Here is a 125,612-nt window from a genome sequence, read left to right as displayed (position 1 = left end):
CATATGGCTACCAGTAATCAGAACGCCTTCACAGAAGATTAAATAACCAAGGCATAATTTGAAACGAGACACTCCTAAGAAAACCAAAACCCAAACCAGAAAAGCCCCATGAAGGTAATATGTTTGCTATACACACATAATTTTAAGTGCTACAACTGCCTACTAGACTCCAGAAGCAGATGCTAATATTTACATGTAGGACCAAGTTGCCACACTTACATTTCTTGCCTTTTTCATGTTTATGAGCTGAACGCTCACTTCTGCTTTTGATCTTATTCAGTTGAAAACGAAAACTGAAAAGACCAAAGAGGACAGAGTTGTTCAGTAAAACTGGCATAATTACTATCGAATGACATTTTTGATGTTCTACAGACTACATAGAAAAGTTGCCCATAGCACGCTTGAGAAATAATCAAACAAATGTCAGCGCACAGCTTGTTGTGAAGCTGACGGCGTTTCAAAAATCACCTCAAAGAACAACCCACACTCTTGCAACAAACCCAGTAAATCAGAACCGTGGCCTTCTGACAGCTCACAGGGCTGGTAAATCAGTGCTGTAATGAAGGTCAGGGTACTGGCAAAGGTATGACTAGTGTACATTTGGGCAGAGCTGGACAACCTTGCCCGGCAATCTAGATAAAGCAGCAGGTCCGGCTGGCCTGCAGACAGCCCGCAACGGCCACTTGCAACACGCATCCGTCAAGTTTACAGAGCACATTCATTAAGTCTGACACATCTTACAACATGCCTGATACACACTGCACACATGATCTTCGCGTGCACTGCAAAAGACCAACACATTTGGGATCCCCTTATTATAGTGAGTAATACAGTAACATAACCCACTGGATGTATAATCCCCAAAAGAAACAGAAGCTAACATTAGCTTTTGCAGTACAAACCATTGATACTCTTACAAATGCATCGCAGAGGTCAACAGCGACAAAAGACCGTGTGAAGTCAAATGTTTCTCATCCATAATGGATTTGTAAAAACCGCATGTTTTAGAAGTGTTCCTGAAACATGCAACAGTAGTTACTTCAAGAACAGCAACTGCATAGCAAAGTAATGTAAATAAGTGAAACTAAACAAAGTAACTAAGTATAATCTTCATGTTTCACCACAGCATTACTTTAAAATATCCATAAATTTGACACTGAAAAACACTATTTGTGATTTACTGAAACTCACAGGTAGAACCACCTGTCCAGAAACTTCAAAGGTCCTTGGGGGACAGGGAGGGTTAGGTACTGCTCCGTCTGGTTTTCTTCCACAGAAACTAAGCTCTAGTCTAGCAGTTGCTCTCTTACTGAAAGAAGATTGTGTAATTATAGTTTAAAAACTGAGAAAAAGATACAATTAAGTCCAACAACTTAAAATAAGGACAATACATTAATTAGCATGAGAGGTTCTAAACGCAGCTGCTTACTCAGGCTCCTAAAGTGAATTTATGACCTCCCAGTGCCAAATCCCCCGAAGAGGACGGGGTTTCAGCACTGAAAACAGAAGACATCGATATTGTTGAACTGTAAGTGGAAAAAGCCCCACTTCACCCAGTTTCTCAACCGGCTGATATCACAGATAAAGACTACCTTTACACTTCTAAAGAAGAACACCACATTCCTTAGGAGGACACAGTATTAGGAACCAACAAAAAAAAATTGTCTCTAGCCAACACTAAATTTTAAAATAAGAAATAAAATGGTCACTAGCCAAACAAAGCTTTCTGAACATTAACACAGAACACTAATAATTCAAATGAGTGCTAAAATATTATTTCACTATTCTTTTCAAAAGCAAATACTGCACATAGAACTGCAGTTCATATTTTGCCCTAGGGAGAAAGACGGAATTACTGAAGACTTCCTTTCCCTTTACACACACCTCCTGCCTCAAAAAAAAAAAAAAAGAGGAAAGAAAGTGAAGTAGGAGCTTAGCCCTAAAGTTGCAGTGTTACTAAGAGTTGTAACTCCATGAGATAGTCAAGAGAGCCTTTTGGAGGTGACTCATATCACAGTGCTAAACAAAATACTCATCTATCAACAGACACAAGATGTTACTGGAAAACATTTGATTAATGCTAGCAGTACAGTATCAATTATAAAATTAATCAGGATGGAAAAAAGCCAAAACAAGCCCAAAATATCAGATAGAAAGACTGCATTCCTAAACTAAAATGTAACTATTTGCTCTAACCTGTACCCTTTCCCAGACGTCTCTCTCTCCACAGCACACATAGTAGAGGAAACAGAAGGGAATCTTGTTCAGGGCGTCCTCTCCGTGCTCTGGTGGAGGCATGAGAAACCAGCCCTGCATTTTATACCAACTGCAAATACAACTCCATAAATAATAATTTGAAAGTGTTTTGCCCAATGGCATGGCTCTGCTCTTTACTGTAAACTGATATGATACATCCACCCAGGCAACATGAAATGCTTTCAGGGTTACTCTCATGTACTCTTTAGAAACCTGAAAACTGAAGGGAAGAGTGAGGGGGGTGGAGGGGTGTATGATTTCTTACTCTGATTACTTTAATCTCATCCATTATTAAATATGCTTATTTATTCTAATATCGCTGTCACAAAAGTAAGGCTCAACTACAAGGCTACAAAAAATAGTTTCCTGTGCCTGTAAGGTGAGAGAGGGTTAAGCAGCAGAGAAGGTATTGGCCTTTTGCCTTTGGCTTAAAATACAAACTGTCAAGAGGTATTAAGCAGTTTTATCTGTTAAAAAACAGTGAATTATTAAGAAAATTATAAATAATCTTAGAATTATCTTTTAAGAGTTCCAGAAAAATGGAAACAATTGATCCCTCAAATCTGAGGATACTGAGCATTTTTGAAACATCAAATACCCAAAACACAGAGGAAAATGGAAATATTCACATCTACGAGCAACGGAGTCAGTACACTTTCACTCCCTATTTGTACAAATTCTTTGGTTTTGATATATTTAGGCTGACAACTTTTGCCCAAATAATTGGGGAATGACATTTTTAGGTCACTTACATAGTCCCAAAAGGCAGAACTGCGAAGAAAAGATTACAAAAGACAGCCTCTTCAGCCCCTTGTAAAACAGAGATTCAGAACTTCCCCAAGACTCTGCAGGCGCGACAGCATAGTCACCAACAACTTAATGTCTGGGATATGAAATAAGCTGCATACTAAGAGACAGAGGTCTCTACTTTTATAATGTCCACAGCTCAAACGTTCAGCCTGCAAGCTGCAGAAGCACTCTAAATGACGTCTCTTGCTCACTAATTCCAAAACTATAATCCATTAACCACTGGATTCCAGAAGCCCAGAGCAAGCGGTGCATTTGTTTCATTGCTTAAGACCAAGACATCAGTTCTAGTGACTTGCACGTCTGCTGGTGCTGGAGGGTTATTTAAGATACCAAGGATAACAGGAAACTGCATGGAATGACAGAAGACCCTTATGAGACTAACTGGACAACTAAAACAGCAAATAAAATTAAATGTAGGTAAACACAAAGCAATCTATCTCTTGGGGAAAAGCAGTCTCAGCTTCACGTATAAATGTGCTCTCAACTCATTAGAATCGCTCAGCAAGACTTCAGTGTTTTGCTTCACAGCTTCATTATACTATCAGTACAGTTTTTGGAATAAGGCAAAAAAAGCAAAGCAATTCCAGGAATTATTAAAGAAAGGAATACAGAACAAACCATAAAACACAAATATTGCACTCAACAAATCAATTTTTTTCCATCTACCCACACTTTAATTGGTACATGCGGTTCTGGTCTCTCAACCTCAAAAAAAGAAGGATTTCTTATAGGCCTGAAAAAGGTTCAGCAAGGGACAAAAATAAGATCAAAAGGTACGTAACAGCTCCAGTGAGACATCTCACAGGGAATACAACAAAAGCCTATCAAATCTTGAATGGCATCAATAAGGTAGACTGGGACTGGCTGTTAATCATCTCTGCCAGTACTAACACTAGAGACCAACAAACGAAATTAGAGCCAGGTACAAAATAAGAAAAATGAGCTGCATTTTTAACGCGGATTGAAAGAATGCTGTGGCTGCATGAAGTGCAAGTGAAAGCGGAGACTGGACACGTACAAGGTAGAGAAATTCCCTAATGGATGCTAAACAGCTGAGCACAAAGTGCTCAGAAACCCCTCTGAGCCCAAAATAATTGCAGGGTATGAAAGCAGTCAGGGTATGAGGGAAGACTTCGCTTTTAGGGTTTTTTGTCCTGAGGCATCTGTTCACAGCCGCGGCTGGGCCCAGCGCACCAGGTGGGATGGATCCCTGCACCAGTCAGGGCGGCGTCTGCCACGTTCTTATGGCACGAGGAAAATATACAGATGTCAATGATTTATGAGTGCTGCAATTTTGGAACAACTGCTGCAGGTAGTTATTTAGAGAGGAAAGACTTTCCTATTACTTTCTCTCTAAAAAATTCAAAAGGGCCTTTACAGTTTTCCATTACAAGTTGTGGAATTACAAAAATAGGAATTCTACCTTTAAGTTACGTTATCCATCCACTGTTTTCAAGCCACATTTGCTATTGCTGCTTCTCTTTTAAACAGAAGGGAGGAAAGACCAGAGCTTTGGGCAACAATTGGCTGTTATACACCTAAATTTCTCTACTCCTTCTTTGGAGAAAACTTCAGAGCTGTAACTGCTGTGAGCAATGTGTAACCATTGCAATACTTAACATTCCAGACAAGTGACAGGAACATTTACAGAAGAGCTCCTAAACTTACAAACTCTGCTCTAAAAGCCTTTTCATAACAAAATTAAATAATGTCGTCTTGTTTTCAAGTTCCTACTTCATACAACTGCTTTGTCAAAACACTGCGGAGGAAAGAAAAAGCAACTGTTAGTCAACTAAATCCAACAGATTCTTCCTAGCATGGGGAATCTGTTCCACAAGGAAGGGGAGCACTGTCCAAAACTCAGTCTCAGCACTAACTTCTACATTGACTGCACCTTCAGAAGCTTTTTTTTTTTTTTTCATTACAGTTTTGGAAACCAGAACAAAAGATGAGGTAAATCTATACCTTACTGGTATCCATCCTAGAGCTGATTAAAAAAATATTCTAAGTGGGCTAAGTACCCCATAGACACCCAGTAACTATGGCCGCTCACACTAGAGATGAGAATACCATCCACATTACTTTTCCATACGTTTTGTTTCATTGGTGTTGATAAGACACGTAATGAAAAACATCCTTCTATCTGATGGCAGTCTGTGTATCCCTTACAGCGCAAGCCGAGAGAAACCTCAACCGGCAGAACATGATAAAGGAAACGGAAGAGGGAATATAATATGTAGACTAGTAGTATGAGAAAAATGGAGGGACACTAAAACCTGGTTTTGGCCATGGTGTCATTTTTCACTCCTTTTGGTAAATTTCACAGTCGCATCCAAATTTTAAGCCATGCACCAACAGATGATGCAATACATACCTATTTCCTGGATAGTAATTACTCCTCTATGTCAGATTTTAAAGGATTAAACAAATTTAGCAGGAGTATCAACCTGCTCCATAAAACCCTTAGGTTTATATTCCAATAAAATACAACAAACTTATTTTGGCACTGTAGGTTTTCTGGGCAAAAAAAAATTTAACACAATAAATTTCCCAGCCAAAGGATTGGCCAGCTTTAACCATAAAAGAGGCTAATCTAAAAAGTGATACTTGGTCAGGTAACCACGTTACCTGAAAGCGTTGATATCTATCATCGCTCCAAGCGTGTTCTAAAATAAGTGTTAGTACAAAAACCAGTAACTTTCCAGTTACAAAGGTGTCTTTAGTGCCATATAACCCTAAGGATAGACTGCATTCCTTAACCAACAATCAGATTCCGCTGCACACATGGAAATTTTCCTTGCGCTGCCAGGGAAGTACTTTCAAAACCAGCAATGTACAATTTTAAGACCAGGGAATTGGCCGAATAGCACAACAAAAGATGTGTGACTAACACAATGGCTTCCTTCTGTTTCAAACTGATTAGCTCAGTAGATAACATTTCATTGCAATGTACTCTTGTCTCTAGCACAGCTGTTCCAAAACGTGCTGGCTAGAGTAGGTGACCTTCTCCCTTTTCTCCATTCAGAAGGTTGCCAGCTGAACTCTTGTATCAACAACTGCAGCAAAGGCTTCTGCAGCACGGAGCTCGCAGGGAGACGGAAGGCAGGCAGTAGCCCAGCTGCCATCAGAAAAAGTGGGACAGAGAATGGACGTGCAACGTGCTGTTTTCAGGAGCTAGACCAGTGGCTCCCAGCACAAGGACGCTACAGGTAAAACCTGTAAGATAAGGGAATAACTTCAACCAGGTCCAATGTTCATCCAAAACATTCAATTGGATCTTCAGTTCACGCAAAACCCCAAATCCTGTTTCCAGCATGGTTACGATGACAAATCTGTCCTTACTAGCTGTTGACTAACGTATTCTCAACTTGAGGACTTTCTATTGCCTGGATTTCTGGAACTGGGAGGTGACTGGGTACTCGTTATGTCCACTTCACCACCAACCTGGTCTGGCAACATTCCTGAAGACATTGCACCAAAAAAAAAAAAAAAAATAGAGAACAGGAGAAGCATACAGAGATACAAGCCCTGAGGACCTTCCCAGCCCCCAGGTGCTTACAGCTCTGGGACTCCCAGCCCCAGAAGGACCCTCCTGGTCCCAGCTGGACCAAGAGAATGGCCCATCCACAAGGCAGCCTTGCTAAGGCTGGGGGAGGGCAGCGCCTGCTGGGGATTGCTTAAGGTAGTCATGAAAATAATTTAATTGTACCCTGCCACCAAAAGAGGCGGTCCCACCCCTTCCTCAGTCCTCTCCCTTCTTTCAGTTCTAGAGATCATAGCTCATTTTTTGATGAGTCGGTTTTTCGGTCAGATCAGGACTGATCTGACTCACCTTATAATTGCTAGATACTATGCAAAGGAAGCAGTGGGACTGGGAACAAGAAGGAAGGCTCACCCCTTCAGAGACGGTGTAGCCCCAAATTTGTTTTAATTCAGTCTCAGGCTATTGGACACTCAGCAACAGCCCCGATTTAAAGGAATCTCTCATTGCTGCCCGACCACTTTCCAAGCCACGCTGTCCTGTGGAGCCACACGGTAGGACAGACGAGGCAACAGATGACCTGCGTTACATTTAAGCAATCAACACAAGACAATACAGAGCACCGACCACCACAGAGTCGGAAGATTGGCTGTCTACGGGTTTGAAATCTGTGCTCCAACCCACATCTTCCTTCAGCTCCACGACCTGTCAGCAGCATGCTCATTACTTAGTTTAAAATCCTTCAGGCTTGGCAGACAGTGAAGAGACAGAACTGCACGCGAATCTTTCCTAAAAGCCCTGGTACCGCTAGGGCAGGAGCATTTACCTACCCCAGTGTGGAAGCCCAGGGACATACATTTGAGTTACACAGGAGAGAAGCCTTTGGGACAGGACGGAGAGGCTCCCGTCCGCAGCCACTATTATTTTTTTTTTTCCTCCTTCAGGATAAGATACTGTTTCACTTCCACATTTTTATTCCGAGCCTTCCAGAAAAGGGTGAATCACTAACCAGTTTAAGGAGTCCTTGTTTCCCTGGACAGTTTGGTCGTTGGAGCAATGCAGGAGTCTACGTGGGGACAGAGCCTGGGAAAGCGCTAAAAGCCCCGGACCAGTACAGCATCCCTAACTGATGTGACGGCTGATGTGCTGATACCACCATGGAATGACAAATGCCTAACACTTTAGCACTTTCCATTGTGAAACACTTCTACGGTATTTCTTTGAGGATCTCCTATACCTCCAGGTCTCATGGCCACCCATTGATGTTCAGCTGAAGGCCTCAGAATAGTTTGCCCATTCCCTCCACAAAAATGTAGTCTTTCTACTATAAAAGGCTATACTGAAGTATTTAGAGTTATTTTTTCCTCCAAGTATCCTTTACTTACAAGACTAATATCCTCCGTTATAGACTTAATGGAATTTTCTTCTGTGGATAGACACTATTTATTTTTCACAGGTATATATCAGAAACGTTTTCAGAAAACTGTAAAGAAGTTCTTATAATGCGTATTTGTACAATGTTATGCTTTTAATACAAAAAATTTACTTCTGAGCTTGAAATACAAGTACGCTGAAATCTCATGTGCACACTTGGAACTATAATCTTTAAAAAGTTTTTAATATTTTTCCTGAGTGAGCTTTCATAAACAGAATTTATACTGTTTACTATGAATTTGAAAGCGTTGGGTATCTTTCAATCAGATACATATCGTTAAAATGCACGAAGAAATAGGTACAAAGCCTACACTGCCCAATATAGAAGAACAAACCTTGAAAGCATAATGCAGTTTAGAAGCACATGGTACAAACAGCAATTCTGGTTTCTTTGTGACAACTGATGGATAAATACAACAAATCAATTGCTGCCATTAATGACAAGCTTTTAGGGCTGAAAATACTCATAACTTTATAAGCAGGAGACAAGAGAAGTTGGGAGAGTCACCCAGGATACATGAAAAGCTCATGGTCCAGAGGTACAGGACCAAGCCCCCGTATTTTGAGTCGACAAGAATGAAGGGCTGGTGGCACCATGGAATGGCACAAGCCACAGGGACCTCCAGCAGCTTCTCCCTCCTTTCCATCAGACTCAGCGTGTTACTAACTGCAGCTGGAAGAAGAAAAAGGCCAACAATAACAGCACTGAAGAAAGGGGGATAGGCCATCCTTGAAAATCCATAATGCTCACTTGATTAAGCAGATTTGAACAGGTAAAGGATATCTACTCCGAAACAAGGATACTTCGCTATTAAGTCAGGAATTTGGGTTCTATTCCTACATCTGCCCAATTTCCCTATGGCTTTGAGACAACCAGCTCCGTGTGCCCGAGCTTGATTGTAAATCACAGTAGTATCTATCACAGCAAACTACCAAAACCTTTGGAGACTGGCATGACAGCACCCTTAAATTTTTTCAAAGTCGTAGGGATGCCAATACTTACAGGTTGAGGAAACCCTCTCATATAGTTTTGTATAAACTTAGAAAGAAGAATAGCAATAGTTTTGGGCAAAAAAAGTATTTATGTTAGAAAGTATTAATTCTATTATCTTAATTCTTGATGAGAAATTCTCAGTTATAGTCAAACCCAGCGATATTGCCACATTCAAGGATGTATGTCGCATTTACAAATCATAAATCAAGAAAAATTTGATGACAAGAACCTCCAGCAACTCTGCCTATTTAAGAAGTTCATCATTTCCAGAAGAGATACGTAATTGTCCATTTGATATAAGTGAGAGCAGATAAAAAGTAACTTTGCACGATTCTGTCATTGAGAGGAAAGATTTATTTTTTTTTTTCGTCACAGAAAAAAAAAAAAAGCAAAACTGGAACTTCAAGTGAACAGTTACTCAGTCAGATTTGTGGTAGGAATCGTGTCTTTAAAGAACAGTTTTAAATTTTTTTTCCTTTCCCCCAGTAAAGACCTCCAGGGACTTGAAGGAATTATTTGCCATTAGCTATTTATAATGCTGGTTACCTCTTAAGGAAAAGCAAATTGAAACACTGAAGACCATTTTTGCAAAGAAAGACAGACTCTTAACTGCCCAATAGATGTTACTTTACCCATTATCAAATCTCAGTATCATTTACCTTGCTAACTAAAAGAAACTTTAAGCTCAGTACAACTTGGCAACTCAGTAAAAAAAAAGTTAACAAAAAGATAAAAAATCCTATGGCTAAACAGAGAAAGTCAAGCTCTAATAGATCATCTTTATAAACTTGTCCGTGTCAGTTAAGACTTGTCAATATGAAGACTGCCAACACTTTAGCAATGAACACTGAAATATGTTGAAGAAGCCTCTCCAGCACCAACCCTCACAGAGCAACAAAATTCTGCAGCAGAAGTTTCAAGAAGGCTCCGTCTGCCAAAGCCACTGTGTGCTTTTAATTAAGAACATATATAGAAATGTAAGAAGAAGACAGAAAGTTTCAAGGAGTGTGAAGAATGCCAGCCTCTTGGTCAAGCTTTCCACCCACCCCCTCAAATGCATATCCCATCGGAAATCGTTATTCACTGCATGTACCTGTGCAGAACACGTATCCTACACTGGCTAAATGACCAAAGTCAAGGAAATGTTTTTAGCACCAGAAAAACACCAGTACCTTCAGGCTGATGTCATCAAATATATCACTCAAGTACTTCAATACTACCTTTATTCTTTTTTAATACTAATGATTTAAATACTAGACGTTAGATGCTCAGTTTATTTTCCTGAATAAAACTGCATATATACCAGCTAGTTGCAAGCAATCATTAGCTTGGCTTCTTTCTGGCAAATGGTACTGGAAAACAAAATCAACTGAAGATCACGCAAGTCTTATCTTTATAAATGTCAAACCAAGTCTTGAAGTAAGTAAAAATGAGTTATTTTCTCTCTTGAAATTTTGCTTAACTGCCTTTACAATCCTTTAATATGTAACAAATGGCTAGTTCTAAATTATGATTTTTATTTCTTTTTTGGTACTGAAACCGTGCAGATTGATTCCTTTGAAAAGGTCTCTTTTTACCTAACTTCACAATTTATTCTTGTACTACTCATCTTCTCTGTAATTTGGGAAGTCACTACTTCTGCCACTTATTTGCAACACAGTGCCAGTTCTTTGCAAAATTAAGGTATCCCGAGACATTTACTTACAAAGATAAAGATCAAAAGTTGCAGTGCCTTTACAGTAAACAAAAAGTCCTCTTTCCCAGAGAAAATCATGCGTGTGCGTGTGAAAACTCTAATGATTAATTATTTATATGTTAAAAGATAGCATCCTATGATTACTTGCAGGCTGCATTAATCTGTTAAGTGCTCCAAATGGTGGCTTCTCTGATCATTTCAGCTGGAATAAGCTCAAAAGAAACAAGTAATATATTCCTTGTGACTAGTCACTTAAGGCCACAATTAAGCATATAACTCAGCTTCTAACACCCCTTTTTTCTCCCTTTTTCAGCATAAAGACTAAAAATAAGATCAAATGGGGTGATCTTTGAAGCCAGGAAGTACAAACATAACATTTATGCTGTTTTTCCCACTGAGCAATAAAGATTAAGTCACATTAATAGCTTTATACACTTCTAGAACTGGATCCCAGTTGGCAAGACAGGCTCCAACGTCGCAAAATCAAGGCAAGAAAAAAAGAACTTCTGAAGTATGGTAGTGAAAGATCTCTTAAGGAGTTTCCATTGCATGCCTCCACCTTCTGAGAACGTATTTTCCTCTTTCATACTAACTGTAAAGCAAAAAGAGCACAAACTTCTTTCCGCTCACCGTGTTATTTGTAAGTATATATTTGACCATATGACCATACCTAAAATGTTAACTGTACATCATCTCATCTCTTCTGTACAATGAAATCTTTGCAGCATAAAAATAACTATTCCAACATGCACTTAGAAACTTTAAAAACTCATTGGCTACACCTTACACTAATAGCTACCACAGGCCAGAGGTCATTCCCCAGTCAGGAGGCAAACCTGTGTTTCTTGGTTTGTGACTATACAGCCAAAACCGCTTTCCCATCTCCCCCATCCAGAAAAAGGGGGCCATGTTCCATGTCTGTTTGGAGAAGCGCTGGCATTTGCCACCTTTGAATGATGCCCAGATGTGGCTACGGAACATGCTAGGTGGCCTAGCTAAGCCATGCTAGTGACCATGCTGACAATTTACTAGCGTGAACAGTCACATGCCAGACCTCACCCTAACACCCAAGTTTTCTTTGATTTGCTACTATGGACACACTCTCCATCAAGGGAAACCTTCACTCAAGCCTCTCCTCAAGCCCCATATTGAAGACACCTTTGGTCGTACTCCTGGAAGGCCACGGAGATCACACTGCCTTAGAACATGGAGGAAAAGGGAAAACACCAGAGCTGGTAAGCTGCAAAACAAAATAAAAAGTACAGTCCATGAGAACTGCAAATCCCTGCACAGAGGTTTGCCCACTGTGACATTCCAACATCATCAAAATTTAATAAAACAGTACTGTGTACTACTAAAGACAGAACACAAATCTTTATTAATGACCCCACCAAAATTTATGTCAACAAATGGCTCTTCGACTCGAGCAGATAAAAGAACTGGAAACGCTGACCGCAGTGTTTATCTCGATGGCACTGTATTTGTCAGAAACGGTACAATAAGCTAAAAAGATCTGAGGTGTTTTGTTCCCCATAATTACGTATTGCATTCAATAAAGAAAGAAAAATAGACATGGGTCTTCAGACATACAGAAACATCTGAAAAATCAAGTTTTCTTTTCTTTTATTTCACATAGCCTACCAGCCTAGAATTCTGTTTTTCCATTAACCAAAAATTAAGTGGCAGTGTTACAAGAAACAAAAGATTACTTCCCTCTCAGTTTTAATCTCAGACTGTTTACAACGACCTGTTCTTTTTCATTTTTGCTAACTACTACCTAACAACAATCAGCTAGGCTGGAGGGGGGAGGAGAAATTGTACTTCTGAGCTATTGCAGAACTATATCATGACCCACAGAGTGCTAAAAGCAGCCACCGGCATTAGTTTGCCCACATTTCAGCAGCCAAAGTCCATACCATTAATTAAGCAGGAAGCAGCAACAGAAGGTTTATGTTTGTTCTTGGGGTGAGCAGAGTTTGCACAGACTGCGTCCTTCAACAGAACCTACGGCTCTTCAGAACACTTTTCACCCAGTGGAACCATTCACAAGACAAATTCTGTGCTACAAAAGAGCTATGTTTTTCAGATCCCAGCACAGACAGACACTTCATGCAAGCACAGGCAGCGAGATGCTGTTGTGGAGAGAAGCGTGCAGTTTGCTGAGCATCAGCACTCCATTGTTTTTCTCTCTGAGGACACAGAGCGTAGAAGACTCTTAGAACAGGCTGGCGAGTCTTTGATTTCGGCCCAGCTGCAGGAACCTGCCTTCCTCCATCCCTGGCACTACCAGCTCACGTAAGGCTTGCAAGAAGGAACACTGCGAAGCACAGGAAGGCAGTCAGCAGGCACAAACCTGGAGCTTGGGGGATCTTTCGCTATAAAAATACAGAAAACCGGCACTCGAGACAGGCGTGAGCCCAGAATCCAGACAAAGGTCCTCCCCGCCGCACCAAAACCTAGATACAAAGGTGCCACAGCGCAGGCACTCTACCTTTCACCTCAGACAGAGCCCACACGCACCGCCACCGTCCCTCACCGCAGAAACAAGCGCCAGCAGCGTGAAACAAGTGACTTCACCGTGGGATGCAAACCCGAGCTCGCACCGCTAGCCGGGAACCGCGGAGCCCTCCGTTACCTCACCGCCTCCCGGCCGGACGGGCGAGCCTGCCTCCCCCGGGGCGGCTCCCGCGGGCAGCGCCGCCGAGGGACAGTCACAAAATGGGTGACAGGGACGACGCGGGGCGCTCAGCCAGCGAGGGGAGGGAGGAGGACGCCCCCTGAGGGGCCGAGGCGGGAGCGAGGCGGCTGTCACTGCCGGGGCCGGCTGAGAGAGCGAGCGGCGCGGCGGGAGCGACGGCGCGGCCGGCGGCCCCGCGGGTCACAGGGTGCGGGCGGCGCTAAAGAGGAGACCGGGCCCGGGGGCGGGCAGCGCGGGAAGGGGCTCCCCGCGGCGGTGAGGCGCTGCGGCCGGCGGCAGCGAGGCGAGCGGCGGGAACGCGGGACACAGGCCCTGCCAGGCCCTGCGCGGCGGCGGGCGACCCCCCAGAGGGCGGGCGGGGGTCGGGGCTGGGCTGGACCGGGCTTGCCGGGGCTTACCGGGCAGCCGCCTCCTTCCCGCTTCTTCGCGGCGCGGCCCGAGTCTCGGGGGACCGCGCCGGGCCGGGCCAGGCCGGGCCGCGAGCGTCGCCGGCGGGAGGGGGAGGGGGCGCGGAGGGGCGCGCGGGGATGGCAGGGACCCCCTCCGCCCGCCTCCGCCCCGCCCCTCACGGGCGGTGCCACCGCACTGCGCAGGCGCCGGCCCCGCGCCCAGGGGGAGCGTGTGCGGCCGCGGGCGGCGCATGCGCTGTGGCGCCCCCTGCCCGCGGCGAGGGGGCGTGGTTGGGCGAGGCGCCTCGCGCCGCGCCGCACCTGAGGGCGAGAGGGCGGTGGCGGGTCCTGGTCCGGGTCTGCCTCCCCGCGGGGAGGGGACGGCAACCGGTTGGGGCTCCTGCGGCGCTCCCTGCGGGGGTGGCGGCCGGGATGACCGGCGGTGAGGCGGCGCGGCGGCTCTGCCCGCCCTGGCGGCGGCCCGGCGCTGCCCCTCGGCTGAGGCGGGCCTGTGGGGCGGGGCGACGGCCCCGGTCTCGCTCTGGTAAAATTTTTTTTTTTTTTTTTTTCCCTGGAATAAACCTGTAGATATTAAGCTTCAGAGAAGCCTTACGGAGGGAATCCGCGAGCGTGCAGCAAAGCTCGAGGGTGAGAGTGCGGCGTTGGCCTCGCGTCGCTGTTACCGCCAAAAGCGTCGACCCGCGTTGTACAGAGCCCTCACACCGCCACAGCCGCCGCGCGGGCGCTGAGCCTCCCGGGGGGGCAGCGCGGCCCGGCCCGGCCCAGCGGAGCGGAGGGGCGCGGGTCTCCTAAACCTGTGCCTTACGGTACGGTATTAGATTAATTACAACTTTTAGTTTGGGCGAGAAGTAAATAAGGACAGTTTAAATGCTGCATAGAATAGCTTTATCTTCTTAGGTTACAAGAACTGCATGTGAACACAAGCGTTGGGACTTTTTGCTCCTTTTAAAAGACTATGCCAAGCTAAGTCTTGTAACTCCTCGTTGTTATGCAGGACATGTGACTGTTGTCATGAATAACAAGCAACTGCAGTTAATAAATCCAAATTACAGTGTTGGTGCTTTAGTGGGAGGTATAGCAGAGTCTGTATTTACATGCATTGGCTGGAAAGTGCTATGAACACAGTAACTAAGAAAATGTGCTGATTTGATATATCCCTGTGAAAGTTTCCCCATCAGGGTTTCTGTTTAGCTCAGACCATGGATTAAAGCCTCTCTCCCAACAGCAGTTCAGCTCTTTCATCACAAGAAACGCTTCCGTAGAAGATTGCATTGCAGCCTCTCCCTTGAGATACAGAATTCATAGGGCTGCAGATTGGTGAGGGCAAGTGTGTATGATTTACAGTCCCCTCCTTATCTTGGGTGCAATTTAATTTTTAATATTGTAAATCAAAGTAATGTACATCTATATTTCAGCAGAGTTCCCTTTAAAACTGAGAGGATGTATGCTTCCAAATGTTACAACATAGTTTGATTTACATTGTGGGAAAAATTTACTATTTATGTATCTTACTAGGTCAGTCATTTTATTTAGATGTCCTTCGCAATCCATTTCTCTGTTGGTCTGCCTGTTCTTAGCTGGCGGGGATTCCCCTGTCAGGCTGCTGCACAGACATGGTGTACATTTGACACTGAAAGGCTCCTTTATACTTAAGTAATATTTCTGATGTTTGTTTTCTAACAATATGACCAGTGTCACTCCACTAGGTTTTCTGATCCATAATATGTTCAACGAAATGTTGTTCTGTGTTTCTACGTTTGGAGTGATTTTTAAGTTATTTATCAGTTAAAAAAAGGCATTTCCGTGACAATCAATCAGCAGCATTACTTCTGTATTAGGGAAGTGAAATATGTCTGTATTTGTTTTGTACAATGTAATTCTCATAGCAGCCCACAAAGGGGCTCTGCTTTCTGTTTTCTAGGAGGAAACAGAATGTGTTTCGTTCAGCTCAGTGAATTAATGAACAAGCTGCTAGCTGACAGCGCATACGGCTGGTGTCCTAGAACTTAAAAGGTCACTGAAAAAACTGCATAATATTGCAGCATTATATCCTGTAATGTGTGCAAGAGTGGTTCCACTGTCTACCAGGAAAACTTTCTCATTGTGGTTATATTCTGGATGAGATTGCCCAAGAGGATTACAGAATCTCCATAATTGGAGGCTTCTAACAAAGAGCAGACAAATGTCTCTCAGGAGTCGGGCAGGTACAGCTGATCCTGTCTCAGACCGATCCTTGTATCCTGCAGGGCTTCTGGGGAGCAGCTGCCTCGGGGCAGCCCGTCCAAGACTCAGGAAGCAGCTCCAGGGCTACCTGGAAAATGAAAACACACCTGCTCAGGAGGGGACTGTGTAGCAATTTGCACAGAACATCCATGGTTATTATGCAGTCATATGTTCTTGCTCATCCTGCTCCAGCCTTAAGTTTCATTTGTTCTTTCTCATTACAGGGAAGCAGTGTACCGTAAGCGTGTACTGGCTGAATTTGCACAAGCTTGCACTCTGCAATTCATCTCGAGCCAGTGGCAGTGTTGCTCACCCAGGGTCTTCAAGGGGGGAAAGCAGCTGGGAGAAGCAGCTGAGAAGCGCCAGCCCGGTAGTCAGTGAAGAGCTTGACACAGTAGGAGCACAGCTGTGTGACCAGAGCTCCTGGCAGGAGCCAGCCCCTGGGGTAGGACATGACACTTCCAGGTTCACTCAGGGGCAGCCTAACACCGTTCAGCGTGGCTGCGCTACAAAGGTATGCTTTCCATTTGAGAACCATTCTGCAGAAGAATTCCACATTGAAGCTATCTGAAGACTATTTTGAAACTATTTTATATTATACAGATTCACCACTGGTAGGAAGCATTAATAATAGTTACTGAGTTTCCCTTCATTTCCCAGTTCAGAGGTAAGCATGGCATTTTTTCTTGACCTGCATCTCACTTCAGTGTAGTTTTGAACATTACCGTCAGCTACGTTTTTCTCTACTTTGGATATTGCCATTGAGACATGTCATCTTTGTGATCCACACTGAGTGAAAATCAGTTAGATGGCTTTCAAGCAGGTATCTTTTTATTATAGGGAAGTTTATATTTTATATTAAATTTGGACTATATTAAAACATAAGTGTGCTATAATTGCATTATTAATTTAAATAATATTTGATTTAAATAAAACACCAAGAGAACTTGATTTAGATAACCAATTCAGTTTCCAAATCGATTCCTACAAAACCCACTAAGTTCATGCAGCATTAGAAGAACTAAAGGCTGGTGCTGATTTCTTAGCTAATACGTAACTGCAGCTAAAGTGCTTTGCACACAAATGGAAAGGTTAGGATGCTTTGAGTCTGGCTGCATTTTAAAGCAGTACTCCTACAAAAGGAGTAATGCTGAGCTGCAAGTTTTGCCCAGCTACTTCTCTACCTTACAGGTAAACTATTTCTACATGTTATAGTTGTTTTAGTTTAATTCAGCAATAACCCTGTACTAACCTCTAGATTTTAAGTGATAGGGCTTTTGCCTTGTAAAACATGAAATAGCTTTTCTTTTGAAATGCCAGTGTGAAATTCCATACCTCAGCAAACTCAATGGAATGCAATTCACACATTCAGTTTAATGTAGGTCCAGTTTTCAGTTAAATAAGACCAAATGAACCTGACAAACATAGATACAGGAGTTTTTATTTAACATTGTGTACAAAGAAAGGCTACAAATGCCTTTTTTTTTTTTTTTCCCAAATACAGTTTTTGGATCCCTTTTTCATACCACTTTTCTCAGAAAATTAAAAAAAAAAATATCCAGAATTACATTCCCTTCCCGCTTTTTTCCCCTTTCCTTTTTTTCCCCCCCTCTCTTTGGGCCTAAACTGAGAGATGTTTAGCAGTACAGTTTCAACACCTTTCAGTATCCCTATTGGGATTAGGTTTTCTTTCCCAAAACCAGAGTGCAGTAGAAAATGTCAAAAACTGACTCCCTAACATGGTAGTGTTAAAAAAATGCCAACAACATTAACTCTGATGAAATCCAAAATTAGCCAAACAGTAACAAGTTGTCTTCTACACCTGATAATTTAGCACTGATTATATAATTTAATTGTATTTATATTTAAATAAATAGTCTTAACTCTTTTACTTGGAAGTCTTCATGGATTATAGACACTTGTAATACTAGAGATAAGAACAAACTACACAACTTACGTATGCAGGAGAAAGCTTAGTTTTATTTTTTTTTTGCTGGACAGACACAGAAAGGACAACATTTCACAGTGTCCCGCTGTGAGACCGTATTTAAATTCCCTGTTTCATTGTGGTTCTTCTCAGTCACCCAACACAACAATCTCTTACCCTCTTTTTGCTGCCTTGGTAATCACTTTTAGTACCGATATCCCACCTCTTGAAACATCTGTCCCTGCATAGATGTTTTATCCAGGATTCCACAAGTTTCATAAGTAACTGTGAAACCCAAAACAAGATTTCTCTTGGGCTGTGAGAAGCAGTAGAGAAGGGATCACAAGAGGCTTTTGTGAAGAAATTACCTTCTGTATGACAGCTTTTACATTACCACCTACTATATTTGAAATTGTTTTGAGATGTGGGTCAGTTTTCATCTGACTATTTGTGTAATCCCTAGAGTTAGCGTAGTCCAAATTTCTCCCGAAATGGGACTAAAATGGGGGAAATTTGAGCTACTCTGTGTAGATTGGTATTTGATCATTCAGTTGGCACAATAAGAAGAAACTGGAGTCTCTTCCCCTAACCACCTTCTGGGCCTCACTCAAACTGCCCCAGGGGAGACGTGAGCATCTAAGGACCGAGGCCATCTGCGCACTGGTGAGCTCTGCTTGTTGTGAACCTCGCTTGGGGTCATCTGCAGAAAGCTGCTGCATTCTCCTTCCAGGCAGGAAGCTGTTTTGTACACAAGCCTGCCCTTCCGTACATCCGCAGGGATATAATGTGGCTTTGTCATATAAATTCTGCAGATTAGAGAAATGGTTTATCTGTAGAATGTCTTGGGTTCTCAGAACATCTTACCACTGGGGAAAAAGACTGCAACAGTTACACAAACAAAAGCTCTAGTGGAAAATTAAAGTTTCCTCCATTCTGATGAACCATTTTTTGACGAGAGGATTTGAACATGAGTGCAATTAATACAAAGCAGTAGAGCAAACACTTCTGCTAGGCTTGGGGACTCTGTAATCATATTGATTCCTAAATATGCTTGAACAGGTGTAAATAAAAGAATCTTAACTTGCAAAAGAGGCCTACGCCAGCCCAGAGCTTTAGCAGTACCTGGTCCATTCTGCACCAGAAGACTGGGAATATTTTAGTTATCTCCAGGGGTAGCTCTGCTACAAACTAAACTTCCCGGTGTGGTAGTTCCTACAGTGCAGAACGATGTGAAGTGGTTTCTGTTGGAAAAGGAGGGGTCTTTCTTACCACAAGGTGAAACATGGCAGTAGGAAATACATGACATGGAAAATATTCGCATGGTTCACCTGCATGTTTTTACAGTGGTCTTCAGCGATTCCCCTATAACACAAAGGGAATCAACAGTGGAAGCAGACTAGATTATTTAATAATTTTCCAGTTCTTAGCAATAGCATTTATGTGTTTGCTTGACCTGCAAGGCCTAAATCTAGTGATGTGGTCATGGAAGGAGGAGAATCAAGACAACAGGTACACTCAGGTTTGCTTCAGTCCTACTCTTTCAACCATTTCATCATTACAGCATGTTGTGGCATTTTATCCTTGCAGCCCAGAAACAGATGTTTAGCTTAATAGTCTAACTTTCTGGTCCTATCAGCTTTTTCCTTCTTTGCGGTGGTGTTTCACCTCCAGTAACACACAGACTCTATTGCTCCTCCCTATCTATTGCCATAGTGGGAATCAAAAGGTAGAGAGCCAGTGGTAAGCTTTGCTTTCTTAGCACTGAACTGTGAATTTCCAGTAGCAAGATAGAGGGGTTGCAGCACATCAGAACTGGGAGGCTGCAGTAGCTAAATTCCTGGCGTTCTCATATTAATGTTTATTTACTGGCAAGACAGTCTCTGCTCACAGTTATCCAGGGCATTAGCCTTCTTTTGTAACCTGAAATGAGAACTTCGTCCTGGTTCTAGATTGTGTGATTCCTAATTATGCCTCTCTTCCATTTGTATTACTTTTATTCCCTAAAACCTTGTTAAGCAATAATCATTAACTTTAAGTGCTCCCTTTAGAGCTTCTGTTGATTTTAAGGGCAATCCATGTATTTAATTCTATTAAATGTGAAAATTCATAGAATAGATATGAACATTCATTTCATTCTAGTTCAGCATGGAGAACTACTAATACTAACCTAAGGCCCTGGTATCTCAGTTGCACATACCCTGCGTTAAAGGAAGTGAGTGGTATCGGATTTATGTTTCTGATAAGAGTATGATGACAATGTGAGCAAAGTTTAAAAAGAAAAACATACCTGGGCTACAAATTTAGGAGGGCATAAACAAGTTACTTGATAACTACACCAAGAATTTGATTAATTGAATCGTATCTACTTAGGAATTGCCCTTTCAGATTTTTCTTCTTCAAGGAACAGAAACAAATCCCTTAAGTCTAGCATGAATGTATTGGTCTGCTGTTATTACAAGCCCCCATCTTCTTGAATTAAAGAGAAAAGTAAGGGTTTTTTCTTAAAACATTTTCCGTTTCTTACTAAAATTTCCATGATAAGAATGCCACATCTGATAATGTCATCCCAGTAGATGACCAAGCACTGAAACAAAAGGATTAACCAGTGAGGAATCAAGAGAGGGTTGGGTTTTTGCCGTCAGATTTTAAACATTTTTAAAAGCCATGTTGGTCAATTTACATTTTATACATACTCGAAAGAATGGCACGTTAAGGTAAATGAACACATTGTGATGCCTTGCAGTGTTACAAGGGTGACAAACAAATTTGGAGACCCATGTATGCTTTAAAGAACAGTACATTTGTTTAAATAAACTCATAGAAAACTGACATAAACAACCATAAAACAGATTTTTAAACAGGTAAAATGAATAAACCGTAAATATACTGAATCTGCCATAAACATACTCTGTGGTTCCACCACCTTGTGGTCAACGAAAAAAGATGCAGTTTCCGGAGCGTGCGGATTGCCTTGTCCTAGCGACTGAGGGTCAGAACTGAGGCAGGCAGCAGGCATCCACGAATATAGTCACCACCCTGCTGTATTTTGCCCTTAGCTGATACATTGAAAAATAGCAGCATTAAAATACAGCCTGAAATAGCTCAGCTACTACCTCAACTTGTTAAAATTGTGCAAGAATAAAGAACACCAGCAGCATTTTAATGGATGTGTTTCAATTTGGTTTCAGATGCTCCCCTCCCACACAAAGCACACAGAAACACAAAGCTGAAACTGATCTAGGAACTGTTATTTCTTGTCCATCCTTGAAAACTTTTTCCATAGTTTGCTTTACTTAACTTTTTAAAATTTTACTTTAACAAACCTATTCAGTGTTAAAAAAAAATCCATGAGAATTTTAGAACAGTTTATAATTGCCAGCAAACTGATGCTTATTCCTCTCCTTAAACTGGAGATACACAGACTATCCTAAATCACCTGAATTTCTTTAGTCGGAAGTTTTAACATTTCAAATTCCTGTTACTGAAAGCTACGTTTTTAGAAAGGTCTCTCTAATACACGAGAAACTGAAAGAGCATAAACTCCCAGTGCACATGTAAAAGGTAATTTTTTGCTAGTTTGCTCTTATGTTGTTTATATTGTACCTGTTAATATAGAAAATGGAAGAGTTTGGTCTTCTGACACAACTCACAAGGGAATATGTAAGAATAGAAACCAGAAGGCCTTCTCTAAAGCCAAGTTTTGCAAGTCCCTTTTTGTTTAAGTATGATAAGGCTTATTGAAAAAATAAAGTAAAAAAAAAAAACAACACACCACCAAAACAAAACCAACCAACATCCCTGGGAAAAGAATATAAAAGCCTTTTAGTAATACTTAATTTCTGAAAACATAAGACTTTGAAAAAACTTAATTGTAAAATTAAAGGAAATTCAAGAAATCAATTCTCGTATTTCAAATCAGTCCACGATTTCATCATCAGCAATAAGATGCGCTATCTTTTCCAGCCCAAAATTACCAGCTTTGGGGAAAACATATTCATACTTAACAGAAATAATTAACGGGTTAAGTTAAATTAACTTTTTTTCCCTGATCCACATGCCTGCATGTTAGATATTGTTACATTAGAACCGAGCATTGTTATGAGACTAAAAGCAACAACCTGTAACAGTAACCAAAGCAAAAGCAACTTTCTCATGGTTACATACTATAGATCAGTAATTTAATATTAAAATTAACTTCCTGTATAAATAAAAACAAAAAACCTGGGCAAAAGTAAATTGGCACAGTCATTATGGTATTGCTTTCCAGTTTCAACACTGCAAAGAGCAGCCGCAGACTCCAAACAGCAAAAGGAAAAGGCTATCGCCCAGCCACCTGGGGTAGTTTGGGTGGGTTTTTTTCCTTTTTTATGAAGCCATCAGCAGTGCTGCTGCCTCAGATCCATCAGACAACAGCCTGGAACGGGTCAGGGTGCAGCTTGCAGGAAAAGGATTGCTATAGAACTGCTATGTAAAAATGAGAACAAACACCTAAAACCAAAAACATAGAGTGTGATCTACTGATCTACATGACTTTTCTTAAGTCAATGTTTTTCAGGATTGTGACTAATTCTTACCTTCCAAAAGGCAAAAAAAAAAAGAATTAAAAAATTGAAAATCGTAAGCCTTCAAGTTTCCTTGCCTTCATTCCCTCCCTCCCCCAAAAAAGCACCTCCTACTATAAACACTTTTTCTGTTTTAGGGGTTCAGAAGTTGGAATGTAGTGGAAATACATACAAGAAAGAAGGAATTTCTAGTTGTACATTACATTACAAAGAGGTTTGCTCCCAGGCCTAAGGAGGGAGGGATACTAAGCAATATTAAAGAATCCGTACAAAGCATGCAAAATATTGATATACTCACAAAATCAAAATTTATATTGGTTCGTTTTTGAATTTGCAACTTCACAGTACAATAATTTCTAATATTATGCAGCAGTCAGAATTACCATGACTACAAAATAATTTCTCCTTAATTTTTTCCTTCCATTTGTTTGAAAGACTCCTTTGTTTTTTGGGTTGGTTTTTGTTTTTGTTTTTTTTAATTGAGAGGCTGCAGATCACCCATCAGAAAAAGTGCAATTCAGCATGACAAGGGTTGCTTTCTTTGTCATATTTCCCCTCAAATGACGTTGACAGCCTAACTCCACCAATCTTCCAGAATCTGTCCCTCCCTCCCCTTCCCATGTCGATTCCTTCCCTTGTCTTCAAGCCGTACTTTTCTTCTCACCAGGATGATGATGGATGGATGCCACTAAACGGTTGCTGCATAACTGGATAGGAAGTAAAGGGGGCTGGGGTAGGAGATGAAAGTGGAATCACTCCCACCCCCAGATGATGTTTGGCACAGCTGCTTCACATCCAGAACACTTTGCTCTGGATACCAGCAATTAGATGATGCTTTCAGTTCCCCAGACAAACACTGGTGCCCTTTACGCCTAAGTAACCCCTGTGGCTTCAACCGATTCGGGCAGGGAAAACGCAAACTCGGGACTTGGCTAGACTTTTTGTACTGCTGTATGTACTTCCATAGAAATTTCTTCACTGCTCTTATTTAAAACAGGGTTGGAATTTCTGGAGAACACACAATGCATGCTACTTGCTAGATTGTCCATATAGTAAATTCTGACACATTTTATCAAAGTATTTGTATCTATCAGAAAAAGACTCTTGTAGAAGCAATGTACAAAGCCTCCAAAAATTCAAGTATCAAAAAAAAAGGATGTTCTGATACGAGTCTGGAGTAAGCAGCCAGCCAAACTGATACCCATTGATTTTTTTTTTTGTCCACAAATGCTTCAATTATTTTTGCAGTGGTAACATCTTTTCTTTGGAGTGTTGGGAATTAACAGTCTTCCCAATTAAATTTCATTAAGTTTGGTGGGGTCTGAGGAATATAGCAATCCTGCCTGGATAATATTACCCGTCCTTTTATATGCAAACAAACAACAGAATTGCAAACAGAATCACTGACTCTAACCCTCCCTGCCTCTCTTTAATTTGCTATATTTATTTATTTATAGTGTAACATCATTGGGTCTGGCTCCCTTAACACAAAAAAAAACCATCAGAAGCACAACACAGGCAAAAGCAGGGCATCTCCTTCCCTAGAGCTGTATAAACATTTGCGAGGGAAGGGGTGGGTGAGACCAAAACAAAACCCCAAACAAACCCACGGTTCTAGCTGTACGCAAAACTGTTTCATTCCTTCAGAACCCCGTTCAAATGAAGACTTGAATTTCTGAGGAGGGACTCTCAGATCCCAGACCCTTCCCTTCTCTCCTCTTGCAAAGCAATGCTATTTTTGTGGCCTAGAACAGTACTTTAAAAACAGCAGTTATTAAAGACACAGTTGTGATACATCCTTTAACTCCCCCTCACCCAAAAAGGGGTGTCCTATCAAGTGGTCCAGTAGAAATCTTGAAGTTTCTTTATGATAAATTAAATCCATAAAACGAGGAATACCTTCCGTCACATTCCCAACAAGAATAATAGCCACACTCTGTGGTGTGTTTGTTCAAGTGTCTATTGCTCCTTCTAGTGGAGATTCTGCACAGCTCCATCTCCAGTTCAGTTCTGGTCCTACCGATCAAAAGCAGAGATCCTTCTTTCTCTTCAGCTTGTCTCTGGTTAACAAACAGCAGAAGCACTGTGGGCCGTAATTCCCCAGGACAGGAACAGGCCAGTAATGTCTGAAGAAACACCAGTCGTCTTTTTCTCAGGTGTGGCAGATTTATGCCAAGAGCAGTTTTTTGCATCCTGTGGGTATCACCGGCACCTACACCTCTGTGGAAAAGAGAATGCTTTGCCTCTTGCTGTCTGGGGTAGGGATAGTCTCTAGCTGCAGGAAGTACAGAAGAACTTGAACCTGGAAAGAGAAAGAAAGGGGTAATAATAAAGCTCTGTTAACTCATTCTCATCCTGGCTGTTTGAGCGTTGGCAGACGTGCCTACAGCTCTCTCCACAGGAACATCTTCCAGTTAAGTATTTGTTTTAATACAGGGTATAACAGCAGGGACAGTGAAACTTGCAGTGCTTCAGAGACACTCTGCAGCTTCCAGGCTATAAAAACGGTGGTGGTGTTCCACTGCACTGAAAAAAATCTGATCTATAATTTGTCATTACTCAACCAAGAAAGTAGAAACCAGCCTGACCAGCAAACCCAGCCTCTATGCTCGAATTCTCTGCATTGCCTTCAAAGGCAGCAATGGCCAAAGAAATCTGAATTTAGCAAAGAATTTTGTTGTGCATCAGTGAAGGTGGTTTAAGGTTGAGGAGCATCCTGGAAAAACACTGGCGGTCCTTTTATCCAGGCTAGCAATGTGGTGCTGAGAGACAGCCCTCAAAAAATATCCTTCTGTGCACAAACACGAAACGTACAGGACTGTGTGCATACTGCCATTTTCTCATGAAAAGCTGTATTAGTACAGATGCAAACTGAACTGCCTGAAGAAACACAGTTCTACAGTCTAAAATGTCTGTGTGAGGGTGAAAGTTGTTTATGTTTCTCAAAAAAACCTGTCGTGAAAACACAAGAGGATGGCTGAACCAGACCTTGCTACAGGACTGCAGTTTCTCACATGTTGCCTTCACAAGATTCAATAGCATGTTTAGGATTTTACCTGGGACATGACTTCTAGTGACCAACTATCAGTCATTGTGATAGGCTGGGTTGGGTTAGCAGGGATTTTACTGTCCTTCTCTGAAGGTCTGAGCAGCGTTGGTCCAAAGACAGTTGCAAGATTATGCAGGGACATCTTGTTAACGCTTTCCCTCTCAGCAACCCTGGGAGAAGAAACAATGAACAAGGCAGATCTTTATAAACACCTGAGTTTGGAAGTGTCTTTAAGTAAGAAAACATATTTATTCATTTTGCAAAAAGTTTCAGGAACATTCAGTCAACCACGCTCACTCTCTATGTGCCTAAATGAACTTCACATATAAGCAATACCTTGATCTGACACAACCACAGTCTCCAGGCATTCTACAGACACTTGGGAAAGGGACTGCTGCGAACTGTCTGGACAGGCAGAAGTGGGACAGCAATAAAGGAATGTTTTCATCCCAGTTTCATAAATGAGAAACTGAGACATGCAGGTTAAAAAAATTACCCAAGGGCAGAAAAGTCTGCAACAGAAACACAAGTAAAACACAGATTTCCTGGATTTTAATCCAGAACCTCAGTCACAAGGTTATCTTTCATCTCTCCATTGACAGTCTCTGGTATGTACAAAATACACATGTAAATTAACACATTGTGCATGTATTAAGCAAGCTTATTGCATTAATATAAAACACATGGAAATACTTTTTCACAGTTACAACCATATTCACAAAGACATAGACAAGAACAGAAAGACTAGTCTAGGCAAGGAACTGACAACTCCAGTTAGCAGAAGTGCAAAGCTGGAATTTTAAAAAAATGTATGATGTTAGATTACAGGCACCTTTTGAGACAGGGCTTACAAGTCCTTAAACGCGGCCAAAGCTTCACAATTTATACTGAAACTGTTCTTGATCTTTCTATCCAGATGCAGGTGCAGCTTTGCAGTGATATTGCAGCAGGAATTTGCATTTGCAGTAGATAAACCCCAAGACTTTTGTTACCCCTCCCCTTCAGCTCTAATCCTTTCAGTATGAGTGGGAACGAAATTCAGGATTTATTGTCTCATACTCCCTCCGTGAAGCACTAGTTATCTGATGAGCATTCACAGCAAACGCTTCTTCATTTGTGTGATTCAGCACGGATTCAAGGAAAAGGCTCCTCTTTTCAAAACCATGATGCTTTACACATTAAATACGTGTCTAGAGGATCCCCATATTACCTTTTTAAATGGTCCAAAAGGAAAAGGAATGTCACAAGGTTGGGTTCTGGAAGCGATAACAATAGATTCAACATACAACTTTCCTTTGCAACAGGATCTGAAAGTGCTACAAGACAGAAAATAACAAACCATCACCCTAGGCAGTGAAGGGGAAATTGACTGACTGCATAATTTCTCAAACCAATAAATATGGATGGTCCTGAATGGACTGCAATTACATCACAGGTTGAAGGTCAGAGTTGCACATCAATACCCTACAGGATCTCTTTCCTTTATTTCATAGATATGTAGAGAATCCTTTTCTCTCAAGCAGTTCAAGTGCTTTCAGACTTTCAACCATCACGATGCTTTTGCCCTGCATCAAGATAAGACATGGTATATCCCCCCCCTCCCCAAAGAGGGCTTCCCTGGAAGACTGAATGGGGCAAACAACAAGTACGCTGTCGCTCTATTCTTAACCTATCCTTCAGAAACCTGGACATTTTTGACTTAAAAAAAGGCATGGTGATTGCCCATATTCAAGCTCATCGGAAGAATATGTCATTCCAACGCTCATTTCTGAGCTCCGCTTCACTTCCCTAACAGCTTGTTCCAGGCTTCTGTCCAACATTATAAATATGGGTTTTTATTGCTTTAGGAGCAGCCTCCTACAGAACAATGTACTTAACACAGACGCGGGTATCGAGGGTTATTTCTGCTACTACCTACCAATGCCCTCGGCAAAGTTGGGGTACAGCTCATCTGTAAAGAGGGGTTCAGGCAGCTCCCGGAAGTAGAGTTTCAAGGTGCCCGCAATGGCATTGACATCCATCTCGCTCATCATCACTGACACGTCTTTGTTATCTGAAAGAGGGAAGAGGGGAAGCAGGGTAAAGAAGCTGCTGGCCTTGCATTCATTCTGTTTCTTGCTTTGGCTTACTTTGTTTATCCTTTGTCTTTGCCCAAATAACTGAGAGTTTTCCTGTTTACGTTTCTCCACATTAAACGAGCTGCCTTCTGACAACTGAAAAGCGCTGCACAAATGACTGCAAACAGTTTATAGCTTTAAATCAAGAAGAGGGAACCTCACACTACCCAGGGTTAGTTACACTGTGCCAGCAACCTCAGCCTGATCTGGAACAAGCCCTGCTTGACTGTATTTATATGCATTTCAGCTTTTGTTAGTGACAACAATTGTTATTCCAATTCCCTGCCTCTGACAGCTTAGAACAAGGGACTCCAAGGCTGTCTAACTCCCTGTTGAGTGTAGCTAAAGTACACAGGCAATTCAGGGCTCACATTTCAGTTTTGTCACTATTAAGAACAACAAAACCACCCTCTTTCCCTAAAACAAACAGGCCAACCAGCAGAGCCAGTGCTGGTTTCATGAAGCTTACTGTAACACAGTATTTGATATAAATGAAAAAAGTTGTTTTTCAAAACATGAAACACCCTTACTTGCACTAGTGAAGATTCATAAATCAATATATTTGGTAGCTTAGGGGGGTTGCAAAAAAAAATACAAGGAGGAAGAAATTTCACAAAATAAGTGAAGAAGTGCAGGGAGGGTGAGTTTGGGCACCTGGCACAGGCCTCATGACTGCTTCCATCAAAAGAGAGCTCGAATGTGGCTTGGACTGTCATGTGACAGCTGAAAGTAGGGTAGAATTTCATTTTTTGTACCTCAGCAATTTGGAGGTGTTTTGTCTGCCTGATCTTGGACGCCTTTTGGGACATGCATGCCATTCTTTTAAATGCAGCACCAGTAAGAAGCCCTTTGCTGCTCAAGATCAAAGAAAGCTTTACAAAGGTTGGTCAAAATTATCTAATTTTACAATCTGCGCACATCAATCTAGACACAGAGTTAAGAGAAGAACTTGGGAGCCCTGACCACCCAACTTCAGTTTTGTAAACACCCTTCCTAGTCAACCTTAGAAATTTTTTTTTTGCTGCCTTCCTTTCACAAAACATTCTCAATTTCAAGGACTTCTATTAATTCGGAGACCTCACAATCGTGAGGAAATTATGGGTTCTGATTGCTGCCACTTCCCCTGAGGAAGGTGTCTGCCATTTACAAAGATTTAGAACGGCAGGCAAACCCACCATTTCATGTCTGCTGGGAAGAATAACAAATGCATTATTTGGTATAAGGATCCATCCCGTTGTATGTCTTAGGTTGTATCTGTAGCTGAAGAATATTAATAAAATATGCAGTCAGGGTTAAAACTGTTCTCCTTGTGCGAGAATCTCTACCTCTTAATGCTTCTTGGGGAACACAAGATTAAAAATAGCATAGCCACCTGACAGGGAGCTCCTGCAGGTTCTCACAGCACAAAGGAAAACATCAGGCACAATTACTTACTGACATCAAAGGCAGCTTTCAAAGCTTGGATATCGGTCGCAACCCCAGAGACACGGTAGATGCCCACCTCCTCCATTCCACGCCGCTCTATCTCTTCCACACACTGGCGCACTATGTAAGGTACCTTCGATCTCTCTCTCCTTAAAAAAGCCAGACGGGAGAGTTCAGTATGGCCCGTGCCCTCAATGCCTGTTACCCCAGCCAGCCGGGCTGGCTAAAATCACCCTGTCATTTTGCTGTGCAAACCTCTTCTGGAAACTGGGGTGGGAAAAAGTCTGAGCAGGCAAACAAGACTGAGCTGAAAAACTCCTTTTAAAGACCGGAGAGGGTTTTCTGCGTGTGTCTGCCTGGCTTTGGCTGTTCTGCAGCTACCCTGAGCGCTTGGGCTCTGGCCAGGTCCCAGTGTCCCCAGAGTCTGCCACTTGCGCAGGTAACCAAGGGATTCCCAAACAGACCTTGGATACATAGCAACACTGATGATTTCCAATTAATGCAATTCCATTAGGGAGGAAATACCACACTTCCCAAACCATGTAACAGAACAAACAGGTTTCTTCTGGCACACAATTCATGACAAAAGATCAGGGGTTAAAATAATACAACAGGGCCCAAAGAACTCGAACATTTCCGATTATGGAAAGGAAACATCAGTGTTCAGTGGCTCTGGAAATTTGTGACCTAGTCAGCTAACTACAGAGCAAAGGGGCAAAGGGTATTTCCGGAACTCAGAGAAGTGAGATGCTGTAAGTAAACACCCCAGGTTTCACCCTAGGTTTCAAAGCCTGTTGTGCATGCTGTTTTTTCCCCTGCAAAAAATGAAGCTCAGAATGTACAGCATCTCCTTTCTGCAGCCACAGCCATCTACAGTACTACCCAAGTGGAACAGGCTGGACTGACAAATCCATCAGTGGGGTAAAGACAGGCGCAACCCACTGGCAAGCTGGCTTTTTGAAAAACAATAGCGAGAAATGTGACCCATAAGCTCACTTGGTGACAATAGCGATCTTGACCCCAAACACCCCAGTCTGTTTCCGGGACGGCATCCTTTTCAGGCTAAACTCCCGACTGGTAAACTTCACTGACAGCTTCACTTCCACCTGAATAAAAGAGAACCGCTGTTACTTTTCAAACATTTTCTTTTTTTTTTTTTATGCTGCAGTGAAAAGCAAAGAAAGAAAGCACATAAGAGGTAGAGAAGCAGTGCTAACTTCTGTTTTCCATACTTACTCCATTCATTGAGATGACTGTGCGTTGCCAGTCTTTGTCCTGCAATGCCTGTGGGTCCAGCTGAAAAACATGGAAGTTACCCATGAGCTAGGAACACACTTCAGAGAAATGAGCTAGCCGGAAAGGCTTCTGTAAGTGAGCAGAGCACTACCACTTTCAGCATGTTATTTCTTTTCCGAAGGAGAACACATATTCCAAGGTTTCCCTGGTTTCAGGTAACAGGACACTCAGATATTGTGTGGTTCTCTAAGCAGGGTTGATGAGGACTCACACACATGGAAAATCCAGAAACACGCATGCAGTGTCTGCTCAAAAACAGAGGCAACCTCGGCGAGCAAAATCAATGTTTGAAAGCCAATAACCTCAGCTTTCTTAGAAAGAGAGACCACATTCATTGCTGTAGCACAACAGGCACATTAACAGACAGCCAAATTCATCCCATCCTACGGGGCCAGGAGTCAGAAAAGGGGAGGAGAGAGTTCTGAAATATGTCCAATTTGAAATAGAGGAAACTGTCTCCCTCTGCAGTTTTCTAGAGACAGGTGAGGTTGGATGAGTGTGAAATTACTGCACTGAAATAAAAAGCCAAGCTGGAGAACTTCAGAGCTTTTGGCTATGAAGATAATAACTTCCAAGAAGGACTATATTCCACCAAATTCAAAAGACATAATGACCCTAACAGTGAGATCAAGAAAGAGAAATATGTAGTGATCTATACAGAGACAAGTAACAAACCAAACCTCTGTCAGGATCTGACATGGAAGTGGAGACAATGGGCCCAGAAATCATGGAAAGTTGTCCTCCTTCAGCCTGCCTATTCCTTTTCATTTCTATTTGAGCACAGAGGCAAGAAGAACACCTGGACCTGCTATTGCAAGAATTCATTAAACAGAAACAGGTTCTGACACAAAGCCCTGATCTCCCATTTTCAGCTTTGCTTGGTCTCTTTTGAGTGGACAGTTGTGAGGCTGGGGAGCAGCTGATTCAAGTACGCAAACATCACCCAGCCATTCCAATACTGCCTGAGAGAGTCCAAACACATCTGAACACCTGAAGAGTGGTGCTCAGCTCACGCTAGACTGGCAAAAGGCAGAAAAGACCTGTCTTCATGGGGACTTCTATCAGCAACCAGAACCAGCCAAAGCAAGCAGACTTTGGTGCCTCCTGAGATGGCTTTGTAGCACTTTGCTCTTGAACACTGAGACACAGTAAAATCAGGAGGAGGCAACTGCAGTTGACTCTGCATTTTGAGTTTACTGGCATCAGCAAACAAAAACGCACTCAGTAAGTAGAGCTGCTTCTGCAGCACTTCTCCTCTCTCTCACAGAACCCCAGGCAAAAGCAGAGTTCTCTGACAGGCAGAGGTAAACGTTGAAACAATGGCAGCTGCAGTATATTCTGGGAGATCTTAGATGCAATCATGCTCACACTCTCTTTCAGACCATCAACAAACTAGTTCAATGCTGCTGATACTACAGAGACAAGTGCCCCCACACCCTTCCCCACTCCCCAAAGAAGATAACCAGCAGAGACAGAAGTTTCTCCCCACTTGCTCACACTGCAGAGACCCCAAGAAGCAACAGACAAGCAAGCCAGGCCAACCTTATCTCTGCGCACTTTGTTACGGACGTGAGCCCACAGTGGGATGCTGCCAGCACACACATGCTTTGCTGTCGAATTGGACCGGTTCCTGTAGGTGCAACTCTGGCAGAAATTCCTGAAGACCCCTTGTAAGGAATAGTCTGTAACCAGTAGCTCCCACATTTTGGGACTGCACAGAGGTCCAGGAGGCCAATGGGCAGCAGTGCTTAGCTTCAGTGCTTCAGCAAACCCAAATAACAGACTGCTTGCCAAGAGGGTTTGCTTATAACTCTGGCGGAACAGATCCGCCCCCGCCTGTGCGGCTGGCCAAGGTCCCTACAAGTTGGCCAGAATCTAGGCTGTTCTTCCCTGCATTTCCGTGCTGGAAGTTTGGTTCCTTTCAACAACTACATTCTTTCCCAGAATCAAGAGGAAACCATTTCTGAAGTGTCTGGTTTCCTATGAAGAGCAACCATGCTCATTATTCCTGAAAGCTTGATCTCCAGCTGCCTAAATAGTCATCTCGTTAAGCTGCCAAAATGGCCCTGCTGCTAGACACAGTCACAGCCGATCCTCTGACTCAGAAGCAGTTTTCCATATGCTTTTAGAATGGAGTCACTGAGAGTGTATTATTTATAGCAGGGAGAGACTGCTTAAGACTGAAGGGGAAAGAGGGTTTTGAATATTTGCCAAAAAAGTTAAAGGGTCCAATTACAGCTTCTTTAAGCTAACAGGTAATACTGGTTATGTCTCAGCGATGACCAGGGAATTCCTGACACCGCACAAAACAAAAGCGAGTGAAGAGCTGTTAAAAAGTATGATCCAAAGTCCTAATCTGTCTCAAGAGTGTATATCATATGGTGCAAAGGACGAGCAAAAGCAGTGTGCTGGAGCTGAGAGCTCACAGAGACTCTTCCTTGCTGAGTAACTACTGGAGCTGAGCAAGGACTGTGAATGTACCTGCTGCTACACCTTGGCCCCTCATCTCTGAGCTCTGCTGCAGGGCTGGCAGGACCCTCGCACTCCCCACCTGCTGTTTGACTCCTGCTGGACAACAGCTTGTATTGAATGGAGACAGCTACGGAGGACAAGCACCAGGGAGCAGGTCTGGCTGACCCAAGCTAACCCTGTGTAAATCACTGGCAATAACAACAGCAATTAAAAAAGGTGCCTTTTAAATAACAAAGCAAAATGATGGAAGCTAATAAAAGAGCAAAGCTTGAATAAGCTCTCAGCAACACCAAGTGAGACAGGAAGATCAGGTCTAAGACTCTGATAAAGTCACAGTAGGAAATAAGAGTGTCAACAGGAAACTAAGAACATCATTTAGACTTTGAGCAAGCTTTCAGTCCTGGAGCCTACAGATGACCGACCTTCTAAGGCCTGCAAGAGCAACAGAGGGAAAGGGCAGCTGGAGCGGACAGGTTACAAAGCAGACTGAGGACAAAGAGAGTTAGTGAGTGTGATGCTCCAGCATAGAGAGGGCCTGTGACAAATGGGGTCATGCTGTCTTCTGGCCTGATTTGGAGATCAATGACCTGGAAGAAGGAACATGGAGTAGAAGAATGCAATCTACAGACAGCGTGCCAAAAGGAGACTGCTCCAAGCAAGCAAGCACAGAGCGCTCGCTTTGCCAGCTCAAGCTGCCTCCCCCTAGGCACTGTGAAATGTCTGCCTCCGCATTAGTTTGACAGTGAAATTTACTGCACCTCTAAACATTTCCTTCAAACAGTCGCTTGGTTCGAGTGACAAAAGGACCTGTCCCATCTCCACTGAAACTGTGAAAAATTGTATTGTTTCCATGATCTATGCAAATAGGACAGAAGTGCTAAAATCCTCAAAGACTGTATCTCACAGGCTCGTTTGCACAGTCCCCACCAAAAGCACATGCTGCACAGGAAAAATACAAACAAACCAGTTTGTCTCCAGCTCCTCCAGCACCTCCAGTCCCCTTGCAGCCTGTTCTTTGGCATTTGCAGCTACAGCCCCAAATTCACTAATGAATCAAGCAAATGCCTCTCTGTATCCCGCACAAAACCCAATAGAACAAAGCAGCTCAGCACCACAGGAATTTCTGAGTGCAAGTCTCCGGCCCTCATAGCAGCCTAGCGCTGAATTAAGACAATTAGTGCATAGAAGTCAGCAGAGGCTGAGTGTGCGGAACACAGAGTGGTGAGGACGTGGGAAAAAGGCAGACCGAGGATGCTGGTCAATGGCAAACACAAGCCAGGCACTAAGAAGGGTTTCTGTGCCCTGCCTTAGGAAACCATCACAGAAAGTTTGATGATACTTTTTTCCCCTGAGAAAAGAAAATAAAACATAGAGAAAGAGGAAAAAATGAAGAAGCGTCAGTGTAAATGAAATACCTGGGAGGAAGGACTGAGGCAACCTTAAGGTTAGTGTGTTTTATGCTATTTATTCACATTACTTCCTCCTTTTATTAAATCTCCCTGGCAACTTTACACTCCATCAATTTTTAACTCTAACTGATGTCACATACGTGTTTGTCAGTCTCACTGCTGCTGGAAACTCCCAGTCCAGCCATAACCCTATTCTTCTCAAAGCTCCCCACTGACATGTTAATCTTTCCCACCATCACCCTTTAGACATGACCCATTGCCTTCTTCATTTCCACCCTATTTTCACTGCTGGGATACTTTTCTGCATGAGCAAACTGTTTAAATGAACTTGAGTGTGTAAAAGGTTTTCTGAGTTGACACTTGGGAGGTACAGCATTTGACAATCTGTTTTACATGGAAAACAACCTAGATGTCTGAAATAGCCATGTGCACTGCTCTGAGACATCTCAGATAATTAAACAGATAAGAGTGATTGTTTTGCATGGCAACAGAGGAATGGTGTTGTGCTGCTACCACAGAATGACTGATCTAAGGTCATATCCTCTCTGATTTTCCAGCACCCCTGAGAGGGAGAAGGAAATGGTTTGCCTGAGCTGATCATGCAGAAAAAAACACACCACCACCACTATCACCACCACCAAAGGAAACAGCATTTTTAGGAGGCACCAACTGGAGGAGATGGATCACAGGATGAAGCGTCAGTTTACTCATCCAACCTGTTCCCAAGGCAGAGGCCAGTTTTGCTGACATATGTGCCCACGTAGATGCAGAGTCTCAGGACCAAACAAAAGGCTGCTACACTCAAAACATGTGGACATGCCTGCCACATGAAGTGCAAAATTCAAAGAGCAAAAGGCCAACCTCCCAAGTGCTGAAGATGGATGCAAGGTAACAACAGAAAGAAAAAAGAATAAAATAGAGAGTTCAAAATGAGGAGCTGATGATTACTTCTGAACTAAGTCTTGTGTTTCCTCCTGTAAGATGATGTCCATTTCTTCCTCCCCCAAGTCCCCCAATAATTTCACTTTCACAGTGTACCCAGGAATAGCACCTTCTCCCTGTATTTCACATGCCTGAGATGTAACAGAAGCCCCCAACCACGCATGCCAGCTGGTTAAACACTGCACATCCAGTGCTGCCGTTCCCAGAAGGTCTGACGAGGACTTCACTTCTACGTTTACATGAGCTTCTCCCACATTAAATCTTGTGGGTTTATTTTTCAGGGGTAAAACTTGCAGATTGGCAAGCAACGAAGCTCTTGCATGTGGCTACAGAAACAGGTAAATACAATATTCCATAGGAAAAGAAAATATGAGCAATGGGAGCTATTAAAATTGCTGCCCGTTCCTGGAAGCTTCTGACCACATGGACCAATTTCCAGTCTTCCTTCCTCCAGTGCCATTATGTAACGGAGAGATTTAATAAACATTTCACAGCCAAAACAGTCCTCATCTCCTTGATGCATTGTCTTCATCACTGCAGCTTAGAGAATTTGGTGAGTCAGAAATCCCAGTAATGGGAAGTTACAGATTTATAATAATACATGGCTTAACAATACATTGTGATTTAGCCAACACAGAAATTTCCCTGTTTTTATCAGCAGGAGGATGCAGACACGACTCCTGATATTCCCAGAGTTTTTAACTAAAGGGAATTTAGGGGGGAAAAAAGAACAAAACCAAACAACACAACACAACTCATCCAATTTCACAGACTTTTACACAAGACAGACTTTGGCTGAATAATGACAACACAACAACAACAAAACAGAAAGCCCTAGATACACTAGCAACTCTAAAATAAACAAAGCTTAATATAAAAGCACTTGGGAGAATCCTGAAAGAAAATGACTATAAAACCAGTGACTGGAAAAGATGCTGACAGCATTAATACAGCTAACCTTCAGCCACAGGTTGTAATTTGATTTTGTTGTTGCATTATTATGATTTCTTAGTAGAGAAATGGTGTTTGCTTTTAAAATAAAACTAAAACAAAATAAAAGCCTTTAACAATTCTCATCAACCCAACATCTTACCAGACTCTCTTAGGACTTCTCTTTGCAATTATTCATTAGCGTTAAGAAGTTGTGCGATGGGAGAGAAATCACTGAGAATTAAGAGGATGTTCTGCAAGTTCACCAAGTTTCTTTATAAATTGCAAGAAGGATCTACTGAAAGCAAGAGAACTTTTGCATTTGCCTTTTACGATACAACAAAACACGACTTTTGCACATTAATCAAAACCTTTGTATTTTTTTAATTTCTTTTTTACTTTCCAATGTTTAGGTTTCTCTAAAAGAATCAAGATGCAATGAATATTCAAGTGTCACCAAAGAGTATTTTTACCTATTAATTTGTTTTAACAGAATGTACAAGCGCTGTGCGTACAAATGCCCACTCTTGTGGAAAAAAAAAAAATGTTAAAAATTTTAAATATTTTATTCATTTTTAAATCGTTCTGTGTAAAATATCTGAAGAATTTAGAGGGTCAGTGATTTCAGGGTTCTCCATTATAAGCACACAAATCTCCAGGGCATTGCAGGGCTGAAAACTTGCTCTTTTGTAGTTGCTCGGCTCCATGGAAAATAAGCTTTTGTTAGCAGAAGGGGCATCCAGATTTCTGGTTCGCCTGAGACATATACATACAAGGCACCCTGTACTAGCGTTTATTGATTTGTACACGAGTGTTCTTTCAAACATCCACCATGCGTTTGGCAACAAAAGCTTTCCCTGAAGATGGCAGGGCAGCCTCAGGGCTGCAAGGAGGGAGGGAAATGAAAAGGCCTAATGAAACTCATTTAGACAATGAACCCTTCTGGAGTAAAGGTGAGATATGATCCTGCAGGCCGCCCTCAATCAGAGTTGTGTCTGAAATCCCACAAATGGCCTTGGCCTGTGTGACCATCACTCAAATGCTGGAGAAAGCTGTCATCCATGGAGTGATAAAGAGTCAAACATAAATGGAGGAGAGCTGGTGCTTTCTGTCAGCATACCAGAAAGAAAAAGGTATCTGGGCAGGGTCTCTGCTCTGTACAACAGCCAGTCCAACACAAAGAATGTGTCCGCAGAGCAAGCATTTTAATACCCTCCTAAAGCTGTGGACAGACAGCGCAACAAACTGGAAGAAGGGGGGGGAACATATATTCTCTGTGTCATCCTCCGCTGATGGCCTGATTTCTCCTGCATGGAGCTTTAGTGCTTTATCACACAGCAGTTCCCTGAAAGCAGCATCCGTTTGCAGTCATCTCATCACCTCCCCTATTGTATTACAAATTTGCCACGTAAACAAAGTGTCGCACGCTGATTCTCAGTGGTGGAAATCTCTCTCAGATGCAGCCCGCTGTCATGGACACTATACTCTGGACACGGCAGTTATCAGGACAATAAGCCTGTCCTCCAAGGCCTTGCTATCACATCAATCAACTCGCAGCACGTACAGAACATAACACTTCTTCCACATGATTTCAGATGGGCTAGTATATTCATTGCTTCCTTTTGTCACAAATGGAGCATCCTGAACAGTGCTCAGGGCTCAGTGACAGTGCAGTTCCTATATACTGTGCTGGAAGTTTTGAAGTTAATGGGCAAATCAGAGATCAAAATGTAAGTTTTAATTAAAAAGCATCTACTCCATAAGAGTACTGAAGCGGGCATAGGGGAAAAGGCAAGAAGGAAAGAGCTGCTGACTTCCTGCCTCAGAATCACACTGTATAAATCTCCAATGCTGAGACAACCAGAAGACAGAAAAAACCCTCCCTGGTGCACTCCCAAATTCAAAAGTCCTCTTATGTTTTGCAGTAAGCGTAGCAGGAATGAGTTAAGCACAGTCTCACCTGGATCTGTCCTTTCCCCATTATGCGATCCGTGCTCTCTCCATCCTCTTTGGTGAGCTTGGTTTTGTTGTAGCACTTTTCATAGCACAGAATCCGCAGAGTTTGTGAACCCTCCAGCTCAATCTCAAACTCCTGCAGGGCACCAGGAAAGGAAAGAGCAATGAATACATCACAGCAGGACACTAGTCTCTTAATAATCAATATAATCACCTTAAAACTCATCAGGAGAGAGCACTTAAGGACTGACCAAAACCTCCCCTGTAATAGAGTTGGTCTAGAAATAAACTGAAATTGTATTTTGTATATATTAAGGTGGTCAAATCAGAGACTAAGGAGTCAACCATCTTAGTCAGGTTTCAGAGTTTCAGCAAAGCATCATTCAAAGAAACAAACTCGCCCACCTTCCTTGTATTTAATTTTGCTCCCCAGCAGGTTTAAGTTGGCTGTAAACAGGCAAGATGACTACAGCTAATCCTTCCCCCTCGCAACAAAGAAACAAAACCACCTCCTTCTTCAACATATTTTCACTTATGCCTTCAACAAAAATAATCAAGCATGCATCTGTTTAAATGATGAAATGCTGGACAAGACTTCTTTGTAATGAAATGTTTGCTTAACTATAGCTAATCCAAGAGAAAATCTGCAAGCCCTGACAGCCAAATGAACCTGCATAGAAGTATTTTCTGAAAGGCAGCATATGCAGCACAAGTGCTGAGCATGCAGCAAGTTCTTCCATTTGTGGGTTTTCTGCACCTCACGCATTGACGTTTGGCACATGGAACAAGTCTCATTAAGCAAAATCCAACCTACCTCATTCCAGTTGGGCTCTGTGGTATCTCTGTAAACTCTAGTTTTAGCCTTGTTCACAAAATACCCAAAAGAATCCACCTCTAATGTGCAGTACAAATCTGAGGAGGGGAGACAAGGACAGAAAGTTTAAAGATTTCTAGAATCTCTGAACTTGCATTAATCACTTTCAGAATGTGTCTTCATTTGTATCTTCTTTGTATTAGTATCAGTAACACTATCCAGCACAAATCTCACCATCTGGACCAGCTGAGTTGCCTTTATGAAGCTGAAGTACCAGTAGAGCCGTATAAATGACCTCAGCACAGACAAGCCCCTATCAAGGATCGGGTGTATGCTATTATCCAATATTTCCCATATCAATCCACAACAAGCAGAAGGTGTACACCGATGAGAAATGAAACTTCCCCAGGTAGATATTGGACCCCATCAACACATCAGAACTGATTTCACTGAGAACACCACGAGTATATGATCCCTCAGAGAGCAGGTTGGGGGCCAGCCGTCAAAAACTCATTATCTTCATAAAGTGCTTAATTATGTAGTATCTGGTGTTTTTGAAGAGCTAGTAAAGCGCTGTAGACATTGCCCCTATTTGTAAGTTATGTTGTAAGTGATGTTAGCCAGCATCTGGGAAGTAGGAAGAGGAAGGCTAACAGAAAGCACGTACATTCGGTTCACTCCTTTCCTCCCGAGACTGCACATGGACCTTAGATAACAACAGGATCCCCAGCCACATGGCTAGGTAAGCTTTGCAGCTTTTCCTAGATTATCCTCATCAATGGCTGAGAAGCACATTTATTTCTACAGCTGTCTTCTTCACTCTACTTTTTCACCTTTTTTGATCCTTCTGTCAAATCACTCCCCTGAATTCTAGCACCTCTTTCTTTAGTTTAAAATTTTGGACATCAGAGAATGCCTTCCATTCTTTCATCGCAAAACAAAATACAGTTGAAAGAATTCAGGATAAGGGCTGACTTGTATCTAAAACTGCTCAGTAATTAGCAAACACTGCTTAAAAAAATTACCAACAGACTAGGCCTAAAAAATAACGCTGCATGCTCGTTCCTTGATCCTGATCTTTCTGAGAGTTAATAGTAGCATTAAAAAATTGCATTCCCCTAAATTTATGCCAGTGCCCCGATTTCCCTTCCAGTTCCCCAAATCACCTCTCCTCCTCACCATCACCCAGATGCACAATCCTAAAGTAGTCCATGCCCAACTGTCACAGCACCTGCATTATTTAACCCCCCCCCCCCATCAATACCTCTGTGTATTACAGAACTGCAACTCACTTGAACTTTGCTTGAATCCTGTGGCAGAGTGGACAATGACATTCAGGAATCCATAGAGACCTGGGGATTCATCATCTGTACAAAAGACCCAAGGAATTTTGTTATGTTCACAGATGAGCCAAAAGTGAAAGACAAAGTGATGAGATTGATATTACACAGGTTAATGAGCAAAGGGTAAACTGTCCCTAAAAAAGATGACAAAAACATGTAATCCAGCCATTTCAGAAAAAGAGGAGACTGTTCCAGGTTCAGTGTCGTTTTCACCTGTAATGCCTTCTGGCTGTGTGTGGCTTTTACAATGACATTTTTAGGGTCAGCAAGACAGCATGGAAGAAATTCAAAGGAGAATAAGTAAAATATGGAGGCTAAGTCTATACTAGCAGATTAAATAGTAATTTAGGATGGTCAATTTTGGCCAACTAGTGTTTTTCCAAAGGATTCTCAGGCATAGTTCAAAGTTTTCCCAGGACAGGACTTCCAACAGGCAAGCTAATCCCTGGCGTGATGGCTGCATGTAAAAACTATTTAATAGTCAATAAATATATATTGGAGGATGACCAGGATTATTTTACTAATTTAGATGTAGCCATATTCTTTGGAGCTTGTATTTTATTGTTGCAGCAAGTAACACTGGGATGGCAGATTGTTCTCGGTCGTGCTGCTCTCTTTTTGTACACTGTCGTCTACTTCCACTAAACTACACAAGTTGGGTAATATATGTTCTCAGCCTTTGCTTTACAGAAACTCTCAGTTTGTAACTCATCACCAAGTTGAAGCCTGTAGCAAAAAAAAAAACAGTAAGAGCCGTTTCAGGGGAAATGCACAAAGGCAGGCAGAGGTAGGTTTTCACTGCAGCTGTGCTGTGTGAAAGCATAAACCAAAGGTCTCACCTTCCTTATTGATAGTGAGGGGAATGTTGTGGACTGTCTGAAGCTTCACACAGGAGTTTGTCAGCATCTGGAGCTCCACTGATGTGAGTGAGAAGCTTTTAAAGCCTGTCAAGGAGATTCAAAGAGGGAGGAATTAAAATTCAAAGCAGAAGCTGGATGCACGCTCCCTCATTCTGGGCATACATGGGATAGCTGCTCCTTGGGCAATGCTCAGTCCTGTTGTGCTCAGGACTGTACTGCTACTGCAGCCCAGCTCTGTTGAGGACATATTTAGTTACTCTTCAGAATAAAAAGTCTCAGGATGGTTCACAGGAAACAAGGGGGGGCTCTTATTTTCTTGCAAAGCCAAAAAAGTAAATAAGTTTCTTTGGATTGGAGCCAGGCAAAAGGGTGCAGCTGTTCCCTCCACCTGGAACTGCACAGAGCTCTGATCTCTAGGGTAAAAGGGAGAATCTCTCCACGCGCTTACTTTGTGTTCTCCCTACACATTCCCTACTTGTTGCTGCAAGCAAAAGTCTCCCAGACAGGCTCAGATGTGCAGAGACAGAAGACACCCATGTTGTGCTGTGGATTTCAACGCACATCTCTCTTTTTGCAGGGAACCCTGCCTGACACTTCATCCTCTGGACTCCTGCTCTCTAATAAGATCACAGTATTTGTACCGATGCCCAGTTGAGAGACACTCACATTTCTTCTGCTGCTCCCGGATGTTCTCCCTCCACTCTGCCCTTTCATAGTCCGATGAAATGAGGAATGTGTAACTCTACCCAGGAAAACAGAAGAAAATGGGGCATGCATTAGTCTGACCGACCACTGAGAGCAGGCCCGTCTGCCTCCCACCCTCCTCCAGTGGAAATCATTGCATATATTGTCCTTCTAGTACTCCTGCCAGTTGTTCTGCATCACGGCTTTGTCAGTGACAGGCAGGGCTCTGGCAATGTGCATTCTCAGCAATGTGCCAGCAGCACCAACATGGACTCCTGCAGTCAGAGCTTTCACAGACAGCTCCACCCTGCAAACATCAGCTGCATCCCTGGCAGCATGAGGTCCCATGGCAGCTCTGGGCTATTCCTCACAACAGTTGCACCAGGAAGCCCAAAAGCCTCCACCACAGGCCTAGACACTGATGCAAACTGAGGACGCAGTGATCAGCTTGTGGATTTGCACTAAGCAGCAATAGGATCTTGTCAGAATCCTTTGCCACATGCATGACCACGGTGACAGGTTACAGCACTGCCAGAGCAGGGAATACCTCTGGCACACTGAACATCCCACAGTGATAAAAGAGTCTGTTCACAGCCTTTCAGCACCCCTGGTGCCATGCGCAGCCTACAGTCCTGAGGAGACAGCCCTGAGTGAGCCAAGCCTTGAACCTGAAGGGGACTCTAGAAGGCAGCTGCTGCAGGGCTTTATCTTCAGTGAAGAACGCCATTCCTATTGTTCTGCTTGGGCAGGTGCTGAGGTAGGGAATTAATTTCTAATGTTAAATGCCAACGTTGCATACAAATTAGTCATAGCCTTACAAGATGTCATCATAACCTTTGGTGTAGCAAGGGTTAGATGTCTGCTCCTTGGAAACTGCTTTCAGTACAGGGCATGAAGACCTCCTTGTACAACAGCGTATACAAACACAGACGCCACAGTCAACCTTCACATCTTTCTTGTACTCTGAGGGAGATCAGAAGAGCCACTCACCTTGCCATTGCGATTGTGTACCCGGAAGGCCATGTTGGGAGACATCAGCAGTAGGAGGGATTCCTGTTCTGAGAGCTTCTTTTTCAACCTCTCAATGACCTTACTGCCTTTATTGGCCCTCTGAAGGGTGGTGGAGAAATGGAGACAGAGGACACACGTCATTTTCCAACATGTGCCCCCATTTACACTGACAGACATTTTAAGATCCACAGTCCCTTCCCTCCATGAGTAACCAAATGGCCCCAGGCAGGAGAAATGCTGACAACAGAATTGAACAGGTCCCCTAGCCGCTTGGGAAGACGTTACCTGCAGTACCTCTAATTGAGACTTAGCTCTGTTCCCCAATTCCAGCTGCCCCAGATGACGGTGCAGAGGTATGTGGCCACTGTCCCAGCTATGCCCTGTACTTTCTGTTCCAGAGGCTGCAGCAGCATCACATTACCGGGCAGCCATAGCACTGCCAGGTCCTCCACAAGCATCCTTAACTAAGGAGACAGTAAGGAACTTCTCTGGAAGCTACCCAGAACTGTTACCAAAATTCTCTCCCACCCACCGATCCATCTTCAACAGAAGTCAGCTAAAACCAAGGTTTTTTTCTTGGATAAAACCCAGTCCCAAACCCAGCCGTGTATATTGTTTCGCACTGATGCACTGAAGAACGTATCTTAGACACCTGGACCTTGTGTGTAAGAGGCTCCCACATGGTGTTCCTCCTAATATCTTTCTTTTTCCAGGAAGCCTTCTCTGAAAGCCAGCCAGGACAGAGAGGCAGAAGCATGTTCTTTGGAAGTATGGGGGACAGTCTTCTCACAGTACAAGCAGTGTTATTCATATCCTGTTCTACACACCATCAGGCTTTCAGTTTTCAAACTCTTACATCTCTTTTGGGTTCCAGGAACGTTTGGAGTCTAACACCTCTGAGAAAACATGTCTCGCAAGCAAAGAGAAGCTTGGGCCAGAGACACTGTATCTGTGTCAGACTGTCCAGTCAGCATAACTGGTGTTCTCCATATATTTGCTGGTGCTTTGACACCAGTGAAGTCAGAAAAAGCTTCAAAAGCATAATTGAGCCTGCAAAAATTCAGAAGTACATGCCTTCTGTCAAAATCACTTGCAGGATCATACTTTAACAGCCAGAAATTGGCATGCCACACTCCTAGTCCTTCTTGTGTCCACAGCATAAGAGCCCTGCCCTCCACACGGATGCTTGGGGATAGCAGTCACAGGTGGTTCCATGCAAGCAGAGGAGCTACTGAGTACGACTAAAGGGTCTTTTTGTTTCTGCCTTCTCACAGGACAACATCATTCAAGCCACACATTAGGACAAGTAACGATGAGCTGCAGAGCATCTGGATATCACTGATAACAGAGCTGCACCACAAGCCTCTGATGAAGTCTGTTTTAGGATACCTCCCCATGCTGTGCATCTCTGGGAATGATGCTTCTATCAGCACCTCATCTCAGCCGAGACACTGAGCCTGTACTTAGCATGGAGTGCTCAACCCCTTATACCTTTTCACGCTGGATGTCATTCTTGATCTGGGATATCTTGATCTTCATGGCATCCAGTTCCTCATCAGGTACCAGTGGGATATTGGGCACTGCCTCAGACTCATCCACCATTTGGAAACTAAGGTCAGTGAGCGGGATGTACCATTTGCAGTCATATTGCTGGCTTTTTCTGAAAGACAGAAGCTCCAAACCTTTTACTATTACCGGTGTTTGGCATCACCGACTCCCCCTTCCCACAAGTCTTTCCCTGCTATAATGCACAAGATACAGAAATGGGCACAAATTCACTGTGGCTCCCATGTGGAAAAAGCCTGGTAAAGGGCTGCTTTCCAGCAAGAAAGCCTAGAAGGGCCAATAGCCAGTACAGCTCATAGCAAGGCAGCTTGTTTTATTATCTAGTTCTTTTCATCCTAAGAAACCACAATGATCTTTTGGAAACCCTCTCAGTCCTGCATGCTGACCCTCTGAAACCTCTGCAGAGGAAAAGTTCAAAAGCCATGCCATTCCTCTGACCTGGCTGCTACCTATGATCTAAACCCAGGTCTCTCCTGCCTGAGCTAAGAGGGCCAAGTGGGGCAGGTGAGCCAATATGTATATCTGTGTAATCCCAACCAGAAGAAAGAAACTACAGCTCATAACTACCATTCTCCAGTGATTTCACCAGAAAAAAAAGAGTTCACTTTTTTAATGTTTCATGTGATTTATTCCCTCTCCACCTCTACTGACAGGAACATCCACTCTTGGGAATGTCCCACTGTTTTGAAGGTTCATTCCTCACAAGCATGTGTTTCAAAAGGGGCAGGGACAACTTTTTGCTTGAGGAGGGAAAGAAGATGAGAGTGGTCTCCACGAACAGAACATATATCAAATGAGGAGAAGCCCTGTTTGAGGCAGGTATGTTGGTAAAGGTTCCTCCCCCCTCCTTTGTGAAAAATGTCAACAAAAATGTTTGTATAGCTGCACTTTGGGGTTGACACATAGTCTGTTTATTGTATCTTTTCAATTTTTCTGCAAAACTGTTAACTGGCTGTAGCTGCAAGGCCAAAATTAATAACCTTAGGTGCCAAAGAAAGAGAAGAATGCCACCTATTAAAAGAACGGGGAAGAAGAAAAATTAATAGCATTTGTCCAGAATACCAGCAGCTACAGCACATCCCATTTTCCTAGGAAGGCTCAGGACTTGGCCAAGGTCTCATCAAATAGACAGCACTACCTTGCTGATCATTCCTTGACTAATTACATCTCATGGATTATGGTTTCCCAGGTCTGGGGTATTCATATTCAACTAAAATTGCTGGCTAAACCCAGGATTCTGCCAAAGCTGAGGTGCAAAGGACATAGTCCAGAAGGAAAACCTCACCCTCCAATCTGCTTCTTCAGCTTGGCACACAGGAACAGATCAGTAAAAAGAAAGACATGACGTAGCTTGCGAGCCCCCTCAACCAGCTCCACCATGAAACTGTCCTTCAGCAGCTGCCGGTGCTAGTGAAAAAACAGAAAAAATCTTTTAGTCAGTGCAATATAAGCCCCAGATTTTGCACTGGGGCAACACATTCCTTAGACATGACTCCTAGCAGAGCCAATTCAGTAAATTGGTCTAATTCAGAAAAAAGAAAAAAGGCTATTAATTGTTCCTGGCTGTAAGCTCTGCTCCCTGCTGCTGCCCTCTCTCCCAGGGGCAGAAGTGGCCATGCATCTCCTTTATTATCTGGTTCTGGGTTAGACTTCAGACTTCTCTCCATTACCTGTTCTCGAGCCCAAGCATAATTTATTGTAATTCATTGCCTAGACTCTGCACAAGGGCCAGAATCACTGACAGCACATCGTTCCCTCACAAACCAGCAGAGAGCAGCAAACACCACTTTTCTCGGGAGTCACCCAGCCACCGAATTCAGCTTAAGCTACCCCACCAGGCAGAAAGAGGAGTGCAAACCTCCACAAACACCTCCACTCCCCATTCACAACAGCAGTTTGTCAACATTAACAGCTGAATGCCATTGCTGCTTCTTTATTACGAGTGCTGTTAAGGGATAATTCCTGAAAAAAAATGTGTATCTAGCAAATTTCTCAGTAGTCCCTCATCAGTCTGTGTTTAAATAGGACCATCTGGATATGTCCCCACCCTGTGCCTATTTAAATCTTTTTTATATATCATATAAACCTTCCTCAAACCTAGAAGATGCAAAGCAGCTGGACAAACCTGATGCCTTTATTCCTGTTTCTAATTCCAGGGACCTTTACAACCTCCCAAATAAGAGGCACACATGGGGAGGCAGAAGCATCACTTTCCTAATTCCCTTATGGGGGCTCCATAGTTGAAAGAGAAACAGGCTGGAGCACTGGCACCGAGACAGATGGCTGTGTGCTGTTACAAGTTTTAAGCGCTGCTCTACACACAGGCCTTCTGCTCTGATGTCAGGATCAGTAGGACTCTGACTGCACATCTGGAATAGATATCTCCCACTGATTTTCAAACAGAAGTCACGGGCATTCAACTTTGGGCAAATTTTATTCCCACCAATATGTATAACTGTCAGTGTTGCTTTGCTTCACAGACAGTACAAGCAGGAACCACCAGTTTCTCTGCACAGGTATGCTAAGGTGCAGACCTGTACTATTTCCATGCTATTCCAGCTAAGAGGATGCTCCCCTGACACCAATGAGCAACACGTTACACATACCATATATGCCTAGACAGCACTGTGGCTGGGGATAAGAGAGATCCGCTAACACTGTCCAGTGCTAACCAACACCTCCCCCTGCTGTCTAACTGCCAGCCTTCTCCAGGCCCACGCTTGGGTCTCAGTATGACTCACTCCCAACCTGCAGTATCTCTGTGATCCCCACTCTGGGAATCGCGTACACGAAAACTGTCCATTTCTGAGAGGCAACTGTGCTCAGCTATGCAGCAGCATGCAACAGGAAAGCAGTTAACCTGAGCAAGGTCAGGTCATCCAAACCAGAACTGATGCCTCGGTTTCTCAGGTTATACCCCATGGGGTTTTTTTCCTGCGTGGCTTAACAAGCCCTGAACACATGTGCCGCAGAGGGTGTGGGAGTGCAAACCCCCATGCTGCCTCTCCTTCCGCCTACCATCCTTCTCATCTTGGCTCTCCAAAATGAAAACAAACCACATCAGTCCTGAGCCCAGCAGGCAGCATGGCAAGGAACACAAGGCAGAGAAATGCCCTTGCAGACATAATTCTTGTTTCCACACTCTGTCGTACACTACCATAAAGTTCCTGACATGGACTACAAGTCTGCCTTTTCCTGTCTGCAGCTGCACTGCACATAGCTAGCTGTTAAAGCACACATAGCAGTGTCAGCATCTCATCTTGGTGCTGTCTTCCATTACACAAAGGTCCTGGAAATCTGTGAGCAGCAGCAAAAGCTGCACCTTTCCCACAGCACTAGGAATCAAGGCTGCTACCTAGCAGACTGTTGCACCATCTCTGGGCAGGAGTCTGTGGAGATCTGGCATCCAGCAGTGATTCAGGCTCAGAAAGGCCCATACATATGTTAATGTTTATTTTTAGGTGGGCGTGATCCTCCTGGCTTCTCCTCAGTGGTTTTGGAGAGAACGCCTGCCTGCATTGATGTCTCTGCTGCTGATGTACACTTGTGCATGCCTCCCTCTCCTGCATGGCAAACAAACCCCAGGTAGGAAACTAGAAACACTGAGCTGTAAAAATAAATAAATAAAAAGGAGGAGGTATATTGTCAGTAGCAAAAACACTCTCCACAGCCACAAAGAATTTCATTTGGGATCAACAATGAAGTAGGGAATGATATTTTCTGAGCAAGCCAAAACCCTGATTTCAGGTTTCTTTATCTGATGCATATTAATTACGCTGCAAATCAGCTCAGCTCCTCTGGGGCAATGAGAATAGCTGCTTGTTGCCAGCTCAACCTCTGCTCGTTGTTTGTAGGTGTAAAGATGTTCTCTCAGCTCACTCATCTCTGCTACCCAGCAGGATGTGGCATTGTCCCTTCCCCACAGGGACATGGCACTGTCCTGACCTGGCCTTCTGTCCGCCTCTGCCAAGCACTGGCAGTGTGCGAGATCACCCAAGACCCCAGCCCAGCATCTTGCTGAGAGTTCCTAGATGAAAAACACCCCAGGCTAGTCCAGAGCACAGACTCAGCACCCTGTCCTGGGAAGATGTCTCTGGTGGCAAAGACAGGCCAATAACATGGCCACCAATGTGTTCCTTCACAGACAGCAGAGGGCACAGGCCCCTGAGAGCTGTTGGAGGACTGTGAAGGACTACTGCTCAGCCCTAAATCAGCCCCCTGGTTTTGGCAGTATTCCAGTACCATCATCTAGACCATAGCATTTTTACAAGCATGTCCTTAAGTGCAGGGGAAGCCCATACAGAGGCGTCAGTGACTAGAAACTGCTGTGTCAGGCCTCCACAAAGTAAGAAAAGTCCATCAGTATTCCCTACAGCAAGGCTACAGACCTGCCGACATGGCCTGCCTGATGCAACCTGGCCACCCTTTCTCCTGCCTTCTGAAGTTGCACCTAACCTGCCGCTGCACAGTCTTTGGCTGTCATCACCCAAGCAGACTTCCTCTAAGCAGCCATGCTGTCTGTCCCATATCTCCCCAAAACCCAAGTAGAACGCTCAGCTGTACAATGCCAAAACAGGGGTATGATTCAACAGCCTTCATACATCCCATCTGGGACTGAGGCACCACTCATTTACTCCGAGTTTATTTTTCGGGTAGCACTCCTGGGTACAAAATACCCTGTCTGACATGAGACATAGTGCTACCATGAGGCAGCAAAAAGTCTTTGGCAGCACGATCTCCCAGAAAGAAAGCTGGGTGGGAAGAAGACAAGGCTGTATTTCCTAAGCTTGACTGGAACAGAAGTAAAGAGGTGAAAGGGGTGTATTCCAGTCAGTCACCCAGAGGAAAACACTGAGCTTCCCAAGACCTTTCATTCTTCCTAACTTCTCACTCATGAGCTAGTTGGGAAGGTCTCCCTTCAGCAAGCAGCAGGGGTAAACTGCCACAAAAGCAACCAAGTATCTGGGGAGGAGAGGACAGGAGAAAACATTTGTGGATCAAGTCAGGAAATCTCTCTTCACAAGGGTGTAGAGCTTGTTATTAGCTATAACTAAGAGCTTCTCTTGGAAAACAGGACTTTCCTTAGGGTTGGGCACAATAGGCATGCCCCAGGCTGCTCAGCATCAGTGGAGCAGAGGAGGAACGCTTCCAACAAAGGGTCACATCCTTTGCTGCAAATGATTCATCTTGCCAGGAGGGTTCAGCAGGTCAGAGGGAAACAATAAAAGGATTTCCCAACTGGCTTACCAGATCCCTGCCAAACCCCACAGTGAGGCAGTGCAGGGCACCTTCCTGGACCTCCCAACATGAGTCAGCCCATCCTACCCCACCCTGGGGGAGCCAGCAACCCCCTCAGACAGGACTTGTGCCAGTCAGATGCCCGTGCCACCTCAGCTCCACAGTTTGGGAACCAAAGCCCACTTTGGTCAACTCCTCCCACCCAGGGCCAGCAACAGCTATTCCTGTGGTGGCCTCCTGTGAAACCGGGTCTCCTGAAACATGAGGTCTTTTGGCTGGGTGATCCTGCTGTACATGACATACAACAGCCTATGCGTGGGAAATCATCTCTCTACTTGTTTCCAAAGTTACTCTGTTTGCTAAGGTTACCAAAGGTGCTAAAGGTTTCCTAAAATACCCTGAAATGACATATAGACTACAGAAACACCAAATAAACATCCAAGGAAAACATGAGCTTAGCATCAGAGTGACAGCGCAGTGGCAGAGTGACCCCCTCTCTTCCCCAGACAGCCTCAAGACTGTCAAGTGTCCAGGACAGAAACTCAGCTCAGCTACAGAAAGACGTTCCATGAAGTCTGGGGGAAAATTTCCTATTTTGTATCATAATGGAGTGAATTAGGATCATCTTTAATCTCTCAAACAGGGCCTGGGCTAACTGTTACCTTCAATGGCTCTTGCAAAGCTCCTGTACTGGTGCAGTATAAGTCCCAAGTCTCCTTTTTAGGCCCTGCTTTCCTTTGTATGTTTTCACCTGCTTCTTCTCCCACCCACCTCAGTTCATCTTTCAGTGCTAGGATACCCTCTTTAGATTGCCTGTTGCTGTCATCCTCCTCTTACCTCTGTCAATGAGCATCTCCCCCTCCTCCACTACCAACCTCACGACTACCTATACACTCATCTATTCATCCTACAGTGTTTTAGTGCTGCTTGCATATGATAAATCCTGCTGCTGTCACGTACTGTTTAACTCCAGGAAGTGTGGCAGAAGACCAGTTTGTCTGAGACACATTACAAAAAGAGAAATTTAAAAATCTACTCATACAGAACTACAGCTGTACAAAAGGCCATCTCCTCACTTGTGTGCCGAGGAAAAAGCTCATCCGATGCGGTGACAGCAGCTTGCAGTGTGTGTGGGTGAGAACCCCGGGAAGGACTAGAACATGTGTGATGCAGGAGGAGGAAGGTAAAAGCAGGAGATGGGTATTGGCATATGTCAGTGAGGAAGAGGTGGTTTGGCTTTCTGCAGAGTGTAGGAAGAAAATGATTCCTCGTGTGTGTGTGTTGCAAGACCAGCACTGCAGAATAAAGGGATGCTCTGCCTAGGGAGCTAAACTGGCTGCTCTTTAAGCATTTTAATAGCCTTTCTTTTTTCTTTCCAAAGCTCCTGTCACTAGGAGCTCTCTGACTCCAGCTGTAAGACAGAGTGTGAAGCATCCAAGATCAGTTTTGATTGCTCTGTTGCCAACATCTGCCCAAGGCCTCCAGAAGCAGTAGGCACCAGGCCTCAAGCTGTGCATGGCTGCCTGTGTCTAAGCTTAGCTTCCAGCTTTTCAAAGGCTTTTGTTTGCACTTCTGCTCCCTTGCAAATGTCCTTTGTCCTTTCCCTTCCCTAGCACACTTGGTCTCTACCAAGTTAAACAGGAGCCTAAGGCAATGATACCCAGGTCCCTTGACTGCAGTTTAAAACCACATTTAGAAACATGGTAGAGCAACTTGCCAAGCAGCCTCTTCTCTCCAGGGCAAGGGAAAAAGCGCACAGTAGCATAAGCCAATCCAACATGTGATCTAGCGGGCTTGATCACAAAAGAAACTGCCTGTCAGCTCTCTTGTGTCTGGACTGGTGCTGATGAAACCAGATACTAAGTCACTCAGCCAGTGGAGTGACACAAAACTCAAAAAGGCTTCATTTTTATGCAGCTCCATTCCTCCATGCCACTGTGTAATCACAAAAATTCCAGTGCGAACACTTCAGAGAAGGTGGGACTGCATGGCCCTGCAAGGCAGAATGGCAGCCACCACCACTCAGGTTGGTCTGAACTGCCTGAAACAACTTTCTGTGAAGAGCATTAGACAAGCAGCAGTCAAGAAACCATCTCCCAAACAAACTCTGCAATTTTTGGCAGTTTCATTAATTCCTGCTTTACAGAAACAGGCTGAATTAGCTGGAAACACAAGCCTTTACTTCTGGCAGGGAAAGACAACACAAGCTCCAGTCATTTGCATTCAGGCTCAGCTAAAAAAAAACCCACCCATGCAGTCCATATTGCTGCTCTGTTAATAAGACTAGAAAGGTTATTATTCCCTTCCTTCTGGTACATAATAGTGGCACATCCTTCACCTCAAAGCATTTGTTTTTCTGCTTCCCCAAGGGACCATCCCCCATAGAACCTTCAAGAGGTTCCCTATTTAAGCCAAGAGGATAGTGCTGAAGAAGTATCAGCAGTGAGCAAACAAGATGCCTGCTCCATGGTCCTAAGGGGTGGAAGATACTCCACCACTCGCATGCTGGGTCAGAAGGTGCAGTGCTACTCAGATCCCCCTTCCCTCCATGCATTTGTTCGGTTATTTAGAGGGTTGGCAAAGTGGATACCTGCAGATAATCCATCAAAAAAGTTAAAATAGAAAGATAGGAAAAGGAGGGAGCAAGGGAATGCAGCAGATCAGGCTGAATGGAAACAGACCCAAGAGCCCAGCTAAGCCCCCCTGACTCCCTTGTGTTGCCAGACTGGGGCTGGTGCTCTTCTGGCTCCTTTATACTGCAGCACTCAGCAAACCACGAAGCAGAGAAGGATTGCCTGGCAGGCAGCAAGGACCAAACTATGTGTTCATAGGCTTAACCCACCAATACTGCCTTCCCTGTTGCAGCCCTCCTTTCTGTCCCTCTGGTGAATGTTTTTACTGCTTTTGTCCCCATCCCCTTGCACTACCTGAAATACTCATTCAGCCCAGCAAATTAAACCCGGTCCACGCATCACAGTAAACTTTCAGTTTATATGCGTAAGTCTAGAATTGGAAAAAAGCCTACTGAGCCAAGCAGAACCAGGGGGCTGATGTGCAGGAAGGACACCTGACATCATGCAAGAAAACAGCAGGCAGGTCAGACTGAGTCAATGCTCCCAGAGCAAGGAATCACCTTTTGCAAAAGGCAGGAATACTGTGCTGATGAGCCTGTACTCTCTCCTGACCTGCACTCCCCTCCTTAGCAGCCTGTCACTAGGGAGATTAACAACTGGCTGCTTTCCCCAGTTCAAAGCAATCCTGAAAAAAAGAGCTGGAGCAAGTGGCTGGCAAAGGAGATTTGACTCCTCCCCATGATGCACTCAAAGGGGAAAAATATTCCACATAAAAGGCAAGGACTGGGAAAAAAAGATAACTGAGATCAGCACCTCAGCAATACATGAGGGGAAAGGGCTGTTTTCCCTCCTTCATTTCCACCAAGGAAATTTCAATGGGAGGAAGACAAATAATGAAAAAAGCCATCAAAGCAAGCTGGTGAGTCATTAAAATAAAATAAAAAAAATGCATTATGCATTGAGAGCAGTCAATTAGGAGATGCAAACTGCACACTGTCCTGTCACCCTAGGGGAAGCACAAGCAAGGCGAGTGGGAGGAAAGGATAAGTAGAAAAGGAAAGATTTACAGGCATAAACAAAACCCAGCTATGACCCCAAGCTGAGTAGCTTGTAGGAAGGAGCAGCCATCACTAACCCACACAGAATAGCTGGGAGCACACTTGTGTCTCTGGATTACTACGTAGAGAGTGAACATACCTACTCTCTAGACACAGAGTGGTGTCAACTGGGGCACTACCACTTGGAAAAAACGGGATTTTGGTGCCAAATGACTAAAGAAAGTATCCACCATCAGATTGCTGGAGTGGAATGCAAACTCTGGGAAACATTAGAAGCAAGTGCTTTTCTTCACTGAGGTCAGCGCAAGCTATGTGCAGTGAGAGAGAGCACAAAGGGTTCCCAGTCCCCTCCAGCACACCCACAACCCCCTCCTTGGGTATGTCCCATTCTTTCACTCCCCACATCATACACGGAGTTACTGCAGGACCAGTGAGAGCATGAACAAGCCTGCTGAGCCCAACCGTGACAAGCCTCCCCATCTTACTTTCTAAGATCTGACAAATACACCACTCCAAAAAGAGATCATCAGGATCATCCACTTGAGCCTGCCCCTCTGCCTGGGCTCTGGCACCTCATCAGGATTCTGCATGACACTTCTCAAAGCCTGCATCCCTCATTGAGATGCTGACAGACAACTGGAGAAAACAAAATGCTCCCTCCCCTGCGAAGGGGCATTCTAGCCTGCGATTTCTGCTACGACTCAATCAGCATCCACTTTAATGAGGCCATCTACTATCACTGAGGCCCTGGTGACTGATGTCTGAGCTTCCACCTCAGCCTCCAATTGCTCAGCCTCTCCTTTTCTCAGCTGCAGACTTCCTCAGTTGCCAAAATGAGACAATGAGCAAGACTTGCAGGACAAAGTACACCAAATTCCCAGTACTGCAGCTCCTAGCAAATCTTTGTCAGTTGAAAATCAGTCTAACAGCTAAAAGTAAGCATGTTTAGCTGACAGGATTTAGGAATACATCATGAAGGTTCATGGTATCTTAATCTCCTGGGTTTTGTAAGAGATGTTTTTGTAAGAGATGTTTTTGTACAGGGCAATTTGGGTCAGTTTTGGTCAGCCAATGTCTCTGGCATGGTGCCACAATTCCTCTTACACTATTTGAGCAGCACCTCTCTTTTGTCCAATCTCCTACATCCTTTTCTCTCTTGATACTTCCGTCAGTCCTGGCTTTTCCTCATCAGGAAGGACTGAATTGCCTTCTACTGAAATTATGAGGCAGAAGAATCAGCGCATTGAGGCATGCAGGATTTTAACGTTGTGTAGCTCTATGCCCTCCTTGCACAACATCGCACGCAGGTAAAGGAACTGCACATCTTAGAAATTCCTGGGTGTAGTCTAGCTCCTAGCAGAACTGAGAAAAGTTATGTTATGCCCTTAGGAGTCAATCACCTCCCTTAGCTTTCCCAACCCCTTCCGCTTGTTTTGCTTCCTAGTCCCATTTACAACATTCTTCTTTAGAAATGAGGACACAAAAAATGAGTTTAGTAATGAGAACAAAGACTCTGGAAAACAGCTCTTCCTGATCTTCTATGATTTCTGATGTTTCCTCACCTTTTTCTCCTCCCAAGCTTCCTGTTTGGTTTGAGTTTGCAGGTAAAATACAAATTCATTTAGTGCATAGCAATATGCATCATAGAAATTATGTATGGCAAATGATTATAACAGTGCTAAGGACAAAACTCTAATCGTACTTTTCCTCTGGGTTTCCAAACTGTTTTCTGGACAGAAAACAGAGAAGAGCTGTACCACAGACTTCAGAGAGCAAGGACACCGCATAAACTGTATCTTAGCAACAAATTAATAGCGTCACCTCCTAGTCCGCTCTACAGAAAGGGTACAGCCACTATTTAGAAATTGAGAAAATAACGAAAGCAGGAAGACTCACCTCCCCCTTCTTCACAGTCATGGACTGCCGACGAGGAGTGATCTCCTCATTGATGCTGGAGAGGAAGTTTTGTGAGATCCGCAGAGCATCCTGCAGGAGTGGATGATCAGGGTGGCTCACCGGAGTGTGCTTGAGCAAATCCTGACACCAAACACAAAGAACAGAACCATGAGCAGCACTGGAAAGCAGAAGGCTCTGAGGGCCCCTAACTACAGCTGTAGGACAAGATGCTCCAGCTTATTCTTAAAGATTAGAGCAAGGCTTTATCTCTAGAGCAGGAGGATAATACTCCGCACTTCTTGATAACACAACTGAGGAGAAAGCAGGGTCCAACCTACGGACTTCCGCCCCTTAGTGTAAAGGGAAGAGGCTCTTACACAGCATGACAGGTTTACTCTTGCAGCCCCACAGCTCCATGGAAAATTTGAAGGGTGAAGAAAATAGGAAAGGGGCCCAATGTTTGAAAACTACCCTTCAGATACTTACATGCAGGACAAGCGTGCTGCGAGTCACTCGATCCACTGGCTTGTATAATAAAGCTGTGGAAAAAAAAGCAGCAGGAACATAAGGAAGAGGTATCTAAATACAGCCCCTATAGAACAACATATCCAATGCAACTGAATGTACAGGCACAGGTTTATTAACCAATGAGCTACTGGAAAATTCCCTTCTCTAAAGTTAATGTGCTGCACAGCGAATAAAACACACATGAACACATAGAGGAAATAAACATGCTCCACAGCAAACAGATGCCCACCTGTGAGCACACCCTGCCAGACAGTGGATGAGGAGCACACAAGGTAGTACAGAACAACTGCACACAGCACGGCACACTTCCAACAATTCCCTGGCAACCTGCCTGGTCCCACAGGTCAGAATTGGGCCTTGCACTCTTAAAGTTGCCAAGGCGGTCTCTGAAAGGTTGGCAGTGCGTCCCTCCTTCTGGAGTTCAGCATGACACGTTGAGTGCTTCCAAATACCAATAAGAGGCCAAACCAGGAAGAGGATTGGCTTTTATATTAGTGAGTATGGAAGCTTCTTATAATTTGGGTGGTCTTCTACTTATGCTCATAGAGACAAGCACCATGGAACCTGATCTTGATCAGGCTCTCTAGATGCTACCATAGGGCAAAAACCATATAACAATAATTGCTAGGATTGCATTTGTGCTGTCACTGGGTAGCAGATGTTCTCTTAAAATCCCAGCAGTCCTTTGCTTGGCCTGGTTTTGCCCAAAGGGACTGATGAGGTTTTAAGCTGGGCAGGGGCTTCCCCATGCATGCATGCAGCTTACTATGCATGAGCTCTGCTACTTAGCAAAAGGGCACTGATTTCCCAGATAGAGCCACCAAAGACTCCAAAACCTTCCAGCATTTAAAAAGAAAAAGGAAGAGTGGAGGTTTGGCAACAGCCTCCACTCAGTCCTGACAAACCAGTCTCCTCTGCATGGATCACTCACTTTCCAAGGAATTTTTCGTTGTCTGATCTTTAGATTCCTTTGTGCTTCTAGCCTTTAGGTTCTAAAAGAAAAAGGAAACCCACGTAGCAGATGGTCAGTCACCTTGAAATATCACATGGGAATGTAAGACACTATCTGCTCCTCCAAGGGAGGGCCTAAGTGTGAATGGAAGACAGCCCTAACACAGCTCAAGTCAGTAAAGGAAAAATGCGCTTTCCTTCTTGGTAAATCCACCACAGCCATGTCACAGGTGCCCACGCATCTCAAATATTAAGCAATTTTCTTAGGAGCGCGTGTCAATAGAGATGCAGCAAAGCAGGGAACCACCTATAGTAACAGGTATGGTGGAGTTTTTAAATCACTTGCAGGAGAAAGACATGTCCATAAGGATGCAGATGTTATCATAGCATGTGTAGACCACCAATAAATAAAGTACAGGATTGGGATTCAGTACCCCCAGGTTATACTTCCTTATACTTGTACTCAGAGCTGGGTGACTTTGGGCAAGTCAGCTCTCTTTTGTGGTAGAAAAGGAACAATGCCTGTGACTCTTCTCATTGTACATGGACTGTGAAGTTACATGCATTTATGTGCTGAGCTCTGAAATCCTCACCGGCACACTAATGCAAAAGTATCATCACCACCATTCCAAATTTTCCTTCAGAAAACAGCAAAACCGAAGGATCACATTTGCACAGAGCCCAGGACCCTGGGGCCTTAATCTGTATTCTGTCTTCTAAGGACTACCATAATACTATCTAGACATATTACTACAAATAAGTGGGAAAGTCCATGAAATGCATTTTAGTACAGAAAGAAAAGTAAGCACAGGGGAAGCTACTTTACTAATGAGTTGATACCACTAGAGCACAGAAGCGGTCAGGCAAAGGACCAGAACCTGATGGAAATCCTCAGGAAAGGAGAGAACAGAAGACATTTGCACTCTGATGAATAGTACAGCAGATCCCAAAAGGCAAGCCTTGCTTCCCCCATTTCACAGAAAGAGCATGTTTTATTTTACCTCTTTATCATAAAAATCAAAAGCGACATGCAATGTTGAATGTGCTCAGGGGTTTTTTCAGGGCAATGAATGCCCCCAGTATTATTCAGCTCTGATTATTTATCTGCTTGTTTTTAAGGACACACATATGAAGTTCATGTTCTCTTGGCAACTAAGTTCTTTGAGATATAATCATCACCTCAATACAAAGAGTCAATGAGACCATGCACTGCAGGCAAAGCCAGTGGCCTGGGAAGCCTGAAAAAGTATTCAAAATGCTTTGACACAAGGTACTCCTCTTAAAGAGGGGAAATCAGAATAGCCCAATGAAGAACATTATAGATTATGGTTGACACACTTGCCTTTTTAAACAGAGAGCTACCCTCTCCTTCTCTCCACACCAGTGGAACCTGCAATTCCACTGATAGCCATAATTGAAGCCATTAAGGATGGCTTTTTACACCACAGTCAGCATTATCATTAGCAAGAGAAATACTTGAGAAACTCAAATACAGCTTTCCCTTCTAGAAATGCATGAAGGTGGCACAGAGCTGAGAAGTTCAAAGCAATGCCAATTTTAATAAGATTCCCTGGGTGGGGACAGTACATAAAGGCTGCCTATGTGATCACCTCTATTAGCCCAAAGTATAAATCACTAAGAACATGAGCCAAAGCAGCAAGCCTACAGGAGCCTCCAGAACTCAGGGCTGCAAAGATACTTGGAGGATAGACAGAAGTGACATCGCAGGGTATTAGTCAGATCCAGACGGCTCATGTGTCTGAATACCGTGACATTACCTCAGAGATTTCAGCAAACTGAGCATTGGCTTGGCAGCATTTCTCTGCTGTCTCCATAGCAACTTCATAGTTATCCACAAAGGCCCGGTACACTCCCAGCTGGCTGGCCTGCAGGAAGCAAAACAAAATAAAATAAATGCTGGGGTAGAAGACAGTTTGGGATGGCCAGCCTCAGTATCTAATGATCAGGTCATGTTCCTTCATGCCAATGAATCACAGGGAATGCTGAGCAGGCCCAGAAAGACACCTCTGACCTGTCAGCTTTGCTTAACCAGGGCAGGTGCTCCCATGCACCCAGTTCCATCTATGCTGAACAAGTTCACTTGTGAAGGATGTGGAAGCCTGCGAGGATGACACATCCTTATTACTGCCATCTATTTTTCCCTTCTGAACTGCCAGATTAGTATCTATTAATATTTTAGCTCATTGATGTAACTGGAGCTGCTGGGTATTTGCCACAAAATATGAATCAGATAGGAATGATTCAGCCCAACAGCACAAATGCGACCCCAGTAAGCTACTTGTTAGCTTTTGTATGATGGACACACTAACTCAAACCCAGATATTAACCCATATCTGCACTAGCGAACATCACTATAAGGGCAGCAGAGTGCTGAAAATACAGAAGAGAGATCCAGAGCACAATGTGTTTGGAAGGCAGTGACTACAGCACTAGGTGACCGAAAATGACAGTTTTCCTGCAGAAGGAATATGCAATTGGTCCAGAAGAAGATGGAGCAGGCCTCAGAGTGCAGTAATAAGCCATTGTTATCACCGAGTCTTAGCACTGATCAGTTTGCCGACTTAGGAATTGCAGCCATATTCACACCAGAGAACATAATATTCTAGGTTGGGAAATCCCTGGGTAGCTTCCAAGCTGGTCTGGACTGCAGAGCTAGTTTTGTGTTGCAGAGCTGCACTGGCTGTGCTGTAAACACCTCAGCAGCTTGAACTTGCTTGCAATTGCATGGTCAGTACTGAGCCAACAGGTGGAGTGCTGTAAAAGGCTCCATTAAAGAGGAATTTGTTACCAGAAGAGCTTGCACATACCTTATTATTTCTGCAACTTCCCTGACACTTCTGCCCTAGGCATGCAGCAGGCAGAGCAGTTATCTTTCCCACAGACTGCTCTTTTCCTCTCCTGCTCTCTCATAATCATTGTGTTCCCTATCCTCTACAGAGCTTTGTGCAAGAGACGATGGAAGAGAAAAAAGCCACTCTTGGGAGAACATTCTCTGCACAAATTTCTTTAGCTAACAGAGGCTAAAAACCACCAAGCTATTTCCTAGGGCACATTTTACTGAAAAACTAGGAACCAATCTCAACCCTCATACAAAATAGCATGGTTATGGGTGAAGCTGAAGGAAACTGCGCTCACTTATGCCAGGGATGACCTGGTCCCCCGCAGCGTGGAGAGACTAAAATCTGTATTTGCTACTGCGGCACAATTCTGTGAAGAAGCTGCTGCCAGAATTACTGACCAATTGCAGGGCTTATGACATGTTGGTTTGGATGATGCCAGCTAACATAGCAGAGCTTTAAAGTTTCTCCATTCCTGTGTGGCTCTTTCATTTCCTGCTACCTCCTGAACAGTCTCTCTAAGCTTTTGTTTTCCTCTATCATATGCGGTCAGAAAAAACATCTTTTTCGTTAAAAACTGAGCTTCCAGTCAGAGCAATATTGCTCACACATAGTTTTCATGCTGGTTTAAGTTTTCTCTTTTTCAATTAAAAAGAACACACTGAAAATTAAACAAGCTTTGGTAGAAATAACTGGCTTTTGGTTAAAATTCTTTCCATTCCTGAAAACTATCAGTGATAATATTTACTAAATATTTCTTCATTTCTAAAAACAGTTCTAAAGTGCTTCTCTTCTAGTTATAAAAAAAAATACATACAAAATATTCCCCCAAAATGAGAAGCATATTTCACTCCCACACGCCTAACTTTTTTTTTTTTTCCTTAGTTTCCACAGGAAAAAGGTGGAATAACAGTCACTGATGTTGCAAGTGGATTGTACTTTGTGCCAGACTACATCAAATTCTAGAACTCCTTGCATGAACTATCTATAACTTCAATCTACGGTGCTGTTTTGAATGATATTAAAGAAAATTGATGTCCCCAGGGACCTCAGGATAATAACCAGGATTCCAGTGTTTATCATCAGATTGCATGACATAACCACAAGTAAACAGTCTGCTCCAAAAGATTTGATGTACATCCTGTATAGATGTCTTGTAACGCCTGGTGTTCTCGCTCTCTCTCTCATCTAGCTGCTTCCCACTGCCTGCCAAGAATTATTAGCTTTATCTCATTGAGCAAAGAGTTCACAATTCCCACCAATACCACACCAAACCACCAGAAACTGAAACTGGCTAAGCCAGCTCAAAGCTTCCTGCAGTAGGGCAATTTGCTCCTTTGCTTCCAATACGAATCCAAAAAAATCAACAATTCTGTTACAAACGCACAAAATTAGGGGAACATAAAAATAGAGTGCCAGGAGGGCTTAACTCCTAAACCTGCTATCACCATCAGCAAGAAATGTCTTAAACAAAGGCCTAACTAGCTGTACGGTGAGTCAAAGCTTGCTTGACAGCCAGCAGTCAGTTAGCGTTATCTTCATTGCTGCGCTACATTTTCAATACAGTTTGTGAGGCTTCCACTTTCAGCAGCCTTCTGTATCTTTGCTTCAGCAACCAGCAGCAGGTGGTTTTGTCTCCTTAAACCAGTTGCTCAAATTGCATACCATGATCTACTCACCAAGGCCCCGACTTGACCCCTGGTGGCTAAAATGTGCTGGCAGTGAAAAGCAGGTTCCTGTATTTTGATCTTGAGCTCCTGTTGGGGATGGAAAACATCATCTTCTAGGCCCATCTTCCCCTGCACCATAGGGTATGGAGCGCATGCTGGGCTACACAGCTGCTAACAATTGAGTGACCCTGGTAAAGCATACTCCCCATCCAATAAACCCCTCACTGGAATGTCAGTCCTACCCTGAGAATCAGAGGCACCTCAGGAATGTAGAGATTCTTTTCTTTTCTAAAAAGGAAGAAACAGCTCCTTTAATCCTTTGGTTTCTGCACTTGCTAGGGGAGAGGCTGCAGGGGCCAAAGGAATCTCCTAGAATGCAAACAATTTGCTATCTGGCTCAGAAACTCAGCAATTTTAATTCAGCCTCAGGAATACACTGTATGTGTCTTTGTCCTGTTCTACACTCTGAGAATTTTGTGGGGGTTGCTTGGAGGGTTCTCAGCAGCAGGTTGACTGCATCAGCATATCAAGGCCAGGATGGTGATAGAAAAGCAAAGCCAAAGGTGATGACCATAAACCAGAAAATCAGCACGAGATGGAGCAAAGCACCACAGAGGGAAGGAAGTACGTGTGAGGGAGTTCACCGATAATGAGGAACACTTAGCTGTCAGTGTTAAAAAGTATGCTTTTTAACAATGCCATTCTCCAATCTTCCTCTAAAGCAAACGGTTTGATGACCCTGCAGACACCCTGGAATTCAACATTTCTATGAAACTGCATTTGTATCAGTAGCATAGCTTGCTGTAGTCTTCAATTTTTGATGTAGGCCCTTCACTGCAGTGGCAAAGCTAGAAGCTTCTCATCTAACCCAGCTATGGCCTTTCATCCCTTCGGCCTACACATAGGCACCAAAGGGAATCGTACCAGCACCTGAGAGATGAATGAGAGGTCACAGAACCTCTGGTGATGGCAGCTGACTCACCAACTTTTGGAAGAGGTCCCCTACACGTTGCTGGTGACTCCACTGCTGTACTCGGGGAAAGAGCCCATCATAGAATTCTTTGTGGATCTCATAGAGCTCAGGCACTTTGAAGAATATTGTCTCAATCTGCTGACTAGTCAGCACAGGCTGAGAGGTGGTGGCAGCTGCTTTCAAAGGCTTCATAGGCTGAAATGAGGGAAGAAGGAAATCATTATCATGCAAACCAAGTACATTCACCCTTGCCACTTTACAACACGTCCCTCCAGACAGTTGTTTTTCATCCAACTAATAAGTGATATTTGCATTCACACAACTCCTGAAAGCTAGACATTAACAAGTTCTCTCATGGGGATCAGCCACCCCGGTAGGTGGATTTTCCCAGGATATTACTGGTGCGATAAAAATCCCTTTGCACTCCATTTTCTTCATCTCTGTCCAACTGTACAGCAACATATCTGGTAATTAGCAGAGGATACTGAAAGACAGGGCTCCTGGATACTACCACACTAATAACTCCCTAGTTGAGCCATATCCAGCCCCTTCTTTAAGCCTCTCTTTCTCTACTGGAGAAGAGGAGTAACAGGTACCCTTTGCACCCGATAGCTTGTAACCCATGGTATGTGAAGTTCTGTAAAACTTTGGATGGAAGCAGCAGTGAAAATTCAAGTACCAGTGTTTGAAATGGTATCTGCCACCAGCACTTACCAGCAGCAGAGCCTCCAGGTGGCTCAGGTATGTTTCCTCACTGGCTAGGATTCCTGACAGGACCCATTTTCTCATCTCCAGGCCTTTCTCCAGGTCTGGCTCACTCTACAGGGAAGTTGTTATGGAGAAAAAAGAAAAAGGAAAAAAAAGGGGGGGGGGAAGGAGGGCAGGGTGAGGAAAAAAAAAAACAAGAATGAGGATAGAGAGTAAAAGATATCATTCAGCTGACCACAGCATACTTGATTTTTTGGTTTACTTTCAGACTAAGAAAAACAACCAAACAGAAACCCCACCTGTGCTCATTGTCCTGTTTCTAGAAAAAGACAAACATCAAACATTAAAGGAAATTTTATTTACCAGCAACTGATGTCACTTTGATTATTTACAGGTGTTAGCTTTAGTCATCCAACTTTGGTGCCTCAGTTAGGTGCCCTGACTTCTTCACAAAACACAGAACTTAAAAATCAAAATCCTAAACAAATCTTAGGGACTCTTGGTTATGTGCAACTCACTCCCTCCTCCCACAAGAGTTCTCTATGATCTTACTCCAAGGCCATGTTTCTCTATGCAGGCAGGATCACTTCCCCTGCAACTCACAGATGTGTGTGAACATACAGCAGTTACAGCCTGACATTCCTGTTAAGATGGCTGTTCTTTCTCCTACTCCCTACTATTCAGTAAATTATTTTTCAGTGCCAGCTTGCACAATGCCTATTTTTAGTTAGATGATGGAATAATCAGCACTGCTTGGAACGCACATGCTGATTTTCTTATTGGGATTCCGTGAAGGAGTTCTTAACCAAAACAACTGAAGAAAGAGAGCTAAAAAAAATAAATACATTCATGGGCAAATGTACACATCAAGAGAAGACTAACATCACCTGTTCAGAGAAGCAATAACCCCCCTCTGGTGAATTTCAATTATCCTTCCTCTCAAAGCTGTTACCTGAAAAATGTTTAACCTGATAAAGTGAAATTGAGTATTTCCATAAACTCTGAAAAAAAGTGTGGCCCAACAATGAAGGTTATAAATAATGAGAAACACTCCCCTTTTACAGAATCTTATTTCCAATTATTTTTACTTATGCCGTTCACAGAAATGTTTTTTTTTAAATTCTTGCAACCTTTTTACGTTGTTAAACGTCTCTAAGAATTATAGAGTCAGCAGTTGGATCTGGAAAGGTAGATAACTTTTCAAGGGCTTTAGGGAGGTTGTTTTGGGCTCCATCCTACTCCTCTTAATATCCAAAGGAATCTTCAACTATTGATTTCAGCAGCAAGAGGATCAGGAAACATGGCAGTATGCTCCACTCTATTGACTGAACATAAAGCCCTACAGCTGACAAAAAAGCTCCATTTAGTTTACGGTCCTATGCTTTGAACCCTGAAGATGTATACATGAGGTTCATTATGGAGAGAAGGTATCTTGGCTATAGGGAAGCTTACAGTACCTATCACATTACGAATGTGACTCTGAGCCTACGCACCACATGAAGAAACAGATCCTCACGCTCCCAGATATTTCTGGATTCAGACTCATCAATAACCATCCTGACTTTTGAAAGCTTTCATTACATTTCACAAGCTCTTTTCTAGGCTAAAAGACCTTACAGCAACTACTTTATAAAAATTTTGCGAGGTGTCAAATACCGCCATCACCTCTTAAATAAAAGTGGCAGACAGAAGCTGTTCTAAGGAAATGAGTAAAATTTACACACACGTCAGGTACTGCATGGAAAGAAGAACTTGTCTTTGTATCCTGCCCTTCAGTGAGGTTGAGCAAGAACCACAGCGCCTTTTAAAATCTTGAAAGGGCATCTCAAAGAAGCTAGGAATTTGTAATTCATCAGTCGTGTTCAGAAGATTTCAGAAAAACACCAGTGACAAACTACCTGGTAAAATGAATGCTGCAACAAATTCTGTGCATCTACAGGGCACCTGTGTGACTGTCACAGACAGAAATGTGCAACAAAGTTATGACCATTCCTTATGATTTCTGTATCAGTACTGCCTGGATGTCCACCTCATGGACCATTTTGCAAGGCATGGTACATATGCGTAATCAAGACAGACAGCCCCAAGATGTTTAACAAAGATTGCTTTCATCCAAAGAGGCAGGGACGTAGCAGCCCTGGTGCAAGAACGGCACAATACCGCTTGGTTTCCAAAGATTTCTTACAACACTTACAAAAGAAAAATGCAGCTTCACAAAGAAGCATTCAGAAAAACTAACAGCGCTCCGAAGTCCCCGCTGCTGAGGATGAGGTAACTGGTCAATATTGACACAGTACTATAATTATCTTCAGCAGGTTCTCTTGGAGGAGGTGAGGATTTAAAAACCAGCTGGGTATGTTTGTAACATCTGTAAAGAGCAGCACACAATGACGAGTTATTTAAATGATTCAAACTTCCCCATCATGACAGTGGCACAACAGTTTTCCTTGTAGCGCTGAGAACAGTTTTCCTCTTTACAAATAAATGCTTTAATTTACAAGCCAGTTCTTGCTGGGCACCATCAGCTGACAGAGACAGCATTTTCTGCCTGAATGTTAATTTCCTCTCTTTAAAAAAGATGTGCTTTCAGAGAGACAAACATCTCCCAGGACACACTAGAGTCTTTCCTTCCTGGCCATTACCACAAGGTCACTTTGCAAAGTCCACAGTATTGTCCTAACTCTTTTTAATAGGAGCGTTTTCCAAGTGTGATGCTTGCAAAACTCTAGCCTCAGATGCAGCTAGACAGGGCAGGGCCTAGCTGCTTTAAGCTACAGTGCAGCAGTTGCTGAAGAAACCCCCAGGGGAGTTTATGCACAATCACATAGCACATTACAAGGTTTCCAATGCGGTACCTCAAATTTACATCCAGATTCCTTATACGTGAAAAGATGATCTCCTGCTGTGTCAGGGATCAATACGACACCATGGCGCTGCTGACCGCATTGTGCTGCCACTCTGCATTTCCTCCTGAGAGCCGCTGCCCTGACAAGAGTTTCCTGCTGAGGGAGGCCTTTTCCAACAATGTCATCTGGGGCTGCACTGAGCAGCATCTCTTGCTGCTAGACGAACATCTGGAAAACAGCCCCTGTGCTTCTTCAGCCTCAGGGTGCTTTTTAAGTCACACTTGTTATGAAACGTACTCCAGGACTGAGAAATTCACCAGGAGCTGGTGCCAACATCAGGAAGAAGAGGAGCAGGTTTATTATTTGGTATTACAACATTCCTCACTTACAGAATTGGGAACAGGCTCACCTGCTCACCCAAAACAAGACAGAGCAATTAGGAGGCAGAGCTACTGCGAGACTGTCCTTGCGCTCTCCCCTTACAGCACGCCAAGATGTGATGCACCCAGTGCCAAGGGCATTTTCTGCTTTGCCCATATCTGACAAAAAAAGGAAACAAAGAGCAACACTGTGACCACAATAGCCTCACTGACCGCTCTGTTTCTGCGCTCCAGGCAGAAGGGCAGTTAAGAGAGGGAACATCCTGGGCATAGGTATCGAGCTCCGCGCCGGATCAGGGAGACCTGCCAAGGCTGAGGATGCCTTTCCCCTACCCTGGAAAGAAGGAAGCAGTCAGAAATCTTTGAGCTGCTTGTGGCAAAGGGAGGAGCTGGTACCACATCTACCAGACCGCATTAGCTAGGGGAAAATACACCTATTAACCAAAGTGCAGATGGGATGTTCCCAGCAGGATGTGGGAGCAGCCTGTATTGGCAAATTCAAGCCACTCAGCAGGGAGTGCCAGGTGGTCAAAAGTCCATCCCCTGCTTCCTAACCAGCTTGGTTAGCCCGTTTTTCACTTGTACAAGTTTGACTAGTATTTCACGTTCTGACTTTGTCCATACCTCTTTGATGCCAGCATCCATTTCTAGCCGTTCTCCGTTGCCCTTCCATCTTTTGGCTACTACCTTCCTAACCACAGGTTTCAGAATAAACCTACCTTACAAGACTACCATGGGGCATCAGCCAGAGCATTCCTGTCTGTCTGCCACAGGAGTTGTGAGGACCCAACACCCAGCCAGTTCTGAACAAGCAAGCAATAAATCAGCGCTCTGCTCCCACTCCTCATGAACTACATTTAAAACACCAGAAAACAGAAAGGAAAGTGGAAAGCTGTATAAAGGAAGTTTCACAGGTTTCTCATGCCTATAAGGATCTGATGTTTTCTTCTCAACCCGGTGGTGCTTCTTGCTATTCCAAAGACTTAAAAACTAAAAGATTGAGTCACAGTCATAAGTGCAATCTTGCGACCTGAACCAAGGCCAGTCAGAGTGGTTAGAAGCACTGAAGATATTAGAGAGTGTGCATACACTGGCCCCAAGCCATGGCTGTTTTGAATGTGTTTACAGCTTGTCAGCCTAAGTACTTTACTTTACTAACCAGGTTGGCATTGCATGTTGTATTCAATTACTGCAAGCCTGAGTTCACCAGCTGCAAGGATTAGACAGATTCAGCTGTTCCTGACTCTGTTTAAAGAACTTGGGGCTTCTGGTTGTTGTTTAAATTAACGGCAATAATTGTTTTCTTGCAAATGTTAGAAGAACGCAGATTAAGAATCTAGAAACCACAGCACAAGATTTTGCAAAGTGGTTGCTGCCGGCACAGCTCTGTAACGAGAATCAGTGATTCAAAGTGGGCGTATAAAAGGCACTTTAACTCTCAGACCTTCCTTTGGTACAGTGTGTTCATATGCTGTGCAATGAATGTGTTCAAAGGAGAGGTTTCCCGTAAGCACAGCTCAGAATCTCATAGAGAAGCTGACAGCCTACAAAAGAGAAAAACTATTCAATTCATTTTTAAAAGTGTAAATATCTTTGAAAACTTCTGCTAAACAAGCTGGAGGTGTCTCATTGTCTTGGTGATATTAAACAGGGCAAATTCTGTAATGAAGCCAATCATGCTCCATGCAGGGAGGGGAAGGAGCAGGGAGAGGAGCCAAGATTATTTATAACATCAGTACTGGTGTGCCAGCTCTCCTCAGGAAGGGCTGTACATCCAGGCAGAGAGCCCTTAAGGAGCAAAGAGTTGGAGAATAAAAAGGAAAAGTTGCATCTGTTGGGGGTGGCGAGGGGAAAGTGACAGTAAAACAACACAAACAAACAAAACCAAATACTGAGAGGAAGAAAGGAGAAGGATTTGGAAACCCTGGAGCAGGAAGGACAAGCTAGCACCAGTAGTAGCAAGCAGAGCAGTAATTCCATTTATTAATGCAGCTTCAGAGATCAACTTCTCTGGACCCCCTTGGGACCAAGCTAGGAGAAAAGCCCACTGCCTGCTCAGCCACAGCCCGGCTTTCCACATAGCTGGCAGATAGCAAGAACAAAAGAATCTGGTCTGAGGACCAGCAATGGCTGCCAATCCTGCACCAACCATAGGCTGCACAGCAGAAAAGGGAAGAGAAATTCTACCTAGAAATCTCTAAGTACCAGTCAATTTCTCCTCCAAACATAACAGAAAGTAGGAGTTAGTCACTCGGCTTTAGCACTCCTGCCTCCCTAGGCATGATATAGACAAGCATTGGAGAATCCATTTGGTGAAAAACTCAACTTCTAAACTCTAGAAAAGTGACTTCCCTCATTTCGAGTCGGGGGGGTGGGGTGGGGTGGGGTGTGAGGGGGTGGGGGGCCTGGAACCAGTCTTGCCTTTCCACTGGCTGCCCTGCTCCCACCTCCACAGGGCCCCATACCCTCAGCTCCACACGTCTTTGAGTCTGGCTTTGTTGGCAAGCAGATCTTGAAAGGCCTTTCTTATTTCTACTCTTCGCATTGCTGTAATCTTTCTTCACGTGAGTAGCAGCAATAGCATCACAATGACTGAAGCTTCCCATCCTCTCAGTCTCTTTGGCCTCCCAGCTGCAAGCTACCTACTCCAAAACTCTTGGCTGTAACTGTTCTCTAGTGAAGGGTGTCAGTCACTAACTTTCCAGCTGTCCCAACACTCTCCTGTACCCCAAGAATACTGTAGCAAGCTCTCCCTCTGTCCTCCTCTAACTCTATCCAGGTATCTTCTCCACTTTTCACCCTAGTTGTATGCGGAAGACAGATGCATTCTCTGTCTTTCTGTGAGCGAATTATCACTACCTATTACAAACACTGTCTGACACCTTCTGAAGCTACCAGCGCTGTCTTATTTGGGCTGACATTTTCCAAGACAGGTTTCCAGAATTTTTTGAAAGTTCAATCACAACAGTTCAACTGTTACAGAAAGCAAGTTTCAGGAAAATTAAATCGCTTCTCAAGTTAAATAAACAAACAACTTAAGCATTAGTGGAACCTATTTCTCCTTTTTCCTCTTTCCCCTGTAGGCTTGCTTCAGAGCAACAGTCAAAGTTTGGCAAAAGCGTTGGCTTTATGCCAGCACATGCGTCAGCAGCTCAGCACGAGATTCTGGAAGAGCCAGAAGAGGGGGTACGACCTAGCTTGCTCAATGCAAACATTTGTTAAGGCATCCTAACCACAGAAATGACGAGTCAGGGGATGCTGAGATCCACACTACAAATGCAGATGATGATTATGTCCTCTCTGGGTCACAGAAAAAACTAATGCTGGTACACCTCTTGTCACCCTCCTTGGATAGCAACAGATGATTGTGCAATGGACACATAGCAGGTGGAATATGAACACATAAGAGGTGGCTGTAGTGGTATAGTTTGGAGGCAGACCACCCAGCATCTTTTAGTCTGCTGATATGATGCAGGTAGTAGGGCGGATTGGAAAACAGATCCCAAATGACAAGGTGTAGAACACCATAAACCTGGAACAAAGAACATGAGGTGCTGGGAGTTGGTCACCCTACACACTGAGGGAACAACACAAAGCCCCTCCGCAAGTAGTCCAGGAGATTTCCCTTCATTCTCTTTTAGAAGGAGACACTGCTTTTGTCACTCTGCACTTCCTCTATGGTGGTTGGGTAGACCAGGTGGAACTCTGATATGCTATCCAACCAAAGGCTATAGCTGCTGTAAGGATATGGAAGGACTTAGTCAAACACTCAGCAGAAAAATACAAAGCCCAGAGCAAGCCTAGAAAATAAGTCAAAGCAAAACACCCCCAATATCCAGAGAGCAACAACCTAGTCTCCAAGAGTAAGGCTGGTCTTAATGGATAAGGCAGATGAACATCACACCAGAACACTGCTATGTTTGTGCCTTAGCAAATTACTTAGAATTACATTAAAAAAAAAATAAATCATTGTTTGCAATGTTTTCCATTCTCTGGGTGCCTGACTACAATGTTGTTAACTCTTGGTTGCAAGTGAAATTAAAGGGATTTTACTTCAAATGTGAAGAAAACTGCATTAGAAGTCAGAACCCGCTTTTGCATCTCACATTAAGTACCTGAAATTAGCAGACGCTTTTCCTATAATCTGTCTGCTTTGATTACCTGTGGTTAGTGAACATACCATCCTCTTATCTCACAGGCATTGCAAGGATAATTAAGACCTGTGTAGCATTCCAACTGTATTTGGAGTTAATGGTCACGCCAAAAGGAAATGAGTACTTTTGTACTCAGCGCAGAGTTTGCACAGTATCCTGCAAATAAGGTGTACACATAGCTCTACAGGTAAAATATTGAATCCAGTAAGTATCATTCACTATCTACACCGAACAATGCAGGAGCCCTATAGAAAAAATAGAAAATGATTGCATAATTGAAAGTTATCATAAAGATTCAAGACAAGGCTACAGGCACAAGGCAAGGCTGGATAACCTTAGTCATTTCTTAACTTCTGAGTGACTTCACAATCTTAGTATTTTGACGAAGTGGTGTATATAGTGCATGTGTTGTGTTGTTACATACAGTTAACTTGATTTCTAGACTGGTAACAAAGATAAACTAAAATTTTCAGAAGTAATTGCAGGCACTAAGAAAGGACTAAAAGAGCAAGGAGACAACTGTAAAAGCAAACACATGTAAACAAAAAATGTTTTCTGCTAATCAAGTCTAGTGAAAAAGCAAATAGAAGAGACATACATCCTGGTATTTCTGGTCCAACACATTTTATGTGCTTGGCTCAGCACAGCGTGTTTGACACTTAATTTTGTTACTGATGTCTTTTCCACTACAGCAGAAAACATAACTACAGTAAAAGCCATCTAACAGCTCACAATGACAGGAAGTTTAACTTGATGGGAAATACTGCAACCATACATAAGTTAGTCTCTTCCTTTTGGAAGCCATAAAACATCGTTTTATAGTCAGAGAGAATAAAGTAGCCATTTTTGTTAAAAATTATTTTTAAAAAGGCAGCCTTCTAGCATTATTAAGGCCACTTTGAAATTAGCTACTGTTAAACGTTTATGAGGCAATATTCAAACAAATATTAACAACAAGATTAAATATTAGGCAGTGTCTCTTCCAGGCCTCCAGTCACAGGCACTATGACAACTGGTTCTTTGAAGATAACTCTCAGCCACATGTAGTCATAGTATTTTTCCTTCATCCTGAGAAACATAACCTGGAAATCTCAAGCCAATATTAAAATGTTCTTGGAGCTCTTGAATTTACTAATGATCATTTCTTCATTCAAAAGCCTCTTACATATCACAAGAATTCTCATCTTGAGAGATAAAAAAAAAAAATCTCAGAATTAACAGACTAAAGCACAAGCAGCTAACTAGATTCCATACTTTACAGTAAAATAAAATTAAGCAAACATCAACAATATATGTACTTGATAATGCTTTAAGAGATCTTGACAATGCATTTTTATAAATGAAAAAGAACAAGAACTCTGTCTCAAGTAGGCTTCTTAATCTAACATGCATCCTAGAAAAAGTAAGGAAGCATATGATATGGCACAAACCAATGGAGAGGAATAGAAGAATGTATTTTATGAATGCTAAGCAGCAATGGTTTGTGCAACTTGTCAGACCCTTGAAATCATTTTGATGCAAGACAAATAAAACTGTCTGATAAAGCTGATGGTATGGATTTACATGTACAATGATATCTGTAAAATATCCATCTTCTCCCATAACACCTTAATTAATAGGGCAGAACAGTATAAAGCCAACACAAGTTAAACCACTTAAATGACAGATTTCAAAGTGTCGTTTACAATGTGGGAATTCAAGGTTGTTTGGCTACACTTTCTTAGAAATACAGTAGGAAGGAAGTGACAGTTGTCTTTGTGCTATTAAGCATTTTTGTGAATGACTTGGGGAAACCAAAAGTTTGCAGAAGACAAAGATATTCGGGGAAACAGCGACTTGGGATTGAAGTGCTCTACAATCCGGGAAGCAAAAGGATAAAGAGACAAAGGTTGAAAGTCAAACAGATTAATTCAAGTTGAAACTAAGACATTTTTGGCTGTGAAGACAGAGTCAAGAGTTATTCACCAAGGCAAGCAGCAGACTCTCTACCAAGACTATTGTAAAAACAAAAATAGAAATTTTCCTCAAGTTCCAAGCTATAGCCATGCTACTGAACCTGAAGCAAAAATCAAGCAAGTTAGCCTGAAGGTCTACATCAAACCGCAGGTCAGGCAAGGTGGTCTCTTCTGAACTTTTTATCTATCTACCATATTTGATTATTTAGCTAACTATTTTGTGAATAGTCAAATCCGTTATAAGAAGTGGCCATCTCCCACCCAAAGTCACTACACTTCAGAGCTGGCAGTATTAATTCCTCTTATTCCATTTTCACAGGGTGAAGGAAACAGATCTTATATCCTAGGTGCTTTATCAAAGCCTTTAACCTATCCGAAAATAACTCTTGCCATTGTGAAAGGCAATGACAACCTACATGCACATCATAATGTAAGATGTTTTGTTCCAGAGTCTTCTTTCCAAATTATCTGGTATTTAGAGACCCTCTCAACAGCAATTAATCACCAAATCTCTCCACTAAAATTCACAAAGGGGGAAAAACTTAGGCTTAAAAATCATACACACACCACTCATCCCTGAACTTTAGGCTTAGCATCATCTAGAAGCCTCAATTTAGCTTTAAATATACAATATCAATCAGGCACTGCTATATTATGTCAGGTGATCTGTCCTACAGTGCTGGTAGTCCCTGTCTTTGCTCCCCATTATCTACCCCTTGCAAACCTACAAGGCTTGGCTGACTTCAAAAAGGCAGGAAAGGACTCACTGATTTTGTAGATTCCAGAGACCCTGAAGATAGAGTGTCTCGGCTGCCCCGACTCTTGGAACTGAGATGGGGTGAGGATGATGGCGAGTCATCAATATAGGGCATCATATCATGATGTCGCCTCTGTTCTTCAGCACGGTCTGCATCATACGCATAGCTAGGTGGCGTGCCACTGAATGAAGCATCTGTAAAACACGGGAGAAAAATCTGTCTGGTCAGAGTCAAGCTGGACAGGAGACAGGCTGGTCAACCAAGGCACTGTCTGCCTCCCAGATATTATGATTACTTATCAGTAAACCCAGAGTCAGTGATAGTTAAATATAGATCAAGTGGAGGTGTAAAATTAATTAAACTCATGTTGTCACCAAACATTCACGTCACTCATTCCAAGTCCTAAAAGGTAAAGTCCTTTCTAATATCTAACATCGGTGTTCATTTAATTACAGATCCTTCACTCAAGTTTTCCTTCAAAAGCATTAGCATCAAAATAAATCCTTTTGGAGGCTCCACAGAAGTTATGCAATCTGGGTCTAGGAAGGTAGTGGGTTAGGGTAACAGACCCTGTTTTTTCTGTAGAACAAGAACAGATGATGCCCCTGCCATGTTAGCAATCATCGATAGTACATAAGCTCAGAGGAGAAACATAACTCTTTCCAGACCTCTCAGGAATAATAGGACTAGGAAAGAAAGGTCTTACATGTCAAGTGAACCAGCCTACTGCCAAAAATAAAATCTTAAGTGGCTCTCTTCTGTTGGCTGCCTCTCCTCCTCAGTTTTGAGACTAACTCCTTAAACAAATGAACAAATCGCCACCCTGCTCCCTCCTACCTCCCCCTACCTTGTTCCCCCCACCTTGCTCCCCCCCCAAAAAAACACAACCAAAAACCAAACAAAAAAGGAGGGTGGTATGAAGAGTCAAACTGACCATTACTGCATGAGATACCAATGAACTCCTGCAGGAATGATGAGTAATAAAATTGGTTCTGGTATCTTTAGTAGCTGTGTAGAGATTTTTGCAGAAATAGTCTCTACGAAGGACACACACTGAGCAGCTCCCTCTACCATAGGTTAAAAGGTCTTTTACCTCTCCGCACAAAGAAATATACACAGAGGACCAAAATTTGCTTTCTGCAGTGGCACCACTTCACATACATCCTGCCCGACAGAGGCTGGAGACAATCTTACATATGAATTACATGGGCCTTCAATGCCCAGAAGTGTTCTGTGTGTAACGCAATAGCCACACGTGGGCCACTGAAGATAAAATGGTAGAATTCCTCCTGCTCTTCCAGTTACAAGTCACAAAATGCCACTCTTCTCCCAAAACTGAGAAATAACCACAGGGAGATAAGCTAGATCCACTTTAACAAAAGCAGGCAAGCCTTACGGAAGACAAAGCCACAAAAAAAAAAAAAAAAAAAGAAGAGCTTTTTTGTCTTCTAAGTTTAAAATTATGCATTAAATTCACACTTGAACACAAGTAGAACCAATTTTTACTTGTTTTCACAAATATCCAGGTTCTGTGAAAATAATAAGCAGCAGCTGCCAAGCATACTAATAATCCCGTTATACATCACTAAGGCAGGGTGGAGGAGTAACATTTTAAAGCCCACTTTCCTCCCTCACAGTAAACTCAGTTAAAGCATGACTCATTCCAGTAAAGGATGTGAACTTTGTGTGGAACAGAATAAAACTTGATCCGTGTGGCTTATTCAGGAGGGAGAGCTGGTCTAGGGAGTTTACGCAAATAATATACTGAAAATCCAACAATAAACTCACTGTAGAAGTGAGCCTCTGTCTCAGTTCATACCAAATACCACCCAGCTAAATAACAGCTGTATACGAGGCTTTTAGGTTGCTGAAGGACCAGGGCAATATTATTTTTAAAAGCTCAGTGAGTTTTATGTCAGCCACCGGCTCGTAGTATTACCTTGTGCTCAATCTCTCCGAGTTCCTCAAAAGACACATTAGATTGTGCAAGACCACAGAAAAGGGGGAGAAAAAAGGGGGGAGGGCAGGAGGGCACATGTTCTCTGGAAGGGACTATTATCTAGATTTTAGAGGTTTGAAGAGCTCCCTAACCATTCAGAAAACACCCTATTAAGTTAATTTGGTAAACGGAAGCTTGAAAGGGTGTTGCTGAAATAAGGATGCTCAATCACAAACAAAAGAGACTTTTAGATATCCCAAAGTTGGATGATGTCTACAACACCTACAAGCCAAACAGATCTTATGCTGGAATTTTCAAAAGCTCTTTGGCTAAAAGAATGCGGAAGAGAAGACAGCACGGACACCACCCTTGCACCACCCAAACAGGCAAGGAAACACCGAAAAGAAAAAGTAAAAATACCCTCCTCACACATAAGATGGATGGTGTGCAGTTTGGCCAGAAGGTTAAGGAACTAGTTTGACTCCAGAAACCAGAATTATAAATAGGAAGGAGAATGGGTGTCTCCTTGCCTCTCTGCACTATTTATGCCATATTAAAGAACACAGCAAAACAAACCCTAAAACCTTACTAACTTCAGCAGATAGCTGTTTTCCATTCAGCTGTCCCTTATGCAACTTTCTAACCCAAGCAGCTTGCAAGACATTACTGACAGTTTAACACTGGTATTATCCAAGAAGGAACATCAGTACTGGGCACTTATGTATGTTTCATGCCTTTGATCAAGCAAGAGTTCTTTTTCCTTCCAAAGTTTCTTCAAACTACTGTTATCCAAACCAGTTTCTCCTGCACACATGCAGTGACAAGACCATGTTGCTGTGCAAAAACTAAGGCAGGAATATTTCCTTCACTCCCAATGCTCACTTTCAAAATTTATAGTTTGCTCCACTTCTGTTAATGGGGGAGTGAATGCAGACTAAAATATATTAGCAGAAAGGCTTGCAGTGAATCACAGTATTTTCACTTTCCTCACTTTCTCCTGCTAAAAAGCAGGCTTCACACTGCTACCTTCCATAACATGTTGTCTCCTACTGCACAGGGAAACCTTTATCTGAAACTGAAGGAAAGGGCAGGTGGAGGACTTGGGCTCAGAAGAGGAGATTTATTCCTAGCCTTGCAACAAGATTCAGTCTACCTTTGAGTCACTTTGTCTCCCTATGCATAAAAATGAAAATAACACATCTCAACAAGGAATGAAACTATCAGTGTCACAGACTGCCATGAGATCTGTGCGTAGAAAGCTCCACGCAGAATTTAAAACTTTATTTCTGGATCCCCCAGGGATCCTTCACACATTAAAAAGCTTAGAAGTAGTTATAATCCATCTTCTTTCTATTATTGCTGCATACATCACCGAAATCCACCTATGGAGATTTTAATTACCTCCAAGGCAGAAGGACCTTCTTGCTTTTATTCTACCATTTTTTCCAACAGAAGCAAAGTATTACCATAGCCAGATACACTGCGCAAGTCTTAACACTAATAACAGAGGCTGACTTGTATCTCTGTGATTAAAGAGACTACTGTTGCTAGGGAAACTAGGTTATTCAGATCTCCTAAACCCAGCACAACGCTGCGCAGGCTGTTCAGGCTCTACCTGGCAGCAAAAAAAACTAAAGGAAAGAAATTAGAGTCAGGAGCTCACCTGCTCAGACACTTCCAGCTGCTCTGGGTGCTGCTATTGTAAATGGCAAGTGGAGACAGCAGCTGGGGCCAAGCAAGAGTGCTTGGTTTCTTAGCCAGTGTCTCAGGCAGGGTGAGCATTAAGAGGGTTCTTACTCTTCTTTTAGGGCCAGACCGCAAGTCATTGGTAACCAAGCCATCAAAGCCAGAGAAAGGTGAAACACAGGAACAACAGACAACTGCTGACAAGGGACAGCTAAGGAAAAAGGGCAGGCATACAAGGATGATGAGCTCAGACATGTTGTATTGAGACAGCACCAGAGAGTGATATGGAGGATACTACTCCATGTGTGTCATGCTTCTCTTACCTCAGTAGCAGGCCCCCTTTCTCCTCCTCTTTGGGTAATCCCATAGGGAAGAGCAGCAGCTGTGGCTTACAGAAATGAGCCCTCTCAGCCCTAAGAGTAGTTATTGCTACCACTAACATTTTCTTAAAGTACCCCTCTCCTGCACCAGCACCATCTTCAGGTGCAATGAACTACATGAGGCTACGATGGCTCATCATCAATTCACATATTCTGCTAAATACCTCAAGCATTTACTTCTAAACTTGGTTCTGACTGCAGTGGCCTCCCTGGTCTTGCTTTGCTCCAGGTTTTGAGAGTCTGTTCCCACTGCCCCCCTCCTCAGCTACTGCTTCCATCCTCTCACCTCCCTACTGATCTCTGTCCCCTTTTCATTTTCTTTTGGTTTTGTCAAACTTCGTATTCCTTTTCTTTACTTTCCTGTTCCTTCCTTCTTCTAAACTGCTCCTCTCCCTCACTGCCTCAAATTTCACTTGGCTGGGAGGTAAGGAAGAATCTAACAAATTTAAGAGTTAATTACAAATTCACTGGCACTCAAGAGACAGCACAGCGACACTGTTCCCTTGTCCTGTTGCCTACACCCTTCCTGCTGGGTGCCACATTCATTCTTTGGAAATATGAAATCAAGTCATAGATCTAACTTGAAAGCAGGAAGGGAAAAAGAAATTAACTTCTAAGTAAAAAGAAAGATTAGCTGTGCCTAATCCAGGGCCACACAATGGTTCAAATGCACATGTCATACTTTCACAGCATCACAACATCCATAGCTGCTTGAGAGGCTTAACAGCAGCATGCAGAGAAGCTTCCAACCTAGCTGTGCTCCAGCTAATCCTGCTAAAAGAGCAGTGAAGCCACAGCAGCTCAGACCTGCCTGCCTAAGTAAATATCTAGAATCTTGGAGGGGGAGGGGGAGTTGCACCTCATGCCAAAGCCCCACATCACTGTGGCTCCATTGTAAATAGTACCAAGGTTAGCGCAAGTTTGTAATGTCTGTACTCACTCCAAAAACATTCCCGCAGCTGCATAGCAGAAGAGAGCTCAGGCAGTTTGCATCCTCTGACTGTGTGTTTCTATGCCAGGGAATGTGTGAGGCCATAGTTTGACAATGCATTGTCTTGGCAGCAATAGGGGTTTAAGGTTTCCCCCACCAAGCCATAAACCACTGCATGACCCTTTCCCCTCTTATCCCCCTTGTTCTGCAACCCCACATATGTCTATGGTCCAGATAAAGAACTCAGCCAGCTCAAAGAAAAATATCTTTGACACCTCTCTTCTAAGCTGGATCAGCTCTCTGATCTAGTTCATGGCACAGAAAACCGAACTGAAAGGATACATGCATGGTAGTTCAGGGGTGGGTATACTTAAAAGCTTGTACTGCAACTGAAGACATCATATTAGCAAAACACTGCTTGAGTTTCCTTTACGCTGAAGCTTAGTCAGTTCCTGGGACTTAAACATGGCTGGTTGGAAGATAAGTTACCTTTTTGCAACACCCTTTTTTTTTGTTGTTTAACTTTTTTTTTGTTTTGTACCCTTTAAGTTACCAATATGTCATACCAACCTTAGCTCCAGCTTTTACATACTACTACTTGCTTGGTGATAAACAATACAGAATCATGTCATTTTATTTCTTAGTACTAGCCAAGCTACTCAGAGAAGGATCAGGGATTCAGGCCCAGTGCTGAGCACGTGTAGAAGTAAATCAGTGTGGATGGGCTGTGAATGCAGTTGCCTAGGGAATACAGCAGCACTTTCTAAAAAACAGAAGAGTTAAATGATGGAAAACTAAGCATCTTGCTGATTTCCTTGACACCTTCAGAACCATCATCTCCAAAACCAAGAAATAGTGCACTCAATACTTTGTACACTTTTGCACAAAACTGAGATCCACAAACAATAATTATGCTGTCTACGGATATCAGGAGCCTGTCCCAGAACGAAGAGCAAGTATCAAAAGGGAAAAAAATAGATACATTTGCCATGTCAAATCTCTATGGCTTTATTCTTCGAAGATTAATGAAGAAAAGGTTCCACTAGGGTGCTAAATAGATTCAAAAAAACCGATCTCCTTTGTATTCTGTATCTCTTCTCTATGCAAAACCAGTACATCTGCATGTAAAGATGTTTAGTGTAACCTGAAGTCCTCACTCAAATGCAAAACCAATTCATTCAGAACCAAAAAAATCCCATTAGTTTGAAAATTCATTCTTTAGTGTTAGATGAGCATGAAAACACAAAGGCAAAAAGTAACAAAAGCTATCTCCAAGCCTGCCTATGGCCCCAAACTGTATTTCTCTATTAAGCACATGAAGAGAATCCAATTATCAGTGCTAACTGATAGACTCCTACAAGGCACCCCATCGTTTGCCAAAGAAGAAAAATCTCCACAGAGGATGATCTTGCTTACCACTGCTGAACAAGCTGTTTGGGAGTGTGGGTTGCAGAAATAGAATTGCAGTGAAATACATAACACGGCCCATTCACAGGAAACACCCATCAGCACACAAACCCAAGGCAGAGTTAAACAAGCTGTTTCATACAATGCAGCCAAGCTGCAGTTTCCCTTCTGCAGGCAGACATGAAATGGGCTCTGAAAGCATCCTGTATGTTGACAACTTGCAATGAAACACTGTTTAGGGAATAGGACGAAAGAGGAACAGTACCCCAGGAAGGGAGGTTTCTAAATACATAGCTGGCCACCTGAATGATGACTACAGCTTATACAGCAACTAAAAAAGGAGTTCTGTGAATCCAAAACTTCAGCAGATTTTCCTGAAATCACCACATCCATTTCAGGTTTGCATCCTCTCCTCTCCCATTGTAATAGGTCATCTTTCTGCAGCATGTTAAGTGGCTGCAGAAACAAGTATCTGTCACATGTAATTTTACCCCATGTTTCATTTTCTTTTAACAGTAAGGATGTGTTTATGTGTGCGCATGTTAGTGCACGTGTATGCGTACATGTAAAGACTGAGAACAGCATCTTATTTTTGAGATGGAAGAAGGAGAAAGCAATGTACCTTGTATATGGAAGCAGGAAGACAGCTGGTGGTTCCCTCCACCCTCCCTCCCCTGGGGGATCCAAGACCTTAGATGTTAACCAGCCTCCAAGAAACTTCTACCACAGATGAGCTTTCTCCTTGTAGCAGACAGCGTCCCTAAGTCTTTAGGAGATGAATTAACTGTAGTCCACTTTTAATCTTTTAGGTGTGTCAAACCCAGATCATTAAACATCTAAAAAAGAAGATCAGAGTTCTTTAATCTGCCCATATATTCCATGAAGAGTTCATGCAGAGACCAGAGGACAGGTCTGGTCTGTTTGTGGCAGTCTGTTACTGAGACATGCTGTTGCATTTTGCTCTGATTGGCATTTTCCTGGGGAGAGATTTAACGTTCATACAGATTCACCCATGCAGACTGAGGTTGCATGATGTGAAAGCCAGGACTACTGAGACCATTTTCCACATCAGGGAAGCCTAAGGCATCCTCACACAGGACAGAAAGAACAGTTCATTAAGGCTACTGAAAGAGTCGTTATCACGACAGAAAAATTCAGGAAGCTAAACTGATAACCCAAGAGAGTCCATCTTTTACCAGACAAGACCACACTGTAGCACACAAATTCCAAAGGTTTCCCTTCTGCCAGCCAGCACGACTTCCCCACTGCTCATCTTTGCTTCAGACAACTCCAGCTTAGCAACCATGGAGTGCTACATGCTAACGAGCGTAGACCAAGCTGTCATCCACACGCTATGTCAGCCAGGCTTTGACACAGTGCATGCCACAGAGGTCGGCAAGGGAAGAGTAGCAGAGGTGTAAATTCCCATCTCTGTAAGACATCTGACACTTGGATCAGTTTCAATCAAACTGAAATACTGGGAGGGAAGCACAGCCATTGCACACCACAAACTAGACAGAGTCTAACTGATGATAACAGTTGTGATCAGGAAGAAAACAGATTACATGTTTTTCAAATTCAGGTTCCCTCCACATCAATTTGTAAATTTTAGGATATACTACAAGCACTCTGTATGTAAATAACATCAGGAAAGAAAGTTACTCGTAGTTACTGCAGAAGGCAAGACTTGAATATTTCTCTCTGACAGCTGACAATGCCTATGTCCTACCGACTGCTGCATGCCCTCCAAGGCACTTAAAAGGTTTAATCACCATCACTTAGAGCCCTAAACATCAGTGAGTAATCACACACATATATGAATGAGGTATGTTCCCAGCATGACTGGCTGCAAATATGCTGCCAACAGGTAAAGACAGAGAAATTCTGGTTAGGCCCGAATTCCACAGGTACCATCCATTCAAGGAAGAGTGTGAAAATACTTCACTCACAAGGCAGGCCAGGGCCCAAAACAGTGAAACTCCTGTTGCTTTTTTTCTTTTTTTACTGTTTCTCTTAAATGTTTACCACTAAGTCATATGGCACAATGTAACACCCTATAACATGGATGAATACCCCTCAGACTCCTGCCTTGGAGGAGAGCAGTAAGGAATCTGTTTCCATACAGGGTCTGTGTCTTTAGATTCCTCTCCTGTTCTATGTTTTCCCAGGCAGGCTGAAAAGGTTTCCATGTTCAGTTCACGTTGGCAGTCAGTCCACTGGATGTTCTTGGCAACGTAAATCCCAGAGAAAACTGGAACGCCTTTCCAGTTTTCTTTTCCATTCCTTACTCAGGATTGTGCACCAAGTTTAGCCGTTCTCATTCACTGCAAGTCTAACAGGCAGAAAGTAAATTTTAAGACTGGTCGTTCAGAATTAAAATATTTTTTTTTTTAATATAAAAATACACAGGCAGGTAGATACATTCATGAGTACATGTGGCTTTGCACCAAATGCACCAGAAGCTTTCGCACTGACTAGATCAGAGGTGCAAGCTGACTGAAATAGATAAAAGGTTTCCATGAAAAATAAGGTTAAAAACACCCAAAACAAAACCAAACAAGTAAACAGCAATGAACCTCACAGAGCTGTAAGGAGAAGAAGTCAGACTATTTCCCAATAAATGCAGGGGCTGCATTAGGAGAGCTGAAGTTTTAGGATTCGAGCAGTCTCCATGCTCTTTCTAGGTTCCTGTCCATGTCTCTCTCCACTGTCCTGTAACAGAGGCGTTTGTAGGGAGCACAGCAAAACACAAGAGGAGCTGGCTACGCTAAAAATAACTGGCAAGAGTGTTATTTTATAAGCCAGAGCAGTTCATTCTATTTCACTGATCATCTCTACACAATGCATCAGCATTACTGAGCACAGAGGTGGGATGGAGCAAATGTGACTGTTCAGGTCAGCACTACTGCTGTGCTCAAACTACAACCTTGGTTTCATTTCTAAAAAGAATTCTAGTAACAAAGCCTAAGAGGAAACTGCATGTACTAACTACATTGGGGGGGCTGCTTCTCTCATACCTAGTGGGACTCCATCATTTGTCAGGTGAATGGATGAAAATTCCAACCATGATCAGCATACTATTTACTATTTTGTTCTTCACAGTTGTCTTGGAGTTTTGCAGCCACTTCAAACAACATTTGGCAACAGGAGTCTCCAGAGAAGTAGAAGAGATTAGAAAATTAATAGAAACAAAATGGACCAATTGCCACAGCATGATCTGTTACCAAAAAAAACCCCACGATGTATATATTCCATTTCCTGTATGTAACTACAGCAGACCAAAAGTCCTGCCATGCAGAGAGGAAAGCGCCTGTTAAAACAAGAGTTTAACTGAACTGACAGGTTTGTGAGAAAGGAAGGGAGGACCAGCCCTAGGCAGCAGGGGGTATTAAAGTCTATTAAAAAAAAACAGTAAATATGCCTGACAAGAATACTGTTCTATTTCTAGATCTTCAACCTCTTTCAGGATGAGTTGCTTTGGCTGTTTTTTCCCCCCCCATATTGTTTTGTTTTCTCACTAGTGCAGCTAAGACACCAAGAAGCCAATAAAGCTAGCCACCATTTTCCTGTTTACACTGTAAATCTAGCCATTGACATCTTACTTGTTACACTGTAAAAAAAAAAAAAAAAAAACAAAACCCAAAGCTATCGATTTACCATCTTGGCCTAGAACAAGCAACCCAAGCTAAACGCCTTGCTAGGCAGATGGCTCTGCCTACACCACTAACAACCTTTTCTGAACACAGCTGCTGCCCGAGCTCAGTGTCTTCCTGTCATCTGGCTAGAGAAGGAAAACCAACAATTTTGTGTCCTTCATAACCATGGCAAGGTAGTTATAGAAACTTTTTTTTTTTCTTAAATTAAAGATGCTGGAGGTAGAACACAGGTCCCTACCAGCATCAATAAACGCCATCTACTCACCATCTCTTTTCCCTTGAAACTACTAGATGAGATGAGAGTAGTTGGGGTCACGTGTCAAGGTTTGTTCTGGGCTAGGAAGTTCTCACCTGCATACCATACCACGCTTCCTCCCAAACTCCCTGCTTCTTTTGCAGAATCTTCTTTTAGAATACAAGTCCTCCCCTAATTATTATGATTGTGAAGAATACATTTAGAAAACAGTGATTCAAGAACAAGCAGCACAGTGGTGCCAGTCACAATTCTCAGAGAAGCAGAAGAGCAGATGAAAGACCTCTCAGCCTGAGTTTGTGGAGTACTCCATCAAACACCAACAATGCCATTTCACACTTCAGCATCACTGACTGATTCATTGCTGTTCAGGTTTTATTAAAATATGGGAAAAGAGGGAGCTTATTTTGGTAACACAGATGTGCTACACCACCATTTTACTAAGTCCTGCCATCCCACAGCATGAATGAGCCAATAAGTGATTTTGAAGCCATGCCAACAGGAAGCACTAAAATGTCAATGAATTTCATCCAAAGGAAAAAAAGGACCACACCAGTCACAACTAAGATGCAACAGCCCATGTAGATGATAGTGTCCTCCAACAGTGTTCTTCTGTACCCAAACTTGTACATACAAAGCAGAGCTCATGCTCAGACAGTAGCTCTCCAAGCAAACAATTAGAAGTCCTGTGCCCAGCAATCACAAAGTAGTTTCATACAGTAACTTCACACCAAGGCTAAGAACTGAGCTCTTGTGGCTCCCTAATACCTCAAAGAAGCACTGTGGATATGCAGAGGTACACAGACCCAGGCAGGATTAGAGCTCAGCTGCCTGTGCAGACAGCTGTGACTGACACACACACACTTCTTCAAGGGCACTCAGAAGCTGTAATTCTGATCAGCTAGTACAGAAGAGGAGGGCAAAGCAGCAGAAGGACTTACCATGAAAACAGCTCTCCCTGCTGCAGGCCCTAGAGAAGCCTTTGCACTATTGCTGTACTGAAGATGATGTAGTTAAGGATTATCAACAGTGAGGACTCATTCCCAGGCAACTCAGAAAATAAACAGATTTTTTGGCAGGGTGTCCCTACACCCCACTTTCCTGCACAAGACCTTCTCTTTCTCTGCTGGTGAAGGAAGCTTGTTAGGGAAACACTCTTGACACAGAGTGTCAAGAACCACAAAATATATACACCAAGTGTGTGTACATACACACATATATATACACACACACCCCTTGCACAGTAGAAGATTGATCAGTTGTCCCAACTACCTGGGAACAGGATTTGGCTGTGCCAAAATACAGGCTGAACCCAAGGAATCCACACCAGACTCCTGCTGAGCAGTCTGCACTGCAGGATAAGATTTTAAAAGATTAACCAGTACAGCATGGACGCTCGCATACAGAGCAGACACAGCCAATGATGATGCTTGCTGCTGCTAACACTTTCATTTCCAAATTCCATTGCTTAATAAAAACAGGTAAAGGGAGAGTCTGAGCAGCTAGTCCAGAGCATAACGGAAGCCTGAAGCAGACCCAGAGAATTAGTTTACCCCAGAAGAGCTAGTTCAAAGCAAGAAAACTTTATAAACAATATAGCAGCAAAAGAAACACTTTCTCCATGTGGTTTTAGAGTGACGTTCTGCTTTCATTTCCAGTAGCATCCCCTTCCCAAAAGAGCCAACCATTCCCCAAGATGAAGCACTGAAATTCCAGAAGGAGTGATAATCACAGTGGTGTGATGCTGGCACTTAAGGCCTGCTTCTGATTTCAAGCCTGAAAAAAAAAAAATCAATTATTTACCAGAATTACGACCTACTTAGCAGATAATAGCCTGGGATCTCCCCCCTCCCCCCTTTACAAGCAACACTTTGCTAGAGAACAAAGCATTAAAAAGGAAAGTAAGTGGGAATAGCTGGAACAGGGGCTGTCTTGCATGAGCTATCAACCACCAACAGTACCATCGCATCAGCTGCTCGTGAACAGCCCCGGGCAGCTCCCAGCAGGCAGGTGGTGATCGGAAAGAGCTCCCATTGTGCCAGGGACCACCGAGCCACTCATGCCTTTGCTCACTGCAGCACTCAAACACGGGGCTTAAAAGCATCTTGCGCTCAGCCAAAGCAATGAGCCGGCCTGAATGCCTATGACTGGCACCTGAATAGTGGACATGGAAACCCAGGCTATCAGGCTATGAACTGACATTGAAACCTGCGTTTTGACAGGAAAAAGAATGTACAAATCCAAGAAGTACTAAAAGAAGCTCTGAGGAGGGCTACTGACAGCTATGAAGAGAAAAACCTCAAATTTTTGAGACAAAATCCAAAATCCTCATGTCACAAGCACAGAGCTTCCAAAAGCCCTCTGTGTGGGGCAAGAGATCACAGAACTTTGTGCCCAAACGCATTACAAGTACACATATGGTCTCAGCATCTTTATCAGATATCTTATAGAGACCCAAACGATTCCTTGACCTCATTGAATTAAAGTTAACAGAGGTGAGGGAACACAAATTCACATCAATTTGTATTGCACTGGAAGCTGGTTTCACCCCACCTACCCCCAACAACTGATTTAGGAATGGCGTAAACCTAAACTCCTTATATGTCCGGAAGCAGACAAAATTCTTAGATGGGATAAACTGCTTACTCAAAGGGGATCAGTTGCCTGACAACAGAAGAAATCCTTCAGTTATGCTCCCCCCATCAGAGGGAGAGGATCCAGGCCATGGTTTCTGACTTGACTGGATCATTTTGGAAACAAAAAAAGATCAGCCAGGCACAGAGACTTACTCTGTACTGAGTAAATTGTATGTACAGCTAACTTTTGTGCCAGTAAGAGAGCACACACCCAGAAGGATGGCAGTGCTCCTCCATGCAGCACAGCTGTGGCCTGCTGGCTGCTGTAAAGCCTAGCTGCCTCATATCTTCATTCCTTTTATAGGAAACGTATTTATTTATTTTAATCTCGTCTTTCGTATCGTATTTGCAGGCAGTCAAATATTTTGAGTGAAAACTTCAGAGAAAAACCTAACCCTCTTTAAGTGGAATAAATATACAACCAGAAGCAACTAAAACACAACAAGGGAAAAATAAAGGAACACTTGTACATCGGGACTATATTTAGATACTTCTTTACTAGGACTTTTACAGAAACTTGGAAGACGTGTTGTGTTGATGCTTGGTCCAGCCCTAAAAAGCTTCAAGCAATTTGACACAGCCCTGAAATAGAAGTTCTGACGTTTTAGACTGCAAGCTGCACAGAGCAGATACTGTTCAACAGCACAGTAACTGTTTTCTACAAAACCTCTGCATGCTGCTACATTTCCTGAATTAATGCTTCACTGTAATTTTCAACAGCATTTTTAAACCACTACGCTGTCTGACAGACTCACGCACTCTGATAGGATTGAGATAACCGAAGAATTAGTGGGACAAGACAAGAGTCCTGTCAATGTTACTACAGCAGAAAGACAGAAATATTGCTTGTAATTCACTGTGTGGGACTGGCTATCTGATGTGTCAAGCAGGGTACCCACTTGCATAAAGTGGAAGGTTGGTTCCTGTCCCAAGAGTAGGGTTTGGCCAGAATGGAAGACAGACAAAAAAAAAAAAAAAACCAACCCCAAAACACCTTAACCTGGGATTTGTTTTACTTCCTCAGAGTGTTGTCCTCTTCCACAGTACAGATTTTATACAGTTCATAAAATGCAGCCACCCAGCACTGTGGGCACATATTTTACTATAAAAACTGTATGTGGCAATGGAAATCCTGTTCAGAACATCACTACCACGAAAGAACAACAACCATCTTCACGAGGCTCCTTTTCTGTCCCCAAAACTCGTTTCTCTTCCTAAAACCAAAAACATTAAAAATAGAAAAGAAGGAAGATATCTTGGGAAAGTGACCACACTGGTACCTCATAAGCCCAAGTAACTCATGAAAATAACACTTAGACCATGCTACTTGAGCAAATTTTAGCCTAGATCCTTGGCCAAGAAGCTTTTGATCAAAAAAATGTAGACTATAAAAAAGAGCAGGTGTTAAAGATGCCACAGAGAATGACATCAAGTAGTAATGGGAGAAATAGAGTTCACACAAAAGAGATGACAAATATCCTCAGGCACTTTCTTCCTCTTAATAATCACAACCGTTTAAGTTGTTAGTTTCACATCAGCAACACAAGACTTGTGGACCACAAGTGGCTAGACACAGAAGGAGCTACAGGAAGTGAAACATGCCTCTTCTACCCTAAAATAAAAATGGGCTGGAGTTCAGTACCAACTGATCATTTTATAAAGGGCAAGCTGTCTTTTAACAGCAGCCTAGTAGAGATGAAAAATGATGGAATAGCCTCATTTTTTGTTTATGGGTTTGTTTTTAACAGATGGGAATGAGAGGAAAAGAGAAACAAAACAAGCACAACTCATTCCTTTTGCATATTACTCTTGCATGTAACAGCCAAGAAAAAAAGTGAAGTTTAATAAGCACCTGCACAAATGATCCGTGTGTATTAATGAATCTTAACACAAACTTTCATGAAACTGAAGGCTGAATTCAGTAAGCAGGGTGAGAACTTCCCAGGTGAAGCGAGCATACCCTTGTGCCCACCAACTACCTCACAAAGTACTCAACCCTCAGGTTTATGTCAAGCAGTGGGGTCTCTTGCCTTTGATTAGTACACCCCTCTTCAACAGGAGCATGAGGATCCACACTGTCCAACCCTATTGCAAGATTAGATACAGTTTCTCCTCTGCCTGTGATTAGCATCTGATGTTGACAAGAGGGAGGGGAACAAGAAAGGAAAAAAAGCACAGCTGACCCTTGCCAAAGGGTGGCAGCGCGATGGCCTGGACATCACATAAACTCCATAAAGGACTTGGTTGCTCAACCTTAATCACTACCCCTATTCTCTACTAATCACTACAGGACCTTGCAACTGCCAGGTCCCTCTCACAAAGTCTGGAAATTTAATCTTAAACTGAACCTGAAGTTAACTTGAAGTCATGCACACCAGCTGTTCTGCCTCAGAGGCACAAAGGGTCACAGGAGCAAAGGCAGTGAGAGTCTCAGGACCTGAAGTGGCCACACAAGGGACTATTTTAATAGAGTATCACAAAGCACTCCTGCTGCTGTTGTGTCTTGGCTATGAGGATTTGAGCCTAACATGTGAGCCTCCTTCCATGGCTGCCTCCCTCCCACAGGGAAGGATGAGCCCTGACTGATAGGTCCTAGCGAAAAGCAGCCACTATTCCTTTTCTGTAACTGCTTGTTGGAAACCAAGTTCCCCATGGGACCTGGCAAAAAGCCAAGGGTGAAATGCAAAATTTAGTAACAGCAGGATCTTCAACACAGCAGTTGCGCACTGCACAGACTTTTCTAAAGGGATTACTGGCTATCAGCCACTCTCAGAGGGGGCTCTTTATATAAGGCTGGCACTTCTCCCAGCAGAAGGTGTCAGGGGATGACACGGACACTAGGTAACAGGCACATAACAACCCAGCATACACCCACTATGGATGAACTCTCTTTGAGAATCAGGGAAAAGCAGTTACTGCAACAGGGGGTCTTGTCAGATGACAGTATTAACTCTGCAGCTAGTAGCAGTGCACCAAATGGTGCTTAACCCTAAAGCACCCCTTAAACACAAGAGCCTAGGCCCTGCTCCTCCACACCAGAGCAGGCAAATGTCACAAGTGGAACCAGTGTTTACTGACCATCACACATCTTGGCATCCCATGAACTAGTCTCACAAGGACATTATTGATTGATGCTATTTGTCACTCACCAGGTATATGTAAACAACCAGCAGATACTACTGGCACATGGGAGTTCAGGCAATGATGCTGTGCCTTATACTGGGGAATGTGGAGAAATGCGCACTAGCAGGCATTAAGAAAGCTTGTGCATTCAAAAGACAGGTGTTTAAAACCCACCTCTCAGCAAAAACTTCGAATGACCATATTGCAAAATGAGCTTCCTTCTGGATATACAACTTCTTAGTCAAACCCAGACTCACCTTTCAGGCGTATAAACAGTCCAGAATTAACAAGTCCCTCTCTCCCAGTAAAGGCATTTGCTTTCTAATCTGCCCCCTGGATAGGACAGGCTTGCTTCCCCTCATTGCTTCTCTCTGACCAGAATGTAAAGCTTCTTCTTGTCTGGTATCCTCCAAGAACCTAAGACTTCTCTTCCTTAGTGCACAAGGTCTGCAAAGAAATCAAGACTGGAAAAGTTTCTGTATGTGAATATTCCTATTTCACTGTCCCAAGCATTTTCATAAAACAAGACGAATGCTACAGCCTATAGCTGATACCTGGCCTGCAACACAGCAGGTTGCACTATGCAGCTTGGTAAGAAACTCTGAAGAGGACACACCCAGTAAAGATTCTTACCTTCTTCAAATTCTGTTAATAATCCTCTTTCCAACCAAATGCTGTCCATACATTACTGAGATCCTAAGAATGCAACAGCATGGGTCATGTACACAGCCTTCCACATCTGGAGGCCAGCAAACAATGGGAGGCCAAGGCTGCATCATGTGCCAGGAAGCTTTAGGCACCATGCAATCAGCTAAGCTAGTTTTGTGGTTTAGCGCCTAGCCTCAAAACACCACGTTCCCATTTTGAAACTACCAAAACCAGCTCAACTAATAGGCTCAAATGCTGTGTATAAAATATATATTTAAGGGAAGCGAGAAGGGGCAGGGCAGGGGGGAGAAGCCATGAATAGAAGCCTTTATGTCAGGAGTTACTTCCCATCCAGCTGTTGGGTATTCCAAATCTCTCCCTCTCCACTGCCCACAGTTTGATATAAGGGAAGGAGGGAACCACCTTGGACAAGCCCCTCCTGCTTAGATTCTTTAAATGGAACAGGCTCCCATTTAGTTTCACCATGTGTAACTGAAAACTAGCATAAACCACTACTACAGCTACTTATTTTATATATTTAATTACTTACAACACAACAGGTCTAGTGAAACGTATTTCCCTATTCCTAGTGCTAGTCTTTCTCTCTGTTGTCATGCCGGATACGAGAAGTATTATACACAATGGCATCCAATGCCAAAAACTCTACTATTCTTTAAATAGCAGATCCCATGAGAGTGATCCTACAAAGCAAGGCTCTCAATCAGGGATGAAAAGAGCTTGCACATGGGAAAAGAAGAGGTATTTCTTGCAATGTCATTAATTGCAAGAAATGGAGCACAGGCGTCCTGCAGTACTGTCCAAAGCAAATGGAAGAAACGATTGAAGAAAAGGTTTGAAATAGAAGTTATAAAAAAAGCAGTTGCTTTAAACAGAAACCCAAACAACTTTTTTCTGCACAAACAAACAATCCAAATAATTTCTGAATGGTTCTTCAGTATTGCATCCAAAGTGCCAGGAATTCCTAGCTACAGAGATTTTTACTGCATTAGTGGAGTTGAAACCTTTTTCCTCTTTACATGGGGAATACATCCAATGGCAGCTGTTTAATAGATTATACATGCATGCAAGTTAATGCCTCTCCTGGCAGTAGTTAATGGATGATCCTGGTAACATAAGAATTATATCAAAATTCTGCCACAAAGGATAAAACTAACTTACAGGGTAATAGCTGCACCAAGTGAGCTAGAGCTGCAAATTAGGAGGACTAAAGCTTAACTTAGGTAAGCTTCTCTCTGCAAGGGCACAAACAAAAATTTAAACTGAGAAGAAAAAGAAGAGTAGAAGAGCTGGTGACATACAGAGAATTTAGTCCAAAGAGACAGAACAGCAAAGAGAAGGTAGCTTCTCTGAGAATGACAGCTGGAGAAAGGAAGTCCTGGCATGCAGGAAATCCAAAGCAGAAAGCACTTTCCACGCCTCCAGGACTGCTGGAAATTAGGAGTATTCCAGTAATTTAAATTCAATTGCTTATAACATTACAGCTCTCTGAATGCAATCAGATGGCTCTGGAAACTGGCAAAGCCTATCACTACTTTCAGTATCACTTGGGCAGTTCATTATTCATGAGAAGTGGGACAATGAACTTGTACTTCTCTGCATCTTGCATATGTACAAAGTCTGACTAAAAAAAGAAAAAAAAAAGCAATCGGTGATTCACAGCAATCACTGGAAAAGTGTCTAGGAAACACTTTTGCAAGGTTTGACAGCGTGACACCATGGTTTCTACACACACAAGGCACAAAATCCTGCTGTATATCTAATCCCTTTGTGTTTAACCATCTGGGATAGCAATTCCTTTCATGTAATAGGGATGAGCCCCGGTATTTTAGAAATGTGACTGTTTGTCCAATGTCCAAATTTTCCATGACTTTTTATCTTTCTGTGCTAAATATATTACAGATGTGCTAAATATATTACTTCATTCATTACTATCAGGACATACAACAGAAAGACATCAGCTAAGGAGATCAGGGTATTTTGTTCAGCAAGTAAACAGTTAGACTTTAGGAACAACCAGATTAGTATCCAGCAATGCCTTGACTTCTTCCATTTTTAAACTGAGATAATATCTACTTATACTCCAAACTTTAAAGTTAAAAAAAATATATATTTTTTGAGATCTTTGGACAAAAGTCAGTTATTACAGGTAACATTAACTCAACTTTTCTTCGGCTAGTCACTTGCAGAAAGTACATACACAACAAATCAATTTTCATTGCAGGGAGGGCTTGGTAAGTGAATTAGGATAGTCTATTGAGCTAAGGACAGAATTATTCAATTGCAAAGAGGGGAAATTCCAAAGCATCATTCAAGAGCAGCTTTCTGAGACAAGGAAAATTATACACCTTTAAGTTACTATAGAAACAAAACACACTGCCACACACCACATCAGAAATTCAGAATTCCATAAATCCAAGACCCCCAGAATCTTACATGTATCCCCATCATCACCAAGCTGCAATGCAGTATTTTGCAATCAAGCTCTTATGGATGCCATGTTTTACTCCTCTTTTACTTCTCCTACTCCCAATCCTTTAATCAAAGCTTCTGCAAAGACGCGGAGGAAAAACTGCATCAGTCACAAATTTGTAGTCGTCGTATTTATAGTTTTTACCCCTATGCTCTCCCTTCAGCTGTGATTTTGTGGATGCTAGTCCTAGCAGCTGGTCTTTGGACAAGCTTATACAGTAATTGACTTGTCATCTTCTTGAACACTTACGCACTATTATTTTGAGAACTTACAGGTAGGAAGGTCATTGTATGAGAGCATCCTTCTCACACATCCTCCACTTCTCTTAAAATCATGCTCTGGAATACAACATCACATCCGCTGTTAAGGTACTGCAACATGAGGAAGCTTAACCAAGACAAAGATTAAGCCAGCTCCTGTATATATCCCACCACCATCCCTCTGCTCACACACAGAGGCTGTATAAAGACAATCTGGAGTCTCACTTTCTACATTGAGCTGAAATCTGCTATGCATGCTTCTACAGAATGACTTTTCAATAAATAAATAAAAATACATGTGTAGGATGATGCTCTTTGACCTCCAGCACATATGACCAGACTGCTGGTTCAGCCTGAGTAGTTTCCACAGCTCCAGGAACTCTGTATTTGCAGTGGGAAGGCAGCTGGGTCACTGCCATACCTCAGCAGACCACAAATATAGCTTCAGCCACTTGACACCAGTCTCAGTTATTTTTTTGTTTTCTCGAGTCAATCATCCCCTTTAAGTCAAATTCTGGGTTTTCCTGTTGTTAAGATCTGGGATTTGCTGCTTCAGCCTGGCTTGCTTCCTCTAGGACACATGGGGAGGAGAGATAAGCCCTCCCTTTCAGTCAGTGCTGACCACAGATAAGCACAGGGGCTTTATTATTTTCCACCTGGTCTCTACCAGCAGAACACAAGGAAGGATAATCTGAAAACTTGACAGGTTGAGGAGTGCAAGAAGCAAATGCTTCTTCAGCAAGTCTCAGCTTACTAACAAGGTTTAAGCATCAGGGCACATTATTTTAGGCTCAGGAAGTAACCAAACCTTACAATTCCGCAGGAAAGAAAACTAGTTTTCCCTAGCAAAACTGAGGGCAAATAGCTGATGTGCATAACCATTCTTTGAAGAGTGTCACATACTGGCAAAGCTTTTTAAGCCAGCCTTTAACCATATTAATTCCCTTTAACACAAAGAAATTTGAAGACCACAGTCTAACAGATGAGGAAGCTTTGCCATCTCATCCTTTGCAGGGAGGCATAGGTAGCAACATTTGAAAGTGTCAAAGAGGTGACTGAGCAAAAAAGAAGAGGGGGAAGATTTAAAAATACACTGTAGTTCTAGTCCTTCAACAAATGCCAGGAAATTCCAAAGTCCTGCCTCTCATTTTGTCCCAAAATACAATAGTATGATTTAAGAAGGGTGTGTGAAAAGTTATTATTCCTTAACTGCATATGCTGTTGCCCACAGGCAGAGAAACTGTACTCTGAACAGCACGGCAGACTTGACTTCTTATCTCCTTAAGTTATAATGGAATAGATGTACTTTTAAAATTTGTTTTTGTTTAGTATCTTTTACCTGTGTCACCCTGCAGATCTTGCTAGAGAAAAGCTTGTCCCTTGGAATAAACAAAAGACAGTATTTTGAGAAATACACAAGCAGATTAACTGAATTCTTTACCCTATTTCATCAACTGTGCTTCTCATTTATGCTCATGCGCTGCATTCTCCAATGCTTTTAAGTTTGTTGCCACATTCCTAAAGGCAGCTATCAGTATGGTAATTGCCATTACAAAACTGAAGTTCCATCTTTAGACTTAAGATGAAATAAAGTCTCAGAAATGAGATACAAGAAAACAAGCCTGTACTATTAAACATTTGGAAATTCTTAGTCAAACAGCTGAGACAATGTTTCCGCACTGGAAGAATGTGCTCTGTTCATCAAAATGCTGCCTAGTACTTTATGTAGATTTTTCTCTATGCTGCCACTTCCAAGCTGGTTTCTCCTGCGAAATGGAATCCTATGTGGATGCTTGTCAGTATTGATGTTCAGCAGATAGTCTACATTTCAGAGACATTTCTCATCTGTACTCCAGAGGTGATCCCTACTCATAACGCACTGAAATATTTACCATGGGCTTAAAAATTTACAGATCTGGTCTATCCCTCACAAACTTCCCCCCCCAATGAAAAGTTTGAGCTATTTGTGGGCCAGGACAAAGAAATTAGGAAGAGATTGTTACTAAAAAAAGGTTCTTGTAATTCATTTGAGAAAATTCTTTCTACTGAAGCCAGTGGGACTATATGTCAGAATATAAGGTTAGAAGAAACACTAAAAACAGTAGAAGAAACACTAAAAAGTCAGATACTCCACTGCTTTGGAGCATGTGCTCCTTAAGAAACAAGAAAGTAATTTGCAAAATAATCCAATTTAAAACACAACAAAACCAATCCTCCAGAAACACAAACACACAAAGCAAGATACTCTAAGTAAGTACAAGTAGGCACAGCTATCTTCTACGGATCATTTGACCTATTTTGATTCTTTATAATGTTTCTGTATAATTAAAGTACTTAGATAAGCAAATCCAAATATTTTGTTTAATCAATGCCCCCCCCCCGAGTACTGTCCTACAAGACTGCCTGTCAATTTCAAAACAAATAAAAGATACAGTATTTTATTTCAAATAGAATGAAGAAACATTCGTAATTGAAATGAGCAGGGAAGTACCCTTCAGTGAGGAAAAGGAGCAACCCTAGGGCAAGTCATTGAAAACCGATTTAGATTTGACAAGTTACACAGTATGCTCAGGGGCTATACAAGCAGTACACTCTGTGCAGCATACATAGATAAGGAAGACCACACTGTACACACATGAATGGGTAACCTACACCATGCAATTAAATATTTAGGGAAATTAGGGCCTGCATGAAGCTCTGCAGGAGCCCTCGCCTCCTTACACTGACTCAGGAAGAGAAGCTACACATTAGCCTTTGCACAAACTCTGCCCTGAGTAAGGATAACTTTCACCTTCGTGACAATATTTGCATGAGTAGCTGCGGCAGAGGAAGATGTGATGCTCCAGGTGACCAAACCACTCCACGCATGTCTCGCACACTTAGCAAGAAGGAAAAAGTTATGCAGTCCTAAAGACTTATAGGGCCAGAGCTCTTATGCTCACAAAACAAACAAATTTACATTATATGCATATGGACGATACTGGATGCCAAACCACCAGCATGCCAATGAATCAGATTGTGTATCTTTTCATGAAACAAGAGTTTCAAAGGAATTCACACTTTAGGCACTGCACAGAAGTGAGGAGAAAAGGCCATACTGCTGAAGCACAAAAAGAAATTCTGCATATTGTGATGCAAAAAGAGAAAAAATTTAAACACACTCTGCAAGACATTTAAAACGTTCAATAACATCCGCATGGCAAACTGTAACATCAGAACTTCATCTTTTATAGCACATGTAAGGGAGTGTGTCTGCCTTGCTTTTAGAACATTATAAAACCAGATTTCCTAGAAAAGGAACCTCTCAACACTGCTACAGTAGAGCAAGTAAGACCAGACTGCAACAGCTACCCAAAAGGAACACAGATAAGGACATTATGCATGCACAAAAATAGTGCCAGCCATCAACTTGTACATGCATTTGCCTGCAATTATAGCTTATTATGGTTGCAGCCATAACAGTTATTCAACAAATTCTGAAGACATTAGCCTCCTGGAGAGTATGAAGTAGTTTTTCACCACCAGAAGACGCAGCTGCCTGAGGATTACTGCAGTGATAAAAACCTCTTTCCATCTACATCACCTTACAGTGACAGCAGCGGCATCAAGCTGAAGGGTCAACAGCCACAAGTCTCTTTAAGTAGACATCTATGGGGTGGGAAAGTGGCAAAGAGATGGTTCTGAAAATGATTACCCCAGAGGTAACACAGAGCAGAAAGCATGGATGCCAGTTTAAATGAAGAATCCTGCCTGATGATAGGTCCACATATATTCACGGTTTACAAATCATTACAGGAAAAAAGTGGCAACGTTACATGCTTTGTGTGATGCTTCTCTGACACGTGGAATTAAGAAATTAAGTGGGTATTTCTACAGCCTTATTTCTGACCAGGGCAGATCTGCATTCACAGAGAGGTGTGGACACCAAGAGGCAGGAAGGAGCAGCTCCTGGCAGGAGAGGTCACAGCGCGCCAGTCCAGTTGGATAGTGCTGTGGGAACATCACTCTACTGTACCAGCACAAGGAGTCTGGCTGCTTGCTCAGAGACAAATCCTGTCACTGAGGCGTTCCCAAAGTCAATTCATTTATTAAATCACCTTTGTCTCATACCAGTTTTCAGCTTCAGTATGAAGCCTGACCTTAATTAAGCTGTAAGACTGGACTGGCAAAGAAATGCTACAGAAAAGTACACCAAGAGATGCAAATTTTCCATCGAGATATTCCAGTAACTTTCATTTCTAAATCTAGCTTTGCAGCTAAAATAGGACACAGTCTCCCTTGAAAAGGGCATCCCTGATTAACCATCATCATAAGGGAACATATTCATCCAGTTGCAACAATTTAGCTTTAAAACATTTTGGAATCAGACTTAAATAAATGGTGTCGTACTCTGCAGACCAACTTCTGAGCAAAAAGGAGTTAATTTCTGTTATGTTCACATGCACAAATCAACACGAGACATGAACAGGATTTCAGAGCTGGTACTACAAGGCTTTTCTAAATCCCTAAGTTTCACACAGACAACACTTCAAATATGCCAGGCAGAGCTTTGAAGAACCTTCTTTTCCAGGATTTCATAGGTGTACATGACACATAAATTTTCGAGGTTACATGACGTTCCCAGTCACTCCAACTCATGCAGAAAAAAACCACACTCCCCAAAACAAATTTATTGGCACTTTCTGGCCAGTATTTCAGCAGTTAAAGAATCAGGAATGTCAAGTGTGCTGGGGCTTGAACTCCGGGTGTGGTTACCACTAAACTGAAGGAAAGAAACAAGCCAATGCAAGAGCCACCTCATATTTTGCCAGGGAGATATAAACAAAACTAAATTAAAACCAGAAAAGTGTGGTAACAAATACTAAGTGTCACCTTGAGTGGCACTGACTTCAGATGTGCCAGTTACCAAGTTGACTGTGCACCTGAGGACAGCCAGCCATCATTCTGTTCCTGTTGATTAGTAATTTCTTGGCAGATGATGCTTGAAGCTTATCAGCAAAAACAAACACAACAAAAGAAAATTTCAGGTTTGTTTCATCTTCAGAGCTTTCAATGAATGTCTGTCCAAGCAGTAATTTTTGGAAGCTTTATAAATCCAAACTATATGCATGTACTAAGGTGACAATTTTCTTAAAATACAAGCAGAAAATTCTGTTACATTTTAGGCTATCCTTCCCGCACTCCTTTGTAAGTGGAGATAGCACAGTCCTGCTGTACTTAAACACAAGGACTATAAACAGAAAGTCTTTCTATTATCAAAGATGATTGCTCCTTTACTCCAGTCTTTACACAAAGAACTTCGCATCCCTATCACAATCAAAAATAGTATTCTGTCTTCCATACTCCTCTCTACTTCTTCTCACCACCTTCCAGCCTTCCCTATCTAAACAAATATAGAAGAACAAAGTTGGGCTATAGACTTTAATTTACAACAGATTCCAAACTGATCCAAGTGGCTGTTAATCAGAGACGAACTTGCAGCCTCCAAGACACTTTCTGTCTAGGAAGAAATTTACTTTCTTGTGTAGAAGAATTTGCAGTGTTGTTGTTCAGAATGTGTAAATAAAAATACATGCATTTCTAGGGTGGGTTTCTAATAAAAGGCTCAGAACTACCTTCACTAATCCCTTTGAAAGCGACGAATATTTACAAGTCACAGAGTACCACTGAGAAAACACACAGAACTTTTGAAAAGCAAACCAGACCCCAAACCCCTCCCCTTAAAAAAGAAATCTCTAGTTCCACACATGCACAACCTTGACAAAGGCACTTGTACTCTAAAAATCAATCTACAGTTCTTTCACAAACAGATCCGTGTAGCTGGCAGAGGAAATCCCATCTTGCTACATTGGGTAGAAAAGGGCTGAAGATCCAAAGGCTCCATAGTGTGTATGTGGCAGGAGGAACCCTTCCTATTGCTCCTCACTGCAGCAAATAAAAATTCAGGAATTTCTCCCAGACCCCAAGAAAACAGCACCAGGGTGTTCATTTCCCCCAACTCCCTCCCCTCCCCAGCACCTGTAGCAAAGCATAAGTTTCTAAAGCACTGCTGAGCTGTCAGCTGTGCCCACTAAGCAAGCAGACAGACATCTTTTGTGCCTCTCTCATTTGGCAGCTGCAGGGGAGATGTGTGGGGGCTGGGAGGAGGGTGTTCTCCCATAACACACTCAGGGGAGAGCATCAGCAAGCATGGAAAAAAGGACTCAAGAAAACAGGGGAGGCAACGGAACAAGCACACAGATGCCCATGTATTGACGTCCTCTCCTTCCTTTCAGCTTGCAGTTATTTAGTCTGAGGGCTAATTTTTAATGTTGGGGAAATTCCAAGCCCACCTAAGGCTGGAGAATTTAAAAAAGCAAAAATGAAACACAGTACCACCTTGCCTACCTGCAGCCTTTCTGGGATAAGGAGAGGAGAAAAGCCTGTCTGACAAAGCATCTTAGCCACAGTAATCCACAGCTTCCATCAGCCAGCCTTTGGCAAGATCCAGGTGACTAACGACTGGAACAAACCAAAAGCGCCATTGAGCACTGGCATGCTGCCGGAGGATCTCGGTCCTGCCCCACAGCACGCAGATACCATAATGGGGTATGCAACAAGCTCCCATGCCACAGGCAACAGGTGGATCAGTACAAGTGGCAAGTTAAACAAGTCACAGAAGAGGAGCAGCAGCTGAACAGGTGAAAGCTCTCAGCAGACCCCAGCTGGAATCGAATGCAGCAAGTTAGGAGGGTGGTTGCAGCAGCAAGTGAATCTAAGCAGCAGGAAAAGCTACAGTTTTCCCTAGAGCCAAATTCAGTCCCTAAAACATAAGGGAAAATGGTAAGCAAAACTAGTAGAGTAACCATGGGAGGGACAATAGGAGAATCAATATAACACGCTTCGATAACATTTACCACATTTAGTGGTAACACACTAAACGTATGTTCCCTTTTTGAAATTTTTCTGCACCTTCCACTAGTCGTCTGTATTCCTCTAGCTAAACAATCACTATCCTTCTGAAACTCAAGTAAGCAGTGAAACTCAAATATAGACATAGAGCTCCTTTCAGTCATTGGCCCATCCTGCAATTTTCAAGCTAAGTACGGAGTTATACTCTACAGCACAAGTCAGTTAATTAACACCAGCTCAACTTTGACAGCACCTTCTGGTTTTTAATGCTGTCAGCTGGTCTACCAGCTGTTTTCTGCATGTCCCCCTGCAAACTTAAGAGGCAGGCCAGGAAGCAGAGGTTTGAGCACTAAACTCTTGGATTAACAGGGGTTAGATGGGGCAAATTCATAAGCAGCAGCACTCTGAGGAAGTCAAGAATGGAAGCAGAGCTGCATAGAGGCCAGAGTCCAAGAGCCACTCAAATGGTATTTCTCAAACTCTTACAACATTTACAAAGATATGAATAGTGGCTGAAATAGGCTGAAACTTTCTAAAAATACAGACAGGTAAATTTCTCAAACACTGACTTAATTACCGTTAAATAAACACTGCTATAGATCCACGCACCACCAACAGAAGTCATAAGAAAACAGGAAATAAACAGGCAAGTCATCCAATTTTTCACCTACCCTTCTTGTGTTAGTCTATTGAGCCCTGACTCTGCAGCATCCAAGTTGCTGCCACATTCCACAGAACTACCAACCACCAAACTTCACTGAGTAGTTCATGTGCACAGGCATGAGACCACTTCTTCCATTAACATAGGCTCCACTTCAGAGCAAAAGACTCAAAGTACTAATCCTAACTTATTTTCACCCTTTAGCTATTACAGAGCAGATATACAGCTGCTGGGGCTCCCTTATCCACACAAATTTAAAAAAAAAAAAAAAAAAAAAAAAAGGAAAGAAAAAGCACAACCATGCCCTACATGCTTCAGAAAAGACATCCAAACCAAAGTTAACTGGAACAAGCAAATACAACCAGGGTTCTGTAGTGCTGTTGGCTGCTCCTAATGAAGTAGCTGCCGTGGGGCGGAGTTCAGACACACCCACAGGCAGTTCTGGTGTGGATTTGGTCTCCCTTTGTGTTAAGTAAAGTTCAAACCAATTTAGAAAGGAAATCATCATCTTCATCTTCCATGAAAAGATGATAGTGCAGAGAGGCAAAGCACATTCCCCCTCAACAGTCCCACTTTCTTCCACCGTACCTGCCATACTAAGGGCATCCCATTCAATTCAGGCTTTCTTGTATTACTGTGCAACAGAACTCTGCAGTCAGAAGACAAATTGCCTTTTACTGTCCCAAATACGATGATCAGCAGACAGGACCTGAGGAAGGCTGGACTGGAGTATGCTTTAGAAGAACCTTGTTTACCAGTTCTAGGTAAGCAGGCTTCGCTGCTCCAACAGCTACTCATCTAGCTTTGTGGTAACCTTGAGCCTTCAACCTTGCCAACCAGCAATGCGATGCCTCCTGAAATGCTCCACAGAGAGACTTTTATTGCTTTCATCATAACTCTTTCTGTCCACTCCCCCGCAAACAGTAACTCTACTGGTGTGCAACAAAACTGCGAAACTCCCACCCTCTTTGACTTAGTAGTAATCAATGAGTAGGGCCCTGAGGTAGAAAAGAGAGAAAAGTAGTCTGAGGCCAAACAGCTCATGCTGAGCAGCCCCTGACTGCTCTAAATGGCTCTCTCCCTACGCAGACACAGCTAATGCAGTCATCTCTCCTCCACCCCTTCTGCTCTTAAATGACTGAATGACAATACAGAAGCAATGCTCCCTTCTCACAGCCAGAGAAAACCGAAGGCCTGTGCAACCTATAAACAATAAGTGAATATAAATGACATCCTATCCAAAACTCACACTGTAGTCAAGGCAAGACAAATGGTTTCAAACCTTCTTTTAAAAAAAGAAACAAAACCAAAACAAACAAAAAACCCAACACAGGACAGACTACAGCTCCCCTACTTTTAGGCCTCCCTCTCCCTACCAGGAGTTCAAGTTGACCCCCTGGTAACCTCAGAGAAGAGCAGCTCCTTTTCCTTGACAAGCCACTAGCTGCTCTATGGGGCAGCCCCATGAAAGCAGGGGTTCACTTTATTTACAGTTTCCTCCCTCCCTTTCCCACCAGTTATTTTTAAGGGATTATGTTTCCTGTTTTCACTGCTCTGCCTCCATTTGTCATTCATCACAGCCGTTAAGGTAAGAGGCAAGCACAGGGGAGCAGACCAACACAAAGCAAACCCTTATGGTTCAGCAAGTAAGGGATTAAATGTCACCTCTTCCCACCCCCTCAGTCTCACCTCTCTCTCCACACCCTCCAAGATATTATGTAAATATGGTTTATCCTCCAGCATATACCCAGATCCTGACAGTGTTGACAGGTCAGACATTTCAGGATGGATCAGACAGACAACCTATTTACCCTGGTTTGTGACAGCTACTTACTCTCCCTCTGGCTGGTCCATTTTGGATCATGAACAACTTGTTCTGGAAAACCCCTGCCTATATCTTGTATCTAGAAATGGTGCCACAGCAGTTTTTAGAGATGAAAGCAGAGCAATATAACCCAGATACTCTTTATTGTTATGCTGTTGATTTGCAGACATTGTCTCCCCACCACATCAGTACTGGGTGCTCAATTTTCAGAAAAATGCAGTCAGAAAAAAAGGGGGGGGAAAGTCCTGACAGCAATTTAGAAGGATGCAATCCACAGAACTACTGCCCTTTCTTTAAGCTTTGGCTTATACATTCCCTGGCAGCAGTCTCACAAACCTTGATGAAAGTTGTACTTCCTAACTCAAATGCAGTATAGTTGCTACAACTATACTGCTACTCAGTACAGCTGCAGCTCTTCTGCAACTTATAGAAGAAGTACAGTCACCCCTGGGGGCAATAAACACATGGGGGTATCAAAGGTAAAGGGTAGCAGAACAACTGGCTTTGAGTAGATAAAGGGCAGTTTTACTGTTTTAACACCCTTTCTGGTATCTCAAGCTATTTGCTCTCCCTTCCTACACCCTACTATAGTCCGACTCCTGTTGGTCACCTAAGACTCTCAAACACGTGCTATCTATGATGGATAAACTATAACCATTTTAGCAGAAGTGGAACTAGAAGCACGCAGCCAAGTCCATTAGCCCCCTCTGACAGTCCACAGGCTCCTATGCACATGATGCACAGCTTCACCAAGGCTGCTGCCACTGTTGCAACTTTCCCCTTTACTCCTTCCCAGTCACATTGCAGGGCTGCCCCAAAGGTGACAATGCATTGTAGTAGCAGCAGATGATGGCTAGGGAATGGAAAGAGAGGAAAGACTAAAAAGCAAAATGGTGAGACAGGGAGACAAAGGGTCAGTAATAAAATGCATTTGGTTTTTGAAGACTGCTGAGGGTATGGCTCAATTATACGGCTAAGCTAGTCTAATGATCAAGTGTGGGTTCATGCAGTGGCAAATCAGACACAGAAAGGATTCTTACCCAGGCATCAGAAAGCAATTAGGGTTTAATTAGGCTCAGGATAGAGAGATCAACACCAAAGAGGAAAATAATCACATGTGAAACTGAACCATAGAACACATAGAACACATATAGACAGGAGTCCAGGAAAGACTGGAATGGTAAAGAGAACTGAGAAGGGACAAAAATATCACAATCAAAAACTCTGTCAATGAGGAGGGAAGTCAGCATCTGAGATGATCACAGCCACTTCTGAGGAAGATACATTTCTGCTCCCAGGCACGGGACAGAAGTAATCTTAACTTTATGGGATTGCAAAAATGAACATCTCAGTGGTTAAGAAAACAGTAACTAAAATCATAGCAAAGGATCAGGAGATAGACTAGGCTCAATATCTGACAGCTCAGATTACACAGCTGGGCAAGAGGGAAAATAACCCTGAAGATAAAAGTAATTTCCCAGTGCAGAAATCAAGTTCTCCCTTCTGTTGCATTAGGAAGGGCAGGAATCCTACTAACACGAGCTCAAAATAGGAGCCTAGTCCTCTCTAACAAACTGTGTGACCGTAAAAGTCTATCACACTGATGCCTGTGCATCAGAGCACGCTCTGATGATTAAAAGCCTACGATGAGTAACAGGTGGTGCATACACAGGAGGGCTTAACACTGCAGGGGTTATTCACAAAAAAGTCAAGAGAGCTCTGTAGGTACTGTTCCACTCAGATGGTACATTTCCTGAGGGCTGGGTATTTCTTTTTCCTTTGAACAGTACCACCTTATTTCCTTATTTCTTGAGACTAGCGTAAACAGACTCACCCCAAAGACTGGTTTAGGAAGCTGCTGATTCAGAGCATTAGCAACTTAAGATTTTAAAGTTCTCCTTAAGAGGTAGAACAAGCAGAGGGATCAGTAAAGAAGCTTTGGAGACAATATTAATAGGAAAAAAACACAAATACAAAGAGTATAAATAGACCACTGGACAGTGAAAACCTGGGCAAAGCTGCTGCAAGGAAGATACTTAAAGCTTGTACGCTTTGCTAGTATACCACAGTCACAATACAGTTGCGTTCCTTTGCTGAGTATGTGTGCCAGCTTCTCTCACTGATCTTACAAGAGAATGTTAATGGCACCTACCTGGAAGGCTTTAAAATTTAGGGGGAGTAGTGTTCTGGCAGGAACTTACTGGTTAGTAAGTCAATCTGAAACACAAATGACCTTTACTGTAAATGCACCTTTCCAAGCAGTTAAAAAACAAACCACACACCAAAAAAAAAACCACCCAACAACACAACAACCAACCCCAAACCAACAAAAAACCCCAACATATAGATCTGCCTTTGGAGAAATGTAAATAAGAAAAGCTGGTTAGTCTAGAAATCAATCCTGTAGCACAGGAAAACTGGAGTTTTTTTAATTCCTGTCTCCTTTATTGTTGCCAGCTAGAGGCTGGGTTGATTTCTTAAGCTTACTCAGGAAAAGAATATACCAGACTTCCTTGAAATAGTCTCCTGCCACATAATTTCTGTATTGCAAAGTATCATTCAATTAACAACAGTTATGGGCAAAAGAAGTGTCGCTTGCACAGTAGTAAGTGAACAAAAGTCAAAACCCTGGACTCCACTGTGCTAGGTGCTGTAGAAACATTTGGAGAGAAAGACAAAGATAGAAGAGCTTCCTAGTAAGGAGTTTGCTAAGGAGACAAACTATGGCTTCAGTCCATTTACATGCATTACTAATTAAAAAATAGCTGTTTGGTTGGTTACATAAAAGAAGATGTGGTCACCGGTATGGTGGTTCATCATTCAAGTAACTGTGGAATAAGCCAACAAACAGGCAGTAATAATGGAAAGACAAGATGTTTATGTGGCTTTAACTAGCTTTTTCCTTTAGGCCCTAGCCACTGCAGGGCTCTAGCAGAACTGGTGAAAATAAATGTTAAACCATACTTATCTAACCACCACAGACAGAGATGAGCCAGGATAAAGCTTATTTAGCATCGATGTTACCACCTCACTTCATAGAAGAGATAGATGTAGTAGAGACTGTCTTAGAGGTTAAGTTCTAGAACTGAGAACAAAAGTTCAGGGTCAAGATCTCAGACTTAGCATCTGTAGATGATATTGGACACTTGATTTGGAATTATGAGAGCCTCAGTTTCCCTGGATGAACAGGCTATTGATAGTTTAACTTATGCATGTTTCTGAAACACCAGCAGATCCCAAGAGCAGATAAGCCCATATCATTACAATAGAGCAAGAGAAGATTTGGAGAGAAAAAAAAATCAGTTTTAACAGTATCCTTCCTCTTTTGTGCAGAAAATCCTAGACTGAGTTTTTTCCTCCTCACGCCTTTGACAGATATACAATCCTTATTTACATTTTTTAAGCCAACTTTCAAAACAGTACTTTGTGATGTTAAAATGACATGTTACCCTTTTAAAATTAAATAACTGACCCTACTCATAAGTTTCACACAGATTTTAATATAATTAAAACTATATTTCAATATACTTAAAAGAAAACCCAAGATCTTTTAAAGACAGGACTCCCAACGTCTAAAGCACTATTCCTTTCTACAGGCTCACTTCTCTAAAAAACATTCACCCACCCACTTTTTGCTTTATCAGGAACCTGCTACATTCCAAAGGGCTGTGCTCAAGGTTGTAATGTTCTTTTTCAGGCATTATGCTGACTATTTCACTGCCAAATACGGGCCTTCGCAGGATGCACTTGTTTGCAAGGACTCAAAACCTGAGACATTGCAACAGGGCTGCACAGTATGCTGATGGGAAGAAACAGACTGCTGTTTACTTCAATCAAAGGGAAAAAGTGTGTCACTTTGTGTATTTTTAAAACCAAGAATTAATAATTGACATTTGCCTTCACACAGTCCTTTGATCCCAAAGCAAAACAAGCTAAAGGCATACACACAGTAGCACAGCTGCCCCTGGGGTGAGCCACTAGACAACTGAGTCGTGTGTAAGGTGGAGAAAAACAGGCAGAAGAACATGAGTTTGCCCTTGTAACAGGGAAATAACTTCTTCCGAGTACTTGCAGAGCAACTAGACTTTCTGAGTATTATCTGAGAGACCAAGTTGTAGATAGCACGATGGTAAACAGCATAAGTGGTTTGCTACTTCTAGCTTTCCCCTATAAATAGTAACCCCTCCCCACTGCCTACAGCACTGCCTGACATCTCCCAGACACACTTGGTATGCATACAGAGATCTGACAGAATTTGACAGCAGCAGGTTTCATTGGAACCATCTTCAAGGACATATTAAACAATGCAGTTAAATCCACTTAAAAACCCAGTAGAGTATCAGAATAAACCTGTTAAATGGATTAGTCTACATACTAGTTGATTTCTACAACAGTTGTATTTGTTGCAAAAGCCCTTTAAATGAATACAAGATAAGGAAATCACCTTGGGGCTGAGGCCTGATTGAGCACGTAGACAAGATTCACAGGCCTAAGAGAAGAAACCAGATACTTTAAAAAGAGGTTCGGCAGAAAACAACCAGACCTACCTCTGTTGAGCTGTTCAAACTGCCTCAGATATTAAACCTATTTCAGGAATATAGGGAGTGCTCTGGGCACAATGAGTCAGTAGGGTGGGGCATTTTTTTCCATGTTTGTGGACTGAGCAGGAATAGAAAGAGCAAAAGAAGCTGGAAGCAAGACATCTAGCACCTGGCTGCTATACAGGCAGGAATTCAGCACAGTTAAGTCAGAAGAGCTCACAAATCTGTGCAGAGCCAGCACTCACTGGTAAAAATAGAAGTCTTATCTGGGAGTCAAGTAAGCATCCTAAACAAAATTGAAAAGGAGACTGTAAAGGTGTTCCAATTCTGTAAGCTACCTATATTTTCTCCTGATGATCCCTGCCCCCTCCTTGTTCTACACTAAGCTTTCTAAGCAAATCACAGTATTTGACACAAGTCTTAGTTGCACTATTAGGCCAGGACAATGACATTATATATTTCAAAGCAAATGAGTGTAAGAAGGCCTAGCAATAATCTCTAAAACTCCCCTTCCCCAAAAACACTCATCAAGGGAAAATATTCACATACTACATAGTTATAAGATGTTATATTGCAGATGTTTTATTACAGTAATTACATCATAAAAAAATATGAAATTTTAGCCCATGAACACTCACATACACAGTCTTAAAACCAAATGCAAGTTACTTAAGGTGATCCACTTCCTGATGATTTATGACGTAAAAAAACATTTAGTAGAAGCTAGAGAATTTTTTTAGTCTTCATAAAAAGGAATAATTGTATTTTCTTTTCCATTTTCCCCTGGCCATAAACAGTCAATGTATTTGCTGGTGTAATAATTAAAAACATGAAGTACTTACATAGGCATCTGAAAGGGGAGTCGGTCACATGGAGTAGGGTGTCATCTGGTCTGTCTCGCAAACAATGCCAACTGTAAATACATCTTTTACCCCATTTACAGTCCTGGCATTCAACTTACATTTATTCGACAAAACAGGTTATTTCAAACATCAGCAAGCCACTAAGGTGCCTTTTCTTCCTGCCCTCCCCCCCCTCAACAGCAGAAACAGAGAATCTGACTAGGGAAGAGGTACTCTGCTCAAAGGATACCCCAAACCTCTTCCTGAAATCCCAAAGCAGCTGGCTAATCAGAAGTGAAATTGCTAAAGTTAAACACGTCTTCTCAGCATTAATGCTGCCATTGTTATTTGAATTAACAACCTCAGAGTCCCGACAGACTGGGGGTTTAAGCATACACAGAATCACACAGAATGGTCAGGGTTGGAAGGGACCTCTGGAGATCGTCTAGTCCAACCCCCCTGCCCGAGCAGGGTCACCGACAGCAAGTTGCACAGGACAGCATCCAGGTGGGTTTTGAATGACTCCAGAGTGGGAGACTCCACAACCTCTCTGGGCAGCCTGTTCCAGTGCTCTGTCACCCTCAAAGTAAAGAAGTTCCTCCTCATGTTAAGATGGAACTTCCTATATTCAAGTTTGTGCTCGTTACCTCTTGTCGTATCACTGGGCACCACTGAAAAAAGACTGTTTCCATCCCTCTGGCACCCTCCCTTTAAGTATTTATAAGCATTAATAAGATCCCCCCTCAGTCTTCTTTTCTCTAAACTAAAAAGACCCAAGTCCCCCAGTCTTTTCTCATAAGAGAGATGTTCTAATCCCCTAATCATCTTTGTAGCCCTTTGCTGGACCCTCTCCAGCAGTTCCCTGTCCTTCTTGAACCGGGGAGACCAGAACTGGACACAGTACTCCAGATGCAGCCTCACCAGGGCAGAGTAGAGGGGGAGGATGACCTCCCTCGACCTGCTGGCCACACTCTTCTTGATGCACCCCAGGATGCCATTTGCCTTCTTGGCCACCAGGGCACATTGCTGGCTCATGGTCATCCTGTTGTCCACCAGGACTGCCAGGTCCCTTTCCACAGAGCTGCTCTCCAGGAGGTCAGCCCCCAACCTGTACTGATGCATGGGGTTATTCCTCCCCAGATGCAGTACCCTACACTTGAACTTGTTGAATTTCATAAGGTTTCTCTCTGCCCAACTCTCCAGCCTGTCCAGGTCATGCTGTATGGTGGCACAGCCTTCCGGCGCGAGTCAGCCACTCCTCCCAGTTTTGTGTCATCACATACACAGATATGCATTGTCTTTCGTGGCATTATACTCTCTCCCCTCCAAAACCAACCAATCAGTTGCTGCTCCAACACAAACATTTGTGGGGAGGATGGATGGGATCTATGGCTAGCAGGGTTTTGTGTTTTGGTTTGGGGAGTTTTGTGATTTTTCTTTGGTTTTGTCTTGGAAAAAAAACAAACAAAACCCAAAAAAAACCCCACAAATAAAATTTCCTGATCCAGTTCTCAGCGTGAACCTACAAATGAACAGTTGTTGGCACAACTGACAGGGCAGCATGCCACAGCATGAAGCATTATCACCAAAGACAATTTAAATCAAGACTTAGCCTCAAGAGGCATAATATGAAAATACTGGAAGACATATACAAATACAGGTTGTAAGACAAGGCAGCCCTTGCTTCAAATTTTAAACAAATTAAAAAAAATGTTAAAAGTGGAAAAAATAGATCAACACAGAAGCAGAATCAATCACACCAATCACAACCATAGGTAGGCAAATCCAACCCAGATTTTTAACTTAATTATTTAGAGGGGAAACTGAATGAGTTAATAGGAACACAGAAGTAAGAAAGAAAGAAAGAAAGTAGTAGTGGAAGAAAGTATACGAATTGTAGGAATCAGTGAAAGGGTAAGCCTTCAGCAACAGAACTGAGGGGTTTTGGGGGGTTTTGTTTTTTCTTTTTTACAGTATTTTCCTTTAAAAATTATATATGAATATAAACTCATTTGTAAACATATACATATGGGGGAAGTTAAAAGAAGTGCAGTCTAGGAGAAATGCACCAAATTGGATTCCAAATACTAGTGCTCACCAAAATTCAGCTAGAAGTCTGAGCTTCAGCATCTCAAAAAATCAAGCTGCATACCTCCTCATTAAAACACTTGGAAATTTATTTATGCAAATCACTGTATAAGATAAAAGCTTGTTATAAACCCAAGGCTGTTTTTCTTTTAAAGTTCACTTTTCATTCTTTACATGTGTTTGAAGCACACTTGCAAATTACTTGTTTCCTTACAAAGAAAAAAACACAACCACAAAACAACCAACTATCAAATACTATTAAACAAGCTTATTTGAACATGCATCAGCCCTACATGGCAAGTGTCCATTAATGGGAAAAATAGTTTTAGCTTCAGAATATTTCCTTAACCAGCTGTTAATCTAATTACAAGAAAAAGCTTGTTACAAAGTTTAGGTGGAACTTTATAAGGGTGCTTGTATCTTTGCATCAGTGCATATTTGCACATACATTGAAAGCAGTCTGAAACACCTACATACATAATAAAAGATTTAAGTTCAAAAATTCTTGCTCTTCAGTTTTTTCTTTGTACACATATATTCAGAATGTATTTACATAACAGATAATCAAGTCATCTTCCTTGCTTTAAGTGGGGACACTGGGATTTCGTACAAATACTGAAATGGAGGACTGGCACTAACTGTGGAAGGATGCGTAACCCTTTATATGCAATATGAATTCTATTACGTTTACATATCGAGCACAAAACAAAGCAGAGCTTAGATCACATTAGTATGTATTTTAGTTTAACCAGACGGTGAGACCACAACAAATTATGTATAGGTCAGTGCTCAAGCCTGAATAAAGTTGGGGTAGCCAAGGTCAGGGCTAGGGCATGTTTGCTGAACACAAACATGACAGGTCAGTCACATTTGAACAGCTAAGATGACACCATGGTGTAAAAGAACATAAGTTTGTTGCAGACAATCACCCAGCTGAATGGAAGGCATCCTCTTCTGTTGTCTCAGATACTCTAAAAACATAATAGATATATTATTCTCTCCATGCATACTAAAAAACCTACCTAACCAAAATTCATTTTGACAGAGTCCTACCTCAGAGGACTGGACAAACTGAAAAAAGTGCATCTGATGTTTTGATATAAACACTATTTTATCACTTTCTCTTGTCTTTTTGCCTCTTAAGACAGCAGAGTGGCACTAAAAGAATTATTAAATAAAGTAAAAATGCTTTCCAAACTACATTAGTGTTTCCATAGCACTCATCCAGGAGACATGGCAGATGCATATGGACAGCTAACACAGTTCTTCAAAAGGTAAGAGAAACTTTAAAACACAACTACATTTTTGAAATGCCTGCCCAGTATAGCTCACAGACAGCTCTCAACCACATCTTCGGTATTGCTACTGAAACTGGACAGCATAAGCTGCATGCAAGTAAGTTTTAAAACATTAACAGCCTAGGCCTGTGAAAACCCTATCAGCTTTCTGAAGTCAAAGATCAAGCCCACAATTCAAAATCAAGATAACTTGGGAAATTCGGGTTCAGGTAGTCATATAAACACAGAGCTAGTGTTGTGGAGCTTCAGTCACAGCAAAACAGTCACTAAAAATTCCCTGACATCAGCAAGTTCTGGGTCAAGTCTTCCCTGAGATACTGATACAGCTCTCAAGAACAGCCATTGGTGTGCCCAACTACTAAATAAAACAGAAACAATAATCCAAGAAAAAGGACTATCAAAATTATTTAAGTTCTCTCATTCCTTCCTTGCTAGTTATTCCAAACTCTACCTCTTTTCCATTAGGATAATATTGTTTCCTGATGGGAACCTTGACCCTTTTAGCAATACAGGAAAACTCCAGTAACAGCAAGTTCACTTCAGCTTTGTGACTACACGGTAAGAATTCATATTCTTACCACCTTACCAGGTAGATTTTACTGGAGGTGTCCTTCAGTGCCCCACTCCCCTGGAAGTACTCAAGGAGCTCCCTTTGAAGCTGTGTTTGGTGCACCAATAACTGCCTGCCCTCCACAGCACAGGTAGAGGCACCACTTTCTTAAAGAACAGCCAGTTCTTTACTTACTTTAGGGAGTGCTAGATTTTCTCCTCTACTAGGGTCAGCCTTATCTCACCCATTCACCTCCCTGGTGGAACTCTTCTGTACAATGAAGAATTTTTCAGTGGTGTGAGACACTGAACACAAACAGGAGTATAAAGATAAAATCAACGTCAAATTGCAGACACTGTCATGGAGCTCTCAAGCTAATACTGGGGGGGTACTAAAAGAAACATTGTGATACTGTCAACCACCTGCTAAAACTCTGCTGAGATGAGATGAGATTGGCTGAGATATACGCCTCATTCTGAGGTGGAGGCTGCAACAGGACCTTCTGTCTCCTACATCTTCCTGGAATACATGTCCCCCCTACCTTAATATTGTCTCCACCCAAGACTTACAGATATTCTACAGCTCTGTTCCAGGGTGCTGCCCACTCCTACCCCTGGCAATATGGACAAGTGCTATTACTGGAGGAGAAGTAAGACCATCTTCTCTTCCCTACGAAAAAATTTCATTACTGAAAGGGTTGTCAAGCATTGGAACAGGCTGCCCAGGGAAGTGGTGGAGCCACCATCCCTGGAGGTATTTGAAAGATGTGCAGATGTGCTGCTTACAGACATGGTTTAGTGGTGGACTTGGCAGTGCTAGGTTAACGGCTGGACTTGGTGATCTTACAGGTCCTTTCCAACCTAAATGATTCTATGATTCTATTCTAATACTGAAGAAGAGAGGGATCAGCAACAACCTGAAGTTTCTGATACAGTTTCATGGTAACCAGTACTCCAGTAGCTCCAAATCTTTAGTTAACTTTATATTAGTAAACTGATGGTCAAAGTAATTTCACTCGGTGCATACAGAAGTTGCAAAATCAATTTGGATTAGAACGGGTCAAAGTGATGCATAAATCCTATGTATATATTTCTATACAGAGCAATGTGGTTTCTCAACAACTGCAAAGGGAAAGGCTTATGGGTTTGTGTAACTGCTCAGCTGTGCTTAGCAGGACCTTCAAGAAATTCAGCAAATGAAATTGAGGAAGTGCCTCTCCAAAGACTAAACAGCTGCACTGACAGGTCTGCATTCTCTGGGCTATGTGTTCAAACACCACTCAAAAACACAGGAAAGCAGAAAATAATTTTCTTCAATCTGCCCTGATCTAAATTCACAAGATATGAGAGCTCCTGCACTCACGTGAAGCAGAACCCAGCCCTCATCTGAATGACAAGAGCATCAGACCATGTAAACAATCTCAAAATTGCAATCAGCCTCTCATTACTGTCATTCAGTACAGATCAATTCAAGGAGGCACCCAGGCCTGTAGCTCAATACTCCACCTGAAATACCAAAGGAGAAAAAGGGAATTTTCTTGATCCCTATCATTGGAAAAGAGCATGGGGACTGTCAAGTCTGCCAAAGGCTCTTATGCTGGAAAAAAACAGAACTGTTGTGTAAGTGTAAAATAGCAAGTGGTTCCCAGGCTTCCTGTTGAGGGGAGCACACGCTGGCTCTTCTGAAGATACTTGAGGACTAAACACATAGTCCCCTTTCTCCCACAGCATACCCCTCCATCTGATCAGATACATGCTCATCAAGCAGATCTCTTAGCAACATCTTCCTTCTGGCAGGGATCACAGGTCTCCTAGCAAAGAGGAAAACAGCAGACCACAGAGCACCCAAACTAGTTACATGATTCGCAGCATACTTCACTCACAGTATCACAGTATGCTAGGGATTGGAAGGGACCTCAAAAGATCATCTAGTCCAATCCCCCTGTCGGAGCAGGAACACCTAGATGAGGTTGCACAGGAAGGCATCCAGGCGAGTTTTGAATGTCTCCAGAGAAGGAGACTCCACAACCTCCCTGGGCAGCCTGTTCCAGTGCTCTGTCACCCTCACTGAGAAGAAGTTTCTTCTCAAATTTAAGTGGAACCTCTTGTGTTCCAGCTTGAATCCATTACCCCTTGTCCTATCACTGGTCGCTACTGAGAAGAGCCTGGCTCCATCCTCATGACATTCCCCCTTTATATATTTATAAACGCTAATAAGATCACCCCTCAGTCTCCTCTTCTCCAAACTAAAGAGACCCAGCTCCCTCAGTCTTTCCTCATAAGGGAGATGCTCCACTCCCTTAATCATCTTAGTTGCCCTACGCTGGACTCTCTCCAGCAGCTCTCTGTCCTTCTTGAACTGAGGGGCCCAGAACTGGACACAATATTCCAGATGCGGTCTCACCAGGGCAGAGTAGAGAGGAAGGAGGACCTCTCTCGATCTGCTAACCACCCCCCTTCTAATACAGCCCAGGATGCCATTGGCCTTCTTGGCCACAAGGGCACAGTGCTGGCTCATGGTCATCCTGCTGTCCACCAGGACCCCCAGGTCCCTTTCCTCTACACTGCTCTCTAACAGGTAGCTCCCCATCCTATACTGGAACCTGGGGTTGTTTCTGCCCAGATGTAGGACCCTACACTTTCCCTTGTTGTATTTCATGAAGTTATTCCCTGCCCAAATCTCCAGCCTGTCCAAGTCTCTCTGGATGGCAGCACAGCCCTCTGGCGTGTCAGCCACTCCTCCTAGCTTAGTGTCATCAGCAAACTTGCTGATAGTACACTCAATTCCCTCATCTAAATCATTAATGAATATATTGAATAATATGGGCCCCAGTACCGACCCTTGAGGCACTCCGCTGGTTACCGGCCTCCAACTGGACTCTGCCCCATTGACTACGACTCTCTGGCTTCTCTCACTCCTATGGGTAAGTCCCTTAGGAAAGAAGTTAGCAGAGAAAAGGCTAACAACGCCGAACAATTATTCAGGCGACTGTGAGCTCCACCATGTTGCTTGTGTTAAGTGTACTAGTTTTCTGTCATAGAAGCAGTTCTTGAAGGCCTTTGAGGAACATGCTTATACGAGCTGAGAGATACTTGTTCCAGCAAGTTAAGAAGCCAAAAGCACCTTTGAGACAATACTCTGGACTTGGCTACAGCATTCTCTTCCTGATATCCATCTACCCCATGTCAGGAGCTACAGATTATCAATATTAGACAAGAGAAGTGGCATATGTCCCAAGGCTGAAGCACGTGTTTTCATCAAGACTACAGCTTGTCAGATTTTTTCCCTCTTTGCAATTCAGATTTCACTCATCATCAGTAAAACACGGAACAGACTAAGATGTGCTCTTCACTGCAGTCACTGATGTGGTGCAGGCTGCACACCACCTATACAGAGCACCTTTAATCACAGCTAAGCACTGGGCTCAACATCCACCACAATTAGGCTTAGACAGGAGAACTGCAATAGAAGTTTACAAGATGTTCTCTGCTGGCTAATCTACAAATTTGAGTAAGTAATTAGTAAAATTAGCACAAATATATTCATCCAAATACCACAATTTCCTCAAAGACAATGATAAACATTGCCAGATTGAGGCATTACTATGTTGTCTTAGAGCAATGACAGTGATTTTGTTCCTATCAGACTGAGAGATCCAGTGACCATCTCAGGAGAACGTAAAGCAAAGGCATACAAGACACCCAGGGAAGGGAAGGACACTCACACTCAAACATTCAACCTAGAAGGATTCAAAGAGGCAAAGGGCAAGGACACTGGTAACACAGAAATCTTCTAACACTGATCAATTCACTTTCTCAGCATATTATTTTCTGAAACTTCATGTGGTAACGTCAGTGTTGAGCATTACAAAAAATTTCAGGAACAGAGATAGGTTAGCAGGAAGCAAAAATGAAGATTGCTATGAACTGAGGCAGCTGGATGCTAACAGTCACAGAAACATGCTTTTCTGTGCCTTGGCTCATACTAAGCACCATAATCTAATCTCTTTTGGGAAGCCCTGAGCCCAGCCAGGCTGACAGGCTATTACTATCTTCCTAGGCAAAATCATACCGTGCTATGTAATTGTATACTGCAGCAGATACAGTCCTCTGTGTTTGTATGTTACACCTCCCTAGTGACAACAGACCAATCACATTTACTTTTTAGCAGCTCAGACACGTTTGAAGCCTGATGCTCCAGAGAATGAGGTATTTTTCTTCAGAACAGATTATTCTAGGAAGCTGCTGGCCCATTTTAAAAGAACACACAGATGTGACTGTAGGTAAATGACGGTTTTGTTGGGATTTTGTGGCTTTTTGTGTGGGTTTCTTGTTTGTTTTTTTTTTTTTTCTTAAAACTGTCCTAACAACCAGAGCCTGCTCCAGCCTCACCCACATTGTGGGTTCAAAATGGGCACTCCTTACCCAGCTTTGCAGCCAAGGGAGTATATGATATCTGATCACATAATAGCTGGCACATATCCCATCTGAGAGGTAGCTGCATTTCAGTGTTGAGCGTAGAATATTCTTAAGCCCTTAAGAAGTAAACAGACATAGTAAGCCAAGGATGCACAGTGCACTTCTCCACACATCAAGAACAGGTCACAAACACAAAGGAGCTGCCGAGTCCAAACACACCAGTTGCTCACTATTAAATAACTACTGCAAAAGCTGGCTTCTTAGATTTCAGATAATACTGTGTGATCCACACCAGCCTGCTACAGTTGTTACTATCCTATTGTCACAGACCAATCTGCAAGTAATTTGAAGCTTTTGGATACTTCAGAGTGAGACCTAACCTGTGCAGAAGCTTCAAAAGAGGATGGGGGGGGTTTTATACATTATTTTTAAAAGAAAGAAGGTTGATTTATTTTCCCTAGAAGAGAATTCCGGCCTCCACAAAATAAATAAATAAATAAATAAACCAACCCAGAAGCAACAAGGATTGGCGAAATGACTGCAAACAACAAAATAACAGAAGATAACAAGTAGGCAAGGGGTCTGCAATACCAATATGCACAATTCAGTAGTATAAACCAACAGACTGAAATTTACTAATTCACTCTTCCTACAGGGCAATCATTGTGTATTCTCACACACATACTCCTTGTGTATTTACGTAGCCATGAGCAACTAACTCAGCTCCAGCTGCCACATTTAGGCAGAGCTTTCTCTGAAACAGAGATTCCAATTACATTTGCAATAATCTGATTACTACATCAGCCATAACCTGGTTAAGAAAGGGTCTGAGAGATACCATTTTGGCAGCTGGGAAGAAGACAAAAGGGAGACATGTTTTTGTTATTTTAGTAACAGGAAAATTTGTAAACTACAACCTGATTTTGTGACAGAAATATACGATGTTGATCTCAACTCAAAACAAGTTTAGAGAAGTTACAGATTTGTACATCTGTCTCAGCAGTAAGACCAACATTCAAGGATTTACTTACAGTTTATGGTCACTTTCTCATCACATGTAATTTAAAGATACGATCAGGAAAGCAATCCACTTTGCTATCAGTAAACTGGCCAAGACCTGCTTTGTAACTTAAGACACTCAGATTGTTGTTTTGGAAGTACTTCATTCACATGCAGTTCACCCAAACTAATTCATGCCAGCCTTTTTGTTGTCACTTGCAGTCTACCCCTCTATCTGCACAGCAAAGTTGCCATTCAATCTGTACCAGAACATCACTTCTTTTCCTACATGTGCCAGCAAGAGATTACTAAAGTCAATGATATTTCGCCAGGGAAAAAGCAGGATCGGGTCCTTATTGTTCTTTCCATGCTCATCTGACTGGGCAGAACGAATCAAAGAGGAGACAGTCAAAAAAAAAACCTGCTAGTCTTGGTTTCTCTGGGGGAAAGCAAGCTCCAGATAAGCTCTGCCTCCAATCAACAGTCTGATTTTCATGAACAGCAATATGCTTCCCCTGGTAATTGAAATGGAGCAATCCTCCTCAAACAGCTTGCCAAGTCTCACCTCATTAACCTTTATGGACTGACCTCCAAAATTCCTTGAAGCTGAAATACAGGTCCCCCTTGCCTCTGCACAATAACTGTTTATCCCTAAGAGGTCGGGGAGAAAGGAAGGGCATTAGAGAGAGAGAGTTGCTAAACGTGCTACAACTGGAAGACAGAGACCTGTTTCCAGGCTGTTACTGGGGCCCAAACCTTCACAGGCTTCTGTCTCCCTTGCTGGCCCACCTTTCAGATAGCCTGTAAAGCCAAATTTGGATGACAAATTACCCTACCCTTCCCCAACACTTCTTTTAAGAGTCAGTATTGTTAGCTAAAGTGTGCCGTCCAGTATTCAAATAAGCATTTCCTAACCCACACTTGAAGGTTTAGCAAATTTTCAAACTTAATTTCCCCCCCTCCCAAGTCTGTTACTCAGGATGCCTACTCCACATTCCACCCAACTCACTTTACTACCTTTGCTCACACCTCAGTGAAACTTTCTGGTGGCAGTGAAAAGAAAGATGTCAACGAAGGAGTGACTGAACACAGTACTTAGCATTTTATCCAAATATCCAAACCAAAGATATTAGAGGAATGGAAGCACTTTTAGAAAGGTGGTACAGCAATTAATTCCACAAATTAGTAGACTCCTAGCTTTCTTTGTCTCAACATTAGCTTCAGAGAGCATAACTGCAAGAATCAAAAGTAAAACATTCCAGTTTTGCACCTCTGGAAGTCTGTTCATAGGGTCTTGTATATTTATACTAAACAGTGAAAATCTTCCGGGTTAAAACCACACACCTGTGCAACTGCTTTGCTAGAGATGAGAAAACAGAGGAGACCAAAGCACCTAATTCCCCAATATATTTCACTGCTTTAAAGTCCATCACCTACATGAACAAGTAAATCACTTCATAAGCCATGGTCATGGTCTAAAGACAGACCCATCTTCTCCCCATGTTTGCCTATCCCTCCACACTGCAATTAGTTTCACCCCACCAGCCCAGCTCCCTCATTAGTTCCAAACCCTAACCAATTCTACCACGTTTATCCCCATCCTCAGCTCTTTGCTCACTTTTGATTCTACAAGGGAAAAATAGCCGAAAAGCTTTTGCACCCAGAAAAGGAAGCCAGTTCAATAAAGTACCAAGACGTCAGTTTTTTCTACTCCTTCTTTCTCTTCTTTTTCCTTCAGTCACCTAGAAAAAAGCCTCCATCTCAGAGGAGGCAGTGCAGTGGGGCAGGCAGTAAGCCTATGGATGCTCCCAATTCTCCCTGACACTTCTCAGGGCAAGACCACAATTTTGTACAAAACAGCAACCTCTCTGCATTTTTTCCACTGAAACCATTTGGGCAGAGGCTGAAACTGTGAAGCAGAATGGATGCACAGTTCATACACACATGTCAGGTCAACTGCTTTGACCATATACCAGTGCTTTTACAGTACTTTGAACAGAGTCAGCAAGCTCACTGAGTCACAGACTAATATTGTGGTTCCACTTGCCTACACATTTCCTGCTCAAATGAAAGGCATTATCATCTTGTGTGGCATTCACTGCAATGCTTTAGGCTCTAGCCCCTGGTTCCATGCTGAAATCACCTAGGTCCCACTGTTTTGGCATACAGAACAGCATTCTAGTCTGTGGTTGTCACAATACAGATGCTGCATGGATATCCATATGGATCTGTTGCAGCTTGGTCCTAGCCTTGAGTTCCTATAACACTCCCAAACTTCGAGTGTGCAGTGGCATTATATTTCACCTGCCCAGCCACAGGTCACTGCCTGCCTGGTAGGCCCTCATGCAGCAATGGCAGCTGCACAAAGTGGGCTCATCTCTACTGCCAGACAGATGACTTTTAAGCTGTTGGTAATTATGCAGGGATGACAAGCAGCTTTCAACCTAACTCATTACTTGCAGAATTCATAGCTGTCTACTTGCTCCATAGGAAAGCCAGTCCCACTTTGATATCTCTGTCGTGGACCATGAAAATTAGTTTCACACAGACAACTCAGATGACATGAGCGCACTCAAGGGCTTCCCAGGATCAGGCAACTACTATCTGGATTGCTTTACACTCTCATTTCAAGGGCAGCTGCTTTGTGATTGCAGAACCACCTGAACTTTGGGGTGGGAGAAACTCCATGATCTAGGGTAAACCTAAGAAAAGCAAAAATAAAATCTATCTGAATGGCATTACTTATGGTAGGCCTGAGGGAAAGGTTAGCAACTGTTTGTGGAAGGATAAGCAAAACAAACAAACAGAACTGCAGAGTCTACTGTAATCATTGGGGACATAAATCAGAAGCTCCATAGATTCCACTAAACTCAGCTGAAGGGAAAGAGAAATCTGGCAGAGAAAGAGAGGGAGCTTTTCACTCCCCCAGACTTAAGAAGAGGGGAGTGGTAGCACAAGCAGCTTGATAATCTCAAAAGCCACTAAATCGCTGGAAAGTGGGGTGGGGTGAGGTGGAGGGGGGTGGACTTAAACAGCATCTTGTCATTACTGCTTCTAGGGAATCCACTGATCATCACAGCAAAGGATTAAAACATGTTTAAAAAGTAATAGCAAAATGAACTAACCACGTGTCAGAAAATTTAAACTTTATTCCTGACCCTATGTAAGTCACAGACTGGCAACAGGACCTGTGGCCAGAAGCCCTTAAAATTAACAAGCGAGCTGCACATTATAGAAGTTCCTACATTTCAGATCCTCAGAAGGAAGAATCACCACACAGCAGACTGAAGTCTGCCTTAGTCGCTCAAAGGAAAGTTGTGTTTCTAAACAGCAGCAACAGCACTGGCATGTTTCCTCAGGAGTCGTCTTTGTACTGCTAAAGCACTTTTCAAACTACATCTTGTAAAATCGACATAATACAATAGTGGGTGGAAGAAGTACAGAATTGAGAAACTTGTCCAAGATCTCAGAACATGCAAATAACTCAGGAACAGACCCTTGTAGAAACTGGTACAGAACAACGTCCTTCCATGACGACATATCGTGTCCTTTGTGGGGCTTTAAAATTAGTGTCAAGAATTACCTTAAAAGCGGGAAATTCAGATGCTTGCCTATCTGGTCAGGCATTTAAGGCATACAAAAACTGAAGACTCTAGAGCTCTAAGTAAGTATGCACTTTAAAATGGCATTCTGCTCAGCTGAGATAACAGGAATTTTGAGTCTTGCAGTTCACATGCATAGATAAATTCCAGCGCTCTTTCCTCTATCTACATCAAACTCACTAAAAATATAGAAAATGCTCCACGGTCTTCAGAAAGGGACATTCAGCACTCCCACACTTAGCAGAGGCTAAAGTAAGTAAAACTTTACTCCCAATGGAATTAAATTACACATATCCCCAAACTGATCTTATATTGCGCATTATGGCTGTCAGTAACTTTCTATACAGAGAGCCTCGGCAGAACTCTCTGGAAAGCACTATCAAGTCCTCTGAAGTGAACAGAAGTCACTACTGGGGCACCTTTAAGGAAGCAGCTTCACAGGTAAATATTATCTATGTGAACTCCAGACAGAGTTTCCATGTTGTTATGCAGATAGAGAAAACGATTTCACACACACAGCATGCACTGATTTTATGAAGCAAGCTATAGAGCCAAGCAACAATTCCAGTGTGCTCCTCAATTAACAAACTGTTACTAGCTAAAAAACTGACCCAACTGAGGCCACTGCAAGGCCTCATCACTGCATAACAGCACTATGCAGCTCTCCCCTTGATTATAAGCAGAAATGCATAATGGGTGGCTTCTCTTGTGTCTGCCTCTGCAACTAATGTTTAACAGAATTTTAAAAAATCTTGTTCTTCCTCTGCAATCACAGTAAAAATACTCAAGCTTAATGCAAAGTTAAGATGTGATTTTTTTCTATTCCCACTACAGGAAATGAGTGATACATATTTCATTCTAACATAAATATCTTTGCTTGGGCTCCATTAACTACATTTAATAGAAAGTACAGTTATTACCAAATCTCAACCCTGAAGCTCTCACTCTGCTCCTTGGGAAAAACCAAAAGTCTACTATCTTGGTCTGATTTAAGGTTTCTGATAACCCAAGAACCCAGATCCAAATTTTGGCTTGGTTCCCATTCACTTGAGAGTTAGATAACCTCCTTCTAGTCCTTTTTTGTAATACAAAAGTAGGAAATTATCACTTGACTGTGAACTCAAGACAGAATTTGGACAAAACAGCACGTGTCTGCTGGCCAAGCTCAAGATGCACTGGGATGTCAGATCCAGACAGAAAGTCCACATCGCACCTGTCCACATCACATTCAGCATTATTACGGCCAGAGTAATGAAAAGCAAAGCCAGCAAGCATACAAAAATCCAAATACACAAAGAAGCCAAATACTATTGAATAAATCCCACTTGATGCTAATTAACATTAAGGCTAGCCAGAACCTGCTGCGATTCAGACTTGCACTCTCTGTTCAAGCAAAACTTCAGGGAAGCCTGGCAGAACCAGTGACTGAACCACAGGTGCAAGAAAAGCTGGCTGGATACGTGAACTGCCTTCATATCACGTGGTGATGGAGAACAGTCCACATCAGAGCATGATAGTTGGGAATGGTAGCCAGCCAGCTAATCATGCAGTGATCTCTCATGTCTTTTGTTTGTTTTATGAAAAAGAGGGGTTCTGCCAATTGGTTTCAGATCAAAATTCTTCCTAACCAGGAAAGAAAGAAATTTTATATAAAATGATGCTCAGTAGGAATTCATCAGAAACGCAATCCTCCTGAAAGCATAAGCCTTTTTGGTTAAGTAAAAAGTTGCCACCAGCAAATGTGCAAGACAGTAACGATTAGCCATCTGGTGAAGGTTCCTGAGGTTCCTGCTAAGCTTGCCGTGTTACCCCCTATGCTGAGGAAAGCAGAAGGTGGATCAGTTACATTCTGTCCTTGCCTGCAGTTGTGTGGTCATCCTTAGGAACAAGCCACAAAGCTTTCCAGCGCAACCAGGAATTGTAACTGTTCTGACTTTTTGGCAGCCTTTTTTTTTTTTTTTTCTTTTTAATCACTGCATCCCAGCTGAATTTTTTTAAATCAAAATTATCTATTGCCTTTCTAAAAGCTGAATATAACCTCAAAATGTATCAACCTTTGTTATTTTTGCCCCTTTGTTCCCTTCTGCAAAAACTGCAACTGCCAGGAGGCTTCTCAGTCATCTAAAGAGCATCGGTAAACAAGAGCAGAGACAGATGGCTGCAGCTCAGTTTAAACCAGCACAAGATCCAGCCTCTCCCCTGCATTGCAAGTACTACACATAAGCTACAAACATATGCATAAAACCAAACAAGAATGCAGTAGTCCCAGACAGAAAACAAGTATGTGTATGTAATCTGATAAGGAAGAAGTCACTGGGAGGACAGGGTGCTGAGGTTTCATGTACAGTGAACATCCATTACAACCGTACAGCCTCCCAGTAATACAACAACGGGATGTAAGGATGGTGGGAGTGCAGGGAAGAGTTCTCCCTGTATTGTTGCTCCCAAAAGTATTGCTGGCAAAAAACAATCATCAGGGAAAGTAAAACCATGCATCTCTTTCCAGCAAAGTTACTCTTCTGAGAACTAATATACCGAACTCACACAACCTGAGAAAGTGACAACATCTCCAACAGGCCTCTCAATTCACCTACTACTTCAGGAATTCGGTCACATTCACAAATATCATGTTAACCCCTTATTAACATGACAGATTCAAAGAGACAAAGAAGACCCACAAGATAACTCACAGATTTAGAATTATACAAGCCCATCAAAACAATCATACTGTGGTGGGGTTCTTTTTCATTCCTGGATTTGATTGTTTTTCATTTACTGCTTAGAAGACTACTGATATTAGCACAGGATACTATTTACATTATGTGCCCTGCCTTGCTAAATAGATTTATTGAATGTATGTGGACATCTGAATCTATCTGAATCAACGTAGTTCACTGTTTACCTCTTCCACCAACTATACATCCACTGTGATTCCAAAGACACATCTGCATGCCTGAACGGCTTACAGAAGAACGGGTTCAAACGTTGCCTGTTCTTCCCCAAACAAAAATTTTGACTCTGCTGAAATTAAATTAACAACTCTCCCTCGGGGCTTCCTGATATTCCAAGTTCTTCCTTCACTCAGTGATAGCAGAAAGCTTCAAGAACAGGGTTGCACAATCATTACCTCCAATCAGCTCTAATTGAAGGATGACACAAGACAGAACGAGAAACTAGCACTCCAATTAATACAGACAGGAAAAAACAAGATTGTGGGAGCAGCATCATTATTGGTAAAGCTCCAGCAAAACTGTCAGGTTGGCACACTACCACCTCTGAGGTAGAGTTTAACTACTCCCCAGTGCAAGAATACGAGGGAGGGAACAATCTGGTGAATACTGAACAGTTCTGGCCCCTTTTTACCTCAGTGTTCACATTGAAACTTTAAGAACTGATTAACACTGGACTCCGTTGATCCTCTCAAGAGAAGCCTGAATCAACCCTTCCGGGAATCACATCTGTATTCCTAAAATGCAGTCTGCATGTATATTTCTGCAGTACCTTCCTAAAGCAAGACAACTACAAAATAATGACAGACTTCTCACATTGAACAGTTGCCCCCACAGAGCGATTCACCCAGGGTCACCTAGAAAACCTCTCCCATTCATTTCCATGATGCTATTTCCTGCTCCACACATTTAAAAGCCTAAACAAAAAGTTGGTACACACCTGTATCCCCATGGAAGCAGCTGTCCTGGTGACATCTCCCAGAAGGCAAATCTCCATCACTTGGCCAGATCTGTCCTGTTTTTCGTACACCCACAATAGTAGCCTCAGACACAATGACCTGCTGCTGCCTGTGCCGTTTTTGAGACTGGGGGGTTGGTGGACTGCTACTGTCAAAGGACTGCTGAGAGTTCTGGGAGGGAGAACGGCTTTTATCCCGATACATGCGGTAAGTGGTGGGGCTAGGGGAGACATGGCTGGACTGCCCTGAAGAGAAGTCTTCCTCACTGGAGGTAAGGTTCTCATTAGAGCTACAATCAGGAGTATATCCTCCTCCAATATCTTCAAAACTCCTGGGGGAATAAGATCTCCTGGGCCACGTTAGATGTTTTTCCTGGTCAGTTGTGCCCTGATTTCGCAGAATAGGTCCTTTCCCTTCTCCTTCCCCCATCATTCCACCAACATAGATACTTTGATAGGGTTGAAAGTCCATGGGCTGCCAAGGTGAGCGGTTGCTGCCATTGGCATTAATCAGGTTATCTTTGAGAAACCTGGGGTTCAGTTCAGCATCCTCATATTCTCCATCATAGCCAAAGCTGCTCTCCGAGGACCGTCCCCTGTAAGTAGGCCTCTGGAGCTCACTGAAGCTGGGTACCATGTTAGAAGGGAGGGAGTGCAAAGACTTTTTGCGTTCCATTTGCATGGCTTGGCTACCAAGGGAGCTTATTTTATCAGAAACATCTTTATCGTTGACCTTTACTAAACCCTTCTCATGATGATACTCCATGTTCACATAAAAGGGCTTTTCAACAACATCCTTGTTATCTCCAGAAGAATGTGAATTAACCTTTTTAATCCTCTCAAAATTGGACCTTAGGGCTGCCACACTGGTGCTGTTCCCTCTCTCCTTAGAAACAGGTTCAAATGATCCCTCTTTCTCAGCAGATCCCACTAGCCTGCGACTGGAAGTCGATCTGTGTTTTGATGGAGAGCCATCTGTATCACAACGATTCTCCATATCTTCTACAACTCTCTTCAGTTTCTCTTCACCGTAGTACTTACACCTGTCCTGCTCTCCATCTCCATGATGAGGGCTGTCCAAAGATGACAGGTCTGACCCATCACTCTGGGTTGACAGCTTCCGCAGAGAAGGTATCCTGGGTTTGAACTTTTCCTCCCCATGGTGTGACTTGCTTTTTTCATATTCATCTTGGTCAGCAGACTGGTGATGCGCGTCTTGGACCTGCTGCTCTGCACCCCCTTCAGGCAACTGAGAAACACGTTTAAAACCCCATCTCTGTCTATCATAGCTTTTTTTCTCCTTTGCCAGAAGAGTCTGAAGGTAAATCATGCGGAACCTCTCCTTGTTGACCTCCATCTCCAGTCTCCGAATAGATGCTTTGCACATCTCCAGCTCCTGTTCAATGTCTCCCACAGATTTCAGCTCCATTTTAGGAGGCTCGGAGTCTGCAAATTGTGCTTTCCAAGCCTCCACAAACCCCACAGGGTCCACCATTTTGCATACAGGAGTATGCGGAGAATACGGGAAGGAGGCTGGAGAGAGATGGGTGGAGAGAATAAACCAACCGGATCTCACATGTAGAAGCAGAAACAGCTCCGGCAGGGTCAACTCAATGCGTCTCTTTCACGGTCCATGCAGGGAAACTGGGAAGCAAACGGCAATCCTCGGAGCAGTCTCTCCCGCCCGTCTCCTTCGGCTTTTGCCGGCCCCAGCCCCCCCCGTACACTCGCTACTCTCTCCCCGGCATGACTGATCTTTTGCTAGCGAACAACAATGCTCCCACCCCGGCGATCCCAGAGCACTTCAAAGTGGGTGGACAAAGGAGCAGGCTCGGGGCGGGGGAGGGTATGTAAATATCGCCCCCCCACCCACCCACCTCCTGCCGCTG

General features: G+C 42.9%; 1 protein-coding gene across 2 annotated transcripts; it reads right to left on the bottom strand.

Moving 5' to 3' along the window:
• Positions 1 to 23,718: 23,718 nt before the first annotated feature.
• BCR (BCR activator of RhoGEF and GTPase) lies at positions 23,719 to 125,251 on the bottom strand (the record flags this gene model as incomplete). Of its 2 annotated transcripts, XM_082491390.1 has the most annotated exons (24): positions 23,719 to 24,793; positions 25,548 to 25,710; positions 26,751 to 26,856; positions 27,459 to 27,593; positions 29,092 to 29,231; positions 30,079 to 30,188; positions 30,319 to 30,378; positions 38,092 to 38,223; positions 38,902 to 38,999; positions 40,194 to 40,268; positions 41,084 to 41,188; positions 41,771 to 41,846; positions 42,779 to 42,898; positions 44,291 to 44,459; positions 45,651 to 45,772; positions 55,131 to 55,271; positions 55,617 to 55,669; positions 56,590 to 56,650; positions 58,388 to 58,495; positions 62,120 to 62,305; positions 62,825 to 62,929; positions 72,921 to 73,105; positions 123,706 to 124,815; positions 124,960 to 125,218. In XM_082491390.1, the coding sequence occupies 24 exons, from the start codon at positions 125,216 to 125,218 to the stop codon at positions 24,704 to 24,706; spliced, it is 3,909 nt and encodes a 1,302-aa protein (XP_082347516.1). In that variant the 3' UTR covers positions 23,719 to 24,703. The 2 variants fall into 2 exon arrangements, with proteins under 2 accessions (XP_082347516.1, XP_082347517.1); XM_082491391.1 differs by having other exon boundaries at positions 123,706 to 125,251.
• Positions 125,252 to 125,612: the final 361 nt, after the last annotated feature.

This window comes from Vanellus vanellus (genome assembly GCF_965231255.1).
Source record: "Vanellus vanellus genome assembly, chromosome: 16".
NCBI classification, from domain to species: Eukaryota; Metazoa; Chordata; class Aves; order Charadriiformes; family Charadriidae; genus Vanellus; species Vanellus vanellus.
The sequence above is the reverse complement of the archived record's forward strand: the minus strand, read 5'-3'. Positions and strand labels throughout refer to the sequence as shown.